The 143,897-nt window shown below is 40.9% G+C and overlaps 4 protein-coding genes, 2 long non-coding RNA genes and 3 other non-coding genes across 16 annotated transcripts; 6 read left to right on the forward strand and 3 right to left on the reverse strand.

Annotated features, from left to right (window-relative positions):
• Positions 1 to 5,977: 5,977 nt before the first annotated feature.
• Positions 5,978 to 17,952, forward strand: LOC116671812 (cerebellar degeneration-related protein 2-like). Its single transcript, XM_032503299.1, has 7 exons — positions 5,978 to 6,392; positions 13,104 to 13,216; positions 13,718 to 13,866; positions 14,152 to 14,316; positions 14,415 to 14,622; positions 14,741 to 17,002; positions 17,830 to 17,952. Exons 1-6 carry the CDS (start codon positions 6,314 to 6,316, stop codon positions 15,503 to 15,505), a joined length of 1,479 nt encoding a protein of 492 aa, XP_032359190.1. The 5' UTR covers positions 5,978 to 6,313; the 3' UTR covers positions 15,506 to 17,002; positions 17,830 to 17,952.
• A 2,157-nt stretch (positions 17,953 to 20,109) lies between these two features.
• On the forward strand, positions 20,110 to 20,182 carry trnar-ucg (transfer RNA arginine (anticodon UCG)). The gene has a single exon. It is a non-coding gene; the product is annotated as a tRNA-Arg (tRNA).
• Positions 20,183 to 21,120: 938 nt separating this feature from the next.
• trnam-cau (transfer RNA methionine (anticodon CAU)) lies at positions 21,121 to 21,192 on the forward strand. Its single transcript has one exon. It is a non-coding gene; the product is annotated as a tRNA-Met (tRNA).
• A 973-nt stretch (positions 21,193 to 22,165) lies between these two features.
• mrpl58 (mitochondrial ribosomal protein L58) lies at positions 22,166 to 24,068 on the reverse strand. Its single transcript, XM_032503300.1, has 6 exons — positions 23,767 to 24,068; positions 23,066 to 23,090; positions 22,901 to 22,960; positions 22,702 to 22,784; positions 22,402 to 22,571; positions 22,166 to 22,310 (listed from the first exon to the last, which is right to left on the reverse strand). The coding sequence occupies exons 1-6, from the start codon at positions 23,929 to 23,931 to the stop codon at positions 22,226 to 22,228; spliced, it is 588 nt and encodes a 195-aa protein (XP_032359191.1). The 5' UTR covers positions 23,932 to 24,068; the 3' UTR covers positions 22,166 to 22,225.
• A 1,566-nt stretch (positions 24,069 to 25,634) lies between these two features.
• On the reverse strand, positions 25,635 to 25,706 carry trnaq-cug (transfer RNA glutamine (anticodon CUG)). Its single transcript has one exon. It is a non-coding gene; the product is annotated as a tRNA-Gln (tRNA).
• Positions 25,707 to 26,061: 355 nt separating this feature from the next.
• daglb (diacylglycerol lipase, beta) lies at positions 26,062 to 36,930 on the forward strand. The gene is given in 16 exon segments (XM_032503298.1): positions 26,062 to 26,899; positions 27,014 to 27,165; positions 27,720 to 27,894; positions 27,997 to 28,264; positions 28,461 to 28,583; positions 29,223 to 29,350; positions 29,628 to 29,740; positions 29,743 to 29,753; positions 29,884 to 29,967; positions 31,096 to 31,173; positions 31,286 to 31,366; positions 32,070 to 32,197; positions 32,614 to 32,682; positions 33,778 to 33,850; positions 34,359 to 34,612; positions 36,415 to 36,930. Coding segments are annotated over 16 exon segments (2,025 nt in total). The 5' UTR covers positions 26,062 to 26,804; the 3' UTR covers positions 36,608 to 36,930.
• Positions 36,931 to 38,740: 1,810 nt separating this feature from the next.
• spag9b (sperm associated antigen 9b) lies at positions 38,741 to 80,427 on the forward strand. 8 transcript variants are annotated; one of them, XM_032503292.1, is made up of 33 exons: positions 38,741 to 39,531; positions 48,788 to 48,908; positions 52,188 to 52,258; positions 53,027 to 53,124; positions 58,475 to 58,619; positions 60,437 to 60,520; positions 62,556 to 63,018; positions 63,158 to 63,251; positions 63,798 to 63,922; positions 64,049 to 64,060; positions 64,310 to 64,324; positions 64,469 to 64,526; positions 65,518 to 65,670; positions 65,807 to 65,867; positions 66,649 to 66,779; positions 68,212 to 68,268; positions 68,385 to 68,387; positions 69,376 to 69,555; positions 71,165 to 71,294; positions 71,897 to 71,986; positions 72,355 to 72,516; positions 72,603 to 72,774; positions 72,955 to 73,164; positions 73,717 to 73,873; positions 74,348 to 74,476; positions 74,908 to 74,988; positions 75,076 to 75,143; positions 75,256 to 75,404; positions 75,895 to 76,066; positions 76,179 to 76,292; positions 76,805 to 76,981; positions 77,331 to 77,462; positions 77,552 to 80,427. In XM_032503292.1, exons 1-33 carry the CDS (start codon positions 39,232 to 39,234, stop codon positions 77,662 to 77,664), a joined length of 4,227 nt encoding a protein of 1,408 aa, XP_032359183.1. In that variant the 5' UTR covers positions 38,741 to 39,231; the 3' UTR covers positions 77,665 to 80,427. The 8 variants fall into 8 exon arrangements, with proteins under 8 accessions (XP_032359183.1, XP_032359181.1, XP_032359182.1 ...); XM_032503290.1 differs by having other exon boundaries at positions 38,742 to 39,531; positions 76,802 to 76,981; XM_032503291.1 differs by having other exon boundaries at positions 38,742 to 39,531; positions 62,556 to 63,012; positions 76,799 to 76,981.
• LOC116671815 (uncharacterized) lies at positions 66,168 to 85,307 on the reverse strand. The gene is made up of 3 exons (XR_004327373.1): positions 85,295 to 85,307; positions 70,703 to 70,706; positions 66,168 to 66,374 (listed from the first exon to the last, which is right to left on the reverse strand). It is a non-coding gene; the product is annotated as an uncharacterized LOC116671815 (long non-coding RNA).
• A 10,568-nt stretch (positions 85,308 to 95,875) lies between these two features.
• Positions 95,876 to 108,654, forward strand: LOC116671715 (uncharacterized). Its single transcript, XR_004327337.1, has 4 exons — positions 95,876 to 96,032; positions 97,514 to 97,519; positions 100,918 to 100,924; positions 108,645 to 108,654. It is a non-coding gene; the product is annotated as an uncharacterized LOC116671715 (long non-coding RNA).
• The last annotated feature ends 35,243 nt before the right edge of the window (positions 108,655 to 143,897 follow it).

Consider the following 143,897-nt stretch of genomic DNA (forward strand, 5'->3'; position numbering starts at 1 on the left):
GGGTTGTGTGTGTGTGTGCATCCATCTGGTGCCCAGCCAGCTGATTCCCATTCTCCACAAAAGCATGTAAGCTTGCTTTTTCTCCTGACAATTGTTTTCTCCATGTGCACATGGGAAGTTGTACAACCGATATTTCCAATAATAGAGAGAATACTGATAAATCCATTGGAGGCTGATTTCCCTTCTCCATCTTTCAGAGGTGGGGTCTCCTTTGCTACGGAAAGGGTCTCACAAAGAATGAGAAAAAGAACAATGAGGCTGTTCCTTTCTCCTAGTTTTTGCTTGTTTTTTGAAATAGCGCCCCTGCGGGTGTGTGCTTTGATGAAAGTCAATTGTGTGGTTCTCTACTGTACATGCATCAGTATATTTGGATTCTCTGAGCTAAGCCCATTCATTCACAAACGGCCATTACTCAGAATTTATCAGAACATTGTGCAGTGTTCCTGTTATGGAAGTGTGGAAATTGTTGAAAGGTGTTGTTAAGCCTAAAGTTATGCATTGTTGTCACGGATGGTAGATAGATAGATAGATAGATAGATAGATAGATAGATAGATAGATAAAACTGCAGAGTTGGGTGATAATTCTCTATGGATAAGTGACGACCTTCATATTACACAGTCTTAGTATTTGTAGTAGTAGTAACTTATCAGTTTGTTTTTTAATGTCACAAATGTCATTATTTCTTATTACAGTAATTGTGGTTAACTTAATTTCCTTTTGGATAATCTTTGGTGTGTGTGTGTGTGTGTGTGTGTGGGGGGGGGGGGGTAGCATTACCCGTTGACTTATCATTTTATACAGAATTTCTTACAGCTAGAAATATGCCCAGAACAAAAGGTGTTTGACATGCTTAAAAAAGTATCACTATGCCATAGATTGTGGCCAGATGGAAGTATGAAGTTCAGCCTACAACAACCATCAACAAGAACACCATTCATTCATTCTCAATGTAAATGTCTCCATTCTAAATACTGTAAAAGAAAAGAGTAATTGTGGGAAAGGCATTAACATTGATTGAAAGGATCAGTAGTTTATGAGTATGTCGGTAGCCCAGTGTGGAACAATAGGCTGGTTTGCATTGACCCCTGTGTGATTGGATGTGGGAGGCCTTGTGAATAGAGGCCAGTGGAGTCAGTCTCCATTTGTTTCAGGCACTCTCATTGTGTACCATGATAGTCCTTTAACCTTGTGACCCCTGACGCTGTCTATACCCTTTAAAGCCTTGTAGGTGGTGTGATCTGATCTTACTATTTTTAAGTTACATAACATAGACAGGGTAGGAATTTGGCATAAACAGCATTACTAATCTTGAAACCTATTTGATATAATATGGTAAAGTAGAGTCCTCTGAATTTGAATCCATCCTACAATAAACTAGGTTGTTCTAATTGCAAATTAAGGATCATCAACAATGCCATGTAAATGTGATTTTTCAATACTCTGAATTGTATATTGGCCCCTCCCAAATCAGGAAATTACAGAACAGAGCTGGGCAGTCACGTCTCAACAGCCCATATTCCTTATAGTAGTTATTTTTCCTGTCTCTACACACTTAGCCTTCACCACAGCCGTGCCATTAGCTGCAAAAAGCTTATTCATTACCTCATAGTCTCTTAGTCAGGCTGACGACACATTAGATTGGACATAACACATATTGTGTTTCTTCATACAAAACACCCATTTAAATTGCTAAATTGGACCTTTTTCCTCTACTTTCAACTTGGACAAATCTACTCAGAATTCTGAGCGGATGTCTGCTTTCAAACAAAGTCTTTTATAACTCTTGGTCAAAGCTTTTTTTCTCCAGTGTAGTGTATCATGATTTAAGCAACATTATCGTTTATGTGTGTTCGTATAGTTCAACTACATTATTCAATTGGGTCACAATTTTGTGGGAACCAATCACAAACTGGCTCATCTACCTGGCGCTCTATTGGCGGGTTTACACAATCACGATAGAGAAGTGCCCAAGCAGCTTTTTGATTTCATTCAACATAGTGACCACCAAAGCGCAGCAAAGCCGTTGATCACGCTGTCGCTTTTACGTCACCCGGATCGTTGCTCTGATTGGTTGAAGGACTATCAAATTACAGAGTCATTTGAACTATGCTCGTTGGTCACGCCTCTTGTGCAGAGAAAATATAGATTAGACTCCCCAGACCAATGCTCAATCTCAAATCTGTTGAGTTGGCTTGGTCTGGTGATATATGTACGTTGGTCTTCCCCAGTATAGAAATTTGCGTCTTCAGTTTTCAGTTTTCAGTTCCGCCAAACTGCATTTGAGTTCGTTGTTTGTGTCTGGTGATAGCAAATGTTCAATTCTTCCGAGATTTCTTTTACAGTTTTCAATAGAACGACGTTCTCTCTCTCCACAAATCCTTTCTGTAAGGGCTTGTTCAATTGCATGCCATTTTCTGGTGTTTTTTTCGCCATGACTCTTTCTTCTTCCATTCTCAGAAATAAGAAAATGGACTTCTTCTACTTAATCTACCACTTCTTTGGATTATGGCGGGGATTGGATTTATGGATATCTAAAATAGGGCAACGTCATGCACAGTAATTTGCACTAGTCATAATGACATTTGAGATATCTTTAACTTTCATTTTGCCTATAGTCAAAACTGAATTACAGATATCTGCAATTGTCATTTAAGATGTGTGACGCGTTGAATGACGTTTTTCAATGACGTCATTGTAGATATCTGTAATTCGTCATTGTAGATATCTGTAATTCGTTTTGACAGATATCTGTCATTTTGACTAGTCACAATTACGATACAGATATCTTGAATGACAATTCCAACTATCCAAAATGTAATTACGACTAGTCATAAAGACGTTATTGATATCTATAATGTTAATTCCGGATAGTCAAACTTAGCTTTTAAATGTTAAAAGGGCTTGCCATAGTAATAGCCATACTAGGAAACACTGACATCTGAAATATATTAGGATATTGTGGTTTTAGCTGGCTAATGTTAGCTAACGTCAGCTTTCTTGAGGAGCCGGCAAAATTTGAAAAAAAAAACACGTCCTACAATTCGCAAAACCGTTTTTAGGCTCGCTTGAGGTGGGTTTTGCCTTTTTTGAAAAAGTATTCCCGTGCAAAATGGGAGATGGAAATAGCTTTGCCGAATAAGTTGTGATGTAGTGAACCTTTAACTCGCGTAAGTATAGTCCTGGTATCCATTGGAGGGGGGAAGCATCAGGACATGGGTCCCTTCCAGTGTGCAGTACATTTGTGGCACAAGGTGCGTAATGGAGTGGTGTGCTACAGCCTGTGCCTCAGCCACGTCGAGTAAAGTGACAAATTGGTCCAGCAGCTTGGATCGCATTGGCCCTGCACACTGCGTGTACACAGCGGTGGACGGTTGTCTTGCTGACACCAAATGTCTCTGCCACAACCCTGCATTCTGCACAGGTAGCCAACTTGTACAATGCTACCTCTTTCCATTTAGCCAAACTTAGATTCTAAATGCTTTAATAAAGTCATTTAGTCATTAGTTCATAGCCAAAGTCATATTTCTATACATTTTCATTACTCTTTTTTTTCTAAATCTGTCCTGAATTGGTCAATTGCTCCCAGACTGACTTTTTCTAACAAAGGTGCATCTCATGAACCATCAACTGGCAAGTATATATATATTATATATATATATATATATATATTATATATAGCCGGAGCACAACCCAATGTTACAATGTCTGACAATGGAAGGACAAGGAATGGGATGGGGTCACCAGCCAGAGAGAAGAAGAAGAAGAAGAAGAACAGGAGTAAGGCTGTGTGGCAGAAGAGTTGGGAGTCAAAACAGAGGAAGAGGCAGAAGAGGCCGAGGACATTTACAGTACGCGTTCCTGATTAGATTAGAGCCACACTTATAGATCACGTTTTTTATAATGTGCCTACAAAGGCAGAGGCTGGTCGAAAGGTGTAGCCAAATGTTGGGAGAACATATGTGTCCTTGATCATTCAAACTTTTCGTTGACAGAACAGGTATGTAATCTAACAATAGGCACTGGACTGTAATACTATATACTTTCTGTAATGCTTCATACAATATTACAGTATTCCATTTGCATTTTACAATACATAGTAAGTATACTTTACAGTAAACAGTGACTTTCTATCTTTCTTAATTTTGAAATTTTGCGTTACTATGTTTTTTCCACATAGGATTGCAAGACAACTCAACAGGAGAAGACTATTTGCACCATGGTTGATATGGTTGTAGAAAACAATGCCATAAGACTAAAGGAGATAAAGAGTGCCATAATAAAGGACAACAACATCTTTAAAAACAGCCACATCAGGAGGTATAGGAAGACTGCACTTTAGTTCCTACAGCACTGCATGTACAGTTTTCCCTAAATTCTTTTTTGTGCTATGCAGTGCTGTCTTTTCCTTTCTATATCGCAATGACATGCTCTGTCAACAAATTACAGTACAAACAGGAAAAGCATAATGTGAATCTTGTGATCAAACTCCCACATTCACTAAGGTGTGGCCTACAACAATTGTCATCACATATCTAGCCATAGTTTACATGGCTAGAGTACTAGCCACAGTACTTTTTATTTTTTTAATTTATTTTTTATTATACTTTATTAATCCCACAAGGGGAGACTACATTTTACACTCTGTTGTTATTACACACAGGCCTGAATTACACACACATGCTCAGGATCTATACATGCACTAATGGAGAGATGTCAGAGTGGGGGGGCTGTCCATGGAAAGGCGCCCCGAGCAGATGGGAGTTTGGTGCCTTGCTCAAGAGCACCTTGGCAATGCCCAGGAGGTGAACTGGCACCTCTCCAGTCCACCACCATACTTTGGTCCGTACGGGGACTTGAACCTGCGACCTTCCGGTTCCCATTACAGCTCAGTCCATACTGACTGAGCTACTGCCATCCCATTGTAATAGTGACGACGTGATCAAACAATTTGACTTATGACACAATGACACGAGGACTTGTCATTCTGATGGCCTGACATGTTCATTGACACAGATATTTACTTTTGAGATATGAACTAAGGATTTTGAGCAAGAGACTGGCTTTTACAGATAATCTATGGGATTTTGCTATTTGAACGAATTGTTTTGAGATATGCACTTACTGTTTTGCAAATGTCACGGATGAGTCGAGACCCGTACCAAAGCAACTGAGGAAAACTTTAAATACTATAACAATCTTAGGATGGAGCTGTGAGGGGACAAAGGGGATTTCTGTGAAATGTATGTTCTGTACTTGTGTTCATTCTAACCTTTTAAGAGGGACCTGTTTTGTGGCATGTATACGACTCGAGCATGCACTCTAGTGGCGTAAATAACATACCACTGCTACAAACGCCTACAACTGCAAAAGGATCTGTTGGAAGGTAAAAACAGAGCAAGAATAATCAAAATAAACTGTAATGAATAGAAGGGTTCATCCACTCATGTAAGTCTGCATTCACTACTACTGCATCAACAGACACATTTGCTGTATATTATCAGCCCGTCTTGTATGCACAGGTTGTGTTAGAATATTGTATTCACTTTTTGACACAGACTACAGACAAACAATTAAAAATCACAGAGGCTGGGACAAGTGGTAGCTTGTCCCAGTTCCACGGGGATAAGTTGGAAGTAGTGCTGTCAGGAACTGAACCCAGGTTTCTGGAGAAGCTGCTGACTTGTCTTTCTACTGCACAACCTGTGCACCCCTATCTGAAAAATACCATTTATAGCCTAGTGATTGCTATATCTACCTTCCTTTTAAGTGTTTATATAAACTACATGTTAGATTAACCTATAACAAATCCTAATCGAATCACAATTTTATGATACAGTACATCTGTTAATGGGCCTTTGTAATAAATGTGTCTAAATGTCGTCATTTTCAAAGAAATCTAAAGGACGGGCTTGATCAAAAGCTTTGGAATGGAAACAGAACTGCACGTTTACTGTTTACGAGCAGCCCGTGAAGGCATCGTACGTGTGCCGCTGATAACAGGGAGAAAGGAAGTGCTGTCATTGCAACATCGCTGCCACGTCTATAGGCTCCTCTGCAGCAGGAGCAGCTGGTCTGAGAACCAGGATGGGCCGGTGCCTGGCGGTGGGGGGAGAATGAGAGGAAACAACGAGCAGAGGAAGGAAAGAGGAAACACGTAGAGCCACAACACAGCACTCCCTGGCTGAATGAAACCCGCGCGCAGCTCCAGCACGAAGGAGCGACCACTGCCTTCTGGAAGGCTCGGAGCTCTGTTGTTCGGACAGCACGGCTTGTTTCTGCGGGTTTCCCGGGTTCAGGAGGAGGGAGACACCCATGCTAAGCTCAGGGACAATGGAGGAATTCGTGACCGAAGAGGAAGAGCCGTGGTACGACCAACAGGACCTGGAGCAGGGTAAGACAAGACACCATCCTCCCTCCCCGCAGCATCCCCGCTCTCAGCGGCCGGCGCCCGGTGTCGGTCAGCTGGCCTCCACTTAACAAAGCCTCCCTGTCATGTAACGAGACGGCCCATGCATCTTTTAAAAGTCCCTCCTCAATTTAAATGCATTCAGACAAACGCTGAAGTAGTTTCAAAGGAGCGAGTTGTTCTTCTTTGACAACAATGCATTGAAAGCATGCCAAGCAGGGCCTGGTATATTGTTGTCAGCATCAGACAGTGTGTTAAGACTCTCAATGACAATGAGGCTATTATCTGGGCATATTTATGGAGGATTTAGAATCAATAAATACATTTTATACAAAAAAGGATGCTTTTGATCATCAGTCATTTGTTTATCAAGAAACCTGCAGATGTGGTTGAAGCTTGTCGACTCAAATTTTTGGATCTGCTGCTTTTGAATGTGTTTTGTACCATTGTGTGTTGCATGTCTTTAGGGTTTTGGACTGTTGGGTAGATAAACCCCAAAACTTAAAGATGTCTCCTTGGCTATTGGACAGATGTGATGGACACAATGTCACGATTTCCTAATACAGAGCCTTTTTATTGGAAAAGCCATAGGCTCTCTGCATACACTTTTAACTAAGTGTATTCAATTATTTAAATGACATGTACCTATTATTATAGGCTATTGTTTAAACCTGAGTACACAATATGCAATAATATTAAAGCAGTGTAAGATAAAGATTTATTTTCAAGGAAAATTCTTGGTGGTCTATGGATGCCTTAGATACCTAGTAAAGTAGAGGTCAAGATTTATCCTTTTTTTATTTAAAGATACGCCGCTTACTTAATGTGCTCAACAAAAGTGTGTACCGGTGTTTTTTGGGTCTAAATACTGATGTAATATCAAATGTTGTGAACCAATTAGGCAGTGAAAGACAGCCGTAGTCCGTATTTTTTATGTAATTTGACGTTGATTAATGTGTTAAATCCTTTGATTATTAATTTATCACTTTTTAGCTCTTTATAAATTTGTAAAATACTCATCACAGTTTCACAGGTACTCCTTTTAAACGTCTTGCTTTGTCTGAATTAACTGGTCGACAAAGGTGCAAAAACGAGCCAACAGGAGGGTTCCTTCTTCAGTCTTTGTCTAATTTAAGTGATACTTTGCAGATATTCAACCAACCTTGTGTCATAATAACTCTTTTTTTTTTTTTTAAGTCTTTTGAGAAAGAAACTCTTCATTTGTGTACAAATTTAGCAGATGTCAAACTTGGAAAGCACAGTCACACTGTGGAATGTAGGAGATTTTTTGTAATTCCAGCTCCCGTTTCAACTCAGAATTACAAAGCAGAAAAACAGGAGGGATGCAGACGTGTAATAAGGATGGATCTTTGTTTGGTCCTGTTTGTTGGCCCAAATACAACGAAAATATGTGGCTCTACCACTTGAGACCAGAGGTTTGTTGGCTTGATGTACATCTGATGCTAACTGTTTATGCCACATACTGTACGTAAAGGGTATTAAAGAGCTAAGGCCCCTGTGTTGAACATGAAAATGTTACTAGATACTACTGTTTTGGCATATAATGCGTCAGTGCAGTTTATGGATAAAAAAGCTATTGCACTTAATAATTCATTTCCGGCCACTGAATGTTTCTAGAACCTTTTTTCTGTTACGATGTCGGGTCTGCAACACAGGAAAAGAAGAAGAGAAGTCTTGTTTTCCACATTCCAATAAATCTCATGGGTCCAATACAACACTGCCTGTGGAAGAGATCACCACATACAGTGTATGATTAGATATGTCTAGATGTGCACACCTGTCTTCAAGTTTTCAGTAGATGGTTGCATTGAAAAAAAGTATAGTATTTCTACTTACCCTTGGGATTACTTTGTAAAATGTGCAAGAAAGTTGGCTGAATACAAACACACTCCCAACTGGTTGCAGTAGGAGCATGCGGGAAATGGATCCGTCATGAATGATGTGATTACGCTGGAGTTCCGGCTTCAGTGGTTTCATCCTGTGTGGGTCAAGCTTCAGGTCTGTGTGCAGCTAACAGACAGTCTGTTGCGAGTATTGACTTGCTAAGTTGTTTGCTAGTGCAGTGACTCGTATCGATTGGCTCTTTCCCCCTCCTCTCACTTTCACTTTGTTTTCCTTTCTTCTTTTATTCTCGAGTCACTGAGCTCCCTGTCCCTCTCTGCCTGCTGAATGTGGACACTAACACAGTGTTGTCTGGAATTTAGTTTTAGATTTGTCAGATCGGAGTGAATCAAAATATCTTGGAAACTGTACATAAAGGCTTAGTGGAAAGCGTCCTATCTTTTAACATGACCATGTGTTATCATGACCTAAACATCCAAAGGAGGAACAAACTGCAGAGAATAGTGAACATGGCCTCAAAAATTATAGGGAAGCCACAAACGCACTTAAGCTTTATTTATGTGGAACGCATTACAAAAGCTGAAAAAATTAGCAGTGACCCCTCCCATCCATTACACAGCAAATTTGAACTTCTACCCTCAGGGAGGCGTTTTAGAGCACCAACAGCAAATAGAAACTAGAGCCTGACCAATATTTTCGGCCGATTATTAAGCATTTCCCGTTCTATTGGCATCTGCATTCATAATGTTTTTAAATATTCATTATAAATGATTCTGATAAATGAATATTTAAAAAATAAAAACGGATGGTCAACCGTGTTCTGAGTGTTGGTGTTGTATAGTTTGTCCACCAGAGGGCGCTCTACATTGTCCCTGTTGGCTGATTATTTATGTTTATGTTCAAAGGACTTTAAGTTTTGTATCTTAAGTTTTGTATTTTTAGACATTTTGTTCATCAGAACTTTGATATATTTTGATGTTCCTCTGTTCTGCTGTGATTATAAAACAAATTATCATATTACTTTAGTGAGAACTCATAAATAACTACAAGTGACTAAACTTAAGGAAATCTGTTTGTTTTGTTACGCGTTTCTTGATTTAAAAAAAAAAATAATATGTATCGGATTTTTAAATAACCAAATATTTGAATCGTATTAGCCCTAAAAATCCTTTTATTGGTTGGACTCTAATTGCAACATCTTCAAGAAATCCTTCAGGCCCAATGCTGTTAAGGTGCTAGATAACACTGGGAACCATAGGGCGAGGCAGACTTCCATGTTGCAGGTTTTATGCACCGGAAACATTTTTGGTAGTCTATATTTATCTACTTATTTACTTTGTTAAATGTAACTTTTGTTAAGTTGTATTTTATGAAATCTATTGTCTGTTTTGTCCGTCTTGCCGTCTTGGCTATGTATTGTTTGTAACGTTCTGTCTCTCTCGTATTCTTGTAGTCTTGGTGAAACCAACGAAAAATGTTCACATCTGTGGACAATAAAGTTTTTGTTTTCATATTCGATTGGCCCGAGGCTGGATAGGTTATCAAGAACTTCAAAGGTCTTGTGTTGTCTTCCTGTCAAAATGGAAAATCAACACTTTTTCTTACGTTTTTGTCCCTTTTTCAAAACATTTGATGCTTTTTTGCCGTTTTCAACACTACGTAACACTAACTTATTAACTTTAGTTTTACAGTTACTTTTGGAATTTATGGTCCATAAACCTCATTTATAGGAAATTATGCCTAATGTTTGAGTTAGAAAAAGCAGAAATTAGGAATTATTGAGACTAAAATGAAAGGAATGGATGTTAATGGATAATCCCAGACTGGAATATGTCAACTTTTACTCAATACTATTTCAAAACCACTTCAATTGTTTTTTTCAAATGCTACAAAATTGAACAAGACGCCCTAAAATTAATGAAAGTAGAGATTTGTACTTGCCAAAGAGTGTTGTGTGGAATCAGTCATGTTATTTTGGGTAATTAAAATTAGGTAGTTTAAAAGAACACTAATATAGGAAAATGGGTCAATTTGGCCCGAGGACAACATGAGGGTTAAATAACAGTTTTTAGTTTATTGATTGAGGAATGCTTCACCATACCAAGTTTTGTTTACGTCAACAACAGTTAGATTTTCACATTCACAAGGAATTTGCCTTGGTATTTTGATGCGTAATGGTCACAATAAACAGAATAAGAGCCTACTACTGCTAGAAAAATAAAAGTACTGATTTGAAATGATTTCGTAGCTTGAAGTCTTTGTTGCTATATCTGCTAATGCTAACTACACCACCCTTCCTCTGCATATTTAGAAACAAATCCCTTCCTGTGTATCAGAGCAGAGATGCTAACTCACCAGGGGTTCCTAGTTAAGTCGTACTAGCAGAAAGAGGGCTAGGTGGGCTCCTGACTCACTCAGCATCCAGGAGGAATCCATTCAATGGAACCAGAGCAGCTGATGCCAGGGCCCCGCAGGAATTCATTAAGCTATCAGTACAGAGGAAGTGTGTGAATTAGTCCATATGGAGCTTTTGGCCACTGCATGCTTAGCTTGCTACTAATTAGTTTAATTGAAGAAGGTGACAACAAGACTGTCAGGTAGAAAGAAGAGAAGCCTGCTTTCAAAACATGCTGTTACTGAAAAATAGAACCTGGCTGATATTTGATTTGTAAGGCTAAAACCGATATTGAGAACTTAGGGATAATACAGTATATGAGTCAACACAGATTTCTGTATTGCAATTCCATGCTACTTCAGCCGACATGTGCTGATAATAAAATACTGTATCTGTGATAAGCTACAATCTTCCTGATAATTTATTCGTCGGGCTCAACTGTGTATGGAAACATTTCTTGAAGGATCTTTAACCCAGCATTAACAAGAGTTAGCAGAAACAAGACGTGCACTGACAGGTTGTCACCTTTTAAGTTAAACTGGTTAAGCTGGTTAGCATACAGTTGCCTATTTACACATCAAGCTGTAATGGAGTTCCATCAGCGTGATTTTTGTAGTTGTCTTCCTGGCCACCTGGTGAATTGAAGTCCAATATTCTTTTTTTCTCTGTTTTTGGTCTCCACCAACTCCTGAGTGAAATATCTGGCTCTTTAGCTGCTAAATGCTCCACTATGTTCACCAGTTAGATGTGACTGTGTGGTGCTGGGTACATAGTGTACAGTGGGTGACAGGAAAACGCTATGAGAGCGGTGCGACTGAAAAATAACCAAAACAATATGGAAAGGGATGGAATTTTTTTTTTACATTACACTGGTTGAGTGCACTTGTTCTATCTGTTAAGGTTGGGTATTGTTTGGGTGTTTTCCGATAATGGTGCTAAATCAATACTTTTAAAACTGTTCCTAAACTGTGCCTGACCCAATAATTTAAATAAGAGCACACAACAACAGTCGGCAACATTAAAGAATGACTTATGGCCATATGGTCAAATTTTTATAATTTATTTAAAATGTAATAGCAGTAACTTATATCAGCTGTTAAACAACAGGAGGAAGAACCACTACATGGCAGAAGGGTACTTTACAACAACAGCTTGAGTTTATTGATGCGCACTTGAATGCACCATGAGCTTACAGGGTGCAGACCTTAAGAAGTCCCATAGGTGTTTTGTTTCGCCGTCTACTCCAACTTTAGCAGTGGCCGTGGTGTCTTGAAAAGGGCAGCTGGGCTATGCTGTGTCTTTAGCTGCAGACTGTTGAACGTCAAAGTGGGACCTTTAGCTTTAAGCATTATAGCTGTGTTTAAGCAAGCTACTAGCTAACTATAAGCTAATGTTACCTGCTGCCAAGTGCAATGTTAACTAAAGTCTTGCTCATTTCGGAGCAATTAAGTAGCACTGGAATGATGCACTGGAATCTGCGTTGTCATTTGGTCTGGTAGATACTAGTTGTTTCTGTACCCAACCCTGCTATCTACACTATTTAATGTAAATGTTGCAGTGATATACAGTAGGTCACGAGTTGCCGTTAGAAGCTTGTTACTTGGCAATCGTCCAAGTGATCACTATTACTATTGCGGACAGACCCAGGGCTGAATGAGCGATGACTTTATTGGCTGTTCAGTTTAGTCCTCTGCTTTCTTTCTAAGAGGTTGCAAATCACATCTTGCTGACTCAGACCTAACAATGTAGGCCATCAACACTGCTGAGTCAGAGCACAGTTAGAATAAAGAACGATGACATTGACTCATCTTACTGTGGAGGTGCTACAACAGTTTGGAAGCACAAATTAAAACGGTGTGGTGCAATAAAGGTAAAGCAATGGACAAGATGAACAACATACTACTATATAATACATTGAATGTAATTGCCTGCCTTAAAAGTCTCCTGCATTTTAAACTTCAGCCTATTTTTGTGCTCATCTCAGCAGAGCGGTGTCTCTTCAAATGATCCTGGCAACAATCTCTGACCTTCATTTTCAGTTAGTGGAGAGAAGAGGACCCGCAGGGGAAGACAGTCTTTCTGTCTCTCCTGCTCTCCTCTTTGTATAATTGAACTGGTCCAGTTCAGACTGAGACAATGCAATAGGGCCCTTTAATCCTTCTGTTCCAGACACTGTTATAACCTCACCTAAAATAGAACAATTCTCTCCGTTAATCAGGACATCGGATCATTTAATTTATACAGTTGCAGTCTGTTACAGTTCTTTTGTTAGATTTAGTTCCCCCTTTCCTGTCCTCATATTTCCATCCCTCCTCCCCAGCCTTCTTTTTCCCTATACCTAAAGATTCAGTATTTGTATCCTTCTTGGAAAGGATCTACATCTCTGCCTGCACTTGTGACTTATTTGTACATCTGCTTCATAATCTCCTAATTTCTAGACCTCCACTTGGCGGCAGAGCTGGGAAAGACTCTGCTGGAGAGGAACAAAGAGCTGGAGGATTCCCTGCAGCAGATGTACCTCACTAATGAAGAACAAGTGCAAGAGATCGAGGTACAAAGGATGGAGTGCTGTCAAGAGGTTTCAGGCAGGATGGGAAGAGACGGGCTTTATTATTATTTATGATAGATTTTGAGAATTGTTTTATCTAATCTAGCTAATGTCGCCCTCATTAACCTAATCCGTGAATTGAATTCATGACTAAAATAAAGTACACCTAATAGAAAAAAAACATTTGTGAATGGCCATTTCAGAGCTCTAGAAAGTAGATTTTGAATTAATTAATTAAATTGTAAAGCAGTATCTTAACAGGTAATACACTGAGAAATAAATCCTAATAAATCATTGAAAAATGTATCACATCAAAGGCCCATAAATTAGAAAGTACTGCCTAATTCCTATGGCATCCAATAAGAGCCCTTGTTGCTTCCATGCTGTTGATTGAAGACTGAACTTCTGATATTGTTGCTCCTGTGTGTGGATTTGTGTGTACGTTCCCTGTGTATAGTAAATGTACATGGACGTGTACGTACATATGTTTGTCTTTTCTGACAGTACCTGTCCAAGCAGCTGGAGGTTCTTCGGGAAATGAACGAGCAGCATGCCAAAGTGTACGAGCAGCTGGACGGGACGGCCCGAGAGCTGGAACGTACCAACCACACCCTGGTGATGGACAGCAAGGGCTCCCAACAAAAGATAGAGAGGTAAGAGGTTTTCTCTTCTCTCTTCTTTCAAACCCACTTTCATTTTCCTAAATTCAGAATCAGAAAGGGGTTTATTGCCAAGGAATTGGCCTTGGTGGTTGGTGCATACACACACAAACAAACCTATTGATAATAAATAGGAAAGAAACAATAAATACAGAAACAAATATATACAAAATAGCTGTTAACATGAGAAAATAGAGGCTGAGTGGATTGAGTTCAGCATGTGCAAAACATTATGAGCCATCTTGGATCAAATGCATCAAATGTATCCTCCTGGAACAGGTTAACAGGGACCATTGAGACTTTGCAGAACCAGGTGGAGTCTCTCTCAGGCCAGGTGGAGCAGCTTCGCTCCATGGAGCAGCTCCGAGTCAGGAGGGAGAAGCGGGAACGACGCAAGACCATCCACTCTTTCCCTTGCCTGAGGGAGCTTTGCACAGCACCAAGGTACTTACTATTGTTTTTCACCGAGCAGGTGGCTAGTCATCTTTACAGCAATTGAACACACCACCTGTGAGGAACTAGCTTTATCATCTTTTTGTCAGATACGAGGATGAGTTTGTAGTGGGCCGGGCTGAGAGCTTTACAGTGGATGCAAAGCGTCCACCATTCGAAGAGGAGAACCAGCATCTGAGAGAGGCGGTGTCGGCTCTACGAGCGGCTGCCCGGACCGAGCGGGGTCGTAGGGAAGGGGTGGAGAGGGAGTGCAACCTCCTTGTTGCAGAGTTCTCCCGCCTGCAGACACGGGTGCAGGTAGGTAGAAATTTAGAATTTTATGATCACTAGATGTACAAAAACTGTTCTAGAATGAGGGATGGTCATAATATATTATATTAAATTGAACTACAATTGTGATTGTCTTTGCTTTTAGGACGCTGAGAGCTGCCAGGCGAGGGTGCGGGAGTTGGAGGTGGAGCTACAGGAGCTGCAGCAGCTACGTCGCGCTCGGACTTTCCTGCTGAGCAGCGAGGACGACGGCGTGGGTCTTACCCAGACCGTCCTCAACAGCACCCCGGAGACGGACACGTTCCTGGAAGTAGAGGTCGAGGAGGCCGGAGGAGGCGTGAGGGAGGAGACCGAAGGTGGAGGAGGAGCGGGAGGGGAGTCTCTCCCTGAGTCCAGCCCCGTGAGAAAAAGCTGCAGCGACACGGCGCTCAACGCCATCGTGGCCCGCGACGCGTCCGGCCGCAGGAGGGGCAGCTACGCCCTCCACGCCAACAGTGTGAGGAAGAGAGGGATGTCCATCCTCAGAGAGGTGGATGAGCAGTACCACGCCTTGCTGGAGAAATATGAGGAGTTGTTAGGGAAGTGCAGGCGCCACGAGGAGAGCCTGTGTCACGCCGGGGTCCAGACCTCCAGACCCGTCTCTCGAGACCCATCCATGAAAGACTGTGCAATGGGCCCCACCCCAGCGCCTCCCCCTACCCCCACCCAGTCGCCCTCTACCCCTGAGGCCATTGAGAGCATTAGCAAGCAGGTGGAGGCAGTGGATAAGAGGCTGGGACAGAACACTCCAGAGTACAAAGCCCTTTTTAAAGAGATCTTCTCTCGTATCCAGAAGACCAAGATGGATATCAAAGCTACCAAAGCTGTTAAAGCTAGCAAATCTGGCAATGGTCAGTCTGGCAATCTGTAACAGTAATGGCACACTGGTTGGCTCCAGAGACGACGATAGTGTGTTATTTCAGTGTTAAGGAGTTTGTGGACAGGGACTTGGTGGACACATTCTTATAGAGGGTGCTTGTTCGAAAAACCGTTACAAAAAGTCAAATTAGAGCGTGCAGTTTAACCTAGCACTGAAATCTCGCAGCTTACACAAGAATCTGATTTGCATGTGATCAATTAAAAAAACTTTGCAGAATGTTACACTTCAGAATTCCACACATCGATAGCTGTGTTGTAATTCTGATTGAACATTAGGCTCAGAATCACGTTCCGTCTCCTTTTAAACTGCTGTGTGGACATTTGTCTTGTCCATCAGTTTACTTAAAACTGGAAGGGTCGGAAAGGAGTAAGAACAAAAGAGCTTAAAACGTGGATGGATTTGTTAAGAACCGGATTGAGTTCACCCCCTTCATATTCTTCTATTACTACTTCTATTCTACTGGCTTTGCTGCCTGACTACTCTAATCATATACTACAATAACAGCAATATGCCTCTCATGAGCCTCACAAGTGCACTAAATGTTAAAAGCTTCACAAAATAACACTAGAAAATTGCATCTCTCATTTTTCTGACGAAACCACGAGTGGGAATCTGAATCTAATATTAACATGAACCGAATCTGTTAAGTTTATTCTAATGGACTCTACTAACATTTGTGTAAGTACAGTAAGAAAAGACAAAGATTGATCCTCTCAGGCCACACTGCTGTCTGTCTCAAAGGAACTCAAGGTGCTAATAATTCTCCACCCATCTCATATATTGCTATACAAATGGACACAGCTCAAAATTTAAAAAAGCCTTTAGTGCGGATGAAATTAGAGGTTTGAGGGACAGCTTTCTTCCTTCTTGATAAAAAGATCGACACCAGTTTCTGCTCAGTAAATACGAAGCTGCAGCCGTTTAGCGTGACTGTCAACAATTAGACTGTTAAGGCTGTTCACATTAAGTGAAAAGACATGAGTGCGGTATCGATATTCTCATCTAACTGTCAGCAAGAAAGCAAATGAACGTGTTTCCCTAAGTGTTAAACTGTGTGGAACTAGTGTTGATAACATTCAAAGTGCTCAGATGCCATTGGAGAGTTCAAGGAAAAAAAGGGACGCTAACTGTAAAGCTTCAGGAAAGCTATACGACTGAAAATTGAACTTACATTTATCATTTTAGTCACTTCAGCTCTCTTATGAGTCCTGAAGTGTGTCTTCAACTGGACTACGTGAGCCCATGGGGGCACCAATGAGACACAGGAAGCATTGTTTAGTCATAGTAGGGAGTGATAGTTACAGTATAGGCTACGCTTTTAGATTTAGGATTGATGATCCCACTAAATGCTAAAAAGCTGCTGTCTTGCAAAAGACAATCTCTGCAGATTAGTTTCACTATTTCCCGGGCATTATGGACACTTGTCATACAGAATATAAAAACCCTGACGTTGAGATGTCTAGTAATGGTTTTGCATCATATACAGTGGTGCTCAAAAGTTTACATACACATGCTTAAGTTGACTAAAAAGAGGAATAAAAAAATCATGTTTTGGAAATTTATTTTAATACCTAAATTAAAAAATGAGGTAAAATCCAACCTTTAAGGACACCAATTTTCTTTGTGAATGAATAACGTATTGTAAATAAATAAATGTTCTTATTTAAAATACAGGGGTCATAAGTATACATACCCCTATGTTAAATTCCCATAGAGGCAGGCAGATTTTTATTATTAAAGGCCAGTTATTTCCTGGATTCAGGATATTATGCATCCTGATAAAGTTCCCTTGGCCTTTAGAATTAAACTAGCCCCACATCATCACATACTCTTCACCATGCTTAGAGATAGGCATGGGATACTTTCTATAAAATCATCTCTCAATGCAAATCAAACCAGGTATTAGTCTAACTGAAATAAAACCATGCCTATCTCTAAGCATGGTGAAGAGTATGTGATGATGTGGGCTATTTAATTCTAAAGGCCAAGGGAACTTTATCAGGATGCATAATATCCTGATCCAGAAATAACTGGCCTTTAATAATAAAAATCTGCCTGCCTCTATGGGAATTTAACATAGGGGTATGTATACTTATGACCCCTGTATTTTAAATAAGAACATTTATTTATTTACAATACGTTATTCATTCACAAAGAAAATTGGTGTCCTTAAAGGTTGGATTTTACCTCATTTTTTAATTTAGGTATTAAAATAAATTTCCAAAACATGATTTTTTTATTCCTCTTTTTAGTCAACTTAAGCATGTGTATGTAAACTTTTGAGCACCACTGTATATACAGTATACAAAGTTTAGTTTTTTGGGGGGGGGAACCGTTTTTGTTTCTACATCTAGCAGACCAGGTAATAAAAAATAAAAAAATAAAAATAGCAAAAACCCATGAACAAGATATGATGACTTGATTGTCATTGGGATTGTGGGAAAAAAAGGCCATTGAATGAGGACAGCATGAAGATGTATAACACATAGGTATGTGGATGTGACTACTTTTGAAAGGAAAAAAGGTCCAGTGGTGAAGTGTTGAGACTAGTTTCCTTTCATTTTAGCTAGACAGTAGAACCGCAACCTGTATATGGATTCTTATGTCTAACACCTAGCAGTCTTACCAAACTATAAAACTAACCTGCAAGCATATTGCACCTTTTTCACAATATCCAATATCATGCCTTTTTTTCTGAATAAACTCCTATGTATTACCTTTGTTATAATGAATGTTGTTACAGCTAATTTTATATTGGATTCTTCATCAAAGTTGAAGTCATAGCCGAGCTTGAAACCTTTTATGCGGCACAGCTGACACCCGAGGGACCCTATACTCGTGTTTGTGGCTAATGTGAGTAAAATAGTGAAGGATGGATGTTTGCCTGCAACCTGGTACTGAAAACTGAGAGGATTCCTGTTACTCCCTGTTCAAATAAAGGTTAATTGATTGTTGCAGAAATCAGTCTATTGGAGAACTGGTGTATCAAGCGCATTTGATGACGCCAAGTCATTCAGAATAGTATATAGCGTAAATAGAGGGAGGAATATGTGTTAGCATAGACAAAACAATGCCAAACCAGAGCCTGTTATCCTTTTTAAAGGCTCATGAGGTTTTCTGTACTGTAACTTTTTACCTATTGCACTTGAAAATGTTTGACGCCTCATCTTTTGCATATTTAGTATAGCTAAAATGAAATTGACCTGTGTATTTATTTCTCTGTGAATCTTTTTTTTATTATTTTTTTACTTTTTCAGTGCCTATATGTGAATGTCACTAACAAACTGTCAAAATGAACCTATTTAATTTGCTTTACTTTTGTTAACCAGTTAAAATGTGTGTATAATTATTTACGATATCAGCATTAAAGTTATTAGTTCTTACCATTACTGAATTAAGACCTACGTTACCCTGTTAATAAAGCATAAAATGCATCATGTGTTGTTTTAATTAATTTAATTTATTGTTATGTCATTGAATTTAAAGTTTTTCTTTATTTAAGTCTTAAGAAAAGTCTAGGTCAGATTCATGACGGGTTCTTAAATCGCAGAATTGTTTGCACCTTTGTTCTTATATGAATATGTAAAAACGTCTCCATGGGTACACGGTAGAATTTACAAAGAATTCTTTGTCACCTATATTAATACTATATGCATGCATTTTTCAAAAGAGTGCAGGCTACTTTTCTGAAATCATTATAGAAAACAAAACTCTTGAATACTGTTTTCTACTATTGACAGCCTGTTAAATTCTCGATTTGTGGTGGTGGAAAAAAGACAAAAAATGGCATTATCACACTAATTTGACAAAAAATAGCTTCCCGTGTGGTGCGGGTCCAGAACCCACCCAGACTTGTTACTTCCAGGGAGTCAGGTAAGTGTTTTGAGCAGCTCATCCCTTATGGATTTGGGACCACCTAATAGAATTTCTATTTTTATACTCATTTAATTTTAAAAGGTTATTATTCATCCATGGATGTATTGCTGACAGGCAGGCAGTGAGGCAGCTTAAGGCAATTAGATCACTCGGTTCAACAAATAGGCCTATGGCTATATGTACAATTGTGTATCATCAGCATAGTGTCATTGTTGTACGTTTTTGTATGTATGTTCTATTTCCTTTTTTATCTTGAAGTCTCTGTTTTCCTCCTTAGTGTCGTCTCCCAAAACCAGCTAAAAATCCCCAAATTTGATCTACAATCATGGAGCTATCAAACTGTTCAATGACGAATACGCTTACCCTACACAATTATTCTTCTCATGTTGTCAGTGAAATCCATTCAGGGTTCTCAAATGAACGGGAGATTGAAAATCTACAGTAGCCTAACATCCGTATTATTCTACATTTAGCTATATTAGAGTGAAATGATTGAGGATCAGGGCTTCATTTTATTCCTCAAACAAAAAAAACACCTTTGCTCATACCACCAACTATGTTAGCTTCATCCTATGAAAGCACTGTGGTGTCTCATAACTTAGTAACAAAAAGAAGATGGAAAACCGTGTTGATTCTTTCTTCGATCAAGCGTGATGTGGCATTTCTGCACATTACTAATTTAGTATTTATAGAGTATATGGGTCAACATTCGTCAATCGGACCGCGTGGCCTAATGGATAAGGCGTCTGACTTCGGATCAGAAGATTGAGGGTTCGAGTCCCTTCGTGGTCGTCTTTTTAAGAAACCGATCCATGTATTTTGTCGTTGTGAAGATTTTCCATTTCTAATTATTGAGGATGATTTAATGTTATTTAATAAGTTGTTTCGGAAAATAAATTACAAAAAAGACTGTATATGATTAACAATGTCCAAATTCTATATAAATGTAAATTCTAGCAGTCCAGCGTTAACACTCAACTTTCAACATTTATAGATCTTTATCCCCCCCTAGCGTTAAACTTTTTCTCAAAACTCATTTTGTTTCTTTTTTCCCGTTACTTGATCTTTAGAGAGAAAAAAACAAGGGCCCATCTCTTGAAGTGTGTTTACTGGTGAACTCCATTGAACATTTAAGATGTCTATAAGAAATAAAAATAGTAGTGTAGCAGTAACGTTACAGTAGGCTGCGGTTTTAGGACCGCCATCATGGGAAGTAATCTCTAGGACGCGACAGCTTCGTGACCAAGGAAGGCGCGTGGACGGATCTTTACAATATATTCTACCCAGTATGTATGATGGACCACAAGCACGACAAGCGGAGTGGGACTACGGATTTGGAATTAACGTTATTGGTTTTTGTTAAACGCTAATTTGGAAATTCTTGAATTGTACAGCAAAGTTTACGTTAGCTACCACAGTGTGTGTAAGTTAACTTTAATAGTCGGAAAGCGCTACAAACAATAATTTGTTAACTTTAGCTCATGATTGCTTGCTAATAGTAAACTTTTAAAATTAAACTGTAGTTTTTTTTTCCAGAAATTAGTATATGGGTGGAATAAAGCTTTACAACGTTTGTGCCCATCCTATTCGCTAGGTGGCGCTGTAACGTAAGTAAAAGGCTTTGGTCTTACAAATGCGTTCTTAAAAATACAGCCATTAATAAGCCTAGTAGCCCCGTAGAAAAGTGTAGTGTTGAGAAAATGAAGCTGTGACGTTTTCTACAAAGTGGAAGCAGAGTGGCGCAGCGGAAGCGTGCTGGGCCCATAACCCAGAGGTCGATGGATCGAAACCATCCTCTGCTATCATTTTTTTCATTTATTTCCGGCTATTTATTGACACTTCATCATATTTACAACAACTCTGGCCGAAGCCTGCTGTGTCTGTAACCCAGAAATCGACGGTTCGAAATCATTCTGTGCTAGGTTTTATCTGAGTTAGAACAATAATTGTCATATCTGCTTTAAATTAGCATTCTTTTATCCTTTCCTTACTTAATTCAGAAAGTTCTGCTGTACTGGAATACTGGTGTATTTTGTGACCTAAATAGGAATATTGCCACTGTAAATCATACTTTAGGACAAAAGCTACTTAATTGTAATAGGTAACCTAAGTATATTTGCAAAAATGGTGCCATCTTTGACAGCTATTATTTTGTTGTAAAGGAATTTGTGACCCATGAGATGCTGTCATATTGTGGAGAACAAAAAATAAAAAAAAAAAATATAAAGACATACACATACACACAAATATTAAAGTGCAATACTCAAGGTAGAACTTCAATTCCTGTTTAAATTAATACTGACATATTGACTCGGCCAGCAATTTTCTGCCACGCCCGCTCACTTTCTTTTGCTGCTTTTCTTTTTCTTAAATATATGTTCATATTTCGCACAAGCATTCATTAATATTAATATTAATAAAGTTCAGGTTTGAACTCAAGAGTTTGTTAAACCTGTTTTCTAAAATACCCCTCTATGCACTAAAGTGTGAGCTATCCCACCTATCTTTTTCACCCTTAATATCTGAATATGCAAGGTTAAAATGTTTGGTTAGCAGCTATTAAAAGAAAAACATGCAATGGAGGATGATAAATATGTATCCAGTGGCAACACTGCTAAAAATCCCATGCAGGGCAAAGTAATGATACCTCACAAAATGCAGTTTAACCCCACCAGTCAACAGTAGCAGATGTTTATTATAATACTTACACTGGTCTGCATATTTCTGGTATATAGTTACAATTAACTTTATTGTACAAAAAATTAAAGTTAAAATAATTACATGTAATTATTGACAATACAATCATGGGAGGTAGAAAGGTCACAGGTCAATCTATTAGTCAAAATCTACTTGTCTGTTCTTCTTGGTAGCTGAATGGATCTTCTTCTGTTTGAGTCGCTCCTTGTTCCCCTTCTCTAACCTGCACAACACATTTCACATCAAGACACATATAGGACTCATTCATAATCAAGGTGGCTATAAAACAATGTTGTCTACTACTGGGGAAATACCTGGCTGCCCTAAGAGCTATGTCTTCTGCTGTCGGTTCGTGTGGCTTCTCGCTGGCCTCGGCTATGATGGCAGAAATCTTCTGGATGCAATCAGAAAGGTTTCTCTGTTGACTCCTGCTCAGCTCCGACGTCACCAGCAGCTCCCCGGCCTTGTTGATGCGCTTTTTGTTCTGTGCCACGAAGCAGAGTATGTGTACGACAGGGATAAAAATCAGAGGCCGTTCCAATAAAGCGTGTACAAAAGTGTTGCGATCAACAATTCAGGCTTCTATCCGGATTCCACAGCATTCGAAAACAAACCTTTTCAAAGATATTCTGTCGAACAACTTCTGGGATCCACTCTGCTGTTTGCACATGGAACCGGACCTCTGCTTTTGTGCTGACTGTGGATTGAGATGTCATTGAACACACACATATACTGTGCATGATAGAACAGAAATTCAAGATTCAAGTCACTTGGGCATGTATGCTAAATCAAATTAAGTTCAACTTTGACGACCTTTATTGACATGCTGACCACCGGGACCACTGCTTCTGCTGTAAGACACCGTCAGGCGGTCTAAGAACCGCAAGGAGAACAAATATATTGTTGTAAAATAGAAATACAAAAAGAAAATGAAATACTTTCTTGTTATGCTTAGTGAAACTATATTTCTATATTTACCCACTGGAATGTGTACTTGGGTGTCCTGAAAATAAAAAAAAAAATACATATATTTGCTTTACTGTGCACTCAGTTCTTTTTCATGGAGAGAATGTCACAACAAAGTCCATTCACAAGTTTGACCCAAGTGCCAAAACATTGACTTCTGCAGTTTTGTGAAGGGAAAAGCTTAGTACAGCTTCTATAAAGTCTAAGCTAGTACAGGCTAGGACAGAAAGTCTAGGCTTAGTACAGCTTCTATAAAGTCTAGGCTAGTACAGGCTAGTACAGAAAGTCTAGGCTTAGTACAGCTTCTAGAAAGTCTAGGCTAGTACAGGCTAGGACAGAAAGTCTAGGCTTAGTACAGCTTCTAGAAAGTCTAGGCTAGTACAGAAAGTCTAGGCTTAGTACAGCTTCTAGAAAGTCTAGGCTAGTACAGGCTAGGACAGAAAGTCTAGGCTTAGTACAGCTTCTAGAAAGTCTAGGCTAGTACAGAAAGTCTAGGCTTAGTACAGCTTCTAGAAAGTCTAGGCTAGGCTAAGAAGCCTCCATAGATCGATACACAAAGTATTTTATGTTTAAGCAAAACCTGTTTATTTGTAAGAACGCCTCGGGTTCGATTCCCACTGGGGCTAGCATGATAGGCTCGTTTAATCCAGGTTTTAATGGATTTTGGCGTGACATTCTTACTCTAAGGCTGCGTTCAGGGTTATTTAACTGACCTGTGTGGTGTCTGCCCCTCGGCTCCCGTAACCAGCACTCAGCTGTACCGTGTTGTTAATGTCACACATTACAACATTCCTTAGTTTTACTTGCTGTGGAATCAACTTTACTCCTGCAGTACGACAGAGTGGTAAATAGCAACGACATGCTATGTGCGCCGCCATGTTGGACTAACGCAGGGCTGCCAACTCTCACGCATTGGCCGTGAGACACACGCATTTGACTGGTTTCACACGCTCACACGCCACACCCCCGATTTCTCACGCTGAAGTGTCAGCCCGGTCGGTCAAATTTCTGATAGATGAGTTTATCTATAGATTTATCTGTTTAGCCACTAGTTGTGCTTTCAGAGACTGTGAGGGGGTTCAAGAGCGCTCCCTGTCTGTGAAAGTTTCGAATTGTCGCAAACTGAGAATATTTTTTTACGATCCATCCCATTTCCCCGGCTTTAGGTATGAGCTCTGAGTATCACAGACCCGTCCGTCGCTTCGTGTCCACTCTCTGTGTAACAATAGAGGTGAGCAGCGCGGCTGGTAGCGTAGCAACTTCAGTTCATGTTAGTGGACCCGCTCTGCTGGGGGCAGTGACGCGTTGCATCCGTGTAGTCCTCCGATAATGCGCAGCGTACAGCCTCCTCTAAACTTTGTCAGAGACCAGAGACCCGAATGGGCGTCTGTGTCTGTCAGACGGTCTGAATGAGATCCACCATATCAGCGGAGCAATGACATGCACAGCAGACTATGTTACAACTCTCCAAATCTCGGCCAACAGAGATGGGAGGAGTTATATTTTGAATGTGCACAAAGTTGTAAACATGGGCAGAAATCTGGTGAAACACATCTGAGCTATACTATATATATACTATATATATACTATACTATATATACTACATATATACACTATACTATATATACTATACTGCAACATTGGGCCACTATGTGCTTCTCTAACCTCGGTGCATCTCTAAATGTAACTGTAAATAATTAATTTGATGTTTTATGAAATGAACAAATAGTCTTTTTTCCCCAAAAAGTAAATCCAGTAAGTGGGGCCCAGAGGATGAGGGCCAAACATTACTGAACCTTGGCACAAAGGTTAAAGGATTAGAACTTATGTAGATCAGTGGTTCTTATTCTTTAGAATTTCAGTGGTCTTAGTTGATCCCTCAACATTAATTTAACTTTGGGTCCCTTGTCCCAAAACCAGGGACCCCTGGACCTGTTCCCCACAGACCCAAATCTTCTCAGCTGTTGATGAGATTTGCTACTGTCTCTTCATGTGGTTCATTATGTTTGGCACGTTGTCTGGGTCAGTTCTTATATCATAAGAAGTTAATAATGTATATAATGTAAATGCTGAATGCCCTAAAACCTGTTGATACTACAACAATGCAAAGGTTCTTAACCCTACAGTTTTGCACATATCATGTAAGACTTGATTTCTCCATTTTTTTGCAAAAAAACTCTCCAGAAAGTGCCCTTTAATGGTTTATTTTTCAATTTTTTTTCCTGGGGGGGCATACCCCAGACCCCCCTAGGGAGAACCCCACCCCCCCACATATCACAAATCACAATTTAAACCCTGAAGGATAAAGACCCCAAAAAATTGCTTTGTACGTGGCAAAATATGGGTTGCCCCCCCAAATCTCACTCCAAGGTTTTGGGAAAAGTTGGCAGCCCTGCTAACGTCATTGTATGGTTGTGGCCCATGAACTAGTTTCCCATCACCAGACCTATCTCCAAAGCGCTGCGACGTCCCCACGTCAAGGAGATGTAAAAAAATGTATTCATATATGTATGGGATCTTTAAATATTATGTGGATATAGGAATACCATCAGGCTTGTATGCTGCCAAAACACATAAAGTTAGGTTCCACCGAGATTTGAACTCGGATCGCTGGATTCAGAGTCCAGAGTGCTAACCATTACACCATGGAACCATATGAGCCAGCAAGAGGATGGATATGAATATAATTGAAATTAAAAATGGATTATTCATTTAAAACATCCAAAACATTAATGTCCCACAGAGTGTGTGTCAAAATTAAATAGTTTAGAAATCAATAACTGTCTCCTGAGTGAGTCTTTTAACGCAGCTCGGCACAATATGTATTATGGCAAAAAAAGGTAAGAAAAAAAAGTACAGGTTAGGAGGATGGACTGTCCCTTTTTCAATTTAGCATTAGATAAGCACACGTGCAAGTCGTAAAGGAATTCTTCAACATCTGCCAAGAGGGGGCTCAAATGCTTTAAACCTATTTGCTTTAAATATGAAGAGAAAGAAAACACCGGAACTATTGTACGGTGGGCTCTCTGTTGCATTAGGGTACCACTAGCGGACGGACACGTACTTGTTTTCGTTTTCAAACAAACCCTTCTCCGTTTAGCTAGCTATGTTTATTATTACCTAAACTTTTTTTTCTTTTTTTGTTTCAATTAGTAACGTTAGTTATAAAGTGTTGATATATAATGTGTTGATATATTAACGTAACTAACGTTAGCCAAACAATGGTAGTGTTTGTGATACGGGATTACGTTAGCTAGCTAGCTAGCATTTTTAGGTATGGCTTTAGAGTATTTTTTAGCTAACGTTACCTTTAGCAAGATAGCTAATATGCTAGTCACGCAATAATACGAGTCTACTAGCTGTCGTTAACCGCATTAGATACATCTAATATGTTCAAGCTTTGTGTTGACACGTCGAAAAACGCAACACTGTATATGTCAGCTACATTTTAGCTCGGTCTTAACTGACCTTAAATAAGGTGACGTTAGCGGATACACACTCACCCAATACTCATCTAACGTTAGCGTGTGTAAGGTTAAACGTTAGCTAGCTACACGCCAACGTTAGATGAGTAACGTAACAAAATCATTTTGGCTATATTAAGCAACGTCGGAAAGGGAAGGTTGAGTTGCCAGCCAGTGTAGCTACTGGTTTGGCGAAGTCAGGCATGACTTGAAGTGAAGCATTGCTCAGGAGAATCCTATCAAGTGAATTACCTTCAGTGAGATATTCGGTCTTGTTTACTTGCAAAATGCCTGGCCTCATGGTGTTCGGTCGGCGGTGGGGGATCGCCAGTGACGACCTTGTTTTCCCCGGCTCCTTTGAACTGTTCGTCCGTGTGCTTTGGTATGTTGTTTACCTTCCTGAATGTCTGTGATACACAGGATTTTGGCCAACTTACGTCCAACTTTTTAAGCCTAATGACAACATTTCATGACTCTGCTGCTGTTTTCTCCTTAGGTGGATCGGCACCATGGTCCTCTTCATTCATCACAAGGGGCATTTTGATTGTAATGGGAGAGGAGTTCTTCACAGCTATCTGGTTGGACTGCTGGTTGTGCTGGCGCTCATCATCCTGTCGCTTTGTGCTATTGTTTACGTCAGTGCCCAAGGTAAATCAGTTGTGGTTTAAAGATAACTAGGCATGCACAACTGCAGGAGGGGAAATAACAGGTCACGATGATCAGCAAGCAATCAGCAATAGTGTTAAAATACAGGTCATCCGGTAAGACCGTTGCTGTACCACACAAACCACTGTTTAAGAAAGTGGTGGTGAACAATTTAAAACAAAGTTCACTAAATGTAACTCCTTTTTAGTGCATAGAAAACATGTTCACAAGTGGCATCATTATATGCATACAATGATGCCACTTGTGTACATGTTTTTAAGATGTTTTCAATGAAAACATCTGTAAACTTGCAAAAGGCTTAATTTTCAGGAATCACAGCTCTTCAAAACGAGGAAGGTGACATCTGTCTCTTGCGTATAACTACTCTGATGAAACATTGAGGGTACAAATTCTAACCTTTAGTTTACTTTGTCACCTTTTGCAACTGCATAATCATCCTCTGGATTGCAGCTCATTAAACATCCACTTGTAACAGGTGTAAAGCACAGGTACATTATTTGTTGATGATTACACTGATATCTATGATTTATTCACAGGAACTATTACAAACCCCGGCCCACGGCGTTCTATCCCTGCGCTGGTGTACCTGCGAGCTGTCCTGTATATCCCTGAGCTGGTGTGGGCCTGTCTGGGAGCTGTCTGGGTGTCTGATGACAGCAAAGGCTGCGATCCCGCCACCGTGGGTGCTGTCATCGCAGCGGTGGTTGCCAGGTACAGGTTGTTTAAGGTTATGAGTTCATAGTTTCAACATTTTCTAATTGTTAAATGTTGAAGCGGTTTGGATTCAGAATCTTTTCTTCTGTGTCACAACAGCTGGATCATCCTGCTGTTCACTGGGTTGGGCGTGGTATTTGTGTTTGACCCAATGGGGAACCCCCGTCCTCAGCCTGCTGCCATGGAGCCAATTGGAGTAAGAGACCTCCAGAGCAACGAGGGCACCCAGTTCTTCTCCACAGCTCGCTCACTGGCTGTCAAGGTGTGGGAAAACAGGCTGCGGCTTCTGTGCTGTTGTCTGCCGCAGGACGAAAGCCACCGAGCAGCATTCTCCAGCATTGCACAGCTCGTCGGTGGATTCTTTTCTGTAAGGGACACTTTCTCTTTCTTGTTTGTGCTGTCCTTTAAATCTGGCAGTTAGAGAGTTTGTGCAAACTGCGTTAAGTCAGATGACATAATAGTAAACATCAAGAAAGACTAAAGGCAAATTTTGTTAGTGGGAAATATACAAGAACTGTCTAGTGTTATGATGCTTTCCGGTGTGGTGTTTGTGTGTGTTGCAGGACACAGACCTAGTCCCCAGTGACATAGCAGCTGGTTTGGCTCTGCTGCACCAGGAGCAGGATAAAATGGAGCAAAGTAGAGACCCAGATGTCGTGGTCGATCACAGCCCTTCCTCTCCCATTGTAAGTACCGGAGTATGTCGGTCATGTAGGTAAAAGTATTAGCAAGGCCGCAATCAGACTGCCGGCGTCGGCCGTCCGATGGTCCGGCAAAAACGCAGGTCTTTCCATTCATTTTGAATGGGGGTAGTGGGTTTAGACTGCAGCTGGGGTTGCTGCAGGGAGGACACTCAGAAATACGCAGAGGTCGTTGCTCAATCCCCAGACCAATAGGATAAAATCTGGGTGGGGAAACTGAAAGAGCAGCGCTTGTCCCTCCCTCATTACCACTATGGAGGTGCCCTTGAGCAAGGCCCTTAACCTCAACCGCTCCAGAAGAGCTGCTGAGTGGCAGCAGATCAGACTGTGGCTGTACTGGGCAGCTTCCAGGTATGAATGTGTAACTGTGTGACTGTGACAGGTCGTCATTGCAAATGAGAATTTGCTTATCTTTTTTCTTTCTCTTGTGTGAAATAAAGCTGCCTTCCAAGTGCGGTCGGAAACGTTGAAATCTATAAATAATCTGACGGAAAATAGTAACCGTGAAATATAAAGTCTGCTTGTGCATTTAAGAACACAACAGGATGTCACACAAATGGGCCGTTTTTATTGACACCCCCCCCCCCCCCCCCCCCCCCTTGTATATCTTTTAATGCTTTAAAGGGAGAAGATTTGGAGACTGAGTTGGAGAAAGCAGCGCACTGTATGCGATTTGCTGCTGCAGCCTATGGCTGGCCGCTGTACGTTTACTCCAACCTCCTAACTGGGCCCTGCAAACTTAGTGGAGACTGGTAAGAGCTTTACTTATGTGAGGTAGTATGAACCTGTCTGATAAGTCACAAGAGGTTAGGTTAACTGCTGCTGACTATATGGAGAAATATGCTGTCCCAAGAAGCATCAACAATTGATGAAAAAAAGGTTGCATTGGTTCCTGCTTCTAGAGAAAGGTGTTTCAGAAACATCCAAATACTCTTGGAACAGCCGTTAGTCTGGCCCACAAGATTACAAAGTACAAACTTAACAACTTGATCCCATTTGGATTCAACTCAAAATGTGTTTTTGTATCAGCTGTAAAGGTCGTGCAGCCGAGTATGAAATCGTCGGAGGGGACCACCTGGGCTGTCATTTTTCATCCATCCTGCACAGCACTGGTTTGCAGTACAGAGACTTCATCTACGTCAGCTCCACAACCAGGTAGGAATTTCACTAGTTGTTCCTGTGAGGAAGACCCCTATGTTCCACAATGTCCTTCAGTTTCAGCTGCCTGCTCCCGTCCAACAGTCTCAGTAATTCAAAAGTGTCATGCGTATTCTCTTGGTTCCAGATCTATGAGATCCCCTTCTACGTGGCTCTGGATCATAAGAGAGAGGCTGTTCTCGTGGCTGTCAGAGGGACACTGTCACTGAGGGTGAGTTGGGACTCCCAACAAAACTCTGTTTTGTGAATAGTAGATCATAGAAAATACGGTAATAATAATACATTTATTTTATTTTAGAGCCTTGAGCGATAAAGGATTTTTAAGGCCGATACCGATTATCAAATATTATTTTTATTGCTTATTTAAAAATCTGGTATTATATATATATATAATATATATATATATATATATATATATATATATATATATATATATATATGTACATTATTTTATCGGCCATTATGAATACTAATAGTTTCGAGAAATCTTTAAAATTGGGCCCTATTTTATATAGCGCTTTAAAGAGTACTTAAAGGCACTTAACAAAGTAAGACAAAGAAAAACAATAATAAGTACAACAGAAATAGTAACAACTAGAAATAACTATTAAATAAAAGCAAATAAATGGTGTAGTCTCTGGTGCTGGAGTGAGTGAGCAGATGGGCGGCTGAGTTTCAGATATATTGTAGGGGTATTTTAATTTGTTTGTTTGTGAACATTTGCAAAATGTATTGCTTTGCATGCGTGACCATGAAAGATAAAATCTACTTTATACTTCCTTCTCTAGTAGTGTAAGTCACATATGACGCCCGAAACCATGAACTCAGTCAGGCCATTGTGTGTATTTGAAAAAGGAGCGTGATTATTATTAATTCCTCGGTATTACCATTACTCTTTCTGTTCCTCTTTATGTTCAAAAGCACTTCTCTATTTGTACAGATGACTCAGTAACTGATTGTGTTGAAGGTGACTGATAAATAAAAGTGCCATTTGGTCTATATCTGATGACATGTGATGTGACCATTCCTTTAAAGAAATTAAAATAGCGCTCGTTTAGAAAAAGAAGACTTGAGTGTGGTAAAGGAGGCAGGTGTATAAGAGTATCCACCCATGTCTACATATAAACAGTGAAAGTGAAAGATTCATTGAGGTGATCTGGTTGACACATACTAGAATCGTTCTGCTGTTGTCCTTACATTGATTCCAATCAAAACATTTCATTCAACAGCTAAAGATTTTTCTACATGTAGCCTTTAACTTTTGCCTTGGATAAGGGGTCTGATACAAGGCCAATCTGTTTCCCAGTTTCTTGTTAATTTCACTGTGTCTCCCCTGCAGGATGTCCTAACAGACCTGTCTGCTGAGTGTGAGAACCTGCCTATAGAAGGAGTGTCTGGAGCCTGCTACGCTCACAAGGTGAATGTACATTTAAACCAGAACTCTCCGTCTGCTTTAAGTAGAAGCGTTAAATGTGTAACGTGTGTTTCAGTAGAGATCAATGGCGCTGCTTTGTCCCTGACTCTTGCAGGGCATGTGCCAGGCGGCAGGTTACATCTACAAGAAGCTGGTCGACGATGGCATCCTGAACCAGGCGTTCTCCATTGCACCGGTAAGCAATAGAACGGAGGTTGCAAACTACATTTCAACCAAAGAAGTCATTGTATTGTTTGTATTTCCTTTCAGATAGATACCTGCAGAAATTGTTTATATGGGACAGGGTTACAAGGATGGTACAGTTGAAAAATATGATGCTGGTTTGCATTACTGTTCCGATAGTCTCGCTTTCCCAAACCTTCCTCCACACGTTGTGGAGGAGGGTCTGGCTAGTCCACACAGCATTCCAGGATGGGAGAAAAACGTGGTCTGGTTTATTGGCATTTCTTTAAACCAATCACAATCGTCATGGGTGGCGCTAAGCTTCGCACAGACCCGGAACTTGTTTTGGTGGAACATGTGTACGTTCAAAAGTTGTGCAACATAAAACTCTGATTGGACAGATAGTCTAGATAGCTGTCTGGATTTACCCTGCAGAGATCTGAGGAGCAGTTAATTGTAGTCCTCAGAAATCCACCGGAGTTTAGGATTCCAACACAAAGAAAGTAGAAGGAAGCGGCATCGGTGAAAACGCATGCATCTGGCAGAATTTAGCAATCCGGGACGTGGCTTAGGATACAGACTACTCTTCTGATAAAAAAACACATTGCTTTCTACTCAGTGCACTTCCATGAAGAAATTCCATTATACATACTGTGTTTGTTAATTATTTATTGTCAAGAAATAACCAATCCTCTGATGTGTTTCTGTGTTTGTAGGAGTATAAACTGGTCATCACAGGTCACAGTCTGGGGGCTGGCACAGCATCACTGCTAGCTATCCTCTTGCGCAATTCCTTCCCCACCCTGCAGTGCTACTCCTTCTCTCCGCCAGGGGGGCTCCTGAGGTAAGAAAGACTATACTGTAACACTTTGGCAAGTGCAACCAGCTGAGAGTGGACAGAACTGGGCTGGCGTCCTGGTTTTGAAGTAAAAGTTGCTTTTAAGCCACCTAGTCATTATGCATATTTGTTGGAAATGGATAGTTGTGTCTAAGACTTTCTTTGTTCATACTAGACATGTATTATTAAGATAAATAATGATTGCATGCTTAAAAACGTTTCAAATGTTAAATTATCATTGAAGCTGTTTTCAAAAACTTTGTCTATCTTTGAGCCCTTATTAGAAGCCCTTACAAGTATGGTTTTAGAGGTCTGACTTAAAATATGCAATGCAATGTATGTACACATAAAGAACAATGCATGCTGTTCGTTATTGGACTGATCTAACTATGTTTTCTTTTCTTTATTTTATCTATATGCAGTAAAGCCTTAGCTGATTACTCCAAGGACTTTGTGGTCTCGGTTGTGCTGGGGAAGGACTTGGTTCCCAGGTTAGAATGAGGTTTTTTTGTGTTTTACATAATACATTTCTTAGCCTTTAGATGACATCTGAAACATAACACATTGTAATTGTGTTCATCTCGTTAATTGCACCAAAGACTCTTTATTTTACACCGTCACCGGTGCTGTTACCAATTCTTTGCTGGGGAAAATTGCTTTGCTCTAGAATGTTTGGCTGATAGTATTTTGACTCTTTGAGGTACCTTTACTTGTTGTCAAGCTGCCACAGACACTTCCTACCTCCTGCTGCGGCCGTGAAGATGAACAACATGGCGCACTTTACTTTAAAAAAAAAAAAAAAAACTCCCAGAATGCTCTGTCGACAAGTCAAAAGCAATATGTGCCGTAAATATCACTAATAGTATTTTAAATAAAAACGGTGATTGTTACCCTCAACATTTTTATCGTGATTTACCGTTAAACCGGTAATCGGTACATCCCTAATTTTTGTATTTTTAAAAAGCAAGCTTAGGAAAAGCTATGTTTCTGAAGACACCGATTGTATTACCTCAGTCTCCTTGCACATCTTTTGATTTGACATGATCAACTAAATCTAAAAGTTCATAAAGTAACCTTCTTTGCCTTCAGTTGATTCCCAATCAATGTACACTGGTGAGAATTGGTTAACATTGATAAAGCAGACTTAAAAACAGTTATGAAATGCAAAATTACAGAGTTTTATATCATGGGATAAAACATGCACTTAATCACCTTTAAACTATTACAATTCTGTAACTTAGAAAATAATGAATGATTTGACAGCCCTATTCATAATATGTACATATTTGATGTTATTACTGGTTAGAACAATTTGGTTTATGGAGACATTTTTTACTGTGGAACACTGACGGTAAATATATGTTTGTGTGTAAGCAGCAATGAAAGGCCAATATGAATGTACTGTGGTGGTGCCCAGACTCTTAAAGACTACTGCGTGATGCAGACTCTATATTTGGCTCTGCCCTGTTATTAAAGGCACAGAGAAAAAGAAAATGAGAGCAACTCACACGCTCCTTTTTCCTCCAATGTTTTTTGTTTAAAGTTAGTGCATTATTCCCGTATAATCAATTTCTTTTTTTTTACAGATTGAGCATTCCCAATATGGAAGATCTGAAGAGAAGGATTCTTAAAATAGTTTCAAACTGCAATAAGCCCAAGGTAAGAACCATTCAAAGCACTGATCTGAAACTCTCTGAAGTCAGTGGTTCTCAAACTTTTTCAATAATGGACCTCCTTTGAAATATGTATTCATCCAAGTACCCCCTGACCAGCACAAACATTTTTTTTTTGTAGCAAAAACAACACCTAGCTATATAAAGAGGCACAATACATTTTGGATTGAACAATATTGTAACTTAAAAACACTCAAATGCTACATTTTGAATGTTCAGAATCACTATATTCATTCATGACAGTGTATAAGTATTTTAGGAATTATGCATGACTGAAATTCTTTAAATTACCATTAAAAAAAAAAAAAAAAAAAAAAAAAATCACATGTACACCCTGCAGTACTCCAAAGTACCCTTAGGGGTACAGGTGGTACCCTGAGGGTACTTTGGAGTACTGCAGGGTGTACATGAGATTTTTTTTAAATGGTAATTTGAGAAACACTGTCTTAAGTCACTGCCATTTAAAAATATTAATAATTTTGTGTGTGTGTCAGTACCGCATCCTGCTGCGGGGATGTTGGTACGAGCTCTTCGGAGGAGACCCTGATGACTTCCCCACCGAGATGGACAACAGGAGGGAGGAGGAGCTTAGCCAGCCACTGTTGGGGGAGGAGTCACTGATGATTCGCCACTCATCATCCTATCAGAGCCTGGCGTCCGATGACTCGCCCGCCCATACTGCGGCCCACTTACCTCTCTTCTTGCCCGGACGAATTCTGCATATCTCAGAAGATGGGCCGTCACGGAGGTCTGTCTACCAATATATTTAATCTCTGAATTCCCTTCATAACAGATTTACCCTACATACAAGCTGATAAATAGACATACATGTTATGTTTATGGGCCAACCCTAATAGTGATTAGAACTAGTAAATATATATAAATATGTGATCTCAGCAAAAAAAGAAATGCCTCTTTTTCAGGACACTGTATTTTAAAGATACTTTTGTAAAGATCTAAATAACATTAGAGATCTTCACTGTAAAAGGTTTAAACAATGTTTTCCATGCTTGTTCAATGAACCATAAATAATGAATGAACATGCACCTGTTGAACGGTTGAAAAGTCAATAACAGCTTAAGGCTGGTAGGCAATTAAGGTCACAGTTGAAAGTAAAATGACCTTGCTATTGACTCTGAAAAACACCAAAAGAAATACGCCCAGAGTCCCTGCTAATCTGCGCGATCGTGCAATGTTCCTACTGTGAGACCCCGAAGACAGAGCTATAGGGAGACAGGAAGCACAGCTGATTGGGCTCTCAGTGGCGGACCACATGTAACAACACCTGTATAGGATCTGAACAACCGGATAGTGCTGTACATGAGGAGGAGATGCACAGCAGTATTTAATGCGGCTGGTGGCCACACCAGATACTGAAGGATACTTTACTTTTGGTTTTGACCCCCCCCCCCCCCCCCGCCTTTGTTCAGGGACACATTATTCCATTTCTTAGTCACGTCTGTGAAAATTGTTCAATTTATGTTGTTGTTGTTAAATCTTTTAATGTTCATGCAAATATTTGCCTATGTTAAGTTTGCTTAAAATATCAAAGCAGTTGAAAGTGACAGGATGTACATTTCCCAGCTGGCTTAACAAATTGTATAAGGCTGCATTCACACAGACGATTCAACTTTTGCAGAAATGCATCCCAACGTCACGCTGCCGTTTCCAATCACGTGTGAGTCCGTTTTGTCAATCCCTTTTGCGGCAGTGTGAGAGTCTCGTACAGCAAAAAGAAAATGTCACTGCCTCTATAGCTGCCACAAGAAAGTCTGAAAACAAGAAAACCTACACAAGCACTTAGACGCCCAGACGTTTGTGTACCAGCTGCAAGTTCTATGCAACAACGATGCACTTTCTCTGGGAAATGAAGCAGCCTTCAAGTATGGTTGGTAATGTAGAAATCTGACGCTCTAACGGAAAACAGTACTTAAAGTCTACTTGCGCTACATTGGGTGGGTTAACAAACACAACAGGACGTCAGACAAATGAACCATCCTTGGTCTGAATGTGCAATAGCATTGTCAAGCAGTAAATAATACACAATTAATCAACACACATTTGAACTACATTTTTTTTTATTTCTCTTAACTGATGCCTTAGCTCCTTTTTAAACCCTTTCTGGTATCAGGTTCAGTGTTTTTTTTAGCTCTTCTAAGTTCCACAACTTCATCCTGTTGATATACAATTTATTCCAACTGCTTTCAGTGATCAGTGTTTTTACATTGACACTTCAACTTCTCAGTTTATACACTTAAACTGCACAATTCATCACTTTTCTCCTTTCAGTGCTTGGAATTTTATCTAATCTTCAGCTCCTTGCATCACTTAACACTTAAGTCAATGCTTTCCATTAAACTTCTTTCAGCACTTCTGAACAATTTTTCAGTAAGTGTATTTTGAGATCCACTTCAAATACAACTTTTCCACCTATATAACAACTTATTGTACAACCTGAATACTGGATGTGTATCAGCGTTGGGTGTGAAAAGGAGAATTTTGAGTTGGATTTACCACCAAACTCAAATTCTTTTTTTTTCTCCCCCTCAGATCCTGTTTTTCCCAGGTCCGGTACCGTGCAGACTGGTCCAATGAAATGGCGTTCAGGAGTGTTTTGATCAGTCCCAGGATGCTTGCAGATCACATGCCTGACGCTGTCCTCCGAGCACTCAACAGTCTCACCAGAGACAAGCCCTTCTCCCTCTGCCCGTCATCTTTAAACAGCCAGCACAATACTATCTGAATGTGATATAGAGACTAACTCCGTCTCTGCTCCCAGGCTCTACAGTATTTTAAACCCACCGGTTTGTGTGTCTGATTTTTTTTTTTCCACACCTGATCCAGGACCGTTTCAAATCCGTCATGCTCTTCATCTGCATCTTGTTTGCAGGCCCGATCCTAAAGCCCCTTTTCTATAGAAGACATTTGGAAACTGGATTGTAATGGAATACATGAAACCATAGAGATTTGTGAGCTCAATGGATAAACTTTAAACCAGTTAAAATGTTGGGGCATAAGTACAGTACAGTACTTCTTTAAATTGCACTTTTATTTAACAAATTTAAAGGTCCCATGGCATGAAAATTTCACTTACTGAGGGTATACATTCCCCCAGCCTGCCTATGGTCCCCAGTAGCTAGAAATGGTGATAGGTGTAAACCAAGCCCTGGGTATCCTGCTCTGTCTATGGGAAAATGAAAGGTCAGATGGGCCAATCTGGAATGCCCCCCCCCCCCCCCCATATGAGGTCATAAGGGGCAAGGTTACCTCCCCTTTTTCTCCCAGAGAATTTGGCCCACCCATGAGAAAGAGAGAGACATCATGGATTTCAAATGAGCAAAGTGCCCCCCCCCCCCACCCCCCCACATCCTCAAAAGCTACAGAAAGTTCATTGTGGGACTGGCTCTAGTGCCTGTAATTCTGCACCAAGGCTGAATTTTGGGAAAGAGACTTCCGATATGGTATTAGGGGACCACTAGGGTCTATATAAAAGCATCCAAAGAGCACCATGTCATGGGACCTTTAAATTTTTCATTTCACCTCTCTGAGTTACTCCATGAGGAACTTTATGCCATGATCTTTGAATGTGCATTGTGTACAATATTTGATAGTGCTGCAGTTTTACTGTAATGTCAGTGTTTTATGTTTTTGTGTGAACGCTGTAGGCCTGGCAGAGGCTGCCCCGTGGTCACTGAATGTGTCAGATGCTGTCTTCCTTATCATTTGGTTCGACTGACGACAAAGATCCAAGATGTGAGGATATATGGGTAACTTTTACCTCAAAATGTGGACAGAAGCATTAGGTCTTCATTGTATAGTAACTGGTTAGTCTGTCTTGTGTTTAATGTCTTGATAAATCAGGGTGAACAGTGCCTATACATTGCAGAAAAATAAGTCACAGAATTGCTTTACAGAAAAAAAAATCTGTGGTGAGTGCACTGTGTTTACAGTAAGTTCTGTTTCTAATAGTGCATGGTGTTTGGCAAAATAACTGAAAGATGTAAGAGGTACAAAGATTGTACATTGTGTGGGAACCTGTTTACCCGCCATGGATATTACTTGTTTTTTACCGGTAATATATAATATTTAAAATTATAAATAAAAACTGATGGGAAGCACATTCAGTCCTTTGGTTTTATTTTTGCAATAGGATAAATGCATGCAGTTCCTAACCTCAGTGACAGCCACCTGTTGAACTGAATGCACAACAAATTAGATTCTGAGGAAAAAGTCTAAAAACAAAATGGGATTAACCAATTGTCTAAAGCCGTATGAGTGAATGGGAGTGGGTGTACATATTTTTTTAAATGTATCCAATGAATAAACCACGAAGGATTACCTACAGTTTTTACTCTATCCTTCATCAGTCCTGTTTGGCATGTGACGTAAACGCGACGTCCAGTCATCAGCACATGGCATCTTCAAGTGATCCTCGTTATCTCCGACTTCTGAGCTCGGACGTAGTAAATTGCAGAGCGGATGGTGTGTAACATACTTAAGTGGACTAAACAACACATTTCTTCTTTTCTCTTTGAACTTATGTAAGAAATGAAATGTCAATCACACATAACTACTTTTTTTGTGCTTCAGCTTTAGAATGAAAGGGAGATGTAAGTAAGCTAGTGACTAAATTAATTTGCGAGGTAAATACATGTGACAAAAATGGAGCATAAAATTATGAGAATCGCGCCTTTACATCAGTAAAAAAAAAGAAACTACATATAAACTGTGTGGATTTCTTTAAATAACTTGTTGATACGTTTTATTCTCCGCCCTCATACGTCACATTGCAACTATAACCTATAATATGAGCAACAGGACACAAGAAAGTATTCTTTTAGCTTCAACAATATGCTTGTCACGCATAACATTTTTACAACAGTGTAGTGCTTTTAATGTTTTTTTGTGTGCACTTTTAGCTTTGGCGTTTAGCAAAATTACACAATCTGATATTCTGTATCTACTGATACAGACAAATTACAATCCAATCCGTTCTTTCTGCAGTGTTTACTACTTTGTGTCGATTAAATGCGTTCATCCCCATCTTTCCGACAGCACTTGAAGGCAGCAGCAGGAGCTCATCTGTTGGGCAGGAAAACTAATCAGGAGCCAAGTAAAGACTTTTCAGTATTGCTACCAACTAGGCTAGCAAGCTTTTAAAGTCAGCTGTCCATACGACTACTTAACACAGACTCTGTTTTTAAGTACAGTATATTATCTGTACAGTATACAATATTCAAGCTATGTTTTAGGAACATCGTTTATTTGCTCTGAAAGTAGTAAGGCGGACAGCCTCTGGCCAGCTGAAGCTTGCGGCTAGCTAGCTTATTCGTTAGCTGGGAAAGACGTGCAAGTGGAGGCAAGAAAATGGAGCTGGACGACGTAGTCCTGTATCAGGACGACTCGGGCAACTCTACCATGATGTCCGAGCGGGTCTCAGGTCTGGCCAGTTCAATATACCGCGAGTTTGAACGCCTTATCCAAATATACGACGAGGACGTAGTGAAAGAGTTGATGCCGCTGGTCGTCGCCGTACTGGAGAACTTGGACTCCGTGTTCGCTGTCAACCAGGAGCACGAAGTGGAGCTGGAGCTGCTGAAAGAAGACAACGAGCAACTCGTCACCCAGTATGAAAGAGAGAAAGCACTGAGAAAACACACAGAGGAGGTGGGTCTGGTCTCGCCACATAACTGCCAAACTAGTTTATAACCGAGATTATAGAGGCTCGTAGGCTATTATGTACTTTGGTATGAAAAGATTAAATGCCAAACCCAATTCGGAAAAACACTTTTGGCGATGCTTATCAACTATGTCATGTCACAGTAATTAGTACTTTTTATGAAGTGCATAAACCATTATTCCATTAGGCAGATCTACAGAGCTCTAGAAATAACATTTTTGAAGGAGAATTACACTTTATAAAGTGGTTGTTGATACTTGCCATAGCCCACTATTGGGCATTTTGGCGGCGGGAAATTGATGGAATAGCAACTTGAAATCTTGTTTATGCATTTCTTGAACGGTGAGTGTGTTGAGTTTCAGAAAGAGGTTAAAAATGACCCTTTACAGAGCGGGTGCCCATGTACAGAGGCTTGCTCCTCGACGCAGCGGGCCCGGGTTCGAATCCGGCCTGCGGCCCCTTTGCTGCATGTCACTCCCCCTCTCTCTCTCCCCCTTTCGCACATCTTCGTCTCTCTGTCTAATAAAGGGAAAAAACCCTGAAAAAATAACTTTAAAAAATGACCCTTTACCAGCCTGGTCTGATAATTTGCCGAAGCAATGACTGTACTTTGGCTGAAGTTTATGCCACCATGGCAACCCGAAGGGTCCGTATTTTACGAGATGGGAGTGAGAACGTGTTACTTACTCCTTGTTGATGCGCGCGCCACTTTATTTGAGCTAGGAAATCTCAACATTCATTCAGTCAAGGCTCAGACAAATGCAAAGCAATGAGTGGTTTGTTTGTCTGCCTTTGGCTATCTCCAATATACAAATTTAAAGCTCAGTGATCACATTCAGCTTCACGACTAGTGACAGTCTCTCTGCCTTCTCATTGTAGCCAACCTAAATGACACACCTAATGACACTCAGTTCATTCCTTCACCACTACAGTACAGTCTGTGTTTGGATGGTGACCGGTTCACAGCTGTTATGGTGCCACTCTAGCACACTGGGTCTCAAACTTATGTATGTTGATACAGCTTCTTAAGTCAACGGAAGTCCGAGTTTTGTTTGACTGCGCTGTATGAAAGTTTGGGTTATGCTGTATATAAATCGGTCACAGTTGCACAGTGGTTATTCAGTATTAAATGTTTAAAGTACAGACACTATGCCTGTGTTAAATCCATGGTAGCCACAGGCACACTGATGAGATGAAAGCTGTTAGATCAACAGTGCTCTGTGCTTTGCTTTAGAAGCCTATTAGCACAAATTCATAACTCTCAGCTTCAATCCTCTACACACATGTATGCACTCTTTCCTCCCGCTGTCATAACCTATTGTTAGATATGACTGGGTACCGTATGTCAAAAGGTATCCTCTCAATCAAAGGTCCAAGTTACTGTAACTGCTGTTACAGTAATCACACTAACAATTTGTGATTCGGGATGAAAACAGGTGGTAATGAGATTGGCTGCAAGACATTTGTGATACAAACGCGGGTGTGCCAGAGAGCAGAAGTCCTATAACTGAAATGTCTACTTCTGTTTCTGTTGGAACAAACCATTTGTATTGTTTGTATACCAAACTAGAAGGCTGACTGTGGTGTTGCCTCACGTCCCTTGAATCTTGGCCAAACATTTTAATGTAAAGTACACAGTGCCGTGGTTAGCATTGCTACAGGTTGGCATGTAGCAGAGCCCCTGCTTTAGCGTCTACTTTTTAATTGGCCCATCCATCCATCTAGGGATGGGCCATATGGCCTAAAATCCATATTGCGATATACATTGCAGCCTTTTGCAATTACAATATTTATCATGACATATAAATTATAATAGAACCTTTTCAGAACAGGTTACATAGACCCTAAGGCTAGCCAAACTGCTAAATGGATTTTTAAAATTAAATTCAAGTAGTCTAGTTGCAGAGACTTTAAAAAAGAAAAAGCTTAAAGTATTGGGTTTCTTTCCTTAGTGCAAACCATTCTAAAAGGCGCTACACTTAGTTTGTTCAAGTCCTTGGTTCTTAAATGCCCCCCAAGATGCAGAGAACTGTAAAAACGGGTGTCTTTGTGGTTAAGAACAGACATTGTACTGAAAATACTTCCAGTATTAGGCAAAGAAATTTACTTTGTGTGATGCAAAGATACTTTAAATAAAAGCCATGTTGCAGACATAAAGTTTCTGACCTGCAGCCTAATGTAACGCATTTGGTTTTAAACATTTTGTTCTGTTAAGCCCCAGACCTCCCAACCAGACGGCCGACCCTCGGCAGAAAAGGCAGTTGGACTGATCACTCAACCCGAGTTGGTCAAAAAAGTCCCTCCGAACACACCGAAGCGACGAGACGTAATATGTCTTCATAACGGCAGGCGGCATTAATCTGTTTTGTTGTCCAAAAATGAAAACCGGCAGCTGATTGGATGAACGCGGCACATGGGTCTGGTTTCTCCGGAAATCCAAAGCCAGACTGTCATGGCGGCTTGTTGAGAATACAATCTCATATTTCATTAAAATAGTTCACTGAAACGTGTTTCTGAAAACATTTTAAGGAGAAATAGGCCGTGCAGCGGCTTCATTTCAGATCAACAAAGGTCAGTTTAAAAGATTTTTGTCAGATTTTGAAAGACTCTAGTCATAGTCATCCCACTCCTCTTTTCCGGGTTTGCACTCCACCAATCGGATTGATCATTTCAGTCCGACTACCGGCAGTGCCCGCCTTCTGACCGAGCATGTCAGGTCGGCCAAAATAAAGGCCAACAGCCCCTCTGGACCACTCTGGGCGGCCGACGGCATGGTGCACACCAAACAGACTCATGTCACCGACCTCACCAGACTGTCCAATGGCCGGTTATCGGGTTGATGTGTCACAGCCCTTAACAAAATGAAAACTGGTGTCATATTATTCTCATTTGCAGGTTCATGTCAGTACAAGGCAGGATTAGCTGGGAGACTTCTTCTAGACGAGGGACACTTGTGGAATACTTGCAGAACAGAAACATGGAAGATTATGGTGAACTAGTGTGTGTTGTAGCAGTGTTTTGCCATTGAGAACAAGCTAGCATGCTAGCGCTAGCATAATACGGTTAGTGTCTCGGCTAGTGACGTAGAAAGCCGTGTAGATTTTGAACAGTTCCCGAATACTGAAGGCAGACGACATTTAGAAACCGTATCTCACTCAAAACAGCATGGATAGTTTTTTTTCCCAAGTTTGTATGAGTGTGGAAGCACCAGAGACACTCAGAGGCACTTTAATTAAGTAATGGATACTGTGAAGCAGGAAAATACTTCCAGTATTAGGCATGGCTATTTAAATAAATAAAATTCCAAGTGCAGTGCACAGATACTTCAAATGAAAACATAATAAAGTGCAAAATGAAAGCACAATAATTTTTTTGAATAAAGGCAATACTTCCAGTATAAGGCACATACTGTATGTCAACTAAAATAAATATAAAAGTTTCTTTACAGTAGTGACATGCCATAGACCGTAAAAAAATAAATAATCTTGTCATCTGTTAGGCCCTAAAGATTATTAGCCAGGAACACATGCTTGTCCACAGTCTCAGGCTTCAACAGAGACCGTTGGCATGTAACAGTGTTGCCACCAATGCAAAATGCCCTTTCTGAAGGAGCACTTGTGGCCGGGATACAGAGATATTTTTGGGCCAGTCTTACCACCCTTGAAATATTAGCTTGGTACAGCTGCCACCAGTCCAGTGGGCCAGTCTCTCCATCAACCTGCGTTGTCTGCAGGTAACTTTTTAGCTCCACGTCGATGGCTTCGCTGTCAGCAAGAGCAGCTGTACCATCAGAGGCCTTTTTGAAAAAGCTTCCCAGGCTCCATTTCACCCTCTCAGCAGCTTCAGCACCATCAGCTGCAGCTTCTGTGCTTGTGTGTGGCTCTGTGACTGTTGCAGCTTGCACCTCTTAACAGTGACAGAATTTCTGCTACGGCTCTGGTCTTGTTGAACTCCTGGCGGTCTTCAGCTATGTATCTTTAAACCGTGAGTCAACCAAGGAGACCATATCCAGCAGGTCAACCGTTTCTGGGGCTGAGTACTTCTTGTTTAAGTAATCTAGGATTACTCTTTGCATGTCCTTGGTCAGCTCTGTGTTATCATCATCAGCTGCTGCAAGAACAGTGTTGTTGAAAAGATGGAGATGGGGTATTATGTACGACACACTTACATACTGTTCTCCAGACAGCGCGTCTGTGAATTCCAGCAGTGGCCTGAGGGTCTTGCTTATAGATTCCAAGACATCTCTATTTCGCCAAGTGGGTACCAGGTGTCTGCATGTCTTGCGTTCAGTACCTGTGATAGGGCCTTCTCTTGTTCAAGCACCCTCTGGATCATCATCTGGCGTGACCCCCACCTTGTTGGTGTTTCTGTGATGAGCCAAAGAATGGGAAGATGGTGCTCTGCCTGGGCTTTCTTCAACTCTCTTGCAAGAGTGTCTTCTTGCATAAGGCAACAGCATGGTCAATTTGGGGGTCTTTCATACCTTTTTATGTTGACAAATTTGTAAGATATTTAGTTAATTTCATCTATAATCTTCATATCTCTCTCGCCTGGTCCAATCATTCAGAGACGCTGCCTTGACCACGTTCGTTCCATTATTAGTAGTGATGCACACTTGGCGTTTTTCTTTAAATCACATGACTCAAGCACTTCCTGAGTCACCTCCTCAGCCGTCTGGACGTCTGCAAACACCAACTGCCAAGATTCCAATTGTCCATTATCTAGTGAATGGTCAGGCTGATGAAAGGCTCCATGGTAAGCTCGACCACAGGTCTGTTGTTGTGGCAAAGTATTTCAAGTCACACAGCATGGCCCTGGAACTTTCAATCCATTGCGGGCTTTTTCTACTGTAAGGAGTACCTTTTGAAAATGACTTTTGGATGGAGGTCTGGATCAGTTCCTGTATTTTCTGTCCTGCGTTCTTTGGACTGGATCTTGGGGTTGGCTGCGTTGCCTGGCAATGCTGCTATTCAGTGACATGTTTTGTTTTGAGGTGGTAGAACAGATGAGTTGTGTTACCTCTCTTAGCCGGAACTGTTGCCCCACACACTCTACAGAGAATAGTTTGCTGCTGCTTGTCGGACGGATACTTGAAGTCCAAGTAACGGATATTTGCAGCGGTCTTTTTCACAAGCTTCTCCGTTTTGCTTTTAGCCTTTTACTCAAGAAGACGATGATGCGTTACAGCCAGTTGCAGCACTTGGTTCTAAATTTTGCGGGTAGATTACATCATCAACACGCATTATCACGTATAATTGAAATCTCAATAAATGTTATATCGTTAAAATGCATATCCTTTCTATCGCCGATTACTACATCCATCCATCCGTCTTCGTCCGCTTATCTGGGGTCGAATCGTGGGGGGGGAGCAGCTCCAGCAGGGGACCCCAAACTTCCCTTTCCCGAGCCACATTAACCAGCTCTGACTGGGGGATCCCGAGGCTTTCCCAAGCCAGGGTGGAGATTTAATCCCTCCACCTAGTCCTGGGTCTTCCACTAGGCCTCCTCCCAGCTGGATGTGCCTGGAACACCTCCCTAGGGACTGGACCATAATTTACAAAATGATGATTATGCTCTACTGAAGAAGACTTGAAACTAGCAATTGAGGTTATTACCTCATTATAACAATTGTTTTCTAAGGTAATAAATCAAGTGATCAGTATGGTAATTTCTCCATAGACTTCTATTAATTAATCAATTAAAAATACAGATTCTAGGTTTAACCAGTGCTGGAAACCTTTGGGATAGTGTGTGTGTGTGGTGTGTGTGTGTGTGTGTGTGTGTGTGTGTGTTTTGTGTGTGTGTGTGTGTGTGTGTGTGTGTGTGTGTGTGGTGTGTGTGTGTGTGTGTGTGTGTGTGTTGTGTGTGTGTGTGTAAACTTGACAGGTAAATGTTGAATGACAAGTGCAGCAGGTCACAAAGCAGTGTGTTAATAATTATATCATGTCGTAACATGTTTCTAAAGCTCTTACATAGACCAGTGCACTTGGGATTTTCCATTGGTATGCTAATGGCCTTTCATTCGTGAAGAGCTTGTTTCTTTTGCTACTGTGTGTAAAATACCTCCCCCCCCTCCCCCCCCACACACACAAATACGCACATATGCACATTGCACAAGTTGTGGGTGCTGACGGGACTACATTTTACTTGTAAATAGACAATCTGACTACTGTTGCTTCCTGGTTCTGGATGATATGTGTCAGGAAAGGTCTATAAGATATTATTATATATTATAAGAGTTTACTTAAAAAAAGGGCATTAAGCAAAATGGAAAAAATAATTATATCACTGTTTTATCAGAGGCGCTAAATGGCAATGTATGTTTTTGAAAACATGGTGGACATCATTGATAGACGTACACCTGTATAGTCCACCACAGTCCAGTTTAACAACAATTGCCAGATGCAGAAATCAATGACGTCTGTGTGCGCACAAGTTGATACCAGTTGCATTTCACGTTGTTAAACTGTCCCACAATGACAGAAATTCACAACACCCTCAGACTGTTTAAATGTAACTGTTAAAAAGTCTGCCAGTACACCAAACTCAATAGAGGCAAATGTGAAGCATGGCACAGACTTTGCAACTAAGCTGCTCGTTTGGGTGACAAGTCACTCTTGAAGCAAATAAGCACATTAATCTTACCAAACAAACACATTGTACGAGCCAAGTCCTGCTTTTCGCTACTCCAAGCCCAGAATACCTCCTCTTAGTAGTTTGTCTCAGCAGAAGGGGAGGAAAAAGAAAGGCAGGAAATTCTTGGGGAAAAACAGCACTTCCCTTAGTTCTTTTGTCCACTCACGGTTGTCTGCTGACCTGCGAAAGACCACAAACCACTTCCATATAATGCCAGCTGATTGATGATCATTCGTCATTAACATAAAATCTATTAATACACAGAGCAAGAGTATTGGTAACATACAAGGCACATACAAGACGTTTTAGCCATGCTAGTAGCATTGCAATGTTGGATGGCCGTTCACTCCATCACTCATCTCAGTAACTATGGGATGGATTTCCATGCAATTTTGTTCGGACAATTATGGCACCGCCCAGGAAAAATCATGTATTACAGGTAACTTTAATTTGCAGGCTCAATTTTCTTTGACAAAAATGCCTGCATGGTTTGTAACATCAATATCATTAACTGTGTCATTATAATGGAGTGATCCTACTAGACCCGCTGCAGTAGTTCTTTGATCACTTCATTGCGTCGAATTGCCAAGGCCTTACACTACTGACCCAAAGGTCCCAGTAGCAACCCACAGCCAAAAGCACTAAAAGGAGTTGATTACATTCTCTGCCAATTGAGTGCCAATACAGTGGAGCCCTGTCTGTGTGGGTATGCACACATTTGTGCTGCACCCACGTGTGTGTGTGTGTGGTGTGTGTGTGTGTGTGTGTGTGTGTGTGTGTGTGTGTGTGTGGTGTGTGTGTGTGTGTGTGTGTGTGTGTGTGTGTGTGTGTGTGTGTGTGTGTGGTGTGTGTGTGTGGTGTGTGTGTGTGTGTGTGTGTGTGTGTGTGTGTGGTGTGTGTGTGTGGTGTGTGTAAGTGTTTCTTGGCACTCTAGGACAAAGGGAGCATTATACAGGCAGCGCAGGGGGTAGACTGCCCGTTGAAACGCAGGAACACTCGTTCTCTGGAGCGTTGTCCTATGCAGAAACCTCCTTCCTGGGTCATCTGATCAACGGCAGTGTGAGAGAAGAAGATGTTGGGAGTAGAATGTGCTGATACAAAAGAAGGGTATTGGAGTAATGTGTCATCCATGCAGTGTGAGAATTTTCAGTGGTGTTATTTGGTGTAATTCTAAGGAGAATCCTGTATTTTCTGTAAATCTTTTTTGCTGTTAGCAGTTTGAAATGATCAGAAGCTAAGGCCTGTAACTGTTTAGCTTGTCTTTGTGGTGAAATTATGTGCAATTGCAGATTAGGGAACACCCGCCACTATAAACCCTCCTGTCAGTTGTCTAGCTCAGTGCTATGTTAATGCTCTTAGTAGATTTACATGGGGAATGCTGTTTTACTACCAATACCTTAGTTCTTAAGATGCTCCCTGCCATGTGCTTTCCAGACCCCACAAAGCCCTCCGTAAATCCTCACCCTCAAGAATGAATAGAATGCCTTTTATTGTCATTATACACAAGTGCAGTACCTGTGCAACAAGATTGAAGCAACCCCTTTACAGTGTTGACACAAAATATAAAAATATAAAGTATAGGTAGTGCAAAAAGAAAAAAATAGAGGGGGAGGGACCTGGTGCACAGTCCTGATAGCATCTATATACATACATACATACATAAAAAAATGTTGTATACACAAAAGCCCCATATAACTTCCTTACCCTTTTTTATAGGTGAAAAAATTCAAATCTTATTTCACAATAAGGCAAAAACGTTTGACTTTTTTATATTTGTTAAACATCCCAATCAGTGATAAATAAGGGCAAAACAAGTGCCCTACACTGAAAGAGCTTTGAGAGCCTAAAGGAGGAGAAAAACATCTCAGCCCATCAATGACTGAATTGTGTTTAAAAAAAGAATAAAAACAGGCTCGGTCCTCAGAGAGAGAGCACATAAGCATCTTGAAGAAACACCATTGTTAGACACCTCCAGTCTGATGTCCGTATACAGAAGAGGCTGTTTGTAACGGGGAGCTCAAGTGATCTCCTTGCCGACGACATCCAGCCTCTGCCCAGGGCCCGGCTACAGGGCCCCTTATCTACAGTGAGCACCCAAATCACAAGACTGCGTGTTCACAGACTGCATGTCTTTGACTCTCATCAGAGTCTTTCTGGGATTGGTAAAGTAACAGATGATGAACATAATTCTGATCATCTTAATGGTTTTTCATAAATGATTGTGTTTAGAGTGCACTAAATGTGCTGTGTGATAATTTATCCAGTGTATCCTGATATGAAAGATAGAGTTCTTAGTCCCTTAGACTAAGTTCTTAGTAGAGAAGGTCTGAGGTTAGTAACAACGGCTGTGATGAAATTTGAAAAAACAACCTTGACACAGATATCTACTGTTACTAACTTGTCAAGGAAAGTGTCTGTACACACACACACACACACAAACACACAAACACACAAACAGAAGCTCAATGGTGTTTTAAGGTGTCATTAACAAACCATCTCATCAGTCAGTCCCTAGGAGTTTCACAAGTTTACAGTACTCATGTGAATTCCAGTGCTTTGATAATAAATGCTCTGTTCTTCCCCTCTATTTCCTGTCTTTATCTACAGAGGTACATCGCCTTAGAAGACTCCCAGGACGGCGAGAAGAAGGATCTCCATTGTCGGGTTGTGATGTTGGAGTCACACACACGTCAGCTAGAGCTAAAAACTAGAAACTATGCAGATCAGAGTAAGTCCACAGACACAGGGTTCCATGTACTGGCTCTATTATTGGAAAGTGTAGCACGCACGCACGCACACAGAGGCTCTGTACCCTGAGAGCAGCATCGACAGTTTGCAGGTCTTGTGACTGTTTGATAGCATGATGTGCCAAAGGGCAGATGTACTCCCATGCCCCTTCTGAATAAAGGCCATTAGTAACATACTACGAGTGGTTGCTTGTCAAGTCTGCTAAATAAGCGGGTATAGAATATACCAAACGTACTCCAAACCCAGAAAGGTTCTGTTGGAGTACAGGAGAGGTTTAGAGTTCAGGAAGCTAAGGCTCTAAACAAAAAGCACAGCAAAGTGCCTAAAACATTCAATTAGAAGAAACTAATCATTGTCTTTTTTGGAGGAAGGAAAGACATTTTGAATGTAAAGGACAGTGTAGTCTTCCTCAAAGGGGTACACTTGCTGATTTTCAACCAGCTACTACGTGTAAATGAACTATGATAAACTTCCTATGGTAAACTTCTCAAGGGCAGTAGACTTGGATGTACGTATGCATGCAGACAACAAAAAGTATATTCTCAAAGTCAGACCGTACTCAGAATAAATGGTAAAAACTAGGCGTTGCTGATCAAATATAAACCAAGGTTGTGTTACTGCACTTCCTATTTCTATTTCAGAAGCCTACTTTAGCTTACCGTTTAACAGTAACACGAGTTAGTTTGTTAGCAGCCGGCCTCCATATCGCTTTGTGTGACATGCTCGCCCTACATCACCCACCAGCGGGAGCGTTTATCGGTCCTGTGCAGCACAATGCATTCTGGTAGTTTTACCTTTTGAGAGAAAGGGAGTACAACAGACACATTTTCTGTTTTCTCTGGCATGTGTTTGTGCCTGTCTGCCTGTCTGTCTGCCTGTCTGCCTGTCTGTCTGTCTGTCTGTCTGTCTGCCTGTCTGCGCTGCGTCTGCCTGTCTGTCTGCTGTCTGCCTGTCTGCCTGTCTGCCTGCTGTCTGCTGCCTGTCTGTCTGTCTGTCTGTCTGTCTGTCTGTCTGTCTGTCTGTCTGTCTGCCTGTCTGCCTGTCTGTCTGTCTGCCTGCCTGTCTGTCTGTCTGTCTGCCTGTCTGCCTGTCTGTCTGTCTGCCTGCGTGCATGCCTGCTTGCTTGGGTTTGTGTGTGTCTGTGTGTGTTTGTGTGTCTGCTTGTTTTTGTTCCCCTGCAGGACTGACCATACACTCAGGGAAAATTTGAAAGCTCTCAGCTGATTTTTTTATTTCTTTTGATGTGACTCTTCCCCTTTTCTGTTTTGTGAGTTTAATTTGTCTATAATGATGTTGTCAGATTGAATTGGCAGCATTGTGAGTTCTATTACTAATCGGGGTTTGATCATGCCAGTGGAACACACACACAGACTAACTCAATATACCCACGGACACCCACAATGCAAACACACTGTCCACTTCTTTTTCTGTTTATTAATTTTTCTTATTGCATTACTGTTTTTAACTAGTTTATTTTTAATGTAATTTTGCCTTTTACTGGATCATTTACAATCTAGAATGACACAACCCGGGGATAGGTGGTGGTGAAGAGACTTGAATTTGGGACTAGAGCTGAAATGGGTAGCCTACTCGAATGATTGGTAAATCAATCAACAGAAAAATAACTGGCGACTATTTTGGTCAGACAAAACATTTGTCACCATGGACTTTGAAAAGTTATGATTAGCATTCATTTGCAATTTTTCACATTTTCCTGACATTTTATAAAAAAAAACAATAATTGAAAAACAAATATCTTCAGATTAATCAATAATGAAAATAATCATAAATTGAAACCCTACTTGGGACTTCACAGCTGCTTGGTATGCACGAGTCTTAGACCAAGGGACACCAGAACACCCCAGGTCAATAGAACTCAATAGAGGCCTTATTGTTTTTGACATCCGTGTTCCCTAAAAATTGCATCAAAGGAATTCTGAAACAACATATGAAATTACAGTTTCAGTGTTGAATCAGTGGGGCCACCCCTAATAATAATTTGTTTACTTTTAAATTATTATCTCTTAAATTTTTTAAGTACATTTTTCATTTATGAGAAAATCAGTTCTTTCGACAAGACGTTTTTAGACTTTTCATGTGGGGCTTTCCTTTAGGATCAGTTCCTTTTTTACTCACACCTTATTATTTCTATTTCTTATTTCTATTTCTTTTTTCTTAACCACTAGTTCCTCTATCAGCCCTATGATAAGCACACCGATCACAGTGTACGTCATTCTATACAGCTGCTGTCTGAGTTGTTGCTATTCATTGATCTCGTAGGTGTTTTTTTTACCCAATCCTGTACTTGAGACTGGTTAAACACCTGTGAAAAAAGCCTATTTCTGACTTGAAACCTGTGCTGCAAAGCGGGAAGTAGGAAAGTTACTCAGAAATCAACTCTCAGCGGACTCTCAGCGCTTTGCCACTTTTATGGATCTGTGCCACTGTCCCCTATTTGTTAGATGACATTTTGCTCGGCAGGCATTTGAAAACACACAGACTGTCGGACTGTTTTGACTACAAACTGATGTCACATCAAACAATGGAATACAACTGAGGGTGGTGGTTGCTCTGTGGACAGGTGTGTGGATTGTTTCTAACCTGCGTTTTTCTTCTTTTATTATTAGATGGTAAAAATGAAGTGTCTAGTTTTTAGCTTGCATTTTTTTCCACCACTGTCATTTCCATTCTCCACCTTGAGTTTGCTGAGACTATTATTATTACAAACCACATATATTAAAATGACCACCGTTATCCGAGAGCCAAGGAGCAACTGTGTCATTTTCTATAGATGCTTTTATCATTATTGTTGTCACCTCGCATTAGCTGTTGATGAAGTGGAGTGTTGGATTGAAATTTTGATGTGATTTAAAACATTGATGATGACCATTGTTTAATGATTTCTTATCCGAGTCTGTGATTCAGTGAGGTGAAATAACCCTCTCAATGCTCTCTGCTTGGAAGGGTTGGGGTTGGTTGATGCATGGTGGCCCTCCTCTGGCTCTGAGATGTCATTGCAGTAACAACTCTGCCACCACATTCAGTACTACAGAATCAAATGATACATGAGTACATGTGGGGTAAATCTACTTGATTTCCCACTGGGAAAAAAAACATTTGTCAGTGGATCAGTTTGATTTGTCAAACAATTGATGGAATTACAATTGTTAATTCATATACAACAATTGCCGTTTTGGGACAAAGTTCAATGGATTGTTTTATCATGTACTTTGAGTAATTGTTTCTCTTTTTCCTTCAGTTAGCAGATTTGAGGAGAGAGAAGCAGAGCTCAAGAAGGAGTATAATGCTCTTCATCAGAGACACACAGAGGTATGCCGGCCTGGGATAAACGTGTGTGTTTGGTTAAGTCCATCACATGTTTTTATTTTCTTTATTTTTGTGCATGTGCTTACACAGTAATGCATACATACAGTAACAACATCTCGCATTGTGTGTTTTAGACTCAACACAATAATAAAGTATGTTGAATTCAAGATTAAATGCAGAAATGGGATAACAAAATAAGGATAGTAAAAGGTTGAAGAGAATTGTATAGCTTACCTGAGAGTGATAGAATAACAAAGGTGCGTAAAGAAGGGAATGGAGTGGGCAAGTTGAAGAAGATCAAGTGATAAAGTAACCAAACTTGAATCATGTTTCTGCTGAGCCATTCTTTCAACATTATGTATTACTAGCAGATGCTCCAAAACCTCTCAGGCTTCAGCAACCAACTGCTGATCTGGATAATATTGAACAGAGAAGATGAAACTCTAATAAAAGTTGTCATTCACACACTTTTGCTACATCTTCATTATTTGTTTGTCTGACTGTCACAGCTGTGTCTGGACACGGTACACCTCATACGTAAGTGAAAAGTGATAGTTACTAATGGTAGGAGTTCTCATGGCCATTTATAATCAAATACAAGTTTGATAGCAACATAGTCATATAGTTTTTTTCTGAATCCTTTAAGTACAGGCTCTTTGGGGAGTCTTTTACACATAATTCAAGAGTAGATTTATTCCAGCATATAAAACATTCAATAAGAACATTGAATTTGAACTAATTCCACGACTCTGTGTGTTGCATACCCTCCAGATGATCCACAGCTACATGGAGCACCTGGAGCGAACTAAACACCAACATGCGGTCACAGTAGCAGAGTCATCAGATGCAGGCACACCAGCTAGAACACGGTGAGACAACCCAACCACACCAGTCTCTCTCTCTCTCTATCGCTCTCTGTACTGGGTTTGTTCATTCTAAACATAGTCACTTTGTTCACCCAAAACCTACATAATTTGTCAGTCCTGTAAACACTTGGACTTAAAGTGTCCATATAGCAAATAGATTTTTCAGCATTTTGAAGATCTCAAGTTACCACCTGCCTTCCAAGGCCGCAGAGAAGCACATCCACAGCATCTTTGTACATGCTGTGGCTGTGCTAACACACATAGTCTAATACATAGGGTTTATGTTTATGCCCAAATACCTGCAAAACTAATGACATTTTTCTACCACCCTCAGCTGTTCTTTGTGTTGGGAGCTACTCAGCTAATGCTAACATGCTAAACAAAGATAGTGAACGTTCTAAACCTGCTAAACATCAACATGTTAGCATTGTCATTGTGAGTATTTTAGCAGTATTTAGCATTTAGCTCAAGCACAACCTCACAGACATTTGAGCTGACTCTTGTTGCCAAAAAAAGTGAACATCCAATAGCTGTAAGATAATCTCCATTCAACGTATTATGCAACTGATAGAACCAGTTGGCTGCACCTGGAAGGGAAATTGGTGTGTCCTTAATTATATGATAAATGCCACTATTTAAATAGAGAGTAGCTTGTAGAAACATGTTATCACTGTGACATTTGTGTTTGTATATTCTAATTACAATCACTCTGATTTACTTTTTTAAAACATGAAACGTTCCAAGAGGTGTTACCACTGGTTAATAGAATGGCACTGTCATGTGTATTTTAATTGACCACAGAATGTATTTGGCATTCAGGCACCCCCCTGTATCTCCTAGCTCTTCACTATCCCTCCAATGAATGCACACACACACACACACACACACACACACCACACACACACAACACACACACACACACACACACACACACACACACACACACACACACCCACACACACACCACACACACTTTTGATCAGTCTTCCTATGTTGCAGCCAATAAGCTGCAGCCTGAGAGAAGGCATACGAAACAAGCTGCCTCAGCACCCAAAGAGAGAGGGAGATGTAGAGGGAGGGAGGGGGGGGGGTGGGGTTGGTGCCATCAGACTGAGAGCGTCAGAGTGTTCGACACTGCACAGTGGCAGCTGCGTAGCATCTCGCCAGAGGATAAGTAGAGTGGAGGAGGAAGGAAATAAGTATCACCTGCTAGAGGAAGACACTGGAGGAGAGGAGCTGCTGATTCCAGCCTCTTACTGCTCGCTGTGGACGATCTACTGCTCTGCTCTGTGTGCTGCTGCTCTGCTTCATTCAATCACTGCTGCTCAATCCACCAGGATTACTGTTGTTTTGTCTGCGTTGACCTGCTCCCACCCTCTGTCTGCCTCACAGTTGAGCTGCAGCATACAGAGCTCACTGCTCTACTGCTGTAGATATACATACAGTGGGTAATGTCCAATCAGAGGTCTGCCAAGGTGAATTTGGTGCGTCAGTGAACCCCACCTCATCTGCTGTCATCGTCTGTGCCCCTCAACTTCCTGGTTAAGGCAGTGGGCCATGATCTGGGGGGGCCATGAGCCCCGGGTGTATGCTGCTGTTTGTTTTTGGCTTTGTAGGGGGAGTGGTGGTCATCAACTCTGCTGTACTAGTCTCTCTGTCAGTGCTGCTGCTGGTTCACTACTCAGTCTCTACCGGTGGCTTACCTGCCCTGCCTTTCTTACCCTCCTTACCCAGAGCAAGCAGGTACTGTGTGGGTGTGGTGTGTGTGATGTATCTTCCCAGCTGTAATGTGTGTCTATATAGATAATGCTTGTTTACAGCCATGTAATCGTAGTGTTGCTGCCATGTGGGTGTATTATAGTCATACAGTATGAGACTGCACTCTAAAAGTAGGTCAAGAGAGACGGGAATATCTGAACTACACCACAATAGATATTTTAATTTTGCTAGAGTTTATATCTGTTGCACGATTATATAAGTTAATAACATCTTTTCCCAGATAAACAATGGTGGAGGACTTATGCATGAGCAAGTGAGTTTTTTCCCTAACCCCTCAGTTCAAATAACAAAAGGCAGCATCGGTCACTATCAGTGGCCTGCATGTGACCTCTCAATATGGTGATGTGTCTATTGTTTTGGGCTGCTGCTTTTCATTGCTGCCTTCTGCCTTCTCTTTTCAGTGGCAGCCATTGTTGTGCTGGACTGTACAATATATTTTTATTTTTTAATACCTAGCCACTGGATTGAGGATAACTGCTGGTGTGTACCTGGTCTGATGCAATGAAGAGTGTATTGTATTTATTTCAGTGTGTTCTTATGCATTACTGAATATTATTGGACTTTCAGTGATTAGAGTTGTTGTGAAATGGGAGTTTGAAAATGAACACCTCCATGCAAGAGTGAGCTAGTTTGTGAGTTTTAATATACAGTGTGGTTCGAAAGTTTGGGCACCCCAGGTAAAAAATTGTATTAATGTGCATAAAGAAGCCAAGAAAAGATGGAAAAATCTCCAAAAGGCATCAAATGACAGATTAGATATTCGTATTAAATGTCACAAAAAGTAAGATTTTATTTTCATCATTTACACTTTCAAAATAACAGAAAACAATAAAATGGTGTCTGCAAAAGTTTGGGCACCCTGCAGAGTTAATACTTTGTACTGCCCCCTTTGGCAAGTGTCACAGCTTGGAAATGCTTATTGTAGCCAGCCAAGAGTCTTTCAGTTCTTGTTTGAGGTATCTTCACCCATTCTTCCTTACAAAAGTCCTCCAGTTCTTTGAGATTTCTGGGCTGTCTGTCACGCACTGCTCTTTTAAGGTCTATCCATAGATTTTAAATTATGTTGTGGTCAGGAGATTGTGAAGGCCATGGCAAAACCTTCAGTTTACGCCTCTTGATGTAATCCACTGTGGATTTTGAGGTGTGTTTGGGATCATTATCCATTTGTAGAAGCCATCCTCTCTTTAACTTCAGCTTTTTCACAGATGGCATCAAGTTAGCGTTCAAAATTTGCTGAAATTTTATTGAATCCATTTTTCCTACTCGTGAAATGTTCCCTGTGCCACTGGCTGCAATACAACCCCAAAGCATGATTGATTCCCCCCCAGGCTTAACAGTTGGACAGAGGTTCTTTTCAATAAATTCTGTGCCCTTTCTTCTCCAAACGTACCTTTGCTCATTGCGGCCAAAAAGTTCTATTTCAACCTCATCGGTCCACAGAACTTGTTCCATAATGCATCAGTCTTGTCTATATGTTCATTTGCAAACTTCAAACGCTGATTTTTGGGGTGAGGACGTAGAAGAGGTTTTCTTCTGATGACTCTTCCATGAAGACCATGTTTGTACAAGTATCTCTTTATAGTGGAATGGTGTAGCACAACTCCCAAACTTTCGAGCCCCACTGTAAGAGCTGTGGGTGTTTCCTTGCCTCTGTGTGTCTCTCAGCTGGCCTCCTTCTAATAACATACATGGCAGAATACATCTCCAGTCAAAGAGATACAGACATAATGGATTTGTGTTATTGCCTGAGCTAATAGGTGGGAGGTAATGGAGTTTATGAGGCAACTAGCTAGGGCTGGGTGATATAGAGAAAACATCAAACATCACAATATTCTTGACCAAATACCTTGATGTTGATATTGCAACAATATTGTATGGTTGACTATTGGTGCTTTAACAAAATGTTATTTACACAATGAGATTTTTGATAAATATTCTCCAGAAATGATTTAATGACATAATGGGTAAAGGTAAATAATGGAACAGTTACAACAGTCTGGTAAGTTCAGAAAATGACATCACTTTACTGTAATGCAGCCTGTAAAACCAGGAAAAGACAACATGTACCATATTACAATATATCCAAAATCTAAAACGATAACTAGTCTTATGTTGCGATATTGATACATCATCAATATATTGCCCAGCCCTACAACCAGCTTTTATTTCTCTTCCTACCATTTCAGTGGCAAACGGTCCCAAGGGGACTTTGCTACAACACCTCTCTGTGAAGTCTTGACTCACATCACACATTCTGTTTTGTTTGGTCTAACTGATTACATAATGCTAAACTGCTTCCACGGCACTAAAAAATTTACAAATTAAAATGACCGCCCATGTAATTTAGCAGAAACAAATGAAATGTATAACATGTCACGAGTTCAGGCTTAGTGAAGTACAATAGCTGCTGCACCAAACTTTATTCATCACTTCACACTATGGCCTTTTCTACCAAGTGTCCGTCTCTCTGTAGGAGAGAGAGGGTCAAAACATTCAAACTAATGAAAACATGTCCAACCTGATTTATTTAGTATAAAATATATTCCGTACCTTGCACTTTTTACTGAACAGTATAAATCACATGTTCTTTCAGCATGCTGTTGTCAGGACTGCTTTCCCTGCCAAATGTAGTCTTTACTCCCAAAGCAATCAGGCAGACTAGCACTGGGGCTCTAGGGATGATGATGTTGGTCTGTTGTCTTGACACAGAATTCACTACAAATACCGTTGTACCCAGAGGATGAATCCTAATGACTTTGTTATTCTCTGTTAGCACTACCAGTAGATCAAAGTTTTCACGTATCCAGTGATATACTGTATCTTAAAGGTCCCATGGCATGAAAATGTCACTTTTTAGCATAAATATGCCTTCCCCCAGCCTGCCTATGAGCCCTTGGTATCCTGCTCTGCCTTTGAGAAAATGAAAGCTCAGATGGGCTGATATGGAATCTTGCTCCTTATGAGGTCATAAGGGGCAAGGTTATTTATTTATGGTTCCCAGAGGATGTTTCCTACTGACTTTGTCGATCCCCTGCCTTTTCCTCTAGCATAATCATGAAATTGACATTTGTGGTTTTAATGGATGGATTGATCAGACATTTAGTACACGCAAACATTCATGTTCCTCTCAGGAGAAATTGTAATAACTTTGGCAAACCCCTTACTTTTTCTTTAGTCGTCATCATTACGGTAACATTTTTAATTTGTCCAATACTTTGGTGTATGTACCTGCAATGACAATGATATTCCAATCAGCCTTTGCTATACTTTATAGAAATTGTTAGCACGCTAACATGCTAAACTAAGATGGTGACCATGGTTAACATTACATGTTAGAATTGTCATTGTGAGCATGGTGACATTAGCATTTTACTCAAACTACCGCTGTGCCTGAGCCCAGTCCTTATAGAGCCGCTAGAATGGCTGTAGACGCTTAGTCTAGATTTTGGTCTTTTCTAATTACGTTAACTTAACCAACAGGCCAAATGATCAGACACTTTTTGTATTCCTAGGTTTCAGAATCGCTCTTTTTTTCTTTTGAATCATCCCTCCTTTCTTTTGTCTTTGTTTCCAGAAGGGAGCGTCCTATCTCCATGGGTATATTCCAACTTCCTGGGACTGATGGTATGACCCCTGACCTCCAGAGAGAATCCGTGGACACCTCTTCAGAGCCATGGAGATACAACATTAACCATCCACGGTCCAACACTAGCCTCAAGGTATGACACCCAGCTACACTCACACACATTGTTCCTGCTTTTGAGGTCTTAAAATAATTAAAAAGAAAGATGTCTTTAGGTCACAAGTTATAAAGTGTAAAGTTACTGTCTGAAGTTGGCTTGTAAAGCTTCCCACGGATCAGACTAGTGACATCATGCCCAGCTCAATAAGGTTGAGGAAACAAAATACAAGTACTCAATGCTAGCAAACCCCAAAGAACGAGTACATTTCTATTCAGAGAGAAAGGATTGTTCAGTGTGTCCAGAATTTTTAGCAGCAGCTTGTGTGTAAGGGGGTGGCTTGGAGCCCAGCAATCAGAGGAAGTGGTACCATTCGGGGGCCTGCCTTTAACCTCAAAGGAGGGTGGAAAGAACAGAGTGTCTTCACATTGTTGCTGTTGGAAACCATGCTGCAAGCAAGGCTCCATCATGCATATTAATGACCACCTAATAAGTATTCTTTTGCTGTTATTACACTAGTACGTGGTCAAATGGAAATTGTAACTAAGGTTTTGTAACTGTTATTTTGACCCACATTATCAGGAGTTGTGTTTCATAACTGGCGGCAAATGTGATTGAGAATTTTTAAACTCCTTTTGAGCACTTCACCCTGAGTACAATATAGGTGTACATCTTTCTCACAACTTTTACACACACAGACTTACCAGGCACCACCCATGAAGATATACAGCAGTGCCTTTTCTTTGTGTTTGTCCTCTGACTTGACATTTTCCAAAGATTGTGTGTTTTGTGTGTGTGTGTGGTGTGTGTGTGTGTGTGTGTGTGGTGTGTGGTGTGTGGTGTGTGTGTGTGTGGGGTGTGTGTGTGTGTGTGTTGTGTGTGTGTGTGGTGTGTGTGTGTGTGTGTGTGTGTGTGGTGTGTGTGGTGTGTGTGTGTGTGTGGTGTGTTGCATGCTTAGTGCTACTGTAACAACAAAAGAGTGATGGCACCATGCAGACAAGAAAGGAAATACTGCTATCAGTGTTCAGAGAGCAGACATTAGAAAAGGGAATACATTTGAGATAAAAACAGTATGGAAAAAGCTTAATTCTCTAATATTATCTCATTTAATTTCTGTTAAGCCTTAAAGTAGGGCCGGGCAATATATACATTTTATATCTATATCCAGATATGTTGTCTTTTCCTGGTTGGAAAGGCAGCATTACAAAATATGTATTTTTCTGAACTTACTAGACTGTTCAAACTGTTCTATTATTTTATACAACCCAACGATATCATCGCAAAATATTGATTTGGAGGTATTTGATCAATAATATTGTGATATCTGATTTTCTCCAGCCCTACATTAAATTATTGGCTGTTTTCAAGTTGACCAAAGGCTCTGTATGGATGCTTTGTTGTTGTCCTGGCACTGTGCTATTTATAGGACTAAGCCGCTGGCATTAATGTATCACAACAATACAGTGTTGGAAATTCTGTGTGCCACCAGGGTGTTATTAGAGCTGATGAAACCTTAAAGGGATTGATTGAACTGTATATCCTACTCGTTTTCATTCAGAATGCAACCTTTAACCACCAGGTCACCGTACGTACCAGAAGAAGCCATAAATAATAAATATTGCTTACTACACAGTTCACTCATGGAGTTCAGGCTTTCCCTACACCCTTGCTTTATTTTCTTGGGCACATTCAGATCACTTCTGATTAAAAACAATTTGTTCTATTCATTTGAGTTCTTGCAACATCCCTATATATCTATGTGTTACCTAAAGCCTTAGTTGTTTTGCTTTTTTGCTTAGTTTGAAGAAATCAATGTTAGGGAATATTAATAACCAAGGTCTTTAATATACCCTTAGTTTGAGGGACAGTTCTCCTCAAGCAAAGTGAAAGGTGAAAGATCGCCGGAAAATTTGCCCAATCAGAAGGCTGATCAGGACCATGTAGAGCTACCTGTCTGTCACTCATGGAGAGCCCTCTAACCACAGCATCAACTTATCTGGTTTAGTTGCAGAGTTTTGGTGTAGTGTTATTAAATCCAACGGTTCTAACAAACTGGCTATACCGCACATCTAATTGAAACTGCTAGATGCTGACCTGTTTATTTTATACTTGTGTCTTTTATACATACAGTACAGGCCAAAAGTTTGGAGACACCTTTTCATTCAATGCGTTTCCTTTGTTTTCATGACTATTTACATTGAGGATTATCACTGAAGGCATCAAAACTATGAATGAACACATGCTAACTTGGGTTTCTATTTTTCTACTAATGAATTGTCCTGTTTTTTCTTTTTTTTCTTCTTTTCTTATTGTTTCTTTTTTATATACTAAATGTTACTATCCTATGTCTGTTGTGTAAACTCCAACCTGCCTATTGGACTGCAGATGGAAATTAGCCCTTGGGCTACAGTCTGGCACATTTACATGTACTGTTGTGCATGTTCATCAATGTGCAATGTCCTGAATAAATAAATAAGTAAATAAATAAATAAATAAATAAATATGTACTTAACAAAATAACTGAAAATATGTCTTATATTCTAGTTTCTTCAAAGTAGCCACCCTTTGCTCTGATTACTGCTTTACACACTTTTGTCATTCTCTTGATGAGCTTCAAGAGGTAGTCACCTGAAATGGTTTCCCAACAGTCTTGAAGGAGTTCCCAGAGATGCTCAGCAGTTGTCGGCCCTTTTTCCTTCACTCTGCGGTCCAGCTCTCCCCAAACCATCTTGATTGGGTTCAGGGGGTCTGCAGATGGAAATTAGCCTAAGGCTACAATCTGGCATATTTACATTTGTGAAAATGTTCATTAATATGTATTGTCCCCTTTTGTTTAAAAAAAAAAGAAAAAAAAAGGCTGCATTCCATTTACGTGATCATTAATAAGTCAATTTTATTTGTCAGTTTAACTATTTAATTTTTTTATAGATTCCTACAATTTATGCATTAGAACAGTAATAATGAGTGTATTATGGGGGGTGGGGGCAGTCCTAGCCAGTGTTCTCGTTTTGGATCCTTGTGGCCTGGTCATCCGGTACCTTCTTCCCAACCTCAAAAGGGAGAAAAGCTGTTACCTGTGTGGTTTGGATCCTTAATAATCTCCTAACCTTTTACTTGCAGCGCCTGGTGTAAACATGCTTAAGCCAGGGTAGGCCTCTGCCTATTGTGTTTTTTAGCCAAAGCTAGTGGCTTACTGGGACAGTCAATGCAACTAAGCCGTTGTTAATGGACTTTGTTTCTCCTTTGCATTTCCTGCTATGACAAGTCAAAATGTCTACTGTGACAGAACATGGGCTCATAACTTCTTAAAACTGTCAGGATGTATTCTTTTTAAAAGGCTGTTTTGACACCCAAACCTAATTTTGATTGTGGTTGTACATTGCCATAATGAATGTGATTTGTGAAACATGGAGTGTCCTGGTTGCATGTTGTGATGTTTGTGTTGGTTTTAGCTGCATGGAAAGGTGCACACTGTTTGGCACAGTGTGTGTTAACCTCTATTATTTTCAATAATTTGATTTCAACAAAAGGAATTTACAGGGGAAAAAAGGAGTGTAGTTTTCTGAAAGATTCCTGTTGGAAGACTCCTCACTCAACGTCCACTTGCTCAGGAAAAAGCTTGCAAGGGGACCTTGAATTAAGATTCTTTTGTAAAGCTACAGTTTACAAAATCAACGTCCACTTTGTGGAGTGGACTTTCTTTGTGTGTTTATCTTTTTTAATCTACTTTGGGAACTGAGTATTTGATTTATTTTGCTTGGTCTCACTTCTTTTACATTTGTTTTGTTTATACTTTGTGTTATTTTGTTTGGTTTGCAATCACACAAATGTGCTGCACATTAACTGTATTTACAGCTTAACGTGTTGGAGGTTGAACATGTATTGTTGACTTTATGAAGATCATAGTTTTACCTTTTGTTTATTCTTGTCATCCCCTGACTCTCTTCTTCTCCCCTTCTCCCCCTCCACTTTAAGGAGGAGTTGGCCGGTTCGAACCGCGGAGGCTCCAAGTCCAGTACTCCAAACAACCGGGGAAATGTTTCCAAAAGTGGAACTCCTGTATCTTTACAAGCTGGAGGTTCCAAATCCAACACCCCCATGTCCTCTCAGGGTGGTCCCACTAAATCAAACACTCCCACATCTACATACAATGATAACTCTCAGTCCACTACACCGCTATCTCCTCATGATAGAGTGTCCACCGGAATAAGTCCTGTGTCCCACCAGGGCGAAGGGTCAGCCTCTCTCACACCTGCGTCTATTGCTTCTTTGGATATTGCCATGGAGTCTGTGGAGCAGGAAGTTTCAGATGGGCTCAACAAGAACCTAGACAGGAACCACGGAAAACCAAAGAGCAGTAAGGACATTGCAGCCATGCAAGGACAGCAGGGTGAGCTTGGACACGATAGTCAGGCCACTACACCCCTCAAAGGTGATGGTTAATGCTGCAGTTAAAACACCTATATACACCTACATCTATAATGTCTATAACACAGAACTAGTAGCACTTTAACATGATCTATCTGCCATTTGAGTGTACTCACTCCTCTTCTTTGTATCTCTGCTGGCTGCATTAGATGGAGCACACAACCAGGAGAGCTCTGAGGTGCAGGCCATCATAGAGTCCACTCCCGAGCTGGACATGCACCATGATGGCTGCTTAGGAACAAGGTACAGGACTCATGATTAGATGTTTTATCATCATTATCCTACAATTAAGAAAACGTTAATAAGGATAAGGATGTCTATGTGTTTCTTTTCCTCAACAAATCCCATGAGGAGACCAAAACCAACGATGCGTCAGTATCGTTTCATATGGTATTGTTTATATGGTATCCCCATATTTAAACAGTATATTGTCCCCCCCCCTTTCTATCCCTGGCTCATTAATGTGTTTTTAATAGTATTTTGGACAGCAGTGGAGCTCTAAGTCACATAGGAATAAGTTGCAGTATATTAGGTAGTAATTGTTATTAGAATCAATTTACTGTTGGTTATGGAATTTGTTGTTGAAAAACATAGATTCAGAATGACTGTCCAACAAATACACATCATCATCCCAGTTGGTATCCATTTGTACTAAAGTGTTAGAAACAATAGTGTTCAAAGTAGAAGCTGTGTTCACATGTATGATGGCGTTATTTTGATTAATAATCATATTGCAGTATCAATGCCTGTTTCATCAATTTCCTCCCTCTAACTTATCTGTCCACCCAGCACACCAACTATAGGCGGCATAGAGAATCTAGCGTTTGACCGCAACACTGACTCTCTGTTTGAGGAGCTGTCGTCGGCAGGAAACGACCTGATCAGAGACATGGATGAAGGCGCCGACATGCTGGGTAAGAAGCATCCTGACTTGATGTTATAATTTCATCATAATCTCTACTTTTACAGATTGCTTTCTCCCCCTGTTGAATTTTCTGAATTGTCTTTTCTTTGGCCGTCTGACCTTATCTTCCTCACAGAAGAGTTTTCTGGTGTGTATCAATGAATTCCTTGAAGATCTCCCTACCAGCTCCTTATTCTCATCATTTCTGTCCTTGATTCTGTGTTTCCCGTTCAGTTCCCCCCCTTTCGTATGGATGTACAGAATAGTAAATAGTGCCACTGTGTTGAGAAGGGCAGTAATACTATAGACTTCAGATTTAGTCAAGCGAGCCAATTTAACTTACTTACAGTGTTAAAAACATCTTTCTGATTTGCATTGTCTCTTGCATGACTCTCAGACTACAGCTTTCTAGGTAAGACTGAGAAAAAAAACATGTTGGTGTGTTAGGAATACTTCTTTATTGATGTGATTTTTCAATATTTTGTCTTTTTCCCTTTCACGATAAAGCATATAAGATGAAGTATTCTGTATTCACATTATGGGTGCTCATTTTCAGGTATGGGTCGGGAAGTTGAACATCTCATCCATGAAAATGCCCAGCTACTGGAGACCAAGTTAGTAATCATAACCTTTTTTTTGAAGCCATCTCTGCCCCACATATGTTGAAGCAGCCAGGAAAAATTACAAACACTGAAAGGGGCTGTACTCGATATTTAGAAGATTGCCTCAACATGACTCTCACAGACTGTTCCCCAGCTCGTTAAATACCCCCGCTTTGTCCCGGCCCTTGGTGTCAGATACAGAGGCACAATGCACTCACAAAGCACTCACACTTACACATGCAGCCGGATCGGCTATCAAAACAAAAGAACAGACAAACTCAGAATACAGCACGCACAGAGGGAGTGTGATTTTTTTATTCTATGCTAATGATGCCGTTACTCCACTCCATTACATAGCAAATAGTTGTGTCCTGCCATATTAGTGCTCTGAATTTAGAGTACAGCCAATTTAATGAAAAAATGACTGTTGACACTAAGGTATATTGCAAACATTTCTGTTTTAGTGGGCCATGTAAGGTTACATGCCCAATACTGGCAACACCTTCCCTACTTAGTGTGTATATGCTTGTTGTTGTCGTTTCTTGATAATGCCCTTTGTGTTTGGCATATGGTTAAAAAATGTCAGACTGTTACCCAGACATATTTGTAGTGTCTACTTATGCACCTGAAGTTTGGATGCAAAAATCGGACTTTTATTTTTCTCATTTGATTTGAATTTTTGCACATCAAAGCACCAATTTCTAGACATTTAATGGCTTACAAATGCTATTAATTTGCATTGAAACTAACATGAACTACTTCCGTCACTGTGATTACGGTTCTTCAGTTAGACCTCTTTTTCAAGTGGTGCTATTTTTTTTTTTTTTTTTACGCCTTGTTGCACTTTATTATAGAGATTGATAATCAGGTTCAAAAAGAAATTTCATGAATACATAAAAACAGAAATGTCCCCCTTACATTGTTGAGAAACAGGACAGTGCTGCCACCTTGTGTGTAATTTAGATATTCCACTATGTTGATATGCATGTTTATTTGTTTTCAGAAATGCTTTGAATGTGGTGAAAAATGACCTGATAGCACAAATGGATGAATTGACTTGTGAGAAGGAGGTTCTGCAAGGTGAGCTAAATGCTGTCACTCAGGCCAAGGCCAAACTGGAGGACAAGAACAAAGAATTAGAAGATGAACTTAAGAAGTGAGTTGGATTGGACTTTGGCTTCAAAACAAACACAATATGCAACACTAACAGCCTACCAGTCTATTGGTATATCTAGTCTGTATAAGTGTGTATTAACGTGGTTGTGAATTAGAATTTGTGTTCTCACTTGCAGGATTCGAGCAGAGCTCGAGGCCTCCAAAAACAAGGTCAAGAATGACAACAATGAGGATGATGTGAGTGAGATATTTAATGTGATCTGTGTGTCTGATACACCTGTATGGATTGGAGCAATACAAGTTGATGTGGGATGCTACCTACTGTAAATGTTGAACCCGATTTTAAATTTCTCTAAATAGTTATATTTCAATGCCAAAAAATTCCATTACAATAAAACCTTTATTCCCCTTTTAATATGATGGCTCCCCTAAAAAAGCTTCACGTGTATTGTTAGCAATCTACTCACATGTTTATGAACACGCTCATGGATGGATGACTCACGGACCGCAGCTAGTACATATTCCACGTATTCCTCTCAGTCACTTTCACCGCTTACTCCGTGAACAAAACCTAGCAGTCTACTTAACACGTTTTTTCTGCAAACCCAAACAAAAGCACTGATTGGCTGGTCCCTGCCATCCCACAAATGGTGAGACTTTTGTCTCATTCACACATAAACACACACCCGTTTCTTTCAACAGCATCGGGCACACTGCAGCAGCTTCGTTGAATTGACAGCAAAGCTACTGCCAACTTATTCGTAAAGTCAGAACCAGGCCATTGGCTGAATCTCGGTTCATTTAGACCAATGCAGGGGTCCTTGTATTGATGTAGCTGTATCTGTGATAATACAACCAGATACCGATTCAGATCGATGAATCTTTACACCCCTACTTCATGGCCATCATATTGATCATCTGATTTTAAATCAAAGGCTAATGTGAGCATGGGTTACATATAATCTGTGTATGTAATGAATAGTGGTTCAGTGGACTTATGCTGGCGTTGTGCCTGCAGAGCGATGTGCCTACAGCCCAGAGGAAGCGCTTCACCAGGGTGGAGATGGCCAGAGTCCTGATGGAGAGGAACCAGTATAAGGAGAGGTTAATGGAGCTGCAGGAGGCTGTCAGATGGACGGAGATGATCCGGTAAGAGAGGAGGAACAAAGGCTGGGCCAATCAAATAGTGGAAAATATCTAATCGTAGTTTTTCTTACCACGTGTGTCCAACTGCAGGTCTGTATTCATGTTCTACGTGGTATTAAAAAGACAGTTGTGTTGTGCAGAAGTCAGGTTGATACACAGCCAACAGCCCTATTGGACAACTGGTAGAATTCATTTTATGGCAAGAACCAATCAGCCAAGTAAAGAGAAACAAGTGGCCATCATTACTTTAAGAAATAAAGGTCAGTCGGTCCGGAAAATTGCGAAAACTTCAAATGTGTCCCCAACTGCAGTCACAAAAACTGGCTCACATGAAGACCGCCCCAGGAAAGGAAGACCAAGGGTCACCTCTGCTGCTGAGGATAAGTTCCTCTGAGTCACCAGCCTCAGAAATCGCAAGTTAACAGCAGCTCAAATTAGAGACCAGAGGAATACAAATGGCAGCTGGGAAACCACTGATTGTGTGGGGGTGCACCACCGTGTGTGTGTGTGTGGTGTGTGTGTGTGTGTGTGTTGTGTGTGTGTGTGTGTGTGTGTGTGTGTGTGTGGTGTGTGTGTGTGTGTGTGTGTGTGTGTGTGTGTGTGTGTGTGTTGGGTGTGTGTGTGTGTGGTTGTGTGTGTGTGTGTGTGTGTGTGTGTGTGTTATTATATATATTATATATATATATATATTTATTCTCATATAAACATGATATTCTGCATACTGTACAGAAGATGGCCAGTTGGGATAGTAACGAAGTCTTATTGAGTTAACAGTACTGTAAGTCTGTGCTTCAGAATTACAGTTTTAAGGTGATGAGTCTGAACAATGTGGTCTAAGTTTAACAGGTAGATTTTGATAAATTTATTCAATAACTGATTTGAGGCGATAGCCCAATGGTTTCTGCAGTAGAAGACTCGCCACTTTGTTAGTCTTTTATGAATAGCAAAAAGATTTTTTCCCCAACCTCAAATGTGATACACAGTGATGTTTCTTCTTCCACATAACCATCTTTGGCATAGTGTAAGTAGTACAGAAGCCGGCATGCATAGAGCATATTAACAAGACAAAGAAAAGATTTGTTTTTGTTGTGTTGCCAGAAAATTGCTTTCTTTGTATAAAAACAGTTATATCATTTAGCCCTAATTTCAGGTTAAGAGTGTTATCCTTGCCGTTGTTGGTTAAACATTCTACACACTGCGATTATTTGATCATAATGTGTTGCTGTTGTAATTGAATGCAATCCCCCAGTTTCCTTCGCTTGATCCTTAACACACACACACATACACTCACACAAACCATCCACAAAGGGATAATACAAAGCTAACTATTCAAAAGGAATGTGATGGTTTGAAGTTTCAAGTAGAAATGGAGGCGGTGACTGTAAAACCCCATCGGAAGCATTACATTTGATTCAAAGTGAATTGTCTCTTTCAGGGCTTCAAAGGAGAACCCAGCTCTTCCAGAGAAGAAGAAATCCAGCCTCTGGCAGTTGTAAGCTCCTGTTTTCTTTTCAGTTCAGCTCTCAAATATCAGCCACAGTTTGTTTACTGTATTTTTTGATGTGTTTTATTTTGCTTTTCTTCCATATTCTATGTTGTGTTCTCCAGGATGTAGGTAAATCTTTGACATGTTAACGGTGTCTATCTTGTGATGTTCATCTTGACAACAAACTCTTAACAGACGAGAGCCACCCAGGAAACAGTGGCTCTGATCTCACATCTGAGCTGCTTTACTGCCACAAGTATTTATTAAAAGTTAAAGGTGTAAATATCAAACGTGACAGACTCTTTTGAGGGTATGAGGGGGATGCACGTCTTTGCTCACAGAGGAACTAAATCTGATAACTGAAATTCTGTTATCCGATCCCTGCTCTCCTTTGTTAAGTTTCAAAAGGAACGAGTTTGGTTTGAAGGAGGACATTGTTTGGGGCAGGTTTTTGGCAATGGGATTGGGACAGTTGGTTGTATGAGAGAAGCAAAATTTGACCAATCCACCATCTCTTCTGCCCTGTTTCTGTGTGTTTCTCTATATCCTGCTGGTGTTGTGATGTGTGTGTGCAGGAGGTGTGTTGGGGGTGTTGCTACAGAGATGGGAGGGAATGAGGGTGGAGCGTATTGGTCAAACAAAGCAAATACACTCATTAAGATATAATTACCATTTCCTATCATAAAAGTTACAGCCATATATTATGTGCTAAAGTATTAATTTGAAACATCTGTTGCTGACTGTATATAGACTGTCGTATGTAATGGGATAAATACTGTGTGCTCTCACTGTAGAGTTAGGTGGAAATGAAGTGTTGTTGTCCAGTTTTGCTCTGTGTTGTTGACTAACATCCTAGTTGGTGCACAATATTAACCCTGCACTCAGCATTTTCAGACAGCTGCGCTGGCTAATGGGGACATGTATATCAATGTCTACCTGTGGGAAAGCTGGCATGGTGTGTTGGCATGGGAAAAGGGAACATTTTTACCCTTAAATGTTTAATCTTACTTCTGCCGCTGGAGCTACTGCTTGTGTCCACCCCGCTATACGTTTGTCTGTGTGCTTTTTTTCCCTCTCTCGTTCCTTTCCACTTCCCCACCCTTACACCTCCAGTTTCAGCCGTTTGTTCAGCTCGTCGGGCGGGGCAGCCAAGAAGCCGGCAACGGATGCCCCAGTGAACGTCAAGTACAATGCACCCACCTCTCAGATTCAACCGTCCGTCAAGAAGAGGAGCACCACGCTGCAGCAGCTGCCCAGTGACAAGAGCAAAGCCTTTGATTTCCTCAATGAGGAGTAAGTCAGTCAGGGTAAAGTAGAGAAAATGAAAATGTGTGTTACTGTTACCTGTGTATGCTGAGGCACTGTTGATCCCTTATGGTGCATCAACTCAAATATCAAGAACACTTGAAAAAAAGGGACAATGGGCCACTCATCAATTATCTCGGGCATCACGCTTTTTAAAAGGGATGTCAAGATTTTAAATACAATTAGACAATTTTTTATTTTGCTCAATTCAATTATATTTTGTCCTTAGTTTTGAATCCTAACAGAAGTTATCTCAGGACACTTTCCAAATAGAGTAGGTCTAGACCACACTCTATAATATACAGAGACCCAGCAGTTACCCCAAGAGCATGCACTTGGTGCGACGTTGGCGAGGAACAATGCCAAGCTATAAAAAGTCAAGCATACAGATCTGTTTGGTGGATAAGGCCTCACTGCTGAAACACATTCTAATGGCTTTCAAAGTTTTAAATTGGACAGCTGTGCTGTCTTGGGGTGCTTTCAAACTTTTAACTGTCTGGTGCAGTTCAGATTAACGTGGATGCATTTGGGCTGGTGTGAAACCTGCTGCAGACAACTTTACAGAGACCGCTTAAGAACCTGGTTCTTAGTCTGTTCCAAGTGGACTCTTTGTGATGGGAAAGCACAGTTACCAACCACAGAATTTTGACTGGAGATATTTGAATATAGTAAGAATTGAAGAAATCACTAATTAGATTTTAAGTCTGGACAAAGATGGATTTAAACTGCAACAACTGTACTGGTTGGCAAGATTGTAAATCTAGTTTGTAATAAGTTAATGTGAACAAAAACTGGACAAGGTCTGAAAGACAATGTAAAAATAATTTCTGGACCACATTTCATAAACTGCAGGTGTGAAAGCATCTAGAAAACTCAATCCTATCAGCGAGACGGCATGTTTAACACGACTTGCAGAAATATTTAAAATAACATTGACAGTAACCAGGCACATTGTGTTGTGTAGACTTTTTCAATGAAGTAATTGTCAATGCTCTGCATATGTCTGGTCTGAAAAATATTAGTAAAATCCAACACTTGAACTGTGCATAATAATAACAAATGTAATCAAACTGTACACAGTGAGTTTCTAATTTGTATTTATTTTAGTAGAAACCCTAGTCTCTCTTTGCCGGACCTTCCTCCAAAGCACCCTGGCAACTCCTCATAGCATTCAGGGATGGGAAGGCAACAACACCGGGAAAAGCCGTGGTGCTGCTGCAAAGTAGCCTCGGAAGGAACTTGTTTTGTTGGAACAAGTGTACGTTTGAAAGTTGTTTTAGTCGTGCAACAAAAAACTCAGATTGGACAGATAGTCTAGCTAGCTGTCCAGCTCTGTAGGATTTACCCTGCAGCAATAGAAGAAGAAGAAGAAGAAAAAAAAAAAAAGTTTGACCGTAGTCATAAATCGACCAGAGTTTAAAATGCCAACACAAAGGAAGCCCAAGTCAACAGATATCCAGCCTAAATGTGTAAAATCCAGTGGATTTTCTGTTGGCAATGAAGCAATCCCGGAAGTGGAACGTCAAGGATATACACTATAGAAACCCTAACCGTTCAACAATAGACATCTTTGTCAGTGAGCTGTTCTGTCCCGCAGAGTGGCAGCTGATAATGTGGTGTCCAGGCGGGAGCAGAAGAGGGCTCAGTACCAGCAAGTCAAAGACCACGTCCAGAAGGAGGACGGCAGAGTGCAGGCGTGCGGCTGGAGTCTGCCTAAGAAATACAAAGTAAGGAGATGAGCACCAAAACCTTTGCAGTAGCACTTTATGTTCTTCTGTTAACATTATAACTCATTGTTTGAAGAAGCTTTATGCCCATATGCGTGGGTTGCTGCCCAGTTGTATTTATTGGTATTTTAGAATTGCAAACCTATTTCACAAATTCTATAAATTATTACAGAAAATTCTGTATTAGAAATAGTACAAAAACATTTCCATACACGGGCACAAATACAACAGGTCCTGTACAGAAGATAATCAGATTACCGTAGATAATAATAAGAGTACAAAGCTGCTCCACGTGCTTATTGACATCACACCTCAGGTAGTTATTATAGCTAAGAGTTAAGGTAAGAGCCAAAGGGATATGTATTCTCTAGCTTCTACAATATCAATAAAGGGTTGCCACGTCTTATAAAATGTTTCAACGGAACCACACAATGTAGGCCCAGTTCTACTTTTAATGTAAAATTGCGATTTGAAATAGCCATCTAATTAAAGGCTTTTTCTAATTAAAGATTGTTTGGTCCTCTTCAGATGATAGTAGAACTGTTGTAAGTTATAAAAGAAACAAGCTGTAATGCGATTGTGGTGTTTGTATTTTGTTTTAGGCCAATGGTGGCCAGACAGAGAGTAAGGTGAAGAATCTACCTGTTCCTGTCTTCCTCAGACCGCTTGATGAAAAAGATGCTTCTATGAAGGTACTTACTTTAGCTTGTTAGTGTATAATAACTGTAATTGCATAAAAATATTGTATAGGCTTTTTAAAATTCATTTTATCTGCAACAATAAGGACACATTTATTTAAACTACTAGTCTTAAAACCAGTATATAAACCAATGTTTTTCACTAAAAGTGCTGATAGCCCAGTATTAGGCAGACACTGTATAAAACCATTCTAGTAATTACATTGCATTTAATTATAAGGTAATTTTCTTGATAGTTTTCATACATGTCTTAAAGCTATCAGGAGATATGCAACACAGCAAAGTAGTGGGATAGGGAGGCATTGACATATCATGCATGTCTCATTGTATTTGACTGCCGTACCCGTGTGTCTGTGCTTCAGCTGTGGTGTGCTGCTGGTGTGAACCTCTCTGGAGGAAAAACCAGAGACGGAGGTTCGATTGTAGGAGCCAGCGTGTTTTACAGCAACATCCCCGGACCAGAGAGCCCTAAAAAGAAAATAGGATCTCAGAGCAGCCTGGATAAACTGGATCAAGACCTCAAGGTACACTTAGACCCTGCTTGTTTCCAACACATGGTGATAAAGAAGTTAAGAAGAAATAATTCAAATCACACTTTTTCTTGTTGCAGGAGCAGCAGAAGGAGCTGCGGCAGCAGGATGAGTTGTCGTCGCTGGTTTGGATTTGTACCAGCACCCAGTCCACCACCAAAGCTATTGTCATTGACGGCAACCAGGCTGGAAACATCCTGGAGAGCTTCTTTGTTTGTAACTCCCACGTCCTCTGCATCGCCAGTGTTCCAGGTCAGCGGATGAATACATGTGCATCTGATGCTGCAAGTCCACACAGTGGAAGAGAGGGATTTTTATTGCTGACATCTCGTATTGTGTTCAGTGGCCCACAGAGGCACTGCACCATTTACGAGGGATGTCATGTTTTTGTTATTCATGATTATATATGTATGTTGTTGTTTTTTTATTTAGGGGCAAGAGAGACAGACTACCCAGCTGGTGAGGAAGTAGTTCCTAACTCTGAGACAGGACCAGCAGCGGATGGCGGATCACAATCAACCGATAGCCTCTCTGCAGGCGGCGATGACGTGCTCGGAGGCATCACTGTTGTTGGCTGTGAAGCTGAGGGTGCAGCAGCTGTTCCTCAGACAGCAGCCAGTCCAGGAGAAGACGGAGACAGTGGTCAGAGATGTTTACTGTTCAATCCTCTTTCCACCTGACCTGAGAGTGCGTTCTCTGTGATCAGGGCCAGTATATATCTGTCACTCAAAGAAATAACTGTAAATGAATGCCAAAACTGGATCTTTTCACAAGCTCATATTATTCAAGGAAGGTCTAAGTTAAGAAAGTTGCTAAAACTTCTAGGCCTAACAGCAGGACCAAAAATGTATCAATCTGAGGAATTTCAGCCAGTTAGGGGAGATTTCTTACTCTGAGATGCTTGATAAATACAAGCCCAGACTATGTTTTGGTAAAGCAAATATGCATTAATCTGCCTTTGATCATGTGGTCAAATGGATGAGGAAAGGTATCATAAGCTCTAAAGAACCTAAAAAAAATTAATTCACAAAAATCTGCAGTTTAGCTAGGGAAAGAATAAATCTGTTATTACCAGTGCACAATTATACTGAATATTCCATCTGGCCCCTGCAGTAATAAAGCTAAAATGACGCCATAGATATTACCTATACATGTGAGTCTGCCCACTTTACTAAGAGAATATCCTCTCTACAGAATCCAGACCAGCAGAGGAAGCCACAGAGGCAACAGAGGCCTGTGCAGGGCCTGCTGACCAAAGAGAGAGCCTTAAGGGAGTCTACACTGAACACGTCTTCACTGATCCACTGGGAGCTCAGAAGAGCACAGAGGCTCCAGCTAACTACTCCCAGAGGTAACACCAGGACGCCCATTACACAACCCAGTGTCATTACAAAACTGTCAGTTTTATCAGTGCAACCATAAACAAACCCACAAAACAACAATGTCAAATCTCTGCAAAACAATTTTCCATTGGATCTGGAAACCTGTGTGCATATGTTGTTTGATAGTAAACTATTTTTGCATTAAACCTTTGAGTCAAACTTCCTTGGTACATCGCTGGATGGCTGCGTTTGTTTGGCCCCTGGCTACCTTACTTACCCTCTGCAGAATGGGCTGTAACATTGTATCAGGCATAGAACTAGTGAAAACCACAAATGTACATCCAGTTCTATCACTGTCCAATGTTGAAACTTGTTTTCCCCCTTGTTGATTGACTGTGTTTGGTGACGTCAGATAGAGAATTCTTCATGAGTTGATATCTAGCCGTAGTAAGTACAATTATACAAATGCAGCCTCTCTAATGCATGCTGACTCTGATGACCAGGGAGAGTGATCTTTTGAAAGATGGTGTGAGTTCAAACCCCAACGCAGAGGAGCAGGACCTGATGAGGGAAGAGGCTCAGAAAATGAGCAGTGTTCTGCCTACAATGTGGCTGGGGGCACAGAATGGATGGTGAGTTTTACATTTCAGTTGCCTATCACACTCATGCCGTTTTTCCATCGGTGTTACCTGCTCGACTCGCCTCGGCCGCGGTGCTCCGTCCTCCTTTTTCCATTGTAGATTAGTACTGCCTCATGTGTGAGGCGAGCATGGCTGGTCGTCATAGCAACGCTGCAGGAAACCGCCGTGACCTAACGTGACACACACGTAGAACGTCAAAGGTGTGTTGTTTTTGATTCTCGGCATGTGGCTGTTGCCAGAAGACACATGTAGTTTCAAAAGAAGCTGGAGGCAGCAGTTGGTTAAAAAAAGAAAAAGAAAAAGGCGAGTAGAGTCAAGTCGAATAGGTACCATTGTGTGGTTATACACCATTATGTTTATGCCCAGAATTAAAGAAATCTTGATTGACAATGAAATCATTGAGAGAACTTTTCTGATTCTAGTGTGTATGTCCACTCGTCTGTGGCTCAGTGGAAGAGGTGTCTCCATTCTATAAAGCTGAAGGACTCTGTGCTCGGCATAGTGTAAGTACATTCAAATGACCCCAACACCCGATTCCCTCTCATGTTGCTACTGTTTTTGATAGTGTAACAGCTTTTTCTCTCCCACAGGCATGTGAAAGGGCGTGTACTGGTGGGTCTTTCTGATGGCACTTTAGCCATTTTCCACAGAGGAGTGGGTAAGGAAACACAAGCACATGCAAAAAGTTCTTTTAAATTGAACAAGTGATATCTTCCTGGGATTTATCTGCAAGTATCACCATGTAGCTTGACTTGCTTTGTTTTTGGCAGACGGACAATGGGATCTGACCAACTACCATCTGTTAGACCTAGGGAGACAACACTACTCCATCCGCTGCATGACCGTAGTACATGACAAGGTGTGGTGTGGCTACAGGAACAAGATCTATGTGGTGCAGCCCAAAGCCATGAAGATAGAGGTATGATAAGGCTTAACCCTCAGTCATTTATTTTTAAATTATTTTATTTAGAGTCCTGCACACACACATTGCAGTCAATCATTCAATTCAATTTTATTCATAGTATCAATTCATAACAAGAGTTATCACTTTACAGATAGTGAAGGTCTAGACCACACATAATTTACAGAGACCCAACAATTCCAATAATTTCCATAATTCCCCAAGAGCAAGCATTTAGTGCAACAGTGGCGAAGAAAAACTCAAACAGATCCAGGCTCTTGGTGGGCGATGTCTGACGGTGCCGGTTGGGGTACTACCACCATGTAACACTAGCATCTAAAAACAATAAAGTATCTGCCTTACTTACTGGTTTGATGATCTACTAAGCAAGAAAAGGATTTTGTTCAACTTCTTTTTTCCCCCACACTTTATAAAAGTTGCTTCATATCAGCTTGACGGTGTGTCTCTTTGTCCCTAATCTCCCCTCCATATCCTCTGTTCTTTGCAGAAGTCATTTGACGCCCACCCTCGTAAGGAGAGCCAGGTACGTCAGCTGGCCTGGGACGGCGATGGCATCTGGGTGTCCATCAGACTGGACTCCACTCTCAGGCTGTACCACGCTCACACCTTCCAGCACCTTCAGGACGTCGACATCGAGCCCTACGTCAGCAAGATGCTTGGTCAGTTCACTCTTTCTTACAAGAAGATTGAAATGCATGAAACACAAGAGAACACTTATCAGGGGCCAACAGCCTTTGTTCATCAGCCCAGATCTTGTGCTCTTTTTCTCAGGTACAGGGAAACTAGGTTTCTCTTTTGTGAGGATCACAGCTCTCATGGTGTCATGTAAGCGTCTGTGGATCGGCACTGGGAATGGAGTCATCATCTCCATCCCTCTGACAGATAGTGAGTTCCAGAGCTGGACTGATATTTGTTTCTCTTTTTATTTCTCTTTAAACATGATTGTTAGTGTTCTCTTTACCTATGATTAATGGGAGTGCTCAATTCTGACTTCCGAGCACTACCATCCACAAAACTCTTTATAAGTTAAAATATCAAAATGGTTCCATTTTGATGGTAGTTTTAATTGTCTATAGATGAAAAGTATGCTGTACCCTTCTTGCTAATGTCTACTGATGATACCTGCCTAAAGTGATGTTATGAGACCCTTTGAATATATATATATATATATATACCTCTGGCGGACACACCCATTCACACTTGCTGCTGCCCATATGTTTGCAGTCCCTCGTTACCATCATCACCATATTTTGTGGTTCACTGAAAATACTTAATTTATGTTTGCACAAGTTGCGATTTAAGATTTCTGATATTCAGAAAACTAATAATATAATACTGCAGCAAGAATATCACATTTGTTACACACCCAGTGCATTATAAACAACTCTCTCCAGCAGCCAACAAGGAAACCAAAGCAGCACTCAATCAACCAGGAAGTGCAGTCCGTGTCTATGGCGACGACCGCAGTGACAAAGTGACAGCTGGGACGTTTGTTCCATACTGCTCCATGGCTCACGCTCAGCTCTGTTTCCATGGTCACAGAGATGCTGTCAAGTTCTTCACGGCGGTCCCAGGTTGTTTTCTATTTCTATATATTCCAATGTTATGTCCTAACTCTGCTATCAAACCCCTTTTGGACTGACCAAATCTGTTCTTTTATTGAATATTATTTTTCTATAAAAAAATAAAAAAAATAGTTGTCCTTATAGTTGCTTCTGCCATACACTTAATAAGGAATATATGATGTGATATTCAAAAGAAATGACACAACAAACTCATATTATCAAAAGCAGATTAAAAACTGATGAGTCAGAGAGCGGAGATCTTATTTCAATACAGTACACAGATAAGAAGGTCTGTACCAGATAAACACAATCTGGACTTGTTTGCTGTTATTTACAGTTTGTGGCTCTGGGATTTCAGGTCATGCAGTTCCATCTGCGTCCTGTGGAGGGGAGGCAGCGGGTGACAAGACGACAGATGCCGCAACTCAGGAAGGAACCAAGTCCATGTTGGTGATGAGTGGAGGAGAAGGCTACATCGACTTTAGGATGGGTGAGTTTTGCAACATGCAATGGACAAAAGCATCGCTGTAATCACCACAGGAGACCTAGAGACAGTGATGCCCCTCTGTATGTCTTTAGGGGATGAGAATGGCGAGGAGGACGAGGACCCCCTATTGAAGCTGCAGCCCTTGCTGGCTAAAGCCGAGCGCAGCCACCTCATCGTCTGGCAGGTCTTTGCCGGCGAGGACTAAACTCTGACCTGCGTCCCCTCAGGCCTAATTTGCCTTTTCTCTCAAACCCGCTGCCACGGAGGAGGAGTTCAGGTGGATGACTCCCCTCTTCAGACACGAGTTTGATCAGCACTTATTTCTTCCTCAAACCGAACAATAACAGTGAGACAAGCAGAAACTCCGTGGTAAGCTGGACAGGAGCAGTGTCAACAGATTTAAGCAAACTGCATATTGTTGTTTTCTCGTATGTGTTTTTTTAAAACAACGTCATGTCTTCTCATATTATTTGAGGTAAATACAGAACATTTTTGTTACATTTGCTCAGCAGATCCAATGGATTTTCCTCCTAACGTTTCCAGGTTCTCTTAACTCCGTTGAGTTGTTGTGTACTCATTCTGGACCCAAACAGAAAAGAATCATCTGTGAGCTTCCCTGTTGCCCTTTAAAATGTAATACTCATTATGTGCGAGAGCAAATCATGTGCGATTCTTGATGAATCCCGACTCCTCTTTCATGTTTTTCACCCTTTGAGAACTTGGCTTTTGATTGTATGCAAGACAAACTGAATTGATTGCCAGTTGTTTAAGTCAAATGCAATACACGAGCTTCATCAGGTTAGTGTCTCTTTGAGCAGAAGACAGCCCTGCATTTCTCCTAACATTCAAGAAGTTATTGTGGGAGCCTCAGTTTATGCGTCTCATGCTTGCATTACCATTCCATTCCAGGCACAGAGCTAAGCATCCAACACTCGGAAAAAGTAAATGAAACTAGCAACTTTGTGATAAAACCCAGAGGGTTGTTTCATAACACGTACCACTGTTATGAAGAGATTCTCCGAATCCTCAAAGTTGATTTGCAACGCTGGCAGCATGGCTCTGTGGATGGCAGTGTGTGTTGTTCAGACCCAGACTTTGATCCTCAACAACTATGGGATGGATTGCCATGAAATTTGGTGCAAAAATTCATTCAACCAAGATGGGAAACCTTATTGTCCGTGTGAGCATGTTAGCATTCAGCACAAAGCAACACGGTGTCGACGTGCAGCCTCCCAGAGCTGCTAGCGTGTCTGTAGACTTAAGTCTTGCTCAGGAAGAATGTGTAATTATTGTTCAGAAAATCGGATGTGACTTGAATGTAATGACAATACATTAGAGGCACGTACTTGCGTCGGAGTAACTCCATTCACAAAACCCTTAATTACGAAATGAAAAGCAGCGTCTGCTGCTACATCTACCACCACACACTGTAAACCCTTCCTTTAAGTTAGTTTTGGTTGCAAGGCTGGTAGATTCATAGACCACAGACTTGTATTTATTCCAGAATTGCATGTGAAAGCTGTCAGTCCTCTGCTGTCAGTCTGCCCACCAGCTCCAGCTAGTAGACACTTTAAAAATATATGCCTTAGGAATCAAGGGTTGAAAGGACTTGAAGTTACTATGCTTTTCAGGTGTGACAACGTATTTCTTTCTTGAAAGAATGGTGTGCTTGTTACCAAAGGATAAAGAATGAAAGATGGATAGTTAGCCACATGCTGAAACAATAATAGTATCTCATCTAACATCGAGCAGCATGTTTTGAGTCTGCCTCCATGTAGATAACATGCACGTGTTTTTGTAATAGAAATCCGAATGTAAAGATAAGATATATATTTTTAGACTTTCATATTTGGAAATTGACATTTTCCGGGTGTAAGAGAACAGAATGTGCTAGACCTGTCACTATGAGAGGAAACAAGCAGCAACACTGAGGATTGCATAACAACAGCCCCCCCCCTCCCAGTCCTTATCTCGACGTTAGGTCAGAATTCTATCATTGACATTTTTGGTTTTGCCGCGCTGTTCTGCCCACTTTGTGCAGGAAGACGCTTATCTGAATTTCTCAGTGATATCCCCTCCTGATGGCAAACTGATGTTTTAGGTATGTTTTTATGAACTTTTTGTTTTGTTTTGGTTGTTTTTTTAGACTTTACTCTCTCTGAGTGCAGTGCACAAGGTGTTATTTTGGTTGTCATATGAGAATATGTATTTCTGGCCTCTGTGTACCAGTACACTGCACTGGTATGTTCTTTGTTTTGTCCTCTTTGTATTGAACAGTATCAGAGGTCTGTCCTTATCGTGTGTGTGTGTGTGTGTGTGTGTGTGTCTGTGTGTGCGTGTCTTCTCTCCAGGAGACAAATGAAATGTTATTGCAGTTTAGCCATTTCAGTATTTATTTACAATGATCAAGCCTTTGCAATTCAGAATGTATCTTTGTACATTGAATATGAAGATGAATATATATATATATATATATATATATATATATATATATGATTATATATGAAACATGAACATTGCTTGGGTTTAATGTTTTGACAACAGTTGTTGCTGTTGAAAGGATCTGAATTTGTTTTGTAGAAGGTAACCTTACTCAGCTATGCACTATGTCTGAGGGGAGAGGAGTGAGGCGGGTTTGCTTCAGGCCTGTTTTTGATTTTTAATTTTTGAAGTGGAAACCCTGCAGCCTGTCCACAGACTCTGACACAATCAGTTTTCAACTAGTGCAGGAAAGGAAGGCAAACTATATACGATTAGCGAGCAGCTTCATCCCACCACAGCACGATGGAGCATCTCTCCCTCCTCCACAGGTCTGCCATCCCTCTCATCTGCATACTGTGTGCGTGTCATTAACTTGGCAGGGACGGTCTCTCTCCCAGGTTAGCAATACAAACCCCATCCTTTACTTCTACAGCATCTCTAGCCTTACTCATTATTAACAGTCAATTAAAGCAACTTTTGTTGGCAAGTTCTGTCTACTTGTAATGCTTTTTGTCTTCATCAGAAACGATTCACAGCTAGCCAAAGATATACGTAGAGCTGATGCTTTATAGAAGTTTCTTTGGCCAATCAAGAGCAAAAGAACCACTTAAACCTGGCTTACTTTACTAAACCAGGCTCATTGTCCCTTCCATAAATTCAACTCTGGTTAAAACCATAGACTAATTAATATACAGTCTATGGTTAAAATGTAAATATATACATATATACGGTATGTGTGTGTACTGTATATGATGTGTGTGTGTATATATAGTATACATACGGTTAGGGTTACATATATGTACATATACATACATGTGTATTTATACATAAGAATGTACAAACAGGTGTGTGTATAAATATGTATGTATATATGTATATATATATTAGAGTTACATACTGTATATGTACATATACATACGTATATATACTGTGTATATGTATATATACTGTGTGTGTGTGTATAGATGTATATAATTTTTTTGTATCAAAGTAAGTACAACTTTGACCCATGGCTCAGCCTTATAGTATGCATTATTTTTTACTTTTTTACTCACTTTAAATGTACATTAAATCAAAATAATAAAAAGAAAACCTAGTCTTTTAGGTAAGGGGATCACAGCCAATCTGAAGGCATTTAAACAATATTTTGGCCACATGGAACTGTTATGTCACTTGTGCAAAAACCAGAAGCAAAATCCCACTGAAAGAGAATTTTACTTTAAAGGAAATTATCTTATTTTGTTGCTATAAAACAAAGAGCTTGCCTGGGGTCTTATGTTGAACTTTAATTATGTTGTCATGAGTTTCTTGTACTTAATATACAGTATATCTTCTACCTCCATCTTCAATACATACATGTAGTGTGTATCACTTATAGCAGGTTCTGTACATCATTCCTGGTCACATGAATAGAGCAGAGATCTTTAAAAAAAAGTCTTTTTTAAGTTTTTTATTTTTTAAACTTAAAAGTAAAAAAATAGGCTACACATTACTTCACTTTGCCTTCCATGTGGATGTCAAAACATGATGTATAAATAATATATGAATATCCATCCACCCAATTTTATCCATCCAGCTCAGTTAAATATGCAACAAAATAATATACAATGTAGTAAGGGGTCCCTGCTACGTCTCTGACCCCCCCTGCCTTAGGGAACCTACACACTTTTCTTTACCAACACTAGGTGGCGTGCTCGAACTACACTAATACTGTTGTCCCAGTGACTTTCTTGGAAGGACAGAAGCACCCCTCCCCTGCCTGTGATTGGTCCACCACTGTTCTATTCGAGGCCTCGGTTTCAGCTCATTGAATGAGGCTGAACTGGTGCTTAGCAGGCTGAGAGACAGATAGAGAGGCTTTAATCTCTTCCCAAGCTCTGAGGAGAACACCTTGTTGTTATGGAGCCCAGTCATGATAGTGGGATAGCAGGTTAAGTAATAAAAATACGGAACAGTACGGTGATACTGGTGTGGATGTAAGAGCATGTCACCGATGAACAACAAACTTGGCTTGTTTACTTCTTGGTTTGCTGTCTTGATAAAAAGAAATGTTAATATGTGACATGTAGCCTAGCATTAGCTCAAGTACTGAAAAGTTATGTCACCAAACTGACTCAGGAATGTCACAATGGCTACCATAAGCTACTGGTCAGATACCAAACCAAGTAAAGGCTGATTTATAGTTGTACCTGAGCCATAGCCTATGCAAGTGGCCTACGCTGTATTTGTGCGCTGGTGGTGTTTGCATCACTGTGCAATTACTCCGCCAAAATGCTAGTTGTTTTTTTTTTAATGCTACTGTTTCTTTGGTTACTGCAAACAATGGCAACTCAACCTAAGCGGATCATGTTGGATTTAGAGCTAATAAATGTTGAACAGTTACTTCCACTGCAGAAAAGAGAGAAAACATTGGAGAAGATGGTGTGTATGACAACTGAACCGATTGAGGCCGAAGGATGGGTGAATTTTCTGTGTGAAATACGGTGCAACCAAGTGGACAAATCCCAGTTCTTGTTACATTTCTAGGGAGGTGCATGTACCGTTGTAGATTCGTAATTTTAAACTGGCCTTAAGACTGAAGCTGAAAATGACAGTCTTACTTTAAGGTTGTTTTGTCAATTTGTAAACAGGTTCTCGCTTGTGCGTCTTCCACACCCTCCAAAATAAAAGCATTTGTGAAAATGCAAGGCTGTAACTACAGTTGGGAACACCAAGGTCATGCTTTATACATTTTCTTTTCATATTACTAATAACATGAATTCTGTTAAAACCATACCATCGTGTGTATTAAAGGTGGAAAACATTCATACCAGCCTTGCGAACATGAAAAAAATTAATTCTGCCAGAGTAACCTCACAATACCGCTTAACAGTCTATTCTACAATTATGTAAGATAGCCAGATGGTGGCTCCAGAGTGGGGGGGGGGGGGGGGGGGTATCGGTATCCAAGTCCCACCACAACCATTAACTCATGTTCCTGTCCAGAAATGTCAAAGTCAAAGTCTGCTTTATTGTCAATTTCTTCACGTCAAGACATACAAAGAGATCGAAATTACCTTTCCCTCTATCCCACGGTGGAGACAAGACATATTTTACCAATTTTCTTTTGTTTTTTTGCAAAGTATCAAGTAACCAGTTACTTGACACTAACAAGTGTCAAGTAACCAAGTACAAATACTTTGTTACCTTTCTTAAGTAGAAATTTTAGGTATCCATACTTTATTGGAGTGATTATTTTACAGCAGACTTTTTACTTATTTCTTACATTTTCACGCAATTATCTCTTCTTTCTACTCATTACATTTTAAAAATAGCCTTGTTACTCTTATTTCAGCTTGTTTTCCCTCTGGCTTTTCATCGTTCAAAAAAACCCTCAAAAAAACCAAAGGCCTTTCCAGGTAAATTGTGCTATCCGGATAGAGTGAATTTGATTGTGGTTGAGAAGTATAACTGCATACCATTCCGACACCCTATTGGTTTGCAATCCGCCTGAACAAAAATCTCTTCAACAAGGAAAGAGCAGACATATGTAGCCTAGTACAAAGATGTCCGTGGCAGAGACTCAAGAGAACTCAAGTGAAATGTCCCAACCAAGCACCAGAGAGGAGGTTGGTATCCAGGAAGACCAGCCAACCCTTCTACATCCCTGGCCGAGGAGGTTGGTACCCAGGAAGACCTGCCGACCCTTCTACATCCCTGGCCTATAAGGTTGGTATCCAGGAAGACCAGCCAACCCTTCTACATCCCTGGCCGAGGAGGTTGGTATCCAGGAAGACCAGCCGACCCTTCTACATCCCTGGCCTAGGAGGTTGGTATCCAGGAAGACCAGCCGACCCTTCTACATCCCTGGCCGAGGAGGTTGGTATCCAGGAAGACCAGCCGACCCTTCTACATCCCTGGCCGAGGAGGTTGGTATCCAGGAAGACCAGCCGACCCTTCTACATCCCTGGCCGAGGAGGTTGGTATCCAGGAAGACCAGCCGACCCTTCTACATCCCTGGCCTAGGAGGTTGGTATCCAGGAAGACCAGCCGACCCTTCTACATCCCTGGCCGAGGAGGTTGGTATCCAGGAAGACCAGCCGACCCTTCTACATCCCTGGCCGTACCTGGAAGAATTTTTTTGAAAGGGTTGGATGCAAAAACCATGAGCACCCAAAACTCAAAACTCGCCGTCTGAAATGAAAAAAATTGATATTATTTCCCCCTTACATTACTTTTAAACTTTAGGTAGTTTTGAAACCAGTAATTTCACACTTTTACTTAAGTAAAAAGCTTGAGTTGACACTTCTTTTACAGAATTTTTTTCAAACCCTAGTATCTACACTTCTACCTGAGTAATGAATGTGAATACTGTTGATGCCTTTGTTTGTGTCATGGTAACTGCTGCTTAGGATGCTCCAGGTCAACTGACCTCCTACCACTGCAAATGTCTGCTTACGTGTGTACGTGTGTGTGTGTGTGTGTGTGTGTGTGTGTGTGTGGTCGTGTGTGTGTGTGGTCGTGTGTGTGTGTGGTCGTGTGTGTGTGTGGTCGTGTGTGTAGTCGTGTATATTTCACAAAAGGCCACATGGGCGTAATGAGGCGGATGCTGACCTTGCTGAATGCCATGTTTTCACCAGGAGAAGACATAGTAGAAATCCCTGCTCGCGGAAATCCCCCATCTCCTCAAGACAGATTTGCTGTGGTGCATGTATTCAGCATGAATCATAAGTACCTCACAAATGCATACACACTACAGAAGAGGAAGAACACACACTTTTTGAGTGTGTGTTTACGCAGCACATGGTCTGCTCTGTCATCTTAGCTGGCTCAGCATAGTCTTCCCTGGTGCAGCTGGAGACCCCCTCCGGTTCACCTATGACATGCAGCAAAGGGCCGCTGGTCGGAGTCGAACCCGCGGCTGCTGAGTCGAGGGAGTCTATAAATGGCCGCGTGCGCTACCAACTCAGCTCCAACTACCAACTCAGCCACTCTCATCATTTCTATTCACACCTTTCACATTCTGCTTCACCCTCTTTGTCATCCCTTTTGTTTTGTCATATATTTGATGTGAGGACTCCCTTCCTTTGACAATAATCTGTCACCAAGGCGTTTTTTTTCTTTTTGTGTGTGTGTGTGTGGTGTGTGTGTGTGTGTGTGTGTGTGTGTGTGTGTGTGTGTGTGTGTGTGTGTGTGTGTGTGTGTGTGTGTGTGTGTGTGTGTGTGTGTGTGTGTGTGTGTGTGTGTGTGTGTGTGTGTGTGTGTGTGTGAGAGAGAAACTTAGATCACTTACAACTGAGATGACAGTGTATGTGAAAACTCCAGCTTCAGCACACACTTTTCCTTTTGCTTTTCATTGACCTCCAACATTAAACAAACAGATTCTTAGAAGATAATGTCTGAGTGCATAGTGCCTGCTCTCCCAGTCTTTCAACACTGATCTGCTCCGTCATGGTTATACACAACACACACACCACACCACACACACACACACCACACACACACACACACACACACACACCACACACACACACACACACACACACACACACACACACGTCACGTCACATTGCTGATACTGATTATGCACACTAATTTGTCCTTTATCAGCTAAGATCCTGAGGCAAAGACAAAGGAGATAATCTCCCTACCACTTTGTATGTCATTTTTAAAATATATTTTTCCATCCTTTCCTGTCATGGCATTCTGTTTGGTATGAGCTTTGAACTTTAGCTGTTAGATTTCTTTATTGTAAGTGGTGATATTGGTCAGATGCAACATAGTAAGATCTCTTTAATTTGACCATAATTAATGTTCAAATTATGATGCCAAAACCTGATTACTGACAAATAGTGGATTTTGATCTTGGTTTCCACAAGGTAAGTAGGCTACTGGAACATTGATGAATTAAAGAGCTAGATAAAAAAGATAATGCTGGAGGAAGATAGCAGCAAAATGGATTATTGCATAACCTGCCCAAAAGTTACTCATCTACATGGAATATAACTGATCCATAAAGTATTAAAACATTTTAATTCAATTCAATTTTATTTATAGTATCAAATCATCAAGAGTTATCTCAAGACACTTTACACATAGAGTAGGTCCAGACCACACTCTATAATTTACAAAGACCCAACAATTCCAGTAAAAAGAGCAAGAAACTAGTGCGACAGTGGCAAGGAAAAACTCCTTTTAGGAAGAAACCTCCGTGATGAGAAAATCTTCCTTTTAGGACTAGGGGTCCCCTAGCAAAAGAACAAACAACTACACCCATAATAAAAAAAAAAAAAATATATATATATATATATATATATATATAATTTTTTTTATAAATTGATTAGGCCCCTATTAATATAAACCTAATCCCTTTTATTAGAAATTAAATGTAATAAATTTTACAATTTGATTAGTAAGAGATAAACACATTATATGATTAAAATCTGCCGATTTGGGCATGAGAGAGGCCTCTGACAATGATGAGTGAAGAGAGTTGTGGGAACTTTCAGTACAGACGTTCGCTAGGCATGGCACAAAAGCGCATTTTGAATTTCTTAATAAATCAACCATAGGCTAAACAGCCTAAAAGATCGAAAGCAGAAAACTCAGCACCTGTAACCGAAAGAAGCTAGCAGCACCCCTCCACCTCCATACTCCCAGAGCGACCTGCTAGCACCAGACCACCAGGCAGCTAATGTTGTTAGCTGAGCTAGCAGCACCTCTCCACCTCTACACTCCCAGAGCGACCTGCTAGCACCAGACGACCAGGCAGCTAACGTTGTTAGCCAAGCTAGCAGCACCTCTCCACTCCCAGAGCGACCTGCTAGCACCAGACCACCAGGCAGCTAATGTTGTTAGCTGAGCTAGCAGCACCTCTCCACCTCCACACTCCCAGAGCGACCTGCTAGCACCAGACGACCAGGCAGCTAACGTTGTTAGCCAAGCTAGCAGCACCTCTCCACCTCCACACTTCCAGGGCGACCTGCTAGCACCAGACCACCAGGCAGCTAATGTTGTTAGCCGAGCTAGCAGCACCTCTCCACCTCCACACTCCCTGAGGGACCTGCTAGCCATAGACGACGAGGGAGCTAATGTTGTTAGCCGAGCTAGCAGCACCCCTCCACCTCCACACTCCCAGAGCGACCTGCTAGCACCAGACGACCAGGCAGCTAAACGTTGTTAGCCAAGCTAGCAGCACCTCTCCACCTCTCCACTCCCAGAGCGACCTGCTAGCACCAGACCACCAGGCAGCTAATGTTGTTAGCTGAGCTAGTAGCACCTCTCCACCTCCACACTCCTAGAGCGACCTGCTAGCACCAGACGACCAGGCAGCTAATGTCGTTAGCCGAGCTAGCAGCACCTCTCGACCTCCACACTCCCTGAGGGACCTGCTAGCCATAGACGACGAGGGAGCTAATGTTGTTAGCCGAGCTAGCAGCACCTCTACCACCTCTACACTCCCTGAGCGACCTGCTAGCACCAGACCACCAGGCAGCTAATGCTGTTAGCCAAGCTAGCAGCACCAGGGCGGCCGCGGAGGGAACCTTAACAACGTCAACTCAGTGCTGCAGCCGCGGGGTCACACTTTTCCTGGTAGACGTTTTGGAGATGAGGATTTTTTGTGTTATAACCGCAGAACAAGGTAAGAATGCTGATTTATTATTATGCTGCTGCTGTGCAGTATATTGGCGTCAAATGTTTAGTAACAGTTCAACTGAAAATTATACGAATTATTGGAGATAATTGTGTTTTTACATGCGTGTAAAGCCTTTTTATTGGAAAACCAGAAAGAGGTTGCACCTATATTTAATTATCCCACCGTATTGTTATAAAATGATTAGGCGCTGTTAAGAACTTTCGATACATACGGCCCAATATCTTTATGCCTTAAATTTGCTATTGCCGTGCTACTAACACTTAAGGCTGCATTTCTCTATTTCAATGTTTGTGTCAGAACTGACTGGCTTGCTTCACTTTCATTTGATTTAATATAATTCAGTGCTGTGTTTAGTGGCTCTGTTTTATAACTTGTAGTAGGCCTAGTCTGTGCCATTGTCGCAGCCGTGTGCCTGTATCCTGCCTTACCCGTGCCTACTTGGTTCTGTCTTGTATTATGGACTTTATTCTTGTTTTTTTGCTTGTGGAGCGTGTAGCCTACATGTGTTCCAGTTTTATTATCCAAGCCTGTTTTGACACCACAAAGTGCCTTGTTTTAATAAAGAGATATTTTGTCTTTATCTTGACAGTATGGGTAAGAAAGAAATGTATGTAGCAGGGTACTGCAGGGTGTTACAGGACTTAGCAGGGCACTGCAGAGCGTAGCAGGGCGTAGCAGGACATAAGGAAAAGACATAAGGACTCCGGGGGATAAGCTCCCCAGAGCTAGGTTAGTAACAAGCATTTCTGGGACATGGATGGACACAGATGACTATATTGACCATTCAGCCATTAGTTATGTCTTACACATATTGTATTGTATGTATTATAAGAATTATTTACTGTGCAGTTATATTGAAATGGTGTGACTCCCCACTTCAGATACAGGACACAGATACTGGGTAGGATGACCAACAGGCATAAGTGTGCAAAACTAGTAGTCCTATGAGTGTCCTTGTCCATGGGCCAGAATTTGGGAATGGACTGCTAAGTGGCTTCCTAAGCCCCCCCTGCTGCGTGCACAGAGGAGGTGAGACTGTCTCAGTGGTGGAGTCTGTCCCCCCTGTCTTTTGGATCTCCATGAACGCTGTGAGGATGAATGAGCCTCAGCGTTTGCTCTGCTCTCTGTCCTCGCTGCTGCTCGTCTGCGGAGCCCGTCTGCCCGTCTCTACTACTCTCCGTCATCCTCAGCCTTCTCCCCTCTCCCCTCTTCTTTCCGCTTTCAACAAGTGAAGAGGCACAATTAACATTGTGAGGCGGAAAGTTGATTTTAGAATGGTTTGAACGCCATGTGAAGTGAGCTGATGAGATGAAAAGAAAGGAAAGAAAGGTGTATTTTAAAAGGCAGTGCCAGAGGCTAAGATGAGTCACCCTATTCTCCCTAACGCACTGGGCCCAATGGGGTCTCGCACACACATTTTCTGCCTCTCCCACACACCGTTGCTCTGCTCTACAGTCCTACTGTCATCCACGCATGGGTGCACACACTTAAATGCTGCACTCAGCCTGTCAACTGCACAAAGTGCTGTTGTGGCGCTGACTGAGTCGTCATTTGCAGCATGACCAAATGTAATCTAATGATGCTCCACATGACCATGAAGCACAAAATTTTACATCTGCCCGAGTCCCTTTTATTAGCAAAAACGAGCTCCTCCCACTCTTGTAGCTTTTATTTTCAGCCACATTCAACCGTGACTATCATTCTGTTGAGTCTAATCCTCAAGCAGTACTTTGGGCTGTAAATTATGTAACACAGAGGCAGGCAATTATTCCTCAATTTTACCTCTATAAATCGTGGAAAGTAGCATCACATCACGTGTAGTTCTGCATTTCCCCACGAGGAAGTGGTGGAGGTATGGCGATAGATGTTCTGAACGCTGCCAGTCGTCAGGCCGACTGGGGTTCAGAGCAGTCACTAATGTATCCACTCATTTGAACCCTGGATGCCGTCACCATGTTGAGATGTTCTCTGACCCGTCCTGAGGCACTGTACGCTGTCACAGATACACGCAGCGGATGACGCAGACTGGTCATAGGCAACGCATGCCCTTCATAATGCCTGGCTTTGAAGCAGTCATGGTTCAGGGTGAAAAAGTCAAATCTGCACTCCTGCTTTCTTTGGTATTTAGAGCCTTCCAGGCCTGTCTGAGGATGGTGTGGGGTTTTTACGGTCTTTGCCTTCACACTGAGGTGTGGCTGCGGCCTGTAGGGAGCACTACTCTGTTGGCAGTTGGACTAGAAGAGAAGAAAACAAGCTCTCTCTTTACCTTAGCCCTGCAGAGCCTGGAGAACACTCCTCCCAGCCAAACATTGTGTGTGTGTGTGTGTGTTGTGTGTGTGTGTGTGTGTGTGTGTGTGTGTGTGTACCTGGCCTTCCTTTCTGCCCCTTTTCCCTCCATCCTCCTGCCCACCATTTCAACTTCCGGTGCCCTTGTTGAGTCTTCTTTCCTCGGTCAGAGAATATTGTGGGAGATATTTGACCAATCAGTCAGAGGATCTAGATCAACCTCAGCACTTGACCAATCGCTGACACTCTAGCTATTGTAGGCCTGTCAGGTTTGGATTTCTCTATGTCAAAGTGGGACTGTAAGACAGATAATCTGTATTTAGTATGAGGGTTGTGTCTTTTTAATGTACTGAAAATAGGAATAAGTATGTAAGCTAGGCAGCCAAACAAAATAACAGTATGATCTTATGATATTAACATGATATTAAGACTTACTAGCTCATATGTCTAATCCGAAAAATGCTTTTATTTTCTGTCTTCTACATGGGGCTCAGTGTGTGTGGACTTGGCTTGGGATCCGGTTCCAGTTCCTGTAAGGTGTGTGGTCCGGCAGCTGGAGAGATGCCAGACCACCTCTTTGGCACTGCCATGGTGCCCTTGAGTAAGGCACTAAACCCCCAAATTGCACCACCTGTGCTACCCCCCTGAATTGCATGTGTGTGTGTGTTTTGGGTGCTTAAAGAGGGGGGGCTGCGTAATATACTTTTCAACTGCCAATTACCTTGTGTTGATTGTGTGGACAAATGTCAAGAGTAAAGTAAGTAAAAAAATCAGGATGCTGACTTTTTATAGCTTTATACTTAATGTTGAGCACAATATGAAAACCTTTTTACAAAGTTCTCATTTTAGCTGAAAACAGTTTTATGTTTGCCTGCTGAGTCATAGTGAGTCCTTACTTAATTGATTGGGCAGTGGGCCAATCGCCTTATATTAAAGTGTAACTACGTATCTACTATTTTCCTATGGTTTTGTGTCTAAGTGAATGATTTAACCCTCATGTTGTCCTCGGGTCAAATTAACCCGTTTTCCTATAAATTAGGTTTATTGACCAGAAATTCCAAAAATTACTGTAAAACTAAAGTTAATAAATTAGTGTTACGTATTGAAAACGTCAAAAAAAGTGACAAACACTGAAAAAAAGCAGCAAAAGTGTTGAAAAATGGTCAAAATTGTCAAAAAGTGTTGATTTTCGGGAAGACAACACAAGGGTTAAACAACAATCTTTGACACTGGTCCAGTATTAAGGGGGGTCGCTGCAGTCAGCAGAAACAAGCTAAGTTAATAGGGCAACTGTCCAGCTTGTCAGGCTCAGATTAATATTCTAAAAAATTATATAAACATAGCGTTCTTTTTTACTACTAGGGCCCTATCTTGCACCCGGCACAGCTCAAAGCCCGTTACAAGTGTGTTTTCTAGTTTTCAGTGGTCAATATTCCCCGTCCAGCGCTCACGCTGTTAAATAGCAAATGCACCTGCGCCCATCTTTGCCCCCATGGGCATGCTGGTCATGCATGGAGGTGTGTTCAGGTGCATTCTGGGCGTATTGCTATCTTGATGCAGCCGGAAGTGATCGCGCCATTGACCAACAATAACCTGGTCTAAAGTCAATAACGCAGAATTTCAGTGTTATTTTCAATGTTAGTAAAATCAGCTTATGCAATGCGTGCGCACACTATGCTTGTTACACACACAGGGAAGCGCAGCAGCACACAAACATGTAAAAGATGAAAAATAAAAATATTGCTTTGCAAATCGGCCATCACAATAGCCATGCGCCAAGGTACCAATGCGCCTGGCTTTTAAAGGGAATGGGAGATGACGCTCTGATTGGTTTATTGCATGTTACGCCCAAAACACACCTATAAGTTACTGAAGACACTAAATACAACCCTTTTGAACCATGCACCTGGCGCATGGACCCTTTTTTCCGCCGTTAAACTAGCAAAAGTGGATTTGGACACGCAGGTAGCACAGGCTAGCAGAGTCAGCAGGAGGTTAGCATTTTACGGAGCTGAAGGAGAAGCAACTGGAGAGGTGTGCATCTTCTAGAACAGTGATTCCCAAAGTGGGGGTCGGGACCCAGAGGGGGGTCGCGAGCCAGAGATGGGGGGTCGCGAGTTGATTTCCAGAAATAAAATAAAAACTTAAAAACGATTAGAAATAGCATATGTTAGCCATGATTTTAACACAAGATAAAACTAGTGGCTAAATTTAAAATACAACCAAGCAAATAAATAAACAGAGAACAGCTCTTTTGATTTTTCTTTCTTTCCAAGTAGTGGTCTCCAACATTAAACCAAGATTAGACTTGCTGTGCTCCAATCATATTGCACATCCATCTCATTAGGTGAGATTAAGTTCAAATTAAAGTAATGAGTAAATTACTGTAGAATAATGTCATGGCTGTTGTGTTATTTTGTGTTGTCAATATGCTCGTGTTTGGATACGCCTATAGTGCATGCACGGTTGCGCGCAATGTTTATATACGTTTATAGTGGGGGGGTCGCAAGTCACTTGCACCGCTACTTTGGGGGTCGTGGGCTGAAAGTTTTGGGAACCCCTGTTCTAGAACACGTGTCAAACTCGAGGCCTGTGGGCCAAATCTGGCCCCTAGCAACTTTTTATCCTGCCCACATATCAATGTAGGTCAATACATTGTTATTCTTCATCTTTCTAAATCTTAATGTGGACCAAACTATAAGTAAGAAGACTATTCGAGACAATAACACAGTCAAAAATATGAAAAATGACAGATTAAATATAAACATGCCAGTAAGCTATACATGTCTGGTGCTTGATGTGATTCTCGTTTGCCAGCGTGGCCCTTAGTGAAATTAGTTCTGGTGACATACACGTGAATTATGATTGAAATTCCTCCAATTTCTATCAAAAGAATTATGAGATTGTCAAAACTGTAAGAAAGAAGCTGTGGTATCTGTTGGATTAATAAATAACCTCCAACACTGGCTTTGAGGCAGGAACATGTTGTATACTATTTGAATCCATCGCTAACAGAGCATCTACAGCCCAGAGCAAATGCTTTGCACAACTATGACCCACAGAAACACACTGAACTCAAATCAGCATTTGAGAAAAGAAAAGTGTGTTATTGACCCGTTTGTGGGTCCAAAAACTCATTGTTTACGTGAACTGCTCCGAGGGTTGGCGGTTGGTTAGGAGCAGCTCTGCTGACAGTGATAGCTAACATCTGAGCCAATGTTCATTCAAGGCCTCGATGTCCTGACTCTGGAGCTAAAGTAAGAGGAGCCACTGGCCTCAGGTTCACCATGACCCAGTTCTGTCTGTACGGAGCCAGGACAGTGGTGGAGGAGAGCAGGAGGACTGGAGATGAGACGGACGGGTGACATAAGACACTGGCTGAGGAGAAAGGAAGTTTGAATGGACTATAGAGTTTAGCAGAGTTTACTGTCTGGCCTTTACACACATGTACTGAATAAGCAATGTAAATTGTTTTTGTTACTGTAATAGTTTTTTTCAAACTTGCAACTGCGGTTTCCTCTTTTGAAAAATGATAGCCAGTGTCTGTGTCCAATGCACTTTTTGTCAATAAAACCGAGGAGACTTTTTCCACCTGGAGATTTTTTAACTTCTTTGCTTTGACCTGTTCAACCATCTGTGGTTGAAACATTATCTCAGTTGTTACGTACAAAACTGCAAGCTAGCTGGTAGTCCTGGCATACACGTGTCCCCTTTATGTATCCAATATTAAGTATGCATATTCTGCAAAGCCAAAACCCTCTTTTTAACTCAGACCACAATACACCTAATCTCCCTCTTATAAATTGGTTTTTAAGTCAAATAAACCAAAACATAAGACTGTTAATGTGTGGACAGATGATTCCATTGATACACTAAAGGGGGGTTTTATGTGTACAGACTGGTCTATATTTCATGCACTAGTGCACGATGATGCTGCTGAAACAACCGATTGAATAGAATTCTGCTCTGGCGATGTGGTACACAAGACATTTTTTATTGTTTACCCTAACAATAAAAGAGATAAAAAAACAAAATAAATTGGAAAAAGCAAGCCTTCACAGACAAAGACAAAACAGCACTGTCAATCGAAAAGAGCTCAAACTGCTTCTCAGGAACACAAAAGAACAACATACACTCAAAAAAACCCAGCACATTACGTCATTTAAACAGGGAAACATTTTTACACTCAAAATTATTTAGTAGATGTCAAAGCTTTGAAATCAAGTAAAACAAGCCATAAATAATGAGTTGAGTTTAGTAATATATGTAATCATGTCTGAATGAATTGATTTAGTACAATTACCAAATAGTATTAAATATATGTAATTGAAAAAATGAGGAAACCAGATAGAAAACATTAGCAGAAGGCAAAGAAGAAAGTGAGTAGATACAACTGAAACCAGTGAAATTCAGGTAGGATATAACTGAATACTTGCCTATGATTTATTTAAAATGTGTTCTACTGACTTATTTCTTTTACTCCATTTACTACATTGCACAGGAGTTTTCTACTTGATTTCAGTAAATGTTAACGTAAAAAAAATGTACGTAAAAAAAGTATGACCAAGATTTCACAAAACATGACAATTTGATTTGACATTTGCCAGAAAGACAAACCAAAATAGGGTTGCTGCTTCAGATTTGAGGTACTGTATATTAAAATGTCTAATATAAGGAAAAACAGCTGATTTAAGCTCTGCATGCACATGTGAAACACCAGCAGCAACATCACTGACAGCGATATAAGCAAAAAATAAGCATAAGGTGCATTGGAGCAAGACATTTTGGCAAAACCTGAGAATTTGGCCACTTTTCTCAAAGAACTGGAGCCAACTGAATCATTCACAACAAATTGCGCTTTTTATGTTCATTTAACCCACTGACAAACGTCTTACCACTTATAACCTATTCACAATGTTGCTAGACACTTATAACAATCTGAACCTGTTAGATGCAAAATCATCACTCCGGCCATTTCAATTAATTACACTCAAAAAAAAAGTTATGTTTTAGCGTTCTACCTTTACACAACACGGCACCATCTGCAGAACGGGTGAGACATAAATTTTACACACATGTACTTTGAATAAAATATAATGATAAAAGGACAACCCAGAGTCATGTTTTAAAAAGGGATAAACAACTAAATGGCCAAGGGATAAAGAACTTGTATGACATGGAAAAATAAAACCCAGGTTCAAAAATCATGGAATTACCCTTTGAGTAACTTCACATCAAAATTATGATTACTGCTTAAAATCCCAATCCGTAAAATAAGGCAAAATTAAAATCATCCCCACTATTGACTCACTCTTCTGTCATCTGTGTTGGAGTGCTTTTTAAAGATTCCTCTATTTCTAACAATTCCCAATACTTTGAACTTAAAATGAACTTAAAATGCATTAAAGTCGTTTGTTGGGAAACGGCCTGTAAACTTCAAACTTGTAAAATCAAATGCTTAACGGCTTATAAATGAAAAGAAATAGAAAAAAGGCTTATTAATGCAAGGTGTAAATGAGTGACAACACATTGAAATCTGTCCAACACTGTGAGCCTGACCACACCTGGAGATCGTCGGATTAAACGGAGCTTTAGATTTTCCAAGTTTCTGCCCAGAACCTCAATAATATCAGTCTTTCATCGCATTCCAAACACGGCTCCGTTGGTATGAGTCACGTATGTTCTCAGCGACTACATGACCACATTGTTTCTTAGTCTTTGCACCTTTGCTGAAAGGTTTCCAGAATCCACTTCCACAATTTTGAAATACCTCATAAAATGTATTTAAGAATTTTGGGGTATTTCAGATCAAAGCATTGGTCAGTCAGAGCAGGTAATCTTCAAATTGTCTGAACCGGCTGAAACCCGGGGTTAGTCTAGTTAGTTGACCAATGAACAGACTATTTGACTATCGAACCAGAATTAGTCTCAGGACATGCTATTTACTAACAACTCAAAATCGTTAGAAAGAGAACATGACTGACGTTAACTGTTACTTGCTAAAGGAGCGTGTCGGTGGCCGCCGCGTTAGCCTTTCAGCGAACACAAGCCCGGAATCATTGTTTGCTGATTCAAGCTTATTAATAGCATCATATCGTTACAAATTCACCCATTATAGTATTTTTCTAATACCAAACGGAATGTTTTATATTTGATCCACCTCGGATACAGTGGAACCTTCGCTGACGATCCCAACATCATGGACCTGTCCCCTTTCATTCCAGACCAGGTCCCCATCCATCCCTTTGTGGTGCCAGCTGTTCTTCCACAGCATTCTGCAGACTTTGTAAAAGGCAAGTGGTTAGAACAGGCAGGCAGGATATCACCAAAACAGAATCAAATCAATCACCAAAACAACAAAACCAATCAAATGTACAAAGATTGTATAGTAAGTTGTGTATTGTTTTAACTAGCTTTGGGTTGATTATTTCTGATATGTTCTTAATTTGTTCATGTGTTGGTAAATAAAAAACAAATAATAGTATCCAGGTAAATATAGGTTAGTCTATATGAATAAAGCTTGATTAACACATGACCAGAGCTATGTGAGGTCGCAGGGTTAATAGGCATTGAATTGTAGAAAATACAAAGTTACGGTTCATTTTGCTTTGTATTGTATTTAGGTTATGCAATGTTACGTATTAATAACATCAACATCACCCAACAGCCACACAAGTACTGTCTCATTTCAGTGGGTAGCTAGAGCTACATAATGGCTGTGTATTTCTAATAATAAGAGTTTAATCAGGCTTCTTTCTTTGGTTAAAGAACACAGAAAACACGCTAATGCATGCAACCCTCAAAGCCATCTATTAGACTCACCCCAAACTCCCTGATTAAGGCACTCACATCTTCACCAAGGTGAGCAATGAGACATCGGGTGACAACTTTTGTATGTTTTCCTAAATGACAAGACACACTATTCGCTCAGTGCACGTTATGGCCTGGAGAAATAGTAAAGAGCTGATATTATGCTCATTTCCAAGGTTAGTAATTGTATTTAGAGGTTATATCAGGATAGATTTACATGGTTTAATTGAGCCCAGCCTGACCTTCAGTACAAAGAGAGAAAGACCAACACATGCAAACGCATAACTGTTCTGTTCTTTTAGGGCCAGAGAAGGCACTGTTGAAATTCAAATGTTTCTTCTTCTTCTATTATTCAGTGTGCCGATGTGCTGCAATAGCAGCAATCGGCGCAATGACTTTTATTGCCCATACTTATTATTATTATTCCGCCAGATTTTTGTTCCACTACTAGTCCCGGAGCGTTGCCAACACGCGCACACAAAATACAACAAAACGTGTCTAATGATCCGGAATGGTGTGCTATGACTTTTCAACGAGATTTGACATCCAGCATAACTAAAAGACCAAATACGCCAAATAACTCACATTTATAAGTCACAATTTGCAAAATGAGTCAAAATTGCTTATACAAATGTCTTATTCATTACACAGTTATCATAATATATACAGTGTGCAAGGGGTGTGCTAGCAATCAAACAAAAAAATCACTAGTCATCATAGGGCTATTGGTGTAGCCTGATAAGGAGAGACAGAAAAATAAAGAGCAGTTATGCATAAGAAAAAAGAAAAGAAATTGCTTAAAGCTGTCTTGTTGTTTATTATGGTTCTTTTACATATATAGGTTGATGTATATAATAAAAGAACCATAATAAACAAAACATATACAGTATATAGATTTAAAAAAAAAATGAATATGCATAATTGGTCTTTACTTTTCTGTCTCTCCTTATCAGGCTACACCAATAAGCCTATGATGACTGGTGATTTATGTGCTTGCTTGCTAGCACACCCCTTGCATTCAGTAAGCTTGCATATTTACATTCCATTGACCTTGACTGGTATATCAATTTGCACTGCGGACTGTTTATTTACAGTACCAATTGTTTACATATACATCTGCAATACCGTACTTTAACTGCAATATGCAATTACTTTCCGCTGCACTTTAATTCGGATAGCTTCTGCCCAAACTTTAGTTGTACTATTTTAAATCATTGTTATACTGCTCATTTTAGCCTAATTTATTATATATGTCTATCTGTAAAAATTCTGTTTATAGTAATAGCCATCTGTACATATATCCACAGTGCACATTCACCTGTAAACTCTGTTATAGTAACAACCATCCGTATATTATGTTCATTGTACATATCTGTAAAAGTTCTATTTATAGTAATATCCACCTGTATATTACATTCAGTACATATCCAGCTGTAAATCTTGTTCACAATACTAGTCATCTACATATTATATTCATAGGACAAATCTATCCGTAAAAATTCTGTTTACAACAGTATTCATTTCTATATTTATTCAGTACATATCCATGTCCTGCACTTATGGAACCAGTGTATATCCTGCACTTACTGCTATTGCACTTCTGGTTAGACCCAAACTGCATTTCGTTGCCTTGTACCTGTACCTGTGTAATGACAATAAAGTTGAAGCTAATCTAATCTAATCTAATCTAATCTAATTCCAACCGAAAGTTGAGTTTAATTCTTATGTGTAGAAGGCAGAATTTAATGTTTGATGTTGAATGTTAGAGCAGCTATAGTAATAATAAATGTAGACATATAGGGCGCAGTTGTGACCAAAGTGTGACTCATACATGTGCACCTGTTAGTCAGCTGGTCAGTGTATGGAGTCTCTCTCCCTGCTTCATTTGCATGTTATGAGAGAAATGCATGATGGTTCTGAGATTGTTGCTGTGACGACGCGGAGGAGACATATGGCTCTTTCAGAGAATCCTCAGGGTGTCAGGATAGGTGGAAGCTCTCGCTGAGTGTATTTGTGTGTGTGTGTGCGCAAGGTTGGAAAACAAGAGTGAGAGAAATGTTTTGGTCTTTTTTTTATGTAGCCAAGCTTCCTGACACACATCAGAAATGCTCGCCTCCCCTCCTCTGTATTGGCAAACAGCAGCCCAGGAATTTATGATTAAGGATGCTTCACTCAAAAAGAAATCTCAGACAACGGAAGTGAAATGAAATGTTGCAGTCAAGGTGATTTGCGTGGGATGGAAATATATTTTAAATGACAGACACTGTTTGCTGCATTTGGACACAAAACAATGGCTTTCCTATGCATCTAAAACAGCACTGTCATTGTACGCCTCATGCTATTCGGTCTTAGCAAAACCCATATCATGAAAGTGCTTCTTTTATCATACAGACACATGCGTGCTGCTGTTGTTTTCCAAGTCCTCTGAGGGCAAAAATAACGTGAGGCCTGTGTTTGTGAGAAGGAACACGTGGCGCCCTCAGACTTCGAGAGCAGCTGGCAGCAGCATCAAACATTCATGAGAGAGTTGGAAAGACTGAAGGACAGCGTGGACCCAGGGATACGGAAAAAGAGGCCGAGAGTGCGAGCTAACAAAGGTTAATGGGACTTATCTGCATTAACACTGAGCTGCTGTTGTTTTTAACGGGCCGATGTTTGTGTGGTTGCGTTGGGTTTCGAGGTGACCAGTGCTGCTTCTGTTCAGTCCGTCCAGTCTGTAGCAGCTCAGTTCAATATAAGTGAGATACAGGCCGTCATTACAGTACTGCTGAGCAGCTGCTAGCCCATTTCCCATTTTCACTTTCAGTCAGTTGATGGGGAAAAACACACATCTAACAGCACCTTCAATTCTGCACATTGTGTTTTGAGTCTGGAAGCGTTGTAATGCACATGTAGTTGAGTGGTAGCAATTTCTCCTGAGACTAGACATAAGTGCATTTGGGAATGTTGCAGCTCTGATTGGTTCCAGTTTGAGGGCAGACAGGCGAACACGTCACATTGGTGGAAGCGGCGCAGACTGACCCGACCTCAACTACAAGGGCTACCAGAGAATTCCTCTGAAGGAATGATGAAAATAAAACCTTCTCTTCAATTGCCAGGTCTCATGAATTATTTTTATAGCTAGATCAAGGGTTGACATAAGTAGATATGAACCTGCATTGGCAAAGAAACTGGCAGTGGTTCTTTTTGAGAGCCGAAATAAAGGATGTTTGAGGCTTTTGGAGGGTGTCTTGTTGCAATAATGTGAATTCTGTGAGAAACACCCCATGCTGTGAGCATAATACGTGAAGGGTGCCCTTTCTTAGCAGCAAAAAAAAAAGAAAAAGAAGAAGAAAAGGTTTACTTTGGATGTGTGTTTGACTTTATTTGGCTCAGGATGACAAGGTAAGAGTGGAAACGTCTATGGTCTATTTTACTTGTTACTAATGTTAGCTTATTAACATTAGAAAGGTGTCAAACTAATTAAGTCAAAAGTAACTAAAATGTTTAAACAGCTTCCAACCAACTAACATCACCTGCACTTTGACTAGTGCTAACCAGTCTAGCATAGGGTGACCAGACGTCCCCGGTTTCCGGGGACAGTCCCCGGTTTTGGTGACCTGTCCCCGGCTGGATCTGTCCCCGGAAATGTCCCTGGTTTTTACTGTGACTGACAGACCCGAAAGTGGAATGAAAGAAAGAAAACATTGACCAAACGGATCCGATAGTCGCTCAAGACAAGCTCAGAGATTTTTTAGAAAGCCGTATTTTACGATGCTAAATCACTGATCATTTACATGGACTCTGGTGGGTTTAGCCAACGCAATTTCGCGGACTTTTATGTTTTAAAAAAAGATCTTAATCTTTAACAGAAAGGTCGACCGCCTTAGAAATCCTTTCCATAATGTTAACTGTTGGGGGAAACAGCTCCAGGTCTAGTGTCCCCGTTTTAAGTTTTACAAAAATAACAACATGACGTGTTTTGGAGGTAAATCCGCTTCTGAGCTGAAAATATCCCCGGATTTTGTCTGAGAAATCTGGTTACCTTCGTCTAGCATGGACTATATTTAGCCAAGTTTCAGTATTTCTTTCATTCCTATAGCTAAAACACTATTGGATCACTTTTTTGCAAGCTTTTGGGATTGACCATTTGCAGTTACCTGACAAACATTACATTAGTGCTACTTAATATCCTGTTCAGTACTATCATTTTGGTGGTGAAAAAATGCTGCAAGTGTAGAACCTTGCTTGTGAAAAAGGCATTAGTGTTACCGTTCTGGGAATGTGGAGCCAAATGCAGAGACAAGGCAGGCAGGAGAAAGGTTGAGATGAGGATTTATTACCTGAAAACCCAGGGCAAATACAAAAAGGATCCAAAAAGGCAAAAAACAAATTACACTAGGAGTACGAAATGAGGATGGCAAAAACTAAGTCCAAAATGAAGAAAAGGGAAAAAGCAGGATGACAAAACAAGAGCCCAGATACCTCAAGGAAGACCCACACAGGAACACAGAGACTGGGACACACTCGCAGGAACAACCACACACAAGGATCTGACCGGAGACAACACAGAGGTTAAATACAGGAGGTAACGAGCAAACAACAGGTAATACATCAGGTGAAACACATCAGGGCGGGGACGACATTCACAAAGGTGGGAAAACACAAGGCAGGAAGGAAAACCAGACAGGACGAGACAGAGGAACAGACTATCAAAATAAAACAGGAAACAGAACAGACACAAGAACCGGAAGTAACACTAAGAGACAAGGGAGGAAACTAGGAGCATAACAGAAAACAATAACAGAACCTCAAAACCAACATAAGCCATAACAGGACCCCTCCTCAAGGGACGGATCCCAGACGTCCCAAGAAAGTCCAACAAACAACGACCCAGTGACGGCGGGGCGGGGGGGGCTGGAGGGGAAAAAGAAAGCAACCCAAGTCCTAGACATGGGACTAGAACTCAGAGAACACAGGGCACTGTGGGTGTGTGGTCGCCTGCCAATCGGAAGGTTGGTGGTTCGATCCCTGGCCCTGCAGTCCCATGTTGAAGTGTCCTTGGGCAAGACACTGAACCCTGAGTTACTGCGCCATTGGTGGGTGTGTGTGTGTGTGTGTTTATCTGATGCAGGTGCGCCTGTCACACAGTGTCTGTATGTAACGCATGAATGAGTGTAAATGGGTCCTGTGCTATGTAAGAACAGTACATTTAGTAGGGAACAGAAACAGACTATCAAAATAAAACAGGAAACAGAACAGACACAAGACAGGAAGTGACATGAGGAAAACTAGGAGTATGACAGAACCTAGAAACCATAACAGTTAGTCTCCAATTTTCAAACATCCAACTTTTAAGTACTGCTGTCAGTTAAACACGATATTAACGACGTTAACGCAAACCCATTTTTATCGGCGTTCATTTTTTATTGCGATGAGATTAACGTTCTTTTTTTTGCCTAGCAAAACTTTGTAGTTTTTTCACATGCTGTCGCAACAACTAGTAACATTGGAAACTACAACACCACACCAGATCTAGCTAGACTAGATCTCCTTGCGTTCTCATAAGCAAACTTTAGTTTAACTGTCAGATATGATCTGAGAGCTTTCCCCTTTTAGAGCTTGGATCACTTGATATAATGTAAATATTCAGGATGTGTGGTTTGACTAAGATGAAACCCTTCAGAGCAGGGTTACAGCAACCTTGCAGTATTTCTCTCTCACCTGCCGCCTCTCCTCACATGAATGTGTTCCTTTTGTCTTAATCCTGTCGATGACATGAGAGGAAAAGGTCACTAGTTGAGTGTATAGCCACACTATTTTGGCTGCGGTGTGCCGGCCAGACTTTGATCAAGGGTGCCTTAAAAATAAAATCCGTGCCTTTGGATTCACAGGCCCAGTGAAGCGGGATTGAGGTCAGTTTGTGTGTTGTGTGTGTGTGTGTGTGTGTGTGTGTGTGTGTGTGTGTGTGTGTGTGTGTGTGTGTTGTGTGTGTGTGTGTGTGTGTGTGTGTGTTGCGCTTGTCTACATCTTAGAAAGTTAGGCGATTAGCCGCGTTAGTGTCTGTGCTAATACTGGCACATATCTGCCATTGATCCTCATCAGCCCATATGTTCCCAGAGAGGGACGCACAAACCAGGTAACGACCAGGTTAACACTGTGTGTATTTACGGTAATGTACCGCTATTTACAGTGTGGATCAGAGGTGATTTCTTTAACCCTTGTATTGTCTTCACTTTCGGGACCCTCTCATGTCCCTCGGGTCAAATTGACCCGTGACTTATTTGGGGTTTTAAAAATTCTGAAATCAAATTTTACTTAATCTACTAACAAATATTGTCTTTATCTCAATTTCAAACAATTGAGATAATGTCTTCAGGGAATGCAATCAGTCTCTACTAGAACACAATTAAAAATGGAATTGGGATTCGTTTTATGTAATAAGGTTATAATTCATGTTAAAAATCCACTATGGAAAAAATGTATACTTGAAATGGGTCAATTCGACCCGAATACCATATAAGGGTTAAGGCCGCAAGGGAAGCTTGGCTTCCCCTAAAATGTCAAAAAAATAATGGTTCAATTTGTGCTATTGTGTTAACATTTTATTGACTAAAAATGCATTAGAACACATTCATCTAGAAGACAACTTTGTTCAGAATCCGCTACATATAGCAGGTCAACTGACTTTCCTTCTCATACATTCCCGTAGCGTCCCATTTCCCTGATGAAGCCTGGCGTCCATGGACTTCAGTGGGGTGGCTTTGAACAGTTCTTTTACAGTGCTTTGAAACTAGACAAACTAGATAAATGCTGCGATTATGTCCCGCCCACGGACGCTCAGCGTCTCTGGGGGTGAATAGAGTATTGTACTAGCCTGAACTCTGGGCTTCTGTGTGATGGAGGGTCTGTTGAAAGGCTGTATCTCCTTTTGATTGACAGATTTGGTATTATAAAAAGTCGCTGAATCTATTCGAGCTCAGTTCCATTGCGGATTTTGCGAAGTGCTATTTCTTGGTAGATGCTTGGCGAAATTGCTAGCCTATTTTCATCATACATGTCATACAATTATCCACCACATTCCTTGTTTCAGTTTAACTTAATTCCCACATTTCCCCCTTTGAGTTTAATATCCTTTTTTTAGACTGTTTGTTCATTCATTCATACAGTAGGCTAGGCTAGTGTCGTAGGGGGTGAACTAGCCAGCTAGAAAACCGCACACAATGGCAGACAACGCTAATGATGTCGACCTGATTTTGGCAAAGCCATTGGAAAGTCTCCCTTACGAGGAATTACCCCAGGAACTTAGAATTAAACAGCAGGGCAGATCAACACCCTTGATTTAGTGTAAAATATACGGAAAAATACCTGGTCTGTATGCTCTTCTTAGAATAAGTCAATCCAGGGAAATTTGATGACAAGAGACGTGTTTCCAGAGGGGGCCTTCCAAAGTGTCCTGAAAAGCCATGACCATCACTTTGATTCAGGAAGACTGAGGTCTGAACTTCCTGCATCTGAAAGTAGGGCTGGGCGATATGGACCAAAAGTCATATCGCGATATATTTAGGCTGAATATCGATATACGATATATATCCCGATATTTTTTTCCGCAAATGTTTAGTCAAAGTCAAAGCCAAATATGAGATGTCACAAGTAGTTTTATTGAAACCAGCAATTTCAGTGAACAGTTGCAAAATCAAATGAATAAATAATTAACAGGTTTCTTCACCTGGTTCATAAATAAAAGCTCAGCTGTTTAAATAAAAATAAAATGTAAACATAAATACTGTATACATCAGGAGTACCTTTTTTGAAATGCTCACCGGTGTGATCCTGGGGGAAATAACTTGTTTGAAGACACGCTGTTTTCATCTCCCAGTCTTGAATGAAGTGAACTGTCACGCTCATGTGAGGCTCACATGTCCTGCTCGACCACGTATCGCTGGTCAACGCAAAATGAGTCCCGTTAGCGAGCCGCTCAGCAAGGCTCTGCCTGACTTCAGTCTACGTTAGTGGCATTGCTTCTCGTGCAAAGTAGTTGCGACTGGGGAGCTCATATCTGGGGTCCACCGTTTTCAGTAGCTTTTTGAATCCGACTTGTTCCACAGTTGCAACAGGGGCCATATCTTTAGCGATGTGATAGGACACGGCTTTAGTTATAGTACACCACTTGTCACTTTTCTTTTCATAAGGCACACGGCGGGTAAATGAAGTTTGCAGTGAACTTTGTTTCGGGGCTGGAGCTTTTTCAGGTTGTCGATGGCTTGCGGCTGGGGCTTCTGCAGCGCGCAGTTTCACAGACTCTTCGTATTGCAGTTTGTGCCACTGTTTTAGGTGGTGAAACAGATTTGTAGTGCTTCCACCCCTGGCTGTAATTTGTTTATGGCACTCCTTACATACAACGTGCATTTGTTGCTCATCTGACACTTGGAATCCGAAGCATCTCCAAATTACTGAGCCACTGCTTTTTCTTTTACTAACCAATTCATCCTCCGTACGCTCCGCAGACGTTGCTGCTTCCTCCATGTTTGTTAAAGAGTGTCTATTCCTGCCCCCTCCCCCCTCTGTGAGAAGGGGCGGGGGCGTGGGGAGCAGTGCAGAGAGCGCCAGGTCAGTTGCTTGCTTGGAGGATCACAGCGTAAATTTAAACTATATCGATATATGCGATATGGTCTAATTCCATATCTCATTAAAAAATATATCGATATATTTTTTATATCGATATATCGCCCAGCCCTATCTGAAAGTCCTGTAGTCAGACCAGGGTAACAGGGGAAAGCGGTGTGATTACTTGGTGTTCCTTAAAGAAATGGAGATGGACAGTGCAATGCCTCAGCTTTACAAACTGTTCTCATTAAAGGCCGAGAAAAGGAGCTTCAGTCCTACACCTCAAACACAATGGAAGAGAGAAAGAAAGCGACGGCATGGGGTGTGGGCAGACGAGAGCGATCAGAGCGGAGGAGACCTTAGCGGTGAAGATATCAAGTGAATGTTACAGTCAAATCACTGGAAAGACGAAGAAAAGACGCCAAGTTGGTACGACAGGGTCACACAGCATTTTCTTGAAAACTACAGTGGTGTGAAAAAGTGTTTGCCCCCTTCCTCATTTCCGGTTCCTTGGCATGTTTGTCACACTTAAGTGTTTCGGAACATCAAACCAATTTAAACAATAGTCAAGGACAACACAAGGAAACACAAAATGCAATTTGTAAATGAAGGTGTTTATTATTAAAGGTGAAAAAAAATCCAAACCATCATGGCCCTGTGTGAAAAAGTGATTGCCCCCTAAACCTAATAAATGGTTGGGCCACCCTTAGCAGCAACAACTGCAACCAAGCGTTTGCGATAACGTGCAATGAGGCTTTTACAGCGTCCTGGAGGAATTTTGGCCCACTCATCTGTGCAGAATTGTCCTAATTCAGTTACATTAGAGGGTTTTCGAGCATGAACGGCCTTTTTAAGGTCATACCACAACATCTCAATAGGATTCAGGTCAGGACTTTGGCTAGGCCACTCCAAAGTCTTCATTTTGTTTTTCTTCAGCCATTCAGTGGTGGACTTGCTGGTGTGTTTAGGATCATTGTCCTGCTGCAGAACCCAAGTTTGTTTCAGCTTGAGTACACAAACAGATGGTCGGACATTCTCCTTCAGGATCTCTTGGTAGACAGCAGAATTCATAGTTCCTTTTATCACGGCAAGTCTTCCAGGTCCTGAAGCAGCAAAACAGCCCCAGACCATCACACCACCACCACCATATTTTACTGTTGGTATAATGTTCTTTTTATGAAATGCAGTGTTCCTTCTACGCCAGATATACTTGGACACACACCTTCCAAAGAGTTCCACTTTTGTCTCATCGGTCCACAGAATGTTGTCCCAAAAGTCTTGGGGATCATCAAGATGTGTTGTGGAGAAATTGAGACGAGCTTTGATGTTGTTTTTGCTCAGCAGTGGTTTTCTCCTTGGAACTCTGCCATGCAGGCCATTTTTGCCCAGTCTTTTCCTGATGGTGGAGGCATGAACGCTGACCTTAACTGAGGCAAGTGAGGCCTGCAGTTCTTTGGACGTTGTTGTGGGGTCTTTTGTGACCTCTTGGATGAGTCGTCGCTGCGCTCTTGGGGTAATTTTGGGCGGCCGGCCACTCCTGGGAAGGTTCACCACTGTTCCATGTCTTCGCCATTTGTGGATAATGGCTTTCACTGTGGTTCGCTGGATTCCCAAAGCTTTGGAAATGGCTTTATAACCCTTTCCAGACTGATAGATCTCAATTACTTTCTTTCTCAATTGTTGCTGAATTTCTTTGGGTCTCGGCATGATGTGTAGCTTTTAAGGATCTTCTGGTGGACCTTACTGTGTCAAGCAGCTCCTATTTAAGTGATGCCTTGATTGTGAACAGGTGTGGCAATAATCAGGCCTGGGTGTGGCTAGAGAAATTGAACTCAGGTGTGGACAACCACAGTTATAGTATGTTTTAACAAGGGGGGCAATCACTTTTTCACACAGGGCCATGATGGTTTGGATTTTTTTTCACCTTTAATAATAAACACCTTCATTTACAAATTGCATTTTGTGTTTACTTGTGTTGTCCTTGACTATTGTTTAAATTGGTTTGATGTTCCGAAACACTTAAGTGTGACAAACATGCCAAGGAACCGGAAATGAGGAAAGGGGCAAACACTTTTTCACACCACTGTAACGTAGGGCATTATAAGATAGATAGATAGATAGATAGATAGATAGATAGATAGATAGATAGATAGATAGATATTGATTCCAAGAAAAATGGGAAATTACGGTGTTACAGCAGCACACGTATCAGTCACACAACACAGACTATAAATATGAATGAGATACTAGGAAAAATAAAAATACATACAATATACACTACCGGTCAAAAGTTTGGGGACACTTAGAAATTTCCATTGCACTCCATTATAGACAGAATACCAGCTGAGATCAGTTGCCTTGTTTTTTTTAACCAGGGCAGTAATCAGATTACATTATGTGCTGACATAATTGCAAATAGGTTTGCCAGTGTTTTTCTAGTTAGTTTTTTAAAATGATATCAGATTAGTAAACATAATGTGCCTTTGGATGATTGAATGAATGGTTGCTGATAATGGGTAATGTAGATACACTACCGGTCCTAAGTTTGGGGTCACTTAAAAATTTCCATACCACTCCATTATAGACAGAATACCAGCTGATCTGAGTGGGGGGGCTGATCTTTAATGCAATATCTACATTACCCATTATCAGCAACCATTCATTCAATCATCCAAAGGCACATTATGTTTACTAATCTGATATCATTTTAAAAAACTAACTAGAAAAACACTGGCAAACCTATTTGCAATTATGTCAGCACGTAATGTAATCTGAAAACTGCTGCCCTGGTTAAAAAAACAATGCAACTGATCTCAGCTGGGATTCTGTCTATAATGGAGTGCAATGGAAATTTCTAAGTGACCCCAAACTTTTGACCGGTAGTGTACATGAAATAATAATAACAGGAATGAAATAATAGAACAAATATTTGAACATATACAGGATGGGAAAACCAAAATGTGCAACTGCTTAAATAATATGCTAAAATGTAAATGAACCAATTGTGAAGGTTGCACTTAATGCAGTAGTCTGGGGTCTAAAAAGTCGCATCTAGCGCCCAGTGATGAGCTGTCGGAGTCTCTTTGAGAAAGAGCTCCTCTGTTGGAACAGTGTGGGGGGGGGGGGGGGGGGGAGGGTGGTCTGGGTTATCCATGATAGATAACAGTTTGTAAGTTTGTTAGTAAGCGTGTATAGAAATGGACAATTTTTATGATGTAGGCCAAAAATGACCTTCCCCTCTTTGAAAGCCCAGCAGCTGCCTGTGGTGTTGATGCTACTTTAGCTGGTCAGCCATGCATGGCACAGTACAGTAACAGGCCTAACGTTAATACTGGTCCTTGTTTGGTTGAGAGTCAGTGGTGGAATGTAAGTATATTTACAGTAAGTGACAATTTTGATTTACTTCACTTCCGTCTTTACTTTTCATGCCGCTTTCTACAAGGGAAATATTGTACTTTTTATTCCACTATAATAATCTGACAGGTTTAGTTACTTTACATGTTAAGGTTTTTGCACACATAACTCATGAAGTTCCTAAAATACGATGTTTCATTATAAAGTAAACTAACCAACAATATATACTATGGGCAAAAAAGTCCAGCTGAAATGATTAGCCAATTAAACACTTGTTGATTGACAGAACTGTTTTGATTGTTTCCAGTTTCTTAAATATGAGGATTTTTTTCCTTTGAGTACTTTTAACACATCAAGTACATTTTCCTGATGATACTTTCATGCTTTTACTTTCAATGTAGGACCTTTACTTGTAACAGAGTATTTTTTAAAAGTGGGGTATTCATACTTTTACTTAAGTAAAGGATCTGAATACTTCTTCCACTGCTGTACAGTAGCAAACTGTACTTTCATCATGTTGACAAATGCTCTTACAAGTCAGGTGTGACTGGGAAACAGGGTGTAGCATGGCCTGTATATATACAAAAAGTGTGTGTGTGTGTTGTGTGTGTGTGTGTGTGTGTGTTGTGTGTTGTGTGTGTGTGTGTGGTGTGTTGGGTGTGTGTGGTGTGTGTGTGTGGGTGTGTGTGAGCGAGCCGTGCTTTGCATATTAGTCCAGATGGTCAAGAAAGACTAGTGAGCCCTATCTGTCTGGCTGGCTGTGAAGCTGAGAGATTCTCTCTCTGCTTCCATCTGCTCGTGCTCAGTGAGTCTCCAACCCGCTGCAGTAGCAGGGCAGTTATTAGCCGGCTGGGTCTCAGGGACGACAGTAATTAAGAGATGAGATGGAATCGCGGGGTCCTCCAGGACTTGGCCGACTGCTGCAGCATCGGGGGCCTGCCTCACTTCAACAACCGTTCGGTTTCTATAGCCTGTCAGAGAAAACAGGGCAACACAGGCCTCTCATACACTACAGTGTCCTTACTCTTCTTCAGTGTCAACCACAGTTCATCTAGTTCTTCTGCAAACCATCATCACTTTATCTAACTAGCTAATAAGTAGTGCTGTGAAATGATTCAAATATTTAATCGCATTAATGTCCAAGTTGACTCCCGATTAATCACAATTATAGCATATTTTCATATATTCTAAATGTCCCTTGATTTCTTTTTGTCCCATTATTTTTTTTCTCATTTAATGCTCTTATCAACATGATAAGATACTTTTAAAACGGTACCTGAACCAAAAGATATATATATACATGTGTGTGTGTGTGTGTGTGTGTGTATACATACATACACACATACACACACATATATATATATATATATATATATAGATAAGGAGTACCTTGTTCAATTGTACCACGAGCCTGGGTCTTCCTAAATGGGAGTTTTTTTCTGGAGGGAACAACTAGAACTGTTGGGTCCTTGTAAATTCGTGGTCTACAGTCCCTGACAAAAGTCTTGTCGCTTATCTATTTTGTAGAAACACCTGCTATTAACCTGACTTTTAATTAATCAATTGGTGTAAGAAATAGCTCATATGAAAAGCTAAAACCCTCCCAAATGATGTTCAATGCACTGAAAAAAATTAGTTTCACTAAAAAAATTATTTAAATAAGACGGGTCAAATTTTGGACAAAAATGTTGTCGCCTATACATAAATTGAACAAATTTACTACAAATACTAAAATATGTCAGCAAATTAAATAGTGGTGCTGTGAGATTCAAATGTAATATCTTGTATGACTTCCATGAGCTTGAAGGACTGGACCCATGCGGTTTGGCAAGGATTCTACAATGTGTTGATGAAGTCATCAGGAATAGCTAGGAAAGCAGTCCTGCTGCCTCCCAGAGTTCATCAATATTCTTTGGTTTGGTCTTCCATGCTTCCTCTTTCATCCTACCCCACATATGCTCCATGATGTTCATGTCTGGTGACTGGGCCGGCCAATCCTGGAGCATCTGATCTTCTTCGCCTTGAGGAACTTGAAGTGGAGATGGAAGTATGCGATGGAGCACCATCCTGCTGCAAATTTGGCCTCTTTTATGGTTGGGAATATAAGAGGTAGCTAGATTTCTTGGTATTTGAGACTATTGATGTTGCCTTCCACCCTGCAGATCTCTCGCACACCCCCATACTGGATGTAACCCCACACCAGGATTTTTCCGCCACCAAACTTCACTGTTTTCTGGGTGAATCTTGGATCCATGCGGGCTCCAGTAGGTCTCCTGCAATATTTGCGGCGACTGTGGTGTAATTCAACAGAAGATTCATCTGAAAAATCCACTTTCTTCCACTTCTCCAGCGTCCATCCTTTTAGCAGGCTGTGGGCCTTGGCACATGCCACACGCTTTTTCAATTGTCTTTTGTTTAGTGCCGGCTTCTGGGCACTGATTCGACCATGGAGGCCATTTCGAGACAGAATCCGACAAACTGTTCTGGTTGGCACAGGGACTTCAGCGGACCAGGTCTCGTGGAGCTCTGCTGCAGTGGAAAATGGGCTGGCCTTGGTCCTCTCGAGCAGTTGTCTTGCGGGGTCTGCCTGACCTGGGCTTGTCAAAAACGTCTCCAGTGTCTTCAGATGTTTTTTTAATCCTCTGTACTTGACGCTGAGACACATTGAAGGTGTCTGCCACATCAGCAGTGGATCTGGTCTTCAGTCTCTTGATAATCAAAATTTTAGTCTCAAGGTGAATTTTAGGCATGTTTGCAGAGGTTTAGTTGATGTGAAGGTCTAGTGTACTGGGGTTGTTTTTATACACACCTGAGACCTGATTGATCCATTATTAGTCCCAGGTGAAGCTCATATGACAAGGCGACAACACTTATGTCTTTGCAAAAATTGACTCAATGGGCTTTACCAAGCTGTGAATATTAGAATACTTTTTGACAGTTTCTTTTTGCACTGAAACATTATTACAAAAGCTGTTGGGTTTAAAATGAGCCATTTCTTGCAAATAAATCTTGATTAGAAATATATTTCAGCGGCACTTCAGGTCAATTTGCACACAAGCGACAAGACTTTTGTCAGGGACTGTATTGTGGTCTAGACCTACTCTATCTGTAAAGTGTCTCGAGATAACTCTTGTTATGAACTGATACTATAAATAAAATTGAATTGCTCAGATGAGAGACAAACCATTGGGCCAATCCCGTGTTCTCTTTCCTCTTTGTTGGCGGGTCAGTCAAAGACCAAGGATGTGAATGGCCAGTGTTCACATGAAAGACACACAATAATGTGATCTCTCTTTCCTTAATGGTTGATAAAAAAAAAGTATTCAACCAGATTCCAGCCCATTCAACAGGAAATCTCTTGGTACTCACGATGGCCAATCCATGCCTGGCTGCAACCTAAGCCTGATCCACCTGAGGCCCTGGTGCAAAAATGAGCTTATGGGCCTGTATTGGCTTCTCACACTCGCTGTGTATTTAAAGTGCTCATATTCTGCTCATTTTCAGGTTCATCATTGGTTTAGAGGTTGTACCAGAATAGGTTCAAATGGTTTGATTTTCAGAAAACCGTTTTGACAACAGTTTTGTTGTACTACACATTGCCGCAGCTCCTCTTTTCACCCTGTGTGTTGAGCTCTCTGTTTTAGCGACAGAGTGAGACATCTCACTTTGTTTCCATCTTTGATGGGAGTCGCATGTACGCAGTAAGATAGCTTGTCAGTTGTTGGACTTTGGGCTTTTTCACTTTGTAAACCAATAACATGCACATAAAAGATATATAACACAATAAAGGAAATATGAGCACTTTAACGCTAGGTGAACGTGGAGCCTTCAAGCTACCCAAGGTCTGGGATTCTGGGGCTGGCTTTGCCTGGATAGTAATTGTTTTTGACAAATAGATTCATCATTTAGTCCTTAAAATGTCAAGTGTGTCACAATGTCAAAAAATACCCATTTTCAAAAAAGACATCTTCATTGTCATTATCAAAAAGACATGGTGATGTCAAAAAGACGTCAACAGTCAAAAAACATATAAAACTGAGAAAAGCATCAAATCATCAGATTTAAGAAGCCAGAGCCAGTTTTTGCTTTATAATTTATACAATTAAATTAGTAGTTGTCTACTTTCCTATCGTCTAACTGATTATTTGTTTCAGTGCTACTCTATGGACCTTAAAATACCAGGATGGTATGGCATTATGTAAGGATGTATGGATAAGGTTAATAACATTATTATTTAATTTATATATTATCTAATCACCACAAATCACCACAAAATGATTTCTTATCACTTCATCTTAAGTTGTTAAACTTCCTCTGTTGTTGTATATTTAATCAACTGACCATAGTAAATACAGGCCATGTCCACCTGAAAGCCACATGGCAATCTCACTATATATATATATATATATATATATATATATATATATATATGTATATGATGTCAGATCAGATCATCAACATTATAAGGAACCAGTGTAGGGAGGGTTAAGGGTTAATTTTTTATTTCCTTTCCTAATTTGAAGAAAACCTGTCATGATGAAACCTGTCCACAGTCCAGCCGCCGTGTTGGTTGTCTTTTGGTGTGACGACAACTAATCCATGTGTGGTTTGTCTGGTGTGTGTGTGTGTGAGAGAGAGAGAGAGAGAGAGGAGAGAGAGAGGAGAGAGAGGAGAGAGAGAGAGATGGAGAGAGGAGAGAGAGAGAGAGAGAGAGAGAGAGAGAGAGAGTGTGGGTGTGTGTGTGTGCACAAGCCTGTTAATGGACTTGCGTAAGAGGCTCAGAACGTCACAGGCTGCCGTGCACCGACAGGTTGAACCGTGCTTCTTCATGTCAAGTTTTCACAACACAGAGAATGTTGACTTCGTCAAAGTCAAGTTGTCACGACAAAGACATCTCGGACAATGCGAACTTTGCTTTAAAAGTGTCATAATTTAGCGAATGACAATGACAACAGTCATGAACACTCAAAATGACTCCTTCATGTTTGTGACGGATGTCATATCATCAGAGGTGGGAAGTAACGAAGTACAAATACTTTGTTACTGTACTCAAGTAGATTTTTCAGATATTTTTACTTTACTACTTATTTTTGTGGCGACTTTTTACTTTTACTCCTTACATTTTAACACAAATATCACTACGTTCTACTCCTTACATTTTACAAAACTGACTCGTTACTTTAGTTTTGTACAAAAGGTCGTTGTGGGATTCCTTTAAATGTTAAGGGGAAGATTAAAAAAGAGGAACTGGATCTGTGAATTCTCACCGAATCACAACTGAAGTCATATCTTCAGTCAGAATCTTATTAACCTGGAGTCCCAGTCTCGGTCAAAATAATCATATATGGGATGTTTTAGGCCTATTAGCAGACATCCATTTAAAATGTAGCCAATGGCATTCAAAGAGCCTTTTTCTTCATGTCCATTGAAGTTTCTCAGCTTGCACTCTAAAAAATAGTTGTCATTCTAAGGCTACTTTTACTTTTATACTTTAAGTAAATTTCCAAGCCTGTACTGTGTTACTTTTACTTGAGTAAAGACGTTAAATCAGTATTTCCACTTTTCCCAGAGTAATTTTTAACACAAGTATCTGTACTTCTACTTGAGTACGGGACGTGAGTACTTTTGCCATCTCTGCATATCATAATAATGACAGTGTCACGTCTTATGAGCACCCCTTCAAATAAAGTGTTACCAGTGTTTGTGATGTTACTGTGACAAATAGCCACTTTTCAGACAACTTTCCTTTTAGCCGAAAAATAGATGAATCTCTTACAATCTCTGTGAAGTTGCATTTTTTTTCTTTTCTTTTTTTAAATAATTTATTTGACAGGGACAGTGTACATTAATCAACATTGCTGTGAATGCACCAGAATTAGCCAAAAGGCTATTTTTCATCCGTTGTCCCTGGACAGATCTTAAAATTGTCTCCCTAAAAAACAACAACAATAAGAAAATTACAGTCAACAATACAAATAAAAAAGTAGTAAAACAGATAAAACTCTTTACAACCCGTTGATAAATACAGTGTACAAATGTAATACAGACATTAGGGAAAATACAAATAATATAAAATAAAAAAGATACTGCACATAAACACAACAGAGACACAAGTTGCAGCACGGTTGGGTTGAGTGAAAATACATTTTCTTATTAATGCCGACATGTCGTTTATGTCATTTATTATTTAGTCACAACTGCTAACATCAGCATGCTAACATGTTCTTAGTGGCAATTTTAAGACGCTGGTATAATATTTACCATGGTCACCATCTTGCCTGTGTGTGTTTGACCTGATGATAATGGTCAGGGCCTGAAATTAACACGTGAAGTGAAGTTAGCAATTGGCGGGTAACACTGTCAATTTACCCGCCCCATTGGCAGACAGCCAATGAGAATTGAGTAATTCATTGCATTCAACGGTCATTCTTGTCGGCTATTTCGTTGGATTTTAGCTAAAAATGTAAAAGCATTACTGGGATAAATAGACCAGCTGAAACGAACAACCCACAAAAAGATACGCATCAAAGAAGTCGCAGTCAAAGAAAAGTAAAAGCAGACGTTTTAATACAAAGTGGACAATTGGCGACAACGGCGAGGTTGGTGAGGGGCTAAATAATGACAGCAGTACAGAGCTTCATTGACTGTTGTGTGTTTGGCTCAGAGAAAGCAAAATCCTTTTGGAATCGAGACTAAATACTTTAAATTAGAAGCAATTAAGGAGCACAAGTCATCAGAAAGCCACCTACACACGATCAGTTGTAAACCATCTACTACTTCTGGAGAAGACCGCTGCTTTCAAGGCACTGATGTCCATGAACGCAGCGCAGTTAAAGAGGATGCGACTGCTGTTTCGGAATGTTCGTGTACAGTATTTTTCTGTTTTTCACCTTTTATGAGGCAAAAAACCCCTTTACCTTTATTTAAAAACCCACCTGCCACGGTGGCTGGTTGTCAAAAAAGTTCACTTCAGGCCCTGATGGTGAAAACGGTAAAGTCATTCATAAAAATGTACTCTAAGGAAAACATAAATGTCTGTACAAAATTTTGGAATCCATCCAATAGTTGTCAAAACATTTCAATGAAAAACTTAAACCTCAAACGCGTGGCGACATGCTGCTAGGGTGGCCAAAAATGAAAATGAATTCATTTGGAACCAGTTTCATAAAATTGGTACTTGGAAGTTTTATACTGTATGCCTTCAAATAAAATGACTTTCTTTGATTGATGTTTCTGCAGTGCACTGATCAATAGAAAGGCAAAACCGGCCATTTGATTCTTTTCCCCACACGTCAATCAACCTGCCTGTGACTTCTACTCAGAGGTGGGTAGAGTAGCCAAAAATTGTACTCAAGTAAAAGTACTGTTACTTCAGAATAATATGACTCAAGTAAAAGTAAAAGTAGGCATCCAAATAATTACTTGAGTGAGAGTAAAAAAGTACTTGATGAAAAAACTACTCAAGTAGTGAGCAACTGTTGAGTAACGTCTGATTTATTTCTTATTCTTGTGTTGTCTTCCCAGAGACTGAACTTGTTGTCCTTCTGGGTCGAAATTGCAAATTAACTTTTTTTTTTTCTCCAATGTTTTTTGACGCTTTTTGAAACATTTGTCACTTTTTATTAATACCTATTTTTTGTTGTTAAAAAAAACCCAGAAATTAACTCATAGTTAGGATCAGAGAATGTTGAGTGGATCACGGTTTGTTTCAAATGCTATAAAATTGAAAAAAAACAAACACCCACAGTTCAGTGAAAGTAATCATTAATTTTACGTGGCTTCCATCCAACGTACATCCACGCTTTCATGTTATTTTGGGGCAATTTGGTTCAAAGAAACCCATAATTCTAATGTAAAAATTGGTCAAATTTGACCCAAGGACAACACAAGGGTTAACACAAGCATCAATCAGACAGACAAAGATACAGAATAGTCATGTTTAGGCAAATTATAGTTCATCCTATCAATAAAATACATAAAAATTACTGTATTAATTACAAAATAGCTTTAGTGAGAGACTTGTCACATCAAATTTGGATAGATACCGCATGTGCAAAACATACTGTATGTAATCTAAAAGACAACGACGTACAATGAGACGTACGTTGGGGTAAAAACGATGACGCGTAGAATACCAAAGAGGTAAAAAGAAAAGTAACGAGCTCATTGTAGCCTGATGTATCGGAGTAAGACAGTTTCTTCTTCACTAATCTAATCAAGTACAAGTAAAAGTATAGTGATTTAAAAGTACTCCTAGAATTAAACATTTTTCAAAAACTCACTCAAGTAAATGTAACGGAGTAAATGTAACTCGTTACTACCAGCCTCTGCTCTACTGATTAAAGGATTTACACGTAACAAGTCCTAAATCTGTTAATATCTCTGCAGTGTTCTTATGCAGAAGGCAGCCATATGAAAATATCTTTCCAAGGCTTATAGCGTCCATTTGGCTGTGATGCCTGAAACATTCACACACGTCCTTAGTCTATTTGAGGTTTATGTGTAGGTTGAAATTGCGATCGGTCATAATATATTAACCTCTCTCAGCGCTTCAGGTCCTGCACACTGTGCACGTGTAGGAGTGTGTGAGAAAGAGGGGGAAAGAAAGTGAGCGAGTGATAGTGGGATGGTGTATACTTCCATATAGCTCTTACATAACTTCTGACTTAATATTTCAGCGAAGCTACAATCATCTCTTTCTGTCAGTCCGGGGCTTTAAACACAGACCACCCCACACACACACACACACACACACACACACACACACACACACACACACACACACACACTCATCCTCCCATCATACATTATCAGCCCCCCCCCCCCACCCAATTTAATCCCAAATCCCCGGGGTCAATCAAAAAGTTTCAGGTCACAAAGTTGTGACGCCGGGACGAGCGTGGTATCGTACTCTTCCCACTGGCTGAGGATTACACTGGCTGACAGGGAGGACACTGTTCTCTCATGGGGACAGTTGCTAAGGGTCAAATATGGTCGACAGAATTACCCTACCACACACACACACACACACACACACACATGCAGCCCTCCATTTCACAGATCCCTCTCCTTCTGTCTCTTTAGCTCTCGCTCTTTGTTTCTTTAAAGGATAATTACAATGTATTACAACTTTGGTATTAAGTTTGTAGTTTTGGCCAACATTATTGCTATGGTAACTTTGTACGAACTAAATTCCTAAGATCGTATAACACATGAATATTGACAAATTTGACAACTTAAGCAAATGGGCTGCAAATACACAACACGACCAAATACTTAAACACGCTGCAATTAAAGAAACCATGCAAACCCTGAAAACAACACTACACTTTGTCACTACGCTCTATCTCAGCAGTGCAGTGCCGTAAATCCTCGTAAAACTTGATTATCATCGATCAACGTGAGCTAGCTTCCTAACGTTAGCTTCCTTCCTAATTTGTTGGTGCAGAAGCTCATAGAACATTTTGGGTTGGACTACAATCTGGTGGGCTGGATTTTGGACTTCCTCACTAACAGGACACAGAGAGTGAGAGTTAATGGACATCTTTCTGGAATATCTGTGACATCAACCGGCTCCCCTCAAGGCTGTGTTCTCTCTCCTCTTTTACATATTATGTACACTAATGACTGCCGCAGTGAGCTGACCAATAACTATGTCGTAAAGTTTGCTGACGATACAGTCATAGTAAGTTTAATGGACAACACTGAAACATCTCACGGCCCTGTAGTGCCCTATTTTTTAAATTGGTGCAAAGAAGCCTTTTGGATTTAAATGTTACAAAGACAAAGGACATGTGCATTGATTTTAGACGTCACCATCCAACTCCGGAAAAGACGACTATAGAGGGAATGGAAGTTGAAATTGTTGACTCATACAAGTATCTGGGAATCATGATTGATAACAAGTTGACCTTTGAACTAAATACAGACATGATAAGTAAGAAAAGTCAGCAGCGTCTCTTCTGTCTGAGAAGCTAGCTCAGTTTCAAGTGGATAGATCGATGACATGTTTTATAATCTTTTATTGAGTCTGTATTTACCTTTTCATGTATTTGCTGGTATGCTTCTCTGAATTTAAAAATGAAAAACAAAATGGCAACGGTAATTAAAGTTAGTAGCAAAATTATTGGGAGGCAGCAGATGACACCTACTGATCTGTATACTAGACATGTACTTAAAAAGGCAGAATCCATCATGTCTGATAGTTCTCACCCCCTAAATGCAGAATTTAATTTGCTGCCCTCCGGTTCCCGTTTCAGTCAGCTACCAGCCAAAACAATAGGTACAAACTCTCCTTCGTTCCCTCTGCCATCTCTCTGCTTAACTCTGGGAGGACTAGGTAATGTCGGCACATATGGTACACTGGGGTTTAAACTTTTATGTTGTGGCATTTACTTATTTATTTTCTCTATTTGGTATATACTGTATTTTAAATGATGTTGTTGTCTTTGTTGTCATGTGTCAGTTTCTTGCTACTGCAGCAAATGAATCGCCCCTTGGGGACAAATAAAGGTTTTGATTGATTGATTGATTCCTTGCTAACGGCAGACCGCCACAACTACGAACGTGGAACAGATTGTGCAGTGTTGTAAATCCTCGAAACAGGGTTGTTATCGGAAACATCTTGCACATGCGCATGAGGGATCGTGCAGGCAGCACAAATCGGGTGTCACTCCCCGATGTGAGCTGAGTGCAGATTTGAGTCGCGAGTGCTCCGATTCAAACGGTTTACAGCATAACATGTCATACTGAAATTTGTGAAATTGACGAAAAAATAAATTTTTGTCATTACAAACAATAACAGAAGATGGGAATAATTTTAAAAACGTTGCTATCTATGATTGATGGATTGCTAACGTTAGTTCAAAGCGCCATTCCACTGACAGACTTTGTTGTGTTTGATGCTAACTTGTAGCCAGCAGTGAACAAACTTGGTTAAGTAGGTGTCGGTAGCTAAACTAACAGCTAATTTGGCTAACCGCTAGCTGACAGCTTGATTCAGCCTAAAATAACGTTCCTCAAACTAACCAGTTGGAAAAGCAGGCTACAGCTAAATTAAGACTTTACAGTAATAATAAACACAAGTATTGAGTGATTGTATTTTAAATAAGCACAAGTAAAGTAGAACTGACGCAACAGCTGTTATATATTTTAATGGTTATTTTAACTTTTGATGGACTTTAACATGCTGTCTCAGCTAGCGGTTAGCTAAATTAGCTGTTAGCTAAACTATCGTTAGCTTTCCGGTGGAGGCGAGCAGACTTTCTTTAACTGTCCATGGGAACAGATTGTGCAGTGTTGTAAATCCGCGTTCATCATGATAACATCTGCGCATGCGCGAACATCTCTCTCCCCGTAGGGTTGAAAACCAAGCTGTTCCACTTAGTGCTCCCCCTAGTGGCCTGGAGGACTTGCGTTGTGTTAACCGGATGCAGCTTTTTTCTGTTGCATTTGTTTTCGGGTTTTGTGTGCTTTTCTTTCTGCATTGTTTCTATATTTGCACAGTGTTTATGTATTTAATGTGTGTATTTGCAGCGTGTTTGCTAAATGCTGCACGTGTGTTAATTTGCTTGTGTTTTGTCTATTTGAATTTGTTTGAGTTTTGTTGCAGTGTGTTTGCCCCTGTAGCCACCGTAGAGATGGCATGCCAACTGTGATCCACAGGGTCAAAGTCAGACACAACCAAACACCCCAAGGAGATCTTGTGGCTTTGTAACTTCTGCCTTTGCTCCTCAGAGACAACAGTCATGCATGATATCAACTTATTTAAAGGTTTTAAAGGTACAATAAGTAATATTTCTGCATTAAAATGACTAAAACCAACTGCAGCTATGTTATATATTTTGTTGAGTTGTGTATTTACACTATCCCAAATGTTATTTTATTTTAATGAAAAAAACATCCAAAAAGTGACACTGACGTGAAACATTTAGTTTTAGCTGCCGGCTAATGTTAGCTTGCTTGCTTGCTTGCTTACAGGTCACATACCAATACAAATCGAATCAAGAAAAAACTGTGGCTATTTTATCAGAATGAAATGAATAAATGTCAGGAAACATTACTAAAAGTAACATTGATAAAACTACAGTGGACAAACCCGTCTGTGAACAGATATATTTTAATCGGCAATTGTGTTAAACAATGAAAACTCCTTGTTGTCTCATCAAACATCTGCGTGTACAGTACATCTATTGTTTTTTTGTCTTTGCAACTTTTGACCTACCTGTCCCTCTCCTACACGCACCCATCTCATGCAATAGATGTGCAAGTAATTTCTGTTGTTTTTAGGCTACTAACATTTGGACTAATGTCCGTTCACAGACCCAGGTCTGATAGATGCAAGTATTCATGTGAATGTAACAAGTCATCTTGGTCAAAGTCTAAGTCCGTCAACTACCTAACTAAGAGGCCTTCTGTTGCATGCTAGTGACCCACAACATACACATGTAAACAAACACCTGATTGGTTCCCATATGTGTTTTCTAGGGAGAACTCGTACGTACTCGGGAATTAAAAACCTCTTGATTGTCAGGCGTTAACCACATCATTTTACCTTGGTCAAACCGTTTGACCATATTATGTTTTTTAAGGCCAAAAAACTATTGAATTGCTCGGATTGGAAAAACATCTCTATTGCAGCTGTTTTGGGGCCTCATGTTGTCATTGTCAATCATTGTTTAACAAATTGAATGTGGTTTTTCGAAATAACTGATTAATTGACTTTGCCTATTAATTCTACTTCATTAATTTTGCCTTTTCATTTTCTAACCAAACTAATTTCCTATTAAAGAGGTTTGACCATAATTATTAAAATGACTGCAAACCTAAAGTTATAAATATTCGTGTTACTTTTTAACGTCAAAACAATTCTAAGAAAATTTATTGACCATAAATTAAAAAACTACAAAATAAGTTAATAAGTATTACGGTTGAAACAGTCCGCCAGATTATCTAATTCCCTTTTCTGGAGATAGAACTAAGTTAATGCGTCAGTAATATTGTTACCAATCACAATGGTGGGAGAAAAATTTGTGCACGCACAACTACAGCAAGCCTGGTTTTTGTAATATTTTTCATATGAGTTTAGCTAAACTGGAGGTCTCATTGTGTTTGTGTATCTTCTTTGTAGTAATGTTGCTACATTCTCAGATCTCCGAAATTAACTTGTGATTGTTACATAATACAGAATTAAAAACCAAGGTTGCATTAAAGCGGAATAGTCCTTAAACATTGTCTATCTGTCAGGCTCCACACAAGTTGGATTTGGCCCGGCCTGTTATTGTAGGCAATCCAGACTTTGATGACACCCCCCCCCCCCCCCATGTACAGTAGCGCCAATGGCCGCTCTAAGTTGCTGATGGTAAGATTCAGAGCATGGTTTTGCTTACTGACTCATGTGTCTAATTCAGATGATTTATGTTCTCATTTACCATGCTCCACCCCTTCTCCTCCCAGACCCTTTTTTCTTCGCTCTGTAGCTCCCCTTGTGTTTTTTCTTGCTCTTAGCATTGTTGGAAATAGGAGGGAAAAACAGTCATATCCTGTCTTCGCACAGCCATGGAGAAGCATCACAAGAGCACAAACACCTGTGAAGCACACTCCTCATTAAGACTTGCCCTCTTCTTGTCTGACAGGAATAGCTTTTTCCCTTCACCCTGGTCTCTTTCATTCCTTCCTCTCAGGAAAGAAAGGAGAGACGGGGGAGCTTAGGAAGGGTCCTGAGCTTTTGGACAGAAGAGACAGAAGGAAGAGAGTGTTACAACCATGGGGGCTCAGATTCACCTGTTTTGATGCTCATTCATGTGCTAATGTGGTTTTTAAAGGATATAATGCCACACTGGTGAGATGTACGATGTTTACACAAAGAGTGTGTGTGTGTGTGTGTGTGTGTGGTGTGTGTGTGTGTGTGTGTGTGTGTGTGTGTGTGTGTGTGTGTGAGAGGAATAAGAATTGTGACTGGCTGGATGCTTGTTAGTGTGGGAGTCCTTGTGCTGTGAATTGGTTGAGGGAGAGTTACAGATCATGGACCACTAAACATGTAGAAATAAACCACTGGGTGGTCAGCGCTTTGGGTTTCTAACGTCACGTGATTTATGGCTTGGTAAAGATCAGAGTGTGTGAGACGTGCACAAGGTCAGAGGTCAGGAGAACATCTGTGGCTCTAAAAATGACTGTGACCCACTTTTACACTGTCAGCAAGGTGTCAAGGCGTTGCTCTCAATTTTGTAAAAGAAAGTGGTTGTATTGTATAGCTGTTGCATTGTTGTGCTGATGTGAATATTCTTAGCCATTGCAGTAATGGTCAGCTAGTCCACCACTTCCAGACTGAATTATCTCACCAATTATTAAACAGATTTCCATTATCTTTGGTTCAGACATTCATGTTGTCCATAGGGTGAATTATAATAAATTTCGGGGATACGCTGGTTTTTATTTAGCTTTACCATCAGATCAAGAGTTTAATTCATTCTAATACTTTGGTTTATGGTTAAATACCTGCAAAACTAATGACATTTCCTAACCGTGCATGCTAACGTGTGTTTCAGTTACAGCATCAGAGACGCTCTCTCTGTGTGTTGCTGTTCTCAAACCCTGTTCCCTTCAGCAAACAAACTTCGAGCTAGCAAGCTACATGATGTTGTATTGTATGTGGTGTTTTCATTTGGGGGTGCAAATGTTCCACCAAAACAAGTTCTTCCCCGTGGCCATTTTGCAGCCACCGTCTTTGCAACCTGGAGAATTAGCGCCGCCCAAGATGATGGTGTAGCCAGTTACTACAGCTACTCTGAATGCTGTGGAGATAGGTCCGCCAATGCGAGGTTACATTGTGGGCGATGCAGTCGTCAGGTTTTGAAAAGGTAGAGGGATGAATGAAATAAAAAAGACAATACCTATTTGGCTGCAATTGCTGCATTTCATCACATACCCCGTACATTTCAACAGATGTACATACTGTAAATGTATATTAGGTTAGTAGAAAACATTTTGTAGTCTGTTGGCCTACAGATTAAATTGAATGTTTGATGCTCTGGGTGAGTACTCTTCTCACCATCACTCTTTGATGCTCTGGGCCGGGACGGATGTTTAAGGGACATGCAGCAACGGGACAGTTAGGTTTAGGAAAAGATCGTGGGTGGGGTTACAAAATGTAGGTTTCAGTGACACGCGGGATAAGAAGGAACCAACACAACCAACCTCATTATGTGAATTTTCGGTCTTTCATTCTACTCGCTACTGTTGTCGCTACTAAGGCATCCGTGGTCGAGCTGCTGCTCTGCATGGTGTGTTCCATCCAGACGCTAAAGGGTGACTTTACGATCTTGGGTTGAACTGGTAGGTTTGCAAAGAGGGCTGAGCTGGTCACTTGTCACGTTGACTTTTGCATAATACTTTACTTCCCACATCCAGTTAAATCAGGTTTTTTCTCTACACAGAGGACATTTTGGAAGACCCACAACGCAAACAGTTGTGAATACACCTTTTAGAACTTGAACTACAGCACTAGAGGAAAAGTCGACGAGGGCGGCTAGAAAGCCGACCCAAAGCAGAGGGAGTCCCGACTCCGCCCTTGGATCAGGGAGGCTCCAAAATCATGGTAGCAGCTGTCGCCATGGTCCCGCTACACGTTCTGCGATGCCATGTTCATCCTGCTACGCTCTGCTGTGCCTTGTAATCCCGCACAGTGCCCTGCTATGCCGTGAACTACTACAAAGAACTACTACAAACAACTGTTTTTTGTGACTGTTATTGCCACTCTTCATTCTAACCCCAACAGGTCGTCAGACACCGCCTACCAAGAGCCTGGGTCTGGGTCTAGGCCTGGGTCTGCATCTGGGTCTGTCCCAGGTTTCTGCCTAAATGGGAGTTTTTCCTCGCCACTGTCGCACTGTTGCTTGCTCTGGAGGAAACTACTAGACCTGTTGGGTCCTTGTAAATTCTGGAGTATGGTCTAGACCTACTCTATCTGTAAAGTGTCTCGAGATAACATTTGTTATGAATTGATAATGTAAATAAAATGGAATTGAATTGTAACAGTCAGTACAATGCTGTTACAAGAGTGAATAACAGCATGTGTTAGTAATGTAAAAAGCAGTAACGATAATGACAAGACACAACACTCCTCATTAAGACTAATCATGGGTCAGTATCCTCTTAGTAGATCAAGAGAAGCTGACTTACGTTTGGCAGGCTTACTTTTGACAGGTGGAAAGATAACTGTCACAAACATTTCCAAGGTAGAAAAAAATAAGCCGCCTTTGTTGTGCGTCTGTTGCTGACATGCAGTTTAAATTAGGCAACATCTCTTTGAAGTCACCCTCCACATTTCATCAAATGTGTTCTGCTCATCCAATTACAGCGTGGCCTTCACAGACAGGCTGGGGAAAAAAAGGAAAATTACCTTTCATTATATAGTTCTCCATACAGGACCTTGTCACTTTGGTGATTCACCTGCACTCTTTTTCCTTTGACTTCTTCCATAGAAGGCTGTCAGCCTGAATCCCACTGTTTGTAAGCCTCTGGGACGAGACAGAGCTTCACTCAGAGCCCCAGGAAGCCCAGTGTTACTTGGCTTATAAAAACCATGAGCCAGCAGATATGTATTTCTGGTATTTGGAGGTGGCACTGGGAGATTGATCTAATTTAAGGATTGACACTGTAGGTAAAACCACAGATGGTTGGACAGTACCACAGCTGTGGTTGAAATAGACCTACTGCAGCCTACCTCTTCTTATATTGGGTAATATTTCTAACAACAACAAACCTCCAAAATCTTTGGCTGCAAGTTAAAATATTAAAACTCAGCTCACCTTATATATTTACAGTTGGAAGCTCTCATCCTCCTTTCTGCCTGTCTCAGCCTGTCTACATTTTCAGCACCGATGGATACAACTTGAACATGAAAAGTGAATATTATTGATGAAAAGTTTGATGTATTCAGGCATACACCCAACAGTCAGAGAAGTCCAAACTTCTCTGGGAGAACACTTCCACACTCTTCCTGACTCACAAGTGGGTAAACCTGTGAAAAAACTTCAGAGGATATTACTTCTAAAACTAAAGCATAAACGGTATGAGGTGTATGATGTATGAACTGATGATAGGTAATGTTCCTCATTACTATTAGCTGTACACTGTGCTCATGAGCTGCGTTTTCATACAAGCGAACAAATGCAAGTATGGTGGCTAAAGGAATAGCAATGTTAGCATCCTGTTGTGGTTTGGGGTTTTGTTTTGGATTCTCTTTCCCAGTGGGCGCTCCTTGTGTTTGTTTCTTAGTTTTCTCCCCGGTCTTGTGTGGTTATCTCGGTCTTGTGACTCCCTGGTAAGTGTCTGTCTGTTCTGCTTCCTGTTTTGTTTTGACAGTTGGGTTTCCTGTCTTGTCTAGCTTTGCTTTGTGCCTGTCTGATTGTCCTGCCCCGCCCTAATGGGATTCACCTGACGTCTCACCTGTTCCCCGTTACCTCTTGTATTTAACCCCTGTGTTCCCTTTGTCCTTTGTCAGATCCTTTTGCCCAGCCTGTTTGTCCTGCCTGTTGTCCTGTCAGCTTTCCCAGCCCTCGTGAGCCAGTCTGTGCTCCAGCAGTTCCCAATGAGTTTTCCCTTGTGCATTATTTCCCTGTTGGATTTTCGCCTTCCCCCGTGCCTTTGTTTGGATTATTTTTGGACTTCACCTTTTTGACCCTGTGTTTGCTGGACTGTCAGACAATAAAAGCCGTTCCCACTACTCTGCGTTTTGGGTCCTCCTTCCTCCTCACAACAAATCCTCATACCTGAACGACAATATAGATCGATTTCCAAAGACTTGAATAACGAGACATTGCAACTCATTTGGCAATGTCTTGAATGTAACGGACGTTCATTAATATAAAAAAGTTCCGCACTTAAGCTTTAAACTTGAAATAGCTGAAAACAACAATAATTCCAGCTACGTTTGTAACACATATAACAAACCTATAACAACATGTTGCAAGTTTCAACCAAGACATAAAGAAATGTAGACATAAAGATTAAGATTAAGGCCGATACCGATACAAATATTAAAATTTTTTATTTTATTTAAAAATCTGTTATATCGGCCAATAAATATTTAAAAAAAATCAATCCAGAAACGCGTTACAAAACATGAACAGATTTCCTTAACATTAGTTATTTGTAGTTATTTACGAGTTCTCACTAAAATAATATAATTTGTTTTATTGACACAACAGAAGAACATCACAATATATTAAAGTTCTGATAAACAAAATGTATAAAAATGTGAGATATGATGTACAGAAGTATAAAGCTGAGATTCTACCCTTACTGTTTGCAATTGGTTGATCAAGTATGTTCTAACATGGACAGATGGGGTTCTGTAATTTGTTTATTCTGGGCAGTGATTATATGGCTCCCTATTTGTGTGTATTTAAAAAAAAAAAAGTATGACTATGAAAATAATGACTATGACTTCTTCAAATGACATAATATTTGCAAGTCAAAGATTTTCTTCAAACCTTTGCTGGCCCAAAGTTGGAAACCCGGATCAGCCCTCCCAGGAGCCAACCTCTGGTTTCTCCATATGGGACTGAAGACAGAAATGTCCACACCCCATACCAGACATTAATTCTACTTAAAAGAAAAGGATTCTTTGTGTGTTTTCTTAGTTACTTGATCGCTTGGAAATTACTGAGGCCGTTGCAAGAGCTTTTTAATTTGCGGCATATTCCATTAACATTAAACTTGTTGAAATGAACATGACTGGGCCCATTGTTTATTGTCTTTTCAGTCATTTCCTGTCCTTGGGACCCCTGCTACACATTTGATCTCAGCCCTTTTGGTTTCAGCTTCAGCGGATAAAAGCTCGACTTGTGCTGGTGGATGAATAGATCACATGCGCGGAGCGGAGTTTTGAAAATCACTGAGCTAATGTGGCCTTGGGCGTCTATTTCACTGTGTTTTCCTAATACAAAAATAAAATCTTCAGTTGATACGTTTTTTGGTTGCAGGATGTTGTGGGTACTTACATTTCGAGAAAGGAGACTGGCGTATGGTGCTCAGGTTCGGGGCTGAAACGCAGCTCAAGAGACAACGTTAAAACTGGGACATGAGTGCGATGTGGGGAAGGAATGGTTTTGAGGAACATGCTGTAGGGAAATGACAAAGAGAAGTGGCACTGTGACTCACGGGAGGAAGTGACAGAGAGGCAGGAGAGGATTTCAGAAATTTGGGCACCATTGCGGTTATGAAAAAATATGTGAGTGGAAGAAAAATGAGACCACAGCTTTGTGTTTAGTGATGTGATTCAGTGCTTGACCCTTAAGATTGACCCTTGGCCTGTTTGGACCTTAACACAGAAAAACTCCAGGGTGACAATGCGGATAAAACATGCTGAACATAAACTCTGCTAATAACAGTAAAAGATTGCATAGCTTTGTTTTTCTGTATTTCATACCTTCTCTCACTATCTCAATCGCTTTAGCCCTTGTGTTGTCTGCCCAGGTCAAAAACTGATATAAATTAGACATTTTTGTCGCTTTTTCAGACTTTTTTTTAAAGTTTTCACTAACACCCCCTTACTACCACTAGTTTTACAGTACTTTTTGGAATGCATGGTCAATAACCCTTATTTATATAGAATTATACCTAATATTTGAGTTAAAAAAGCGGAAATTATGAGTTATTTTGACTAATTGTTAAGATTAGAGGAATCTACAGATGGGTTTAGTCAGGGAGGAAAGTGATCAATTGTATTTTGGTATTTTTTGTGTGGTTAAAAAGAAACCCATATTTCAGATATGGACAATTTTTAAAGGGGTCAAATTTGACCCGAGGACAAAAGGAGGGTTTGAGGTTTTGGTGCAATCAAATTGGAAAGGAATTATCTTTATAAATCAGCATTCCTCGGCCTCTACCTAATATGTAAGCAACAGAAGGGGTGTAAGCCTCAGGGCTTTTAGATGGTTTATTTTAGCCATGGTGCAATCATGTGCCAGCATACTAGGACTGGGAAAACTCAGCAACTTTAAAACGCAAAGGGATGCTCAAAGAATCCGGGATGACACTGGACATTGCCGTCTGCTATTAGAGTTTGCACACAGTTAACATATGGTCATAGTGTGCCATGACATAACGTCATGAAGCCAGAGCTAATTCCTGGGAAGATATATCTGCTGCATTTGATTCCAGTCCTTCTGGCAGAATCAATGTGCCAACTCAACTCAGGTCTTTAGAAGGGCTCTGCTATCTGGCTGTGTCTCTGCAACAGCTGGCTGCCTCGTTCAGATCTCTTAGTTCGACAGGAGGCCGCTGCCATGATTTCCATTAGATCTGTGGTTGTGCAGATTATAGATATTCTCAGTGGGCTTGTCCTCATCGGGCCAACCGGCACTCTAATCCACTTCCTGTCAGAGTGTGTAGCCTGAGCCAGATGTGGTGGGTGTGCGTACATATCCGCCTGTGAGTGTTTATCACTCGAATGTTCAAGTTTTGGCATGCAACATCAAATTACGCAACTTTTAACTTTTGAAAACAGCCGTCGCGTTGGCCAAACCATGCATGTTATCCGTTGAATTAAGGATCCCTGCGGGTACAACTCAAGGGTGTTGACAAATATCTCAGCCCTTGCTACTTTCTAATCCTCTGGGGAATGGAAATCAGCTGCCAGGGCCGGGCCACTCAGGTCTGTCTCTGCTTGTATTGATCAGGGTCTGCTCTGTTGGGCTGCCTACGGCACACATGATGATGCAGAATCACACTGCTGTCTGCTTTTAACCTCTATAACTCCTGAAGACTGGAGAGATTAAGTTCCAACTCTCAAATGATTAATCAATTCCAATTACCCCCCTTGTGATCAATCATATTCTCATTAATGTCTAAAGTGTTGTCCACAGCTGTGGGGCCGATTACTACTCAGGCTTCCAACTCGAACAGCTTTATTGCTCAAGTCCTTGTAAAATATCTATTACAGTCTTGTAAGAAGCTCAAGTGGCTGGTTGAGGGTGATGGTGCCCCGTGTTTACATGTCAGAGGTCAGTCGGTGGTATCTTGTGCTGTAGGCTAACCCAGGAGATCACTGGCAAGAATACTCTGCTGACCACCAGGATTCCCCATCTCCATCCTGCACCGTTAAAAGACAGAGATACCACCCTATTATGCTCTGAAGTTAAGAAATCTATTAGTCCTTCAATGAATTCCCTTCAAATGATGAATTTTCTCAGCTGGTGGAATACTGTTAAGAAAGCTCACCTCTCATGTAATTGGAGCCTGGAGGTTCATACCAGGCTGTAGACAAAACTGAGGGTTAGGGTTAGTCAAGACAGCCAAAATCACCATAAACCTGCTGGTTTTATTTTGAAATTAGTTTTATTTTGTAAAGCATCTGGCTGCACTGGGGTCTTCCTGTATGTGATTACCTGCCTGGTTTGACACGTTCGCTCGCATCCGTGTGGCCGGACAAATTGGATCACATGAGCGCCAAAATGCCTAGGGTGATGTCACAACTAAAAAAATATAAAATATCAATTTATTTAACAACTAACTTTTCTAATTAATTTCTTCTGAATGTCCCCCATGCAATATGTAATAATACGTGTTCATATTATGCTCTGCTTCAGGTTCATAATTGTATTTAGAGGTTATATCAGATTAGGTTTAATTTTCAAAAAACACCATATTTTTGTTGTACTACACATTGCTGCAAGCTCCTCTTTTCACCCTGTGTGTTGAGCTCTCAGTTTTAGCAACGGAGTGAGACATCTCACTTCTGTTCCATCTTTGTTGGGAGTTGCACACGTGCAGTAGCTAGGTCATCACTGCTAGCCAGTCAGGAGCAGAGCATGAGGGCGTGCCATGCTAACAGCTAGGCGAGCATTATAACGTGTGTTACAAAATGACGAGTGTTTGTTTCTGAGGTAAAGGCTGGACTACAACAGAGCCGGTTGGAGAAGTTTGTGAACAGTGTTTTCAGTTGGAGATGGTAAATCCCTGTTGGGGGAGCTTTTTCACTTTGTAAACCAACAACATGCACAAAAAAAGGTATATGTCACAATGAAGGAAAAGGGGAAAAAGCCAAAAAGTACAACATGAGCACTTTAAGGAAATGCTGAGGCCAGCAACACTGCAAGCCAATCAGTTTAACATGTCACCAGTGTGCTTCATACACAACCAGAACTCATATTAATTTGCCATAAAAAAAAGAAGACCCCTCTATAAGACTAACGGTCTTACAGTGGAATCGATATTGTTTCGAATATGCATGTCATGTGCATCATCCTAGAGGAGAGTGATCTCTGTGGTGTCCTGCTAATCAATGGGCAGATGGCTTCTCCAAATGTTCTGCCTCATATTTGATTAGTATTATAAATGTTGCCTGATTACAAAGTGGGCTGCTCCACCTCATTAGGTTTATATGATATTTCTCAGAGCGGATGCCTGCAGACGAGAGTCCCTTTGCCTTTGATTACACCCTTGAAGCAAGGGCTTCATATTGGCAAGAACCCTTGTGTGGTTGCGTGTGCGTAACAGCAGCCATTAAGACCTGGTTCGGTATTGTGCTGGGACTGCAGTGAAGGCCATTACACTCCCTGGTTCTGTCTCTCAATAATGCATGATTAATTAGCCAACTCTAAAATAGAGTGAAACTGAGCACAGGGTGGAAACTAAAGAGGGACTCAGTAGGTATAGCCACAGTCTCATACAGAGACCTACACACACACACACACGCATGCACAACATATACCAGAGTGTGGCGTATGCTCAGACATGCCAACACTGTCTTCTTTTCCAGATCTCTCATCATTTGTCATTTTTTCAGTGAAAAAAGATTTGATAAACCCATTGTACACTACCTGCTCACCACTAAACTACAAACAGAAGTTCGTAAATAGCTTGTGAACGTAGCGGAGCATTTAGCAGCTAAAGATGCAGATTCCCTCAGGAGTTGGTGGAGAACAAAACGGAGATACATCAGTAGGCCAGAAACACAATAATGTTTCTCCGTGTCTGAGAGGGGAATTATGTGCATGTGGTTGGACAACTAATTCCCTATAAAGGTGCAGTGGGTTGCGCAACACATAAGAAAACCAGAAATTAAGGGGTGCTGTTGCTGGGCATTGTTGAAACGTTAGCTAGATAGTGCATCATAACTGTTTTCGAGGTCAGAAGTAATGGGTACAGCTCACCTCACAACAGAACTCTGACCACAGCCATAATTCATCACATTACGCCACATTCACACACTTCATCCACGTCATATCACTCGTCATCAATTACAATTTTGTTGACGAATTACTAACCCAACAGGGAGGGAAAACGCTGCTTTACAGTACAGTAGTTCTTATTAAAAAAAAAGAAAGAATTTAAACACTAAAATACATGTTTAATAATACTTTAACTATGTCAACAATACAAATCTATAAAGGGAGAATAATACACTTACATAATATAAGGTTTGCAGTGACCTATGTCTCATTAATACATCCCTTTATTCTTTTTCCTGCTATTGTGTCTGTGCCAAATCGTAACGAAAGCCCTTAACCCTCATGTTGTAATTGGGTCAAATTCACCCGTTTTCAGTTAATTTTTATTTTGTCACAAAAAATAGGCCTTCAAAAAAAGCAACATTATAATTTTTTTTTTTAACTTTGGAAAAAAACATCCAAAAAAAGCACCTACAATATTGAAAAAGTGACAGAAATGTCAGAAAAAGCGATAATAATGATAAAAAAAAGTGACCAAAAATGTTTTTTTTCCCTGGTTGACAGGAAGACAACACAAGGGTTAAACTTCACTTCCATGTCTGAGGGTTAAAAATGTGTCCATGTTCGGTTAACAAATGCCAACCATTTCCATGCTCTGAACTTTCCCTCCCAACTTTAGCCCAAAAAACAACAACAACTCCATCAGGTCTGTCCCAGGCACCAGACGGGTAGCATGTCACAGGGAGTCAGAAAAAGAAAGACAGAGAGAGAGAGAGAGAGATGATCCATAAATAGGGAGCATTCAGCCCTGCCTCTGCCTCATTCCCCACAGAGACTAGACCTGGGCTGGGGTTTCACCCTGGTCTGGCCCGGTGAAATACAAACCTCTCTCATCACAGATTCTGATTCCCACTAGAAACCCATTATTGATTCCTCCCCGCGACCCCTCCATATTTTATTATTGCTAGGGTGAAAATGGATAACTGGAAAAGCTCAGATCACCGCGTCGCTGGATAATACTGCAGAGTGGCACCTCAGCTTCACTCAACTGAGGAGAACAACTCCTCACTCACAAAACCCGTGGCTGCACCCAATTAGGATCCTTTGCTCAGTCTGCCCTGTGCCAATAATGAATACATGGATACACAAACACAAGATGGGATTGTGAATTAGCATTTGATAACAGCTGCTGTTGCTCTGCTTGCATAAGCTGCCTACTGTCCTGCTGAGAAAGTGTGCGCGGTCCTCAATGCTGTTGTCTTCATCCAGCTAATGTCCCCTAAATGAATGTGGAAAATATGGCGAGTGTTGGCTCTAGCGGTATGAAACAAGATGTTTTACTTAGTACTTCGTGTCTCAGCTTGCGGGATGCAGTCAGTCGGATGCAGCTCCAGAATCCGCAACTCAAGCTAACTTTAAAGTAGGGGGAAAGTAGCTCGGCGTGTATTGACACAAAGAAAGAAAATCATATTGGAGCTGAGAGTGTGTGGATGATGATGTGACAATCCATCTTGCATGCTCTTTCTCTCTCTCTCTCCTTATGTCTCACGCTTTCCCCCCAAGACGGGTGACTCACGGTTGTTGGAGGCGGTTTTTGGAGCAGCTTGAGTGACATCCGTGCGTTCATTTCTTTTACATTAACGACATCGCTCTGTTTTGTTCAGGAGCACAGATGCAAGGTTTGGATTTGGAGGCAAGCTGCGGATCGCTCATTGTGATTAGTAGTCCCTGGAGTCACATTTATATATTTCTATCATTATGTCTATCAAAATATTTTGTAGTCCAGTCCTACTTGCTGCCATATAGTAAGAAATCAGCCAGTGAAGTGAGCAAACATAAACATAAAAATAATCATTAAAGCTTTCAGAAACACCGAAACTTTGGCGTCATAACGTGCTACATGTCAATATTCACAGCTGCCCCCAAACACCACAAATATCAATGAATGCAGCTTTAAAACAAGCCATAGTCCAAAAATCAGAAGCAATCTGACATATTCCATCTTGTTTTAAGAAACAATACTTTAATAACTTGATTTCTTTTGGAAACGGTATCAATAATCTTTCTGCAATGGCAGACCAAACCAGAAATATGTGCAAGACAACAATATGTAAAAACGGATATTTATTTGCAACATGTTATTTGTATCTAAGCTATGATTTTTAGTCAATTTAAGGCATGTGGCATTTAGATTAATTAAGTCCAATAGTCCTGCTTGGTCAGCACTAGATTATTAAAACAAACAAAGATTTTAAATCTAAATATAAGATTATTGCAATCCTTGTTTATCCTATTGATTTAGCGTATGAGCTTATTTTGTTCTTTCTGTAGATACATTTCATGTGCTGTCTTATCACCCCACTGCTATATTGGTGAGCATGCCTCAGAGCAATTATCAATAACACAGCTGACTAATGCAGCATGTGTGTTAGAATAAACAGAAATCATACAAACCCAGGGAAAAGAAATAGGGAGAAACATATTTGTGTTTGTGTGGTTAGCAGATCCAACCCTATTCAAATCAAATCGAGGATGTACATGATGATCTTGTCGTGTGACACGCGCACACACACACACACACACACACACACACACACACACACACACACACACACACACACACACACACTTGTGCTCTTGTGGACCCTGTTCTCTAAGCAGGTTTGCCCAAGCTGTTTGTAATGGCATCGCTCCAGACTTTCCCCACTCACACTGTGACTGAGTGGAGAGAGGGAAAAATATAGATAATTTTATGGAAAGCACAGATAAGAAGAGCAAACTATCTAAGGGAAAAAGGGCAAATGTTACAAAGCTAAGTGTAAATAATATGGCGCTTACACAATAGACTGAGGAAATTGGAAAGAAATGGTCCGAGGTGGGTGAGGATCAGTAGCCAGTTTTTTTGTAAATGTGCTGTATTTTATAGTGCTTTTCTAGTCTTAACGACTACTCAAAGCGCATCTACATAGTACAGGAACCATTCACCATTCACACAGATTCATACGCTGTGGCCGAGGCTGCCGGGCCGAAGCTCCGCCCCCTAGCTGCCTGTTGCCGATTGGCTGGAATAGCGTTTTGTGGCCTGTGCACTCCTTTCTGTTTGTTTGCCATGTACAGAGCCAGGGTTGTGCGTTAACACCAGATTATTTTTTTCAGCACACACAGAAAATAGATAGCTAGGTGACCGTGAGGTGATATTCGCTTAATTTGCTAAAAAGTGTATTGAATCACGTACTAAACCTCTAAGCCAAAACATTTTGATCGCCCCTGGTGGCTGGCTGCAGTATAAGTCATAAATCCCACCCGCTCCCCCTACACATCCAAACTAAAAAATCAAATTACACTTTAAATAATTATTTTCCAAAAGATGGTTTATGTCATTTTAGGTAGCTGTTATCATGCTGATGTTTGTTCAAGTGTTAATTTGTTCAGATAAGGTTGTTTTTTATTACTTTTTTCATGCTATAAAAACACGTGAAACGTCATGATTGACAGCTGTGATTAACCCTGGTCAGGCGGGTGTGTGGGCGGTGCTTTGATTCCACGGCTCCACCGCCTGATCACTACTGCGCAGACTCTAGCTCCAAAATTACAAGATGGCGGCACCCGTAGCCAGGATATTTTAGCTTCACTTCTGTACAGTGGGAGAAAGTGGAGCTGCGTAGACCATCTTTACAAACAGTCTACGTTTCAGAACTTTGGTGGCGTAAATGTACAGTGATTGGTAAATGTCAGCATTGGTATCCGCCAATTATCTTCTTCTTTTTTATTGAGTTTGACACCCCTGTCCTAGCCTAAATAGCCTGGCTCCGCCCTCCTATGTACTTCTGCTCAGTTTTCTTTCATTACATCGTCTGGGTTTGCGGTATATGCATCGGTTTCTAGTAGGAGTCTGGTAGGATTGGGCTAATGTACCAGAGTCTGGTAGGACCAGGCTAATGGACCAGAGTCTGGCAGGACCGGGCTAATGTACCAGAGTCTGGCAGGACCGGGCTAATGTACCAGCGTCTGGTAAGACCAGGCTAATGTACCAGAGTCTGGTAAGACCGGGCTAATGTACCAGAGTCTGGTAAGACCAGGCTAATGTACCAGAGTCTGGTAAGACCGGGCTAATGTACCAGAGTCTGGTAAGACCGGGCTAATGTACCAGAGTTTGGTAAGACCAGGCTAATGTACCAGAGTCTGGTAAGACCGGTCTAATGGACCAGAGTCTGGTAGGACCAGGGTCATTTCACCATTCCTATTGGTGGTGCAAAGGCAAACAGAAAGAAAGCCCTTGAAGGTCCAATTTGTTCTTTTCTTGTGAGCTCCCTAGTAGGCAGTTCCTCTCAGGGGGTCCCCAGGGGGACAGTTTGGTCTAAATATGCCTATACAGAGGCATGTTTGGGTTCAGTCTTTGATGTCTCATTTCATTTCAAATCTGTGATTAATGGATTTTCACACAGACATGGAATCACTCACCACTTCCCTGTGAAATTCTTCCCAATCTGTCGGCTCTTACCAGGCCAGATCCCAGTTCAGGGCTGTGGGAGTCTCTCCTCCCACACCGCGGGTCATGGCAGACAGTAAACACTGCACTAAGTAAATGCCTGACAGGGCTCAGCTCAGAGGGAGAAGGTTGAAGGCTACACACGGATGCATATTTAGTTCCACCTCTGTAAGCCGGGTGGACTATGGACAAATCTAAGGCCAAGCAGGTTTTTGGTTACTAGACACAAAACCAAGGGCCTTTAAGACACCTTAAAGAACAAACCAAGGTTCCCATTTTTGTTATATTGTATACATTTGATCATGTTAGTTTTGGTTTTACATTGCAATTATGCAAACGCACTAAGCAACTATACATGACATACCTGCGTCCTGTCGTCATCAACCTACATTAGATGTGTCAACCTACTTGCAATTTGAAGTCTCTTTTATATAGACCTTAGTGGTCCCCTAATACCGTATCTGAAGTCTCTTTTACTAAATTCAGCCTTGGTGCAGAATTACAGCCACTAGAGCTAGTCCCACAATGAACTTTTCTTTAGGACGTGCCATTTCTGGGGGGGGGGGGGGGGGGGGGGCAAGATGGAGGCTGGGGGTGTGGCCTTCATCATCTGCCACTTTGTTCATTTGAAAGCCAAGATGCCTCTCTCTTTTTCATGGGCGGGCCAAATTCAGTGGGTGGGCAAAGCAGAGAAAGGGGAGGTAACCTTGCCCCTTATGACCTAATAAGGTGCAAGATTTCAGATTGGCCAATCTGACTTTTCCTTTTCTCAAAGGCAGAGCAGGATACCCAGGACTTGGTTTACACCTATCACCATTTCTAGCCACTGGGGCACCATAGGCAGCCTGGGGGGACGCATATTAATGTTAAAAAAACATCATAAAGGGACATTTTCATGCCATGGGACCTGTAAATAATCATTTGTTCTCCTCATCTCCCCACGTGGCTCATTTTGATTTGTTGCATTGTTCTTCCCGTTACCGATTTCTGTTAATTTCTGCTTTAGCTTCCAGGTTGTAGTGGGGCAGCACAGGAGAGACAGTGTTTTAACCCCCTCCACTTTTCCCAGCAGTTGAGAAGCAAAGCATGATAACTTTACTTGGGTTTTGTGGAGCTACATTGTTTATTCATGGACAAAAACTGAAACCTACACCCTACATTTACTACCACTTGACAACTTTACTGCAAATTTGCTGTCTGCTCTGAGTGCATACACATCACTCTCTCTTGTGCTATGCACACATTATGCACTGAGCTCTTCCTTATTGGAGCAACGCTACTCTCATGACATGATGATAGCCTGCCAGAACTTCCTGAAAGTTTGGTTTGGATCAAAATGAAAATCCGATAGGCAACAGGCAACATGTAGGATTTAAAATGTGACGTCTGTGCTTGGAGGCATTGCAAGTATTCATGTCAACAGACTAGCTAGCGTTTGCTAACACTGGGAATGTAGCAGCCAAATGGGGGTTTACGGCTAGCTTAGAATAAGCAAAACCGAGGTTGCTGAGCTGAAAACTGTAAAATGTAAGGTAGCATGTACAATAAATGGCAAGAACCTGGAAAACATAACTAATGCAATAACTCTGGTTTACCATGGAATCATGCATAGATTTGCAATCAAACTTGGAGGCTTGCAAATAACAGACTGTTCTCAGGCTAGCTAGTGTTTGCTAACACTAGCAGCTAAAGTGGGGTTTACGGCTAGCTTAATGCAAATCAATGTTGCTGATAGCTAGCTACATTTAGATTTTTGTTAACATTCCCATGAATGACATATCTCAAATTTATTAAAGTGAAACAACAACTGGCACATATAATGTAGCATACGTAGCCACGGCCAATACACTGACATTAGAGACCGTTATAAATTACATATATAATGACAGAAGTTGTATTGTTAATTGGTCGCAGCGGCATCTGTTAGCAGTTAGCTCGCTCGTTAGCCGCTAAGCCGGCTTCCAATGAAAATGAATGACTTCCGGTAACTTTAGACGCTCAAGTTGGTGGCGGTGTGAATGTCCGGTTATAGGCTATTAGGCTAATCTTGCTATTGCGAATGAAAAATTCATTTCTGTATCAAAACCCTTCGCATGTGGGAAATATGACAGTTAGCTGATGTCTGACAGCGGGGACGTAGTAAACAAATCAGAACGCAAATTTAAACATCCGCAATGCATATGCTCGAATGCCATCAATAATGATTTAGTTATTGTAATGAAAATAAAGTGCAAGAAAAAAGTGGGCCACAATAATGTGGTTGCCACGGGGGCTACCAAGGGTGATGATTAGGTTGCCACCTGTCACAATTTGCAACAGTTAATGTCGAGCCCTGTTATATATATAAAATATTGACCTATTCTTTTACAGTAATTAAGAAAACATGTTCTTTGTAGTTTCAGTGAACCAACTTTTACAGTTGAAATGGTTAGCAAGTAATCACTAGCCTAAAAGAGAAAAATAATGAATGCTAATCAACCTAAATAACAGATATCAACATTTCTGTAAGTGTTATTATTGTTCATTGACTGAGAACAGTTAGTCTTTGGTTCAACTATCTCGAGCGCTAAGCCTCTGTTTTTTCACATACCATAAATTGATACGTTGGTAAAATGACGAACAAATGTAGTTTTCAGTTTTACACCAAAACATGCTTTTACAGATGTAAGGATTCTACCTCGGTTACAGCTATAGTAAAATAAGGACACTGGGTCAGTGACTTGTTGACTATGTGGCTCTTAGTTTGTCTGTTGATAAGCCTCTACATAATCTGGAGTTTGACCTCAGTGGGTCAGCTTCCCTCCTCCTATCTCTCACCATCCAAACCAACATCATGTGTCCCGTTACGCCACCTCCTATAAGTACAATACAAAAGGCCACACAAGGCCTCTCCAGTGCTCGCCACAATAAAGCTGAGCTGTGTCAATCCCACAAAGCTGCTGGTGTTGGGAAATATCCACTGCCTAGTGGCACACAGAGACCCAGTCTTCACACCAACAGCTTAGCTTACAATGTGAGATAGGAAAATTCCTACATCCTGGTTATTGATGTAATACGATTTGTAGTAAATACTAGTGTAGACACACCACAGAGTTAAACTCCGTTCATTCACAGTTGTTATTCACATAGAATTAGAAGGCAACAGAGATTGTATTGTGTAGTATTGTGCTATAATTCACCCCGTGAGTTTGCTTCAGTCATTCTGGTCAGTGTTTACATCTCGCCACAGGCCAACATGCAGCACATGCTCGCCAACTATGTGTGGAGCAGGCCAACCCAGACTCTTTATTATTGTGACTTTAATAAAGGAAACCTCACTCATGAACTCCCTAAATACAGACAGTTTATTAAAGAGAGGGGAACATTCTGGATTACTGTTACACCACAGTCAGGGATGCTTATCACTCCGTCCCCTGTGCTGCACCGGGACACTCTGATCACGTCGTGGTCCACCTGATCCCCGCGTACAGACAGAAACTAAAGCTCTGAAAACCTGTAGTGAGGACATCAAGGAAGTGGACCAGTGAAGCTGTGGAGGATCTGTTTGGACTCTACTGACTGGGATGTGTTTAGGTCTGCTACCAACAGTCTGGATGAGAACACAGAGGCTGGGACGTCATACATCGGATTCTGTGAGGACTGCTGTGTCCCATCATGCACCAGGTTGAGTTACAACAACGACACACGCTGGTTCACAGCCAAACTCAGAAGGTTAAAGTTGGATAAGGAAGATGCCTTCAGGAGTGGGGACAAAGACAGATTTAAAGGAGAATTCTGGTTGATTTCAACACGAAGCTCTGTTGTTTGCAAATGTGGAGTGCTGTCAGTAGAGAGAAAAATGAAAACAATCGGTGCTGTCTACTCTGAGTTATCCTCCTGCTAGCATTAGCAGCCTTCAGGCTAAAACAGGGCAAGTTTTAAATGTGTTTTCAGCCTATAAACATATTCAGAATGTCATTAAAAGTGCCTACCCATGTGCAGAGATTCCTTCCGTGTGAACACAGTGAATCTTCACTGTGTTCACGGAAGTTAGAGATGCACTGTGTTGAGACGGAAGTTAGAGAGCTTAGGGACCGTCTACAAACTACAACACAGAAAAGAGATAAAACAAAAATAAATAAGCTATCAATTTAATGATCAAATAAGGTAGTGTCTCCAAACTTACCTCAATTATAACTTGTCTCCTGCTAGTTGTACTACAGCACTTACTTTTAAAAAATAAGCATATTCTTATTTTTGAAAATATGTTTGTATCACTTTTCGGTGTTGTAGTTTGTAGACGGTCCCGAAGTACTCCTTGCAGTATCAACACAGCAGAATTAGCACAGCTTTTATGCATTTCTGTCACACTCCAAATTTACAAACAACAGAGCTACGTGTTGGAATCGACTGGAATTCTCCTTTAAAGAGACAAAGGCAAGGCGGTGAAAGAGGCTAAACAACGGTTTTCTGAGAAGCTCCAACACCAGTTTTCAGCAAACAACTCTGCGTCTGTCAGAACCCTGGAAAGCTGCTGGACCCTGTGCTGTCTCCCCATCCAGCTTGAAGCCCTGCGCTGATCAGCTGGTTTCAGGGTCCCCAGAAATGGGAGCTGAACATCAGCTCCCTCATCAAGAAAGCACAGAGGATGTACTTCCTGCGGCAGCTGAAGAAATTCAACCTGCAAATGACAATGATGGTCCACTTCTACACAGCCATCACTGAGTCCATCGTCACAACCTTCATCCCCATCTGGTAGGCTGCTATCACTGCCAAGGACAAGGGCAGACTGCAGTGTGTCATTCGGTCAGCAGAGAAGGTGATTGACTGCAACATGCCGCCGCACCAGGACCTGTACGCCACCAGGACTCTGAAGCGTGCTGGAAAGAGTGTGACGGATCCCTACCACCCCGGCCACAAATTCTTTGAGTCTCTCTCCTCTGGCAGGAGGCTGAGGTCCATCAGAACCAAAACCTCACGCCACAAGAACAGTTTTTTCCCATCCACCACTAGCCTTACCAACAAGGCACAGAACCCACCCTGCCACTCCCCACACTACACCTCTGGCTCTTCATGCCACTGTACTCCCACCATCAACACCAAAACAAATTCCTTATGTGTAAAAAACAAACTTGGCAATGAAGCTGTCCTGATTCTGATTCTGACAGTGCACATCCTATCAGTTGTGTGTCCCCTTCAGACGTCGCAGCTGCTGCAGCTGTTGCTAAATGATTAGCACCACTTATAGATAAAAATCACCCCAATCGCAATAAACTCACTATTTCAAATTATAGATTGAACACCCCCAGACACTACCACAGTTCAGCAGTCTGTTATTGGTCGGTTGGAAGCTTGTGTGTTTTGAGGACACAGAGCTAGCAGAGGAGAGATAGACGGGAAGTAATGTTAACGTTGTCGGTAGTGGTCAACAAGTTACTAACATTCTCGGTCACGAATGACACAGTAACGTGCTGATGGATTCAGTCTTTTTGTGTTTTTAGGTGAGCTAGACAAGATTATATATATATATATATGGCTTTTTTGACACGCTTGTCCTCCATTAAGTTTGCTGGAAATTATGTAATGTAGCGTTAGCCCCAGTGTGTTTTATGTTTATTAAGCTCTTAACCAGACAGGTTAAAAAATAGCCTTTTAAATACTGCTTTGTTTGTCAGCAACCAGTCATGTGGTAATTCAAGAAGTAATTTGGCCTTGTGTGCTCTGATTCATTTGGCATGCAGTTAACATACCAGTCAGAATTCTGTTCTGATGAGAAACGACATCAGTCTTTGCTGTTGCTCAACACTGTTTTGGAAGAAGGAACTAATGGGAGTAACAGGTGAACCACCTTTAAAATGACAAATTTTCCAAGTGAGATACTGTGGATCTAATTTATGCCAAGTGGAAAAGTGGTTCATGTGGAATTCAAAAAGTCACTTAACTGATTTTTATAAATAGGGAAATTAGTTTTGGTGAAACTTGCAAAATAGTTATTCTCTGTTGGACACCAACTTTTTTAAGATTGTTCTAACGGCACATGAATGCAGCACAAATGCCTTATCACGCAATGTTACGGAAAGTGAAAAATAATTCTTGTTTTTGCCCGATTATTCCAAAATGTAATGGGTTCTTCCTTTGCTCATGAGAGAATTCAGGCTTAGCAATAAGTGTTCTGTGCCATCAACGACATCAGGAGGGAGCTCATGGAGGAGTCCTTTCCTTTATCATTCAGGTGTATTGCACTTGGGTGTTGCCATGTCCGTTTATCATCCAAACCGAGTTGACCGCTTTGAGTATTCGCCCCAATGCTTTCAGATAACTGGGCTGAATTGCCCTAAGTAGCAATTCCCAGCCAAAGAGCAATGTCACAATTGCTCTCCTTCTCCCCCTCTCCAGAGATAACAGAACTGAGCTGCTGATGCAGTTGCATACAGTCCAGCAGCCCCCTGAAAAACTCGTTTTTCTGCACCACGGCTCTTTTTTGTGTTCTCGTGCTCTTTTTTTGCCCAGCCTGTCACCTTTCTCCATTTCTATCAAAGGACATCCATCAGCGAAATATGGCTCCACCTTCTCTTGTTACCCCCACAGCACTGTGTCAGCTCTCTGAACCAGAGAGCACTTACTGCTGCTGCTGGTCAAGGAGGGGGGAGTTCTTTCTCCATCAAAAGATGTGCCATTTTGTAAGTGATTCACTGAATATTCAACTTATAAAGCAAGTAGCTTCCCTTTAGGATGTTTACAAAACATAGTATATGGAGCAAATTATTGAGCAGCACTCATTATCCTCGCCACACATGACGGGTCATGACTTCTAGCTCGTTATTCCTTCTAATCCTGCTTTCCCATCCTGGTCAGCTGTTTGTGAAGGCAGAATAGAGCAAAGGGTTAATCTTAACAGAGCTGCTTCTTCTCTTTCCCCTCTCCATCACGTTTATGAAGGCAGAATGGAGCAAAAGGTTAATCTTAACAGAGCTGCTTCTTCTCTTTCCCCTCTCCATCATGTTTGTCTCTGTGGCCAATACACTACTCTCCTTCCTCTGCGTTTCCAACCACCAACTGTAAAAAAAACTCATTGCCATTTAAGAGATGAGATCTGACATTTCAGTCAGGAGAGACATGGTTGCAGCTATGCAAATAAGATATTTGAGCTGTATAGTATATATGTACAATATAGAAATATATAGGGGTAGAGAACCATCAGACCCCTCGATGGAATCTGTGGTGGTTGCGACCATGGAGCCTGAAGACCAGACCGAAGGAGGCCCTGGACCGGTCAGCTGGAGTAGATGACTGAAGGTGGAAGGGGGGGGTGGAGGGTTACACTCTTTGCCTGAAACGACAGCTGAATAACAAAGGGGGAAACAGATTCTCAAAGCTGGGTCGTGACTCTGTGATTGGTCCTTGCATTTTGTTGATGGATTCCATTTTATGATCGGGAGTTAGGTCTTGCTGAAAGAATACATTTCAATCAGGAGAGAGTAGTTGCAGATTTAGGACAGTTATAGACAGCATGATAAAATATACATTTATTAGGATAACAGCTGAATTGATTTAGGAGGCATCGATTAAAGTTAGGTCTTCCTGAAAGAATTTACGCTGAGTTACATTTGTCAGAAAAATAGCACTCGAGTGCCACTCTA

The sequence above is a fragment of the Etheostoma spectabile genome, chromosome 21 (genome assembly GCF_008692095.1).
Source record: "Etheostoma spectabile isolate EspeVRDwgs_2016 chromosome 21, UIUC_Espe_1.0, whole genome shotgun sequence".
NCBI classification, from domain to species: domain Eukaryota; kingdom Metazoa; phylum Chordata; class Actinopteri; order Perciformes; family Percidae; genus Etheostoma; species Etheostoma spectabile.

Bases quoted from the DNA above. Each gene is read 5' to 3' on its own strand.
- LOC116671812 (XM_032503299.1), top strand. From the start codon at position 6,314: ATGCTAAGCTCAGGGACAATGGAGGAATTCGTGACCGAAGAGGAAGAG. The intron at 6,393-13,103 runs GTAAGACAAGAC...CCTAATTTCTAG, and splicing joins CCAACAGGACCTGGAGCAGG to ACCTCCACTTGGCGGCAGAG. The intron at 13,217-13,717 runs GTACAAAGGATG...CTTTTCTGACAG, and splicing joins AACAAGTGCAAGAGATCGAG to TACCTGTCCAAGCAGCTGGA.
- mrpl58 (XM_032503300.1), bottom strand. From the start codon at position 23,931: ATGGCGGCGCACATAGCATGTCGTTGCTATTTACCACTCTGTCGTACT. The intron at 22,572-22,701 runs GTTTGTTTTCGA...TTCGTGGCACAG, and splicing joins GACAGAATATCTTTGAAAAG to AACAAAAAGCGCATCAACAA. The intron at 22,311-22,401 runs GTATTTCCCCAG...TGTGTTGTGCAG, and splicing joins ATAGCTCTTAGGGCAGCCAG to GTTAGAGAAGGGGAACAAGG.
- spag9b (XM_032503290.1), top strand. From the start codon at position 39,232: ATGGAGCTGGACGACGTAGTCCTGTATCAGGACGACTCGGGCAACTCT. The intron at 53,125-58,474 runs GTGAGACAACCC...CTTTGTTTCCAG, and splicing joins GGCACACCAGCTAGAACACG to AAGGGAGCGTCCTATCTCCA. The intron at 65,868-66,648 runs GTGAGTGAGATA...TTGTGCCTGCAG, and splicing joins ATGACAACAATGAGGATGAT to AGCGATGTGCCTACAGCCCA.